This window comes from Lygodium microphyllum, chromosome 19 (genome assembly GCF_053477565.2).
Source record: "Lygodium microphyllum isolate KBCC chromosome 19, Lygodium_microphyllum_v1.1.10, whole genome shotgun sequence".
In the NCBI taxonomy this organism is placed as follows: domain Eukaryota; kingdom Viridiplantae; phylum Streptophyta; class Polypodiopsida; order Schizaeales; family Lygodiaceae; genus Lygodium; species Lygodium microphyllum.
In genome coordinates this window covers 91228438-91372616 of record NC_141153.1, presented here as the reverse complement: position 1 = coordinate 91372616, position 144179 = coordinate 91228438, and the positions used below count along the sequence as shown (strand labels likewise).

At 42.4% G+C, this 144179-nt stretch overlaps 1 protein-coding gene across 1 annotated transcript; it reads left to right on the top strand.

Moving 5' to 3' along the window:
- Window positions 1–28014: 28014 nt before the first annotated feature.
- EGY1 (Peptidase M50 family protein) lies at window positions 28015–133376 on the top strand. Its single transcript, XM_087700433.1, has 10 exons — window positions 28015–28634; window positions 72210–72668; window positions 72772–72912; window positions 73254–73355; window positions 114998–115209; window positions 125695–125745; window positions 125830–125899; window positions 132464–132532; window positions 132800–132850; window positions 132938–133376. The coding sequence occupies exons 1-10, from the start codon at window positions 28143–28145 to the stop codon at window positions 133097–133099; spliced, it is 1809 nt and encodes a 602-aa protein (XP_087556559.1). The 5' UTR covers window positions 28015–28142; the 3' UTR covers window positions 133100–133376.
- The last annotated feature ends 10803 nt before the right edge of the window (window positions 133377–144179 follow it).

The window sequence follows — 144179 nt, the reverse complement described above, 5'->3', positions numbered from 1 at the left end:
TGTCGTATCTATTATTGCATTGTTTGGGAAAAATACAATTAGTTTTGTTAGTTGATTGAACAACACCCTAAATGTTTTTCTTTCAATCAAGGGATTGTTGCATTGTGATTTGGATAAATATTCCAAGGCTTGTGTTGATGGCAAATGCATGGCAGGGGTCTGTAATGACAAGTTTCCATGGGAATAAAGGAATGTTTTTCTAGAATATGATATTAGGGCTGATTGCTTTGATTGTGCTTGAATTTTAATTGGATTAATTAAGAAAGGATATTTTGCACACATGGATCATCTCCAAGATCACATCGCAGATTATCTCGAGAGGCACTGCTCGATTCACAGGTCAATGGTCGAGTGGTGAAAAGGCCAACCACAGAAATGGCATCTCACTCCTAGACCGCTTGTGGGTCAGGTGAAGCTCTGGACACCCCTTGCCTGTCCAGAATGGAGTTGGAGATCCCAGTGAGCCCATTGTCTAGGACGTTGGAAGATCCTATTCTAGATAAAGGATGGAAATTTCGGTGCCATGAGACTTGGACCGGGTACTTCTGTTGAATAGAAGGGATACATGATTCTCCTGTATGGACAGGAGACAAAGATTAACTTAAAGATAAGTTAAGAAACTCGTTTGATAAAAGGACTGCTTGTTTTATTTTTGTGTATGTGTTGTAAATTACGTGAACGAACTCTGTGCCCTAAAAGGCTTAATTAATGAAGCTGATTTTAAATGTCGCACATAAATGTGGTAAGACCTAATTAGACAACTAAAGCTATCAAGGGAAGCGGGTGGACAGAATTCCCCGATGGGTCCGTCCTACGGCTAGGTGGTCCCAGAGAACTAGGAGGCTTCTCACAAGGATTTACTGTCGAATGACTTTAGGTGTCATTAAGTTAGAACCCAATTCATGCCGTTTTAGGGGACCGGAATGGGACTCGGGTGCATCTCTCTCGTTTCCCATTCTCTATGAACCAAGTGTAGCATAAATCTGCTTCGACTATGTTGTTCCTACTCAAAGTGGGTCATCTGGAGCTCGATGCTAGCTACTTCCTAGAGACTTGGCTGATAGGAAAGAAACCCTGACTTCAGGTCGGTCCTAAGTGGGAATGGCCAGATACTTCCGCTTCGGGGCAAACTCGGAAAGACCTAGATTGCAAACCCTGTGACATTCTTTGCGAGTGCCAGGTGGCGCTTTCTAGACTCCCCTCCCGATGGGCTGTTAAAACGTGTCCCACAAGTGGTCAAGCGGACACGTCACACACACGTTTATTTAATAAATATTTATTTGTAGGAACAAAGTAAAGTATCTTATATTCATCAAGAAAAATACATGTGATGGCTGTTAGTGATGGTAAATACAAAAAGCCGATAGCCAATAATAACTCTCAATTGTTCCTTGGCTTTTTCATCGGTGGAGAGGAGGAGCTAGCTTCCGATGAAAATATAAGTTCCTTCTTTGCTTCAAAAATGATGCGCTCCCCCTTCAGCTCTTTCTCTAAGAGAAGTGGATTTGACACTTTAACGAGGTCACCTAATGTAGCAAGCACACACATTTCTCCACCACATGTTTGGTCAAACAAGTAAAGAAGCTTTGGCCGCTTGATTAGCACCACCTTCTTCAAGCTAGATGTCACAGATATCGCTCAAAAAGGTCCAAACTTGGTCAAAGCTTGAATTTTCATGATTATTTCTTGCCCTCCTGGTGAGCACTTCTTATGGAAGACCACCAAATCTGCAACAAGGTTATCAATATACTCCTTCAGAGTTGAATCCTTCCGTCGATCCACATGTTGAGCTCCTCCTTGCCTTGATGCAAACTCATCTATATGCAATATGTCCTGAATGACAAAGTCAAATCAACGACTAACCTAGAGTTATTAGAAAGTGATGAAACTTGATGGTAGGGTGCATCGGTCCCCTGGAGTCCATCGGTGAAAACTTGGCCAAAAATGATGCCTGGAACTGCCCTGTCTGAAGTCTGGCATCTGGGGCCACTTTCAAAGAGGGCAGTTGCAGGCATCATTTTGGCCAAAAAGTGGCCCCAAACACCAGACTTCGAACAGGGCAGCTGCAAGCATCATTTTTTGCCAAGATTTCACCGTTGGAATCCGGGGGACCCGACGCACTCTACCATCAAGTTTCATTGCACAAAAATATATGGTAGTTAAAAATCTCACCTTCTCCAGATCATCTTGTATCTTCATTTCTTCATGTGTCAGGGAGGCACCTCTTTGGGCAAAGGGATCTACAAACTCCTTGATAGGAAGCTAGGACCTTGGTCCAAACAAATCATGTTGTAGTGCTACAAATTCAGCATCTGGCACAGGTAATCTTCTTCAACCGAGGTAATATGCTCATGTACTGCTATGATGGCACTCATAGTATCTAAGCTTGTGCTATCATATCTTCCAATCTCTGCCATTGTCGGATGCACATCCATGTAATTATAATTGATCAGGTCTTCCATTGAATCCCTGACTAGGATAGAAAACAACTCTTCTTCCTTCATTTCCAAGTATTGCAGTACATCTGATAGAAGCAAGTATTGTACACCATCTACTTCAATGGGTGTCAAGGAGGCAAGGTTGGGTTTGTCGACTTGTGGCTGTTATGAAAAAGATGGCACCATGAGAGCCAACCCTTGCTCTGCCACCACTCGATGTTCCTCTTCAACATTTATGAGCTCTTCAATCGGTTCTTCTCCCTGTATGTGAGAGAAACAACCTATGGAGTTGTATCTTCATCGCTCTCCTCCTTTAGGGGTGTATCCAATGCAAGGAGGTAAATTGCCAATGCACAATCACACTCCACAAGATCCAAAGGTGATGTGCCTAGTGCACTTCCCATGGAAGCAGTGCATACTCTGTGCGAAGGATCCACATGGGCCAGACACCTATTCACCACTTTTTGGTGATTCTTCCCTGCCTGAAATACCATGAGCTGTTCCAGAGGCACCCAAGTCATGTCGACAATTCCCTCGATGGAATATGTGCATGTAGCAATGGTGCTCACAAAGTCTTCCAAAACCTGAAGGGGGGGATCCAGTGATGAGAGCACGCTTTCAAGGTTGAAGTTCTTAGAGAAAACCTGGAATATCTCGTCACCCTAGTTGGCAAAGATAGTCTCATGGATCCACTCATCAAAGTGTGCGCGAGCATGCATCGTAGCAGGTAGGAGGAATGTGGTGGATATAAAGAGATGAAGAGAGAAAGTGTAAAATGAAATAATGAAACAATAACTAAACTAGTTCTACCTTAAAAACCTTAAGTTTTAAACCATTAAGGGTTGTTCGCATAGGATATTTAGTTATGGCTTTACTTACGTCTTTGTAAAGTTTACATGCATATGTAAATGTGTTGATGTGTAAAGTGTATAACGTGTATGATTTTGCATAAATACCATAATTTTGAAATATTGCAAGTTTGTAAGCAACAATATTCTATCGGCCAAAAAAATCCAAAAGTTTATAAGTGCTGGATATTACAACGTATGGTGTTGGGATTTTTAGGGAGACTCTAGAATTTCTAAAATATGTGGAGCCACACACTTTCCACTGATAACAGTATCCTCAGCTCGGCTTCGAATTTTCCTACCATCTAGTTTAAAATAGAAGCTAACAAGTGGATTCTACTTTAACATTGTAATTTCCTGGCACATTATAGTCAAGGGCCAATCATCCTCCATTTGCAACACTTGGGGCTCGCGGCCCTCACAAATGACAATAACATCCACAGCTGCACTTTCACACATGTCTTGATTAAGGCACAACCATTTACCCTTGAGCATCCTCCATCTACGATACTTGAACACTAGGCATAAAGTCTGTCATGCGACAAAGTACCTATAGTTGGAAATGAAAGTTAGCCGATTCATCCCAAAGTAAGATAATAGTCAACTAAGAGAGAAAAATTTTACCTGAAAGCCATGTCCCTTGTTATGACTCGACACTCCACTGTGTCAAGACTGTGAGTTATTTTTCCTTACATTCCTTGAATGTATGTGCAAAAATTGCAATTGGTATGAATCAGCTTAGATGTACATTCTTTGAGCCGGTGCTTGGCTTCATAGAATTCAATATGTCTGCTAAAATTTTTGTGTTACACATGTGCAAAATGTCGCTACTACACAATGGCCATTCTATGCTATTGAGATTCGATATGTGCATAGACTCAAGGGTTCCATATTCTCGACTCCCCTTGGGTAATATGTACTTGGAGTCATAGAAAAAAACAAAGTCCTCTGCGATCTGCTTAGCTGTATGCCCCTCAAAGAGAAATCTACCAATTTCAAGGTGGTAATACATAAAATAACCAGTGAAACTCTCAACATTTTGCCAGTCAGAGCAATCTGAAGGATATACTTCTATAAATACGAGACAAGTTGTTACATAGGTATCGTGAAATTTCTCATTCTCAATGAGTTGCAAATACTTACTGTTTGCAATGTTTCGTTGAAAGGGCACAGTGGGCGCAATATGTATTTGTTTTTGCATGAATACATGTTGTACAAACGCCTCTGTTACAAGGTGACAATCAACATTCTTTTGTTTAAGAGCTAAAATTTTACCCTTCCAGTACTTTGATACATCTGCAATTGTAGATGCTTTCATCCTGAAAGCTCCCTTCATACTTGGACGCATATGTACCCGAGATGAGCAATGATACATATCAGTGATCCAATTCCCTTCTTCATCTTTTCTGTTACGTACTTCTATCGAGAGAATGCTTGTTCTTCTCTCAGGCATTATAACCTACGCATTAGATGTAAAGAAGTATGTATTAACCCCTAAATAATAAGCATTTTAAGTCTGTTAATAATCACCAATATGCCATACAAATCAACATGGCATTAAGAGATGTTTACACTTTTGTAAATAGACATAAACATCAATATCGAAACGCATGTGGATATATACATCAACACAAAGTATAGATTTAATTTCAAGGCATCACTTTAATCATATCATTTACATGAAATATGATGAAAAGAATAGCACAAGAATACTCATAGAATTTTTTCAAGCTAAATTTTATTATAATGAAGAGGAGTCTGATTTGACTCAATACATTGTATGAAATGTGGGTATTATAGAGTAGTTGTTACAAGGATAGCAGCCACATGGTATGCAAATCTTAATAGGCACATTGGATTGACACCTGAGATATTCTAAGACTCAACACATTGTGTGTTATATGGATGATATGATACAAGAGTTTCATGAATCATTGCCAATTGGCATGGAGATCCAAATGGACACATAGGATCAATAAAACAAAGGATTTTTGAACCATCGACTTCCAGCAGATCCATATCATCCAACACAAAGGAATCACTCACCACATCTAAACAGTCGATCGAGAATTATATGCTTCACCTAAACCTTGTACAATATCTACATGTACAAACAAACACATGCATGAATCCCTTTTAACAAAAATACTTGTATGAATTCCTTTTAGCAAAAAATATCTAGATAACTGCATGAATAGAAGCAATACAAAACAGGGCCAATTTACCTATAAGTTGATCTGCTGAAGATAAGATTGAATCACTACTAATCAAAACCCATTGCAAATGATGGACATAAGAAAACATCAATCCCATCAAACATAAAAGTCATTAATTAAATGAATAAATTTTGGCACCACAAAATATGGTAAATTTACTTGTAAATTGAGCTACAGAATCTCTGCTCTACCTTGTGTTAAGTGCTGCAACAACAATTGATCCTTAAGTTAGAACTAGCATCAAACCCTATTGTAAAGATAGTAGAAAAGGGATAATGCATAAAGGAAGAAAGAGAGAGTGTGTGAGTATGCGGGAGAGAGAAAGAAATGAGCACCTATCCAATCTTGCCCAAATTGATCTCCGCAAAAGACAATTTTGCAAGAGTTAGTATTTACATGAAGGTATACTGAAAAAACAATAGAAAAGAGGAAACATAGAGAGAGAAAGAGAGAGGGAGAGAGAGATAAGCACTTATGCAATGTCACCCAAAATGATCTTTGCAGTAAAACAACAACAAGGGTTAGAACTAACATTATGTTGTATTGAAAAGATATCAGCAAAAAAAAAAACCAAACAGAGAGAGAGATTAACACCTTTGCCTCTTGCTCCAAATAAACTCTGCAAGAAAACAACAATTAGAATCAACATCAAATTCTATTGAAAACACAACATAAAAGAGAAACAACACATAGAGAGAGAGAGGAAAGAAAAGAGAGAGAGACGAGCACCTTTGTCTCCTGCCTCAAACAACCTCTGCAATAAAACAACAATAACAGTAAGAAATGACATCAAACCCTATTGAAAAAATAGCAAACAAGAGAAAATGCAAAGAGAGATGGGCACCTGTGTTTTGCCCAAAATCTGGAGCTGTGTGGAGAAGAAAGTGCAGAGGTAAGCAGAACGCTCAAAACCCTAATTACTCTCGGTAAGGAGCTTCAATGGAGACAAAAATTCACGAGTATAGAGAAGAGAGGGAAAGTGGTCTGTTGCTCAACTTTTGGGTCAAACTGATTTCGTGAGAGGGAAAAAAACTGAAATTGAAAATTCTCGAAAAAAAGGGGGGAAATACGATGTGAGAGAAACTCAAATTTTGTGTACTATTCATTCTCCCTTTTTTTAATCCCCCACCACCCCTTTTTTTAATAGAAAACCCAAGATTTGGAGAGAGAAGATTCACCCTCCATGGATGTCAACATCTAGCCTTCCTATTGGACAATCCAAAAGGCCCACATCTTAAACTATTTTATTTTTAAGGGCCCAATTGTGAGTTCATTTTTTTCCTAATGTCTCAAAGCTCATCTTAAGTTGAGTCTTCAAAGAATCCAACTCATCATGATCACTCCCAACAATCAACATGTGATCAACATATAACACCAAAATAATAAGGCTACCATTACCTCTCTAGGCACACTAGCTATTCCATGCCCTTTTCCTCAAAGCCCTTAGGTTGCTAGATATAGATCCCCTCATGCAAGTCCCCATGAAGAAAAGTTGTTTTCACATCCATCTAGTTTAAGTCCATATCCATTTGTGCAACCAAGTCCAGTACAAAGTGTAAGGTACTCATCTTGACCACAAGAGAGAGTATCTCATCAAAATAAACTCCCTTCTCCTGCATAAAATCCTTAGCAATTAATCTAGCCTTATATGTTGGCTTAGGGAAACCAAGGGTACTCTTCGACTTGTACACCCACTTGCATGGCAATGGATACTTTCCATTGGATAAAGGAATAAAATCCCATATACTGCTTTTTTGCACTCAAACTCCATGGCCCTCTCCCAAGAGTGACTGTCACCTCTACGCATAGTCTCCTCATAAGTGAGAGGCTCACTAGCATATGTCACCATGACATATGCATAGGGAGCTCAAAATGATCAAGAGGATATGATACTCTCATGGAGCATCTCAAGGCTAGTTGTGGTGCATGTAAGGCATGTCCTCTCTATTGAATATCATGATCCTACATAACATGTGAATCGTAGGCCACTATACCATTAGCAATTGTAATAGGCTATCTAACCTAAACGGGTTATATTGTAACACAAGGCTCGTCTTGAAAGATCATTCAACATATCCCAACTACCTGCTCTGGTCTCATATATATATATTTCTTATGAAATACAATATTATGACTATGAATAGCCTTCCAAGCTTATAGGTACCCAAAGGCGGTAGCCCATCTCACTTGCATCACCACATCCAAGACAAATGCATTTGATGGACTTTAAATCCAACTTATTACATCTATCTTTGGGAAATATGACAAAAAGCCTCATATCCAAAGACACCTAAGTATGCATACGAGGGAGGTTTACCATACTATACCTCCTCTGCAACTCTATCACCAAGAGTAGTGCATGGAGATCTATTCATCAAATTAATGGCAATAGTAACTACCTTAACCCAAAAATATTGTGGTAAGCGTGTTTGGCTAAGCATATCAAAGACTCTTTCTTGAATAGCTCTATTCATACACTCTACAATACCATTCTAGGATAGGGTGTATGAGGAGGTCAACTTATGCTTAATACATATTACAAAACTGCTTAAATGTCTCAGAGACATATTTGTTTCCATTATCAAATTTTAGGCATTTTAGCCTATACCTAGACTGGTTCCTAGCCATAACAAGAATTAATTGAAAAGTAGCTATCACCTCTAACTTTTGCTTAATAGGATAGACCCAAACTTTATGTGAATAATCATCAATAAATGTCATGAAGTACTTAGCACTACCTAACGACTCATAGGGCATGGGATCGTAAATATTTGAATACACAAGGGCAATGGCTCACCCATGCATGTAGAACTAGACTTTTTATGTGAGGTATTAGTATGCTTGCTATATAAACAATTATCACTAGAGTCAAAACATTAGTCAAGAGGTAGCAAATACTGCAAAGGAATGAGTACTCCCATCCCTTTAAGGGGCATATGTCCAAGATGACAATACCAAAGAGATATATGAGAGAAATATCACAGGTAGAACATGGTCAATAAATCTAGGTACAAGCAAAGGATATAGATTGCCAACCTTAGCACCTCTAGCAAAAATAAGACTACCAGGAGTAATCTTCCATATAGAATTAGCAAAGAGACATAGTACCTATCATCATCCAATTGTCTACCAAAGATAAATCTTTTAGTCAAATCAAGACATGAGGTACATCATGAAGCACAAAGGGAGAACCAATATCAAATTGTAATCTCACATCATCTATGCCAATAATATCCAATGCAATGTCATCTCCTAGTTTAATCGAACTTGTGACAATATGGTAGGTATAAAACCAATGAGGTTGCAAGGTAACATAAAACGAAGCCTCCAAATCAAGAAACCAACACTGAGAGTTGGAAGATGGAGCACCATTCAACTAAGTAGCATCAAGTATATAACCATCTAAGCTATGCTCTAAGATGTTTATCTCATCTATTTTAACATTGGACTCAAAAACAATGTTGCAATCATCAGAAGATTTGGCATTATCTTACGCTTTTCCTTTATATTTTTTGCAACCTATCATTGCGCATCCTATGACAATATAACCTTGTGCTTTTCCTTGTGCACCTTTTCCCTTATTTAGGACTTTTTTGTGATTCTTGTGTTTCTAGATTTTTATTGGCGCGCCTTCGCCTTCTATTTCACTTTGCCTTGGCCTTTGTCTTCTGCTTTAGCTTTTCCAGATTTTCCACCTTGTTCGTCTGATGGTTAACATTAGCCCCGTCCTAGACGAGTGCCAGTCCCATGGCACTCACCGTCGTAGGTAGCAGGCTTTGGCATGCACTGAAGACGTGGGTGGAAGGGACATCTATGGCTGCTGTGGAGGAGTGGTGATGGTGGTGTGGAGGAAGGTCGTTGGGGGCATGTTGGTGGCTTAGGTGGCTGGTGGTAGGGTTGTTGGAGTTGGTGGTAGGGTTGTTCTTTGTTAGGGATTGCACTGATAACCAACACAAGTGTTGGTTTGTTGGGGATTCTGCACGTGACGATTCTTGGCGGACTTATATGATGATAAAGGATAAGAATTCAGAGTTGAGTGTCGATGAAGAGCGAACGACACTTTCGTTGGAGTCTTCAATACTTGCAATTAAAAACCTCTCATAGGTGGTCACTCCCTAAGGGTAGTGCTAGTCTTCTTTATCGTGCACAAGATATAGTTCAATTAGTTTGGGAGACAATTGAACTCTAAGCAAGCTGAGAGTATTGTCCTATGCTTAAGGACCCAAACTGTGTATATATTCCAGTGCAGATAGTATGTGAGTGCTCGTGCATACTTAGATATTACGTAGTTAGAAGACCGCGGGCTGGTTTCTCGGAACAATGTGTGGATGAAGCAAAGTTGTCCATGTTGAGAAGAAGTACACGTGAAGGTGTATGAGACATCTTTTGCATTGTGACTACACAACATAGCTTAATTGAACACAGGGACACCGCACTTTCGGTAGCTGGAAGCTATTGGAATTGCTTGATGAGGACGGTGTACTTTTCATGGCCATTCGTGCGGTGCTTACCACGATTGATTGCAATGGTATTAAGGCAGAGTGCAAGAGGGAATCGAGCGAATGGGTTAGGGTGACAGGTCTAACCACAGGAGAGACAAGCTCCCAGGGTATGTCCTGCCCTTGACATGCACTGAATAATTGTGGGTGATGCTAGAGGGCTAGGGGACTAGGGATGGAGCCAGCCAACCAAGGTCACTGGACGTGCCTAATTTGAGGACCCCTAAGTGATGTATTGTGATCATGGGTGTTGCTTTAGCTTTTCATTTCTTGTCCTTTCTTTTCTTTTCTTTTTCTTTTTCCTTTTCTTTTTTTTTTGGGACTAGCCTGAGTACAACCATTGCAATATGTTGAGGCTATCAGCCTTTCAATGGGTTGGGAGATGTCGAGCTTCGAAGGCTCAGGAAATGGATATTACAGTGATGATTGTGCCCTAGCCTTGTTGTTAGAGAAGCAGGTGTTTGAGATGGGGAGATACACTTGAGATTTTGTAACCCTCCTTGGAACGTGCGATGTTGGTATAATTGAGGTAACAGCTGGTGTGAGTGCTTGGTGTAGTGTAACCCAGAAAGAGAAAGTGGTTAAGATCATGCTTTGGGCCATGCGACGTGGGCAATCAGCAAGGGTGATTTTCGATTTTGGCAGTGTGGCTTTGTCGCAGCTCTTTGTTAGGTTGGTGGTCTCACAGTGACTTGGGCATTGAACACGTTCACATGAAGACCTGCGCCGTCCTGCATCCACTTGTCACTTCATGAGAGTATATGCAAGTCGCATGCATCAAGTACAATGAACAGATGCAATCATGTCAAGATATTACTCTATCAAAATCCTATGATGCTGACTGTGATGCATATTTTGGTCCTTGTTAAAGACGTGGCATATAGCAGCAGTAGGTAAGGAAAGTGTATACAGGTGGGGAGCTTGCCCCTTTAACCATTTAAAGACAAAAAGTTATGGCAGGATGGCCTTTGTTAAGCAGCTTATATATCATAGGGGCTACTCTATTTGTACGAGGCGGGGCGAGTCCGCGTGGTCTGGCGACTGAGGCTGTGCCTGTGAGGGGCTCCTATGAGGTTGGGTGGGGAAGATGTCAACCGGGACTCGGATGGTATAGTCCTTGGCTGCAACTATTTCCAAAATGCTTTTAAACAATGCATCAAATTCTTGCTTGTCTCGAGCTGCCCTCTCCTCTTTCGAGCACCTGGTGCCCGAGCGTCTGGTGGAAGCCTACAGGGCTAGTGTTGCCACACCTCGTGTGCTCCCTTGAGCCCTCGTCCTCCTAGCTTGGGGGGTTTTCGGCTTGTGTCCTGGGCAGTGTCGTTTGGGGCCTCTTTTCGGCGTGTACCTCCTTAGAGTAGACACGTAGCATTCTGGTGGGACCGCTAGTGCCTTATGCTCTTTCCGACAACGGAGAGCTCCCTTGCATGCCAGCTACACTATGTGGTTCATGACTGCTATCGTAGGGGGACCTGCAAAATGTGAACCAAGGATTAGGCCCTGAGACAGGATAAAACTATTCGCATGGAAGGGATTATATAGTGGGTTATCAAGCACATATGACAAGGAGGGAGAGGTGAGGCATGTAGTGTTTGTTGTAGAGGGATGGCCCCCATGATGATGTTCGTTTTGCCTCCAGCCATTAGCTGATCTTGGCTTATGCTAAGTTGCGTGGACTGGTTGTTATGGAGTGGGGCAGGACTCATCCATGGAAGGATAGACCGGAAAGGGAAAAGGTGTATAGGAAGGGACAGTGCCCCATCTACACCATCAGAGATGTTGGTCAGGGCTTCCTATGGCGGTAATGAGGGTTGCATGCCCTCTACCTGGAGGTGGAAATGGTCACACGACTTCTAAATGTGTGGTGAGAGGAGGACTTGAGGAGCTCAGCATGTCAAACCCAACTCTTCTCCCTGCGCTTGACTATCATTGCCTGTGTGTGTTGATGTTATCTATACAGGGTCGCAAAATTCATTGTTTATTTATCTACATATTTACGAATCCATGTCACTTCACGAGGATAAAAACCAATTGTAGAACTCTCGATTGTACTGGAGTGTGGCACATGCATCTAGTACTCATGGTAGCATACTCAATAACAATAGATATTTTGCAACATCGAGTAGCATGGTACCTTGTCTGAGTCTACTGGCAACATGTAACTCTTCCGCAGTGAGAACTTTATCAGCCAAAGAGTTCTCTTGGCTAGTTCCAACTAAGTTCGTACCTCGAATGGTAGTCAACACTTGAAAGAAAGTTGGTGCCACATAGGTTAGGCCTCTTTGAGATCGCCATTTGGCCAATCGCTCCTCTGAAACTGTCATAATTTGGGCTCCTAGTTCGGCCATTGCAACACGGTTTTCAAACCAACGATTTTCAAATTGACTTTGACCCTTTGATTGTTGCTTTAGTTTCTCTATCTCTAAGAGATTTGGTTGGCAGAGCACATCATTGAATGTTACAGTTAAGCGTAGTTTGTCGGTTTCCTCGTCAGAGGTGACTCGCATGCATTCATGCAGGAGCCTGTCATAGTGCTCGTCAAGATATTCTTGCTCTTCCTAGGATAGGGGAAATGGCAAGTATTCTTCAAGCTGCTCCTTAGGGAATGCACCCACATCCGCAAGGATGTAGACACTTGCGAATACTTTGAGTTTAGCATCCAACTCAATTAAGCATTCAGCGACACTTCTATGTTCAACGAGGGCTTGCTCGGTTGCTATCTCATGCAAGGTTCTAGGAGTTTCCCTAGGCTTTAGCATAGCTGGGGGCTCAGGCCTAGATGAGCAAGATTGGTCAATGCTAGGATTGCTTATGCTCTTAGGGTTTGTGCATTTTTCTTGACATTTTGCTGCTATTGTGTCATGGTTCTCCTTGGATGTGACTGGTATAGATTTGTCACCCTGTTGTGACATTGTTGTATCCACTCTTGATTGGTCAATGTGAGTTCTATTGTCAGTGGATTGAGTATTGCAAGCAACTATTGATGGTAATGGTTACTTTGATTTTTCAAGACACACGAATGTGTCTAAGTTTTCGCCGCTATTAGGAGAGACATCAATGGGTTCCTTGGTGGATGGACTCAATGCTTAATTCCTCAACTGTCCAGCGCTCTTGGTCTCAATGTTCTTGGGGCCCACAACCACCTGTAACTGCTGTTGTTTTTGCTATTTTCTCCTCTTTTTCTTGGTCAGTGAAGGTGCATAACTTAACGACTCAGGACCCTGAACTAGGTCAGCCATTGATGTGCTTGGTTGGGCCTCATCTTTTCCCTTCTCTTATGTGTCCTCATGGGACGTAGCTGCAACCTGCTGGACAGCCTTGCTAGGTTGTGAGGGTACAACTGCCTCTATTTTTGGAGAGTCTAGCTCTTCAACCAATTCCCTTCTGTTTAACTCCTCCAACCTAGGCTTTAGGCGCTTTGGAAGTGCTGGAGTTGTCAAGGATGCTGGTTGTCACACCTCCTCCACAGGTAAACTACTAAGGACACATTCCGCAAGGGGTGTTGTCACGGCCAAGGGTTGTGACTGTTGTGATCCCTGATTGGAAGTAGCAGCAGCTATTTCAATGGACTCGCTCTACTACTAGTAGATTGCAGTATCAAGTCCCTAGGGCGATCAGAAGTGGTCGTGTCTTTTGCTGCCCTTTGAGCATTCACTTGTGCAGATCGAGCATGAGTTGATCTAGTCACATTAGGTTGCATAGGCATATCCTTGGGCCGAGAGCTACGGATGGTGTCATGTCCCACCTCTTGGACATTTGGAAGCTTAGATGGAGATAGAGATTGGGATTGAGAAGCTGCACTTGATGACTGTTGTTGTGCTTCCTGTGTCCATTTAGGGAAAGAGGGTGTAGGAGACTTGGGACTCCTAAGTGGCTCCGACACTGGCTGGAAGATTTGCTCATCGTTGTTAGATGATTTTACAATTTGCTTTGTTGAGCATTTAACATTGCCATGAGCAATGTTGTGCCTATGATGCCTGTTATCCTCTTAGGGAATCAAAGACTCCTTCGGCACTAGTGGCTTTTGCGTATCCTCAACGATTACATCTGATATTTTCTTGTCAAGCACGCTAGGCTGAGGATCTACCCTTCGATTAGTCTCATTTGGTTTCTTGATTTCGATCGTGAGGGGCTCGGTCACTCCAATGTTTTTGACTCGAGACTTGGTTTTTCGTTTAGATCTCCTCCTACGTTTCTTTGCTCTTGATATGATCTGGCCTTCAGGTGACAGAGGAGGTTTAGCAGGGGTTTTGGCACCCAAATCCATCGGTTACCTGCGTAATACCCTTGAGCACGTAGCAATGCTTTGGATATCCATCCCGGCGTTGTGCTGACCCTCCATCGATGCCTTCGTCTATAAGGCTTGGGCTTCTTTTGGGGTCTTCTATGATATTTGTAAGTTCAAAGCCCGTCCTTGGCATTGTCTCCTGACCTTCTTGTTTCAGGCATGGCCTCACTCACTGGTTCTCGTTGTTTATCATGTGCTTGTATCAACTCTTCCAACAAGTCCTTGCTCTCATTAGTAGGCTTAACTGTTATGTCAGCACCTTCCTTGGCTTTCCCTCGAGGTTCGATGAGGTCACCCTTGCTAAAGGTTGTGATTATCCTCACGCCCGGTGTAGTGTTAGGTGTATCCTCTGTGCTACATAGTCGGCCTCACACTTGGTCGCCCTTTTGAAGGGTCTTCCTAGGAGGGTTTCCTTCCCACAATTAGCACTATTTGGAGGAACATGAAATAGGATAGGCAAGCTTTCAGTTTCAATTGTCACAAGGATTTTGCACTTCCCTATGAGTGCTTGTGGGTGTCCCCCATAAGGGCTAAGAGTTGCATTAGTCAGTGTGAGCTCTGGTTGGCCTAGTAGGGTCCATGCTTCATAGGTCAAGATATTAAAATTTGCTCCTTCATCAATCAGAGCATCGATAGTGTGCTCTCTTTTCGCGGTGAGTTTGACCCTGAGATAAGTAGGTGGTACTATGTCTTCATCTTCGGGGTCTTGGCTCATAAATTTAAGCCTTCTAACAAATGCCCTTGGGTCCCCAATTGCACGACCAGAAGTTTGGCTACGAACTTTGAACTACTTGCTCTAAATTTCAGCCCAGTGATAGATCTATGATGTGGTTTTGACTCTCTATATGGTCTCTCGGTCATCTCAGGGTCTATAGGTTAAAATTTGAAAAAATCCAAATTCGGCCCAACAAGTCCGAATTGCAGGGGCTGAATGCCCAATTCGGCCCATTCGAGGGCCGAGGGCTGAATGAGAAAGGGCCTAATGTAACTGATCTGAATGTTAAATTCGGTCAGTCCAAGTGTGGTTGTCCGAGGGCCGAGTGGTTGAGTGGACCGAAGGCCAAGTGGGCCAAGGGCCAAATGGTGAATTCGGTTGGGCCAAATGTCAACTTGTCCGAGTGGAGTTGGGTTGAGTCGGCAGGGCCGAGGGCCAAATTTCAAAAATGGTATGAATGGTCAATTCAGACGGGCCCAATGGTGGGTATCCGAGTTGAGTGGATCGAGGACTGAATTTTGATGCATCCGAGTCGAGTGGTCCGAGTCAGGTGGTCCGAGCGGTAGTGGGCCAAGGGCTGATTCTAGAACTCAGCCCAGAATCGTCGTCACTCGGACTGGTCGAACGCGGTGCGACTTTGGACAGCACAATGATAAATCGCTCGAATCACACGATTCAGGTCATGGCCTATCACACACACCTCCAGATCAAAGCTATGGATGGAGGGGAAGAGTTGTATATACCTAGAATAGCCAATAAATTCCAAAATGCAAATTGGCAACCGAATCAAACCCTCATGCCCTATTATGACAGCAGAAACCCTGATGCTTGTTTTTCTTCTTTTTCTTTTTTTTTCCTACCCTAATGCACCCAAATCACAAAGCAAATAACTACACTACTCCAACATGCTTTTCCAAATCCAAAAAACCAAAAACCTACATGCTAAGGAGATCGAATACCTCTTCAAACTCCCTCGCTTCCTGCATATCTACCTCAAGCACCGATTAGGGGAAAACCCTTACTTTGATGCTCGATTCGAAGCACGCAAGCGCTCAAGGCTTGAATCCGTTGGTCCCAACGGAACAAAAATGTGGAAGCTTTCACTCAACTGCCAAGACCCACAAACAGCTTATTGTTTCAAGCATTCCAAGCCGAGCACTAATGGCTACCTCTTACATAGCCGACGCGCCATCCATATCTACGGGTGTAGTGAGCTTACCTCCATGCCGATCAAGTTACCTCCTCTCCCGTGCACTCCGATAGCTCCACGATCTAAGTGCAAGCTTCAAGCATGCTCCATCCTCAAGCTCCATGCTCCAAGCTCCATTGCCACGAGCAAGAGAAGAGAAGATGGAGAGCTTCTCCTCCCCAGTCCCTCACCCTCACACACTCACTCCCTCACACTCTCAGACTCCCTCTCTCAAGCACAAGCTCAAGCAAGCAAGAACAAGAAGAAGAATAAGAAGAAGAAGAAGAGGAGAGCCACTTTTGGCCACACTCAAGAATGAGCTTCTCATTCACTTTTCAACTTTATATACAAAACCTTAAATCCCTTTTGGGCGGTCATCCCCTTATCCCCTTTTTTACATGGCCGGTCGTGGCCTAGGCCCTTTTTCCCATTGTCCTTCTATCTTCCTAGCTTCCTTTCCACCGCCCGTCTACATTTACAAATTGCATGGGTGAGAGCCCGGCGCTCCTTAAATTAAATCATGATGCGCTTGCACTCTTTTACAAAAGTATTGACTTGCGCTTTTCCTTGTGTGCCTTTTCCCTTATTTAGGACTTTTTGGCGCTTCTTGTGTCTCTAGATTTTTCTTGGCGCGCCTTCGTCTTCCGTTTCACTTTGCCTTGGCCTTTGTCTTCTGCTTTAGCTTTTCTAGATTTTCCACCTTGTTCATTTGACGGTTAACAATTGGTCAAAATTGGTTTTCAACATGGCTATCCATAAAACTATAGTAAATCAGCATGTAACTATATGCAAATATGATGAATAGTAGGCTCACATTGCCAAAAATATCCAGATAGCAATCGAAATATACAATGCAACTAGCAGTGTAAAGACAAAGCATAAACCATCAAGTACTAAAGATTGTCAAAACATCCAATGTTTCAATTACATAGATGCATAACACAATCCACATCAATCATGTATCCACCACTGATAATAAGTAATACAAGGTGCCTAAATCAAAGGCAAATTAGTCCACAATCATAAATATATGTAGTTAGAGTGTATGCATAAACTAATAAGGCATGAGAGAGTCTCCCACTAACTCAAATGAACCAAGATCTACATAAAAAATACCCAAGTACTCCCACTAGAGCAAATCCTAAGTATCCAAAGTAGCAAAGGAAACTCATTGCATAGAGCTCATAGCATCCAATTGTCCAAAATACATCTTATATACATCTGAGAGTATAAACCTTCAATAAGTCTTCAAGTCTGCAAGTGAAAATCACTGAAGTAAATAACCATTGCCCAAATGTAACAAACCAAGCTTGAATCCAAGTTATAGAGCCTAACATAAGCATGTTTGAGCATAAACAACAATGTCAAGAATCAACATAACCATTTAGCATACCTGAATAGCATGTAGACATTCAATACATAGACATTAACTATGAATACTTGATATCCAAATCAAAATTATTCTAGTCTACATAAAACAAAGAATTAAAAAATTCATGGAGTCAAATTTATGAGTGCTCAAATTTGTAGTTCTTATTGTGGTCTTTGTTTTGAGCTATAGAACATCTCAATTCGATGTCATATGGAAAAGTTATAGCCAAAATACAAAAGTGATGCTAATCTACTATAGTTGGGCATGACTTCTATAGCATGATCTATATCCACTCAAAATGGATAAAATGTCTACTTCTCAGCTCAGTAAGTACTCAATAAGTTTTAGGTAAGCCCTAGGAAACTCCTCAACTATCCTGGAACAAGTATTAAAGGTAGAAAAGCCAATGCACACCTCAAATTGACTAAAATGGAACTGCCATGAAAGCTATAAGTCAAGCTCTATTCTCAGACTAAATGTAATATCGATGAAGCTTCTTGAATGCTTGTTCTAATACCAATTAAAAGGTGAAGCAAGAGTTCAAGAATAAGTGAAAGTAAGAAAGAAGCAAAAGCTATGGAGATTCAAGCAAGACGACAAACCAAGATAGTATGTGGGAACTTCAATGGTCACAATGTGTAACTTGCCTTCCCTTATTCTACTATCACGTAAAGAATAAGGCATAAAGTGATAGTGATGGATGAACACCACTTGTAGTATATAGGTATGGGGGTAGTAAGTACAAGTAAATGTGGACAGCTAGGCATAAGTAGCCTTTAACTCCCAATACTAAATAGTCCTATTCATGCGATCTGTAATATCATTCTGGGATGGGTTGTATGAGTCAGCAATCAGCTGGTGCTTCATACCCCTCTCCTCGCAAAACTACTCAAATTCCTTGGAAACATATTTACCTCCATTGTCAAATCGTAAGCATTTTACCCTATGCCTAGAAACTAGTTCTCAACCATAGCTAGAAAGAACCAAAAAGTAGCTACCACCTCTAACTTCTACTTAATAGGATAGGCCGAAACTTTATGCGAGTAGTAATCATTCATAAATGTCACAAAGTACTTAGCCCCACCTAGTGACTCATAGGGTATGGAACCATAAACATCTAAATATGCAAAAGGGCCAACGGCCCACACACATAGAACCAAATTTTTTATGCCGGTTACAAGTATGCCTACCATATAAAAATTTATTATAAAAGTAAAAATATTAGTCGAGGGGATAGATACTACAAATGAATGGGTACTTTTATTCCTTTAAGGGGCATATACCCAAGACGACTTTATTCCTTTAAGGGGCATATACCAAGAGATACATGAGGAAGATCAACCATACCAAGACTGCAAGAATAAGTGAAAGTAAGAAAGAAGCAAAAGCTATGGAGATTCAAGCAAGACAACAGACCAAGATAGTATGTGGGAACTTCAATGGTCACAATGTGTAACTTGCCTTCCCTTATTCTACTATCATGTAAAGAATAAGGCATAAAGTGATAGTGATGGATGGACACCACTTTTAGTATATAGGTATGGGGGTAGTAAGTACAAGTAAATGTAGACAACTAGGCATAAGTAGCCTTTAACTCCCAATACTAAATAGTCCTATTCATGCGATCTATAATATCATTCTAGGATGGGTTGTATGAGTCAGCGATCAACTGGTGCTTAATACCCCTCTCCTCACAAAACTACTCAAATTCCTTAAAACATATTTACCTCCATTGTCAAATCGTAAGCATTTCACCCTATGCCTAGAGCTAGTTCTCAACCATAGTAAGAAAGCACCGAAAAGTAGCTACCACCTCTAACTTCTACTTAATAGGATAGGCCCAAAATTTATGCGAGTAGTAATCATTCATAAATGTCACAAAGTACTTAGCACCACCTAGTGACTCATAGGGTATGGAACCATAAACATCTAAATATGCAAAAGGGCCAATGGCTCACCCACACACATAGAACCAAATTTTTTATGCCAGTTACAAGTATGCCTACCATATAAAAATTTATTATAAAAGTCAAAATATTAGTCAAGGGGACAGATACTACAAATGAATGGGTACTTTTATTCCTTTAAGGGGCATATACCCAAGACGACGATACCAAAGAGATACATGAGGAAGATCAACCATGGCAAAAATATGATCAATAGTTCCAAATACATATAAAGGGTATAGATTGCCAATCTAGGTACCTCTAGCAAAAACAAGATTGCCATGAGTAATCTTCCATGCAAAATCATCAAAAGAGACATGGTACCTATAATCATCTTGACTTAGAAACAATGCTCTGATCATTAGGATATTTAGCATTGTCCTACACTTTTCCTTTACCTTTTTCACCCTACCATTATGCATCTAATGGCACTACAGGCTTATGTGACCCTACTATCCCACACAATAGTGACAGGTAAAAGAGGACTTAGGACCATAAGACTCACTGTGTGTTTGCTATGAGACTTAGACTTGCCCCTGTAAGGCTGTGGGTCTCTACCACAAATATTATTCCCATTGCCACCTTGTCTGCCTCTCATTGTAAGTACAAGGTATCAACATTCTTCTTATTTACTTCCTTAGTATGTAAAGCACCCTATACAGCCCTTACACCACCACCTTAGTGCACTCACTTTGCACTTTGATTAGTGCATATAACCCTTAGGATACATTGTACATGCACTACACCAATGCACTATACATGAGCGCACATGTGCACTAGCACACCCCATCTTGAATCCCTTAGTGAACTCATCCATGCATACCCCACACAGACATCATTGCACATAGAGCACACCATTTCATCCTAATGCACACCATCTAGTCCTAATGCACATAAGTGCACTAATACACCCACAAGTGCACATGTGCACTAGTCCATATACACCATCACACACAACGCATGTACACCTTGCATATCCCCTACACATCATCACGCTTAAGTGCACTAGTACATACACTTAGTCCACTATGCACATCCTTGGGTGTATACCATTGCACTCCAATACATTCCCATGCACTCCATAATCCACGTGCAGATGACCACTCCACAACACTCATTTCATTGCACACTAATACATATGCATTAGTACACCCCTAATGCACTACTCTAACACACAAGCATGCTACACATATACAGTCACTAGCACTATGCACATGCACTATGTACTAGCTTAGTGCACATGCATAATATGCTAGTCCCTTACACAAGTACACACATCGTGCACACTAATGCACCACTTCCACATCCCAGCCTATGTACCCTTCTTGCATACATAATCGCACTTGTGCACCTAACCACCATATTAGCACACCCTAGTGCACATGCACTACACTAGTGGACTAGTGGACCCCATTGCACTACATAAGTGCACTACAATCCCTATGCACGCAACCCTTGCATACCACGTCTTCAAAAACATAAAGATTTACTTATCTCGCTTTATTGTTATCTTAGTTGTCTAGTGCACATGTGCACATGCTCGAGCCTGCTATGAAATCACAAATTGTTTGGAAATAGAAAAAGCCTATGTTTGCACTATACACTTAAACCCACTTAAACATAAATTGGAACTCAAAACATACAAAACTTTCTTAAGAAAGACAACTAAAAACCATTGGGGCAAAAACCTTAAAATTTGGATAGGGCCAAAATTTAGTGAAATAAAAAATAACAAACTAAGAAAATTCACCCGAACTAACTAAAGAAAACCTATGATTCGAAATCTCAACATAGGTGCATGCGGTTGAGAAATGAGCATTAGTTCCTAAACCCTGCAAAAAGTAAAGACCTTGGTCCTAGTAGGCCAACTGATATGGAGAAAACCTCTATTCATGACATTATAAACTAGGTTATTCAACTAGTTATTTTAGAGATCACAAGTAATGTACCTAGCACAATGGAAAGAACTGATAACTCAAGAGGAGCCTCAAATGACTTCCATGCCATTGTCAACACCTTTCCAACATGTTGTTGACTTTGATGTCCAAACATGAATCTTGAAACCATGGAATGAAAGCTCATAGAGCTCTAAGGCCTTGGGGATGAACACTCTTATCTAATTGTTGGACATCAATAATTATAAGACACTAGCTTGCAACCTTGCAAGTAGACATGCATAGTATCTAGATGATGCTATTGAACACTGGAGTTGCAAGGTCCTTACAAGATTTGTTATTGGATCTTGTGCAATGATGCCTGTTTGACCCCACAAATATGCTTCAAGTAGGAATTCACATCACTCAAACCCTCTTGATTGGAATAGGAAACATACCAGGAACTAAGGATCAAGCAAATATCACTCTTATGGCCAAGAAATTGGACAAGTATTGAGCAAGAGACAACCCTTAATGTTTCATTGAATAGTTTAAACAAATCTAAAATGTGTACAACCATACGAGTGATGCTAACTAGGCATAGGTATTCAAATTGTCCCTTGGAGGAAAGGGACAAACCTAATTCATTGGGCTTGATGCTATAAAGAAGGTCTCATTCACATTGCTTAAGGATCTCTTTACCAAACGCTTTGCAAAAGCTGGTATGGCCATAAGCTCATTGTATGGCTAATGAATACTGAGCAATAAGAAGAAGAGAGCATGTGAGACTATGTCTCAGAAGCAAGGATCCTTTTAACAGAATTCCAATTTTAAAAAGACCCACTATCAAGGTCGTGACTAAAGCATTTATTAAAGGTACCCGCGATAAAAAGATTTATGAGATCATAACAAGAAAATTGGGTCTTAATCAACCTAGCATCAATGATGTACATTGGTGATTTGCATAAGGGAAGAAATAGGGATGAGAAAGCCATAGGTGACACACGAGATTCTCAAGCTAAGCCATAGCAAGGCCAAGGTGAATAACACACAAGACCTTATGGATGATGTTAAGAAGTAGTAGCAAAAGCTCTTAAAGGTGCTTGAAACCTTGAAACTATCTTGACCTGATCACCAGAACATACAATGCATCCATTGCGGTGAAGACTATCTCTCTTAGGAGTGTTTAAGGCTAGTACACATTAGTACTAATTGTGGATTCTTTGGATATGAAGTCACTTACTATAGAGCTTCACAAGGACTCCTAGGCCCTAATCCAAATATTGGCTATGGCAATTTAATAGTGGCTTCAAATATTCAAGACGATAATAGTTAGCACCATCATTAGCCTTACCATTTCTCCAACAATATAGACAAATAGTGCAGAGAGCTAAAATCAACCCTTAAGAATCCCTAGACCACAATGCTTGATTGTTACTCGTCCTCCTAGTAATACTCATGTTCATCATGTTGAAGAATCAGTCGAAGGATGAGGAGTATGTGAATCCCTTTGTTTGCTACAACAAAGGCGATCATCTCATTATGATGGATTATCAACCAATACCAATCATGATGTTAGAATAAGGATGAGGGGATGGAATGATCTAGCCTTGAGAGACAATAACTTTCTAGAATTGTGGACAACCAAGACATGTATATTTGCATTGCCCTATGAGACAAGACTAGCCTAAGATAAACAAAGTAGACCAACCTCACCCTAAGTATAGAATCTCTCACATGTACCAAGCTTGCTCCAAATGCAAAGCTAGTACTAGCAAGGCAATTGTTCCCTCTATCCCATTAAGTCTCTTCATAGTTGAGATGAGTAAAGATGAAGATGTCATCCCAATTCTAATCAATGGCATCATCTAACTGCAAAGCATGTGCCTACCCCTTTAAAAGCCCCAAACTTTGGAGATTCCACCGCTAGACTACTTTACTTTGGCTAATACAAGCAAGAACAAGAGCATGCAATTCCTCATGATGTAGAATATCACCATTTTGAGTATCAAGAAATAGAACCTAATATCATCTCAACATCATTACATTGTCTTTTGGCTTGTTCAATAAATGGATGTTTTGGAACGTAATGTGTAGCAAATGTATTTCCCACTTACGTAAAGTACAAAAATGCAAAGGTATCATATGCAATAAAAATGATAAGATAGTTAGGTGCACAAGGGAAGTTTCAAGGTTCTTCCATAAAGTGCCTCTGTCAAAATAATTAGAACATTGAGATGTGTTTGTGTGCAAGGGGAGTTGGTGCATGACATTGAGGTTTTGGACACATGTTAGTTACTCAAATGAAAGCTTAGTGCCCTTTGAATTATCTTCCATGTTTGAACTTTTCTAATCTTGGCTTTTGTGAGCATTGTCTCTTTGGTAAACAAACTAAATCATTGCATAAGAGAGGTGATGGTACTAGAATATCAAAGTGCTTGGATTTGGTTCATGGTGATTTGTGTGGGCCTATGCCTTTGGTCTCATTGGTGGAGCTTTGTATTTTGTCATTTTCATAGATGTTGCCACTAGGAGGCTTTCCACTTATCCTTTTCATAATGAAGAATGATGTGCTAGATGAATTTCAAAACTTCTTGGCATATGTAATGAATCAACTAGGCATACAACTTTTGTTACAAGGTGACATTTGAAAATCATATATGAAAAAATTGCAAATGGTCTTCTATTGTTTTGCCAAGGGGCCAAAATTCGGTTCTTCATATTCTTTGCATATTTCTAGGATTACATACCATATTGTTGCTAACACTAAATAGCCATTAGTTCCTTTATGACATTGATGTTTGGGGCACATGTTAGTTATTGGAATGAAAGCTTTATGCCCTTTGAATTATCTTCCATATTTGAACTTTGTTAATCTTGGTTTTTATGAGCATTGTCTCTTTGGGAAATAAACTAAATTGTTGTCCAGGAGAGCGATAGTACTAGAAGATCAAAGTGCTTGGATTTGGTTCATGATGATTTGTGTGGGCTTATGCTCACGGTCTCATTATGGAGCTTTGTATTTTATCGTTTTCATAGATGATCCCATTAGGAAGGTTTTGACATATACTCTTCGTAAGAAGAGTGATGTGCTAGATGAATTTTGAAAGTTCTTGGCATTTGTAAAGAATCAGTTAGGCATACAACTTAAGCACATAAGAACTGACAATGGTGGTGAATAAAGTTCTCATGCCATAATAAACTTATGTGTGAGATGTGGTATCAAACGAGAGTTGATAGTTCTTGAAAAAATTGGTCAAAATGTTGCGGGTAAGAAGATGGATAAGACCATTTAAGAAAGGGCCTATACTATGCCCTCTAATGTTGGTCTCATTAATGTATTTTGGGCTAAAGCTGTAAAGACAATAGTGTATTTGATACATAGGTCTCTGGACTATGTCATGGTTACATATTGCAATGAGCCTTCTTGTTATGCTGATGCTATGAATAAGGATGACAATCATAAGTGGCAAAAGGCTATGCAGTCAAAGACAAATTCTTTGGTGAAAAATGCTAATTAAGAGTTAATTCCTTTACCTAAGGGCAAACATGCATTGCCATGAAAAGGAGTCTACAAGTCTAAGGTACCTTCATTTGATGTAGCACCTAAGTAGAAGCCTAAGTAGAAGGTATGATTGGTGGCAAAGGGATTCAAGAAATAGAAGGGGCTTTACTCTGATAAGATCTTCTAACTAGTAGTCAAGATGACCACCCTTCATACTATACTTGCATTGATTGCCAGGAGGAGATGAAGCTTGTTCAAATGGATGTAAAGATAGCTTTCTTCTATGGAGATTTGCATGACAATATTTATATGCACCAAGTTAAAGGGTTTATTGTGGAAGGCAAGGAATAGACAATGTGGAAGCTACATAAGAGTTTTTAAGGTTTGAAACAAGCTCCCAAGGAATGATATCATAAATTCGATGTCTTTATGTAGTCTTAGGGATACACAGGAAGTGATGTTGACAACTTTTATACATTAGAAAAGCTAAGGATGGTAGCCTTATGATTTTCATTCTCTATGTAGATGACATGCTGAGATTGGTCATAGATGTGGATGCAATAAATAAAAGTTTGCAAGAAACCTTTGACATCAAGGACTTGAGGAATTTTGAAAGGAATACATTGGGAAGGTGTTGGAGCGTTTCAAATGAGATGAGGGAAGGCTATTAGTGTTCCATTGCCTCCATATTTGAAACTTAGCCAAGAGGACAACCCCGAGTTAGACAAGCCAAATATTGAAATGACTAAGGTACCTTATGCATCTATACTTTGGCAACTTGATGTACCCCATGGTTGCTACATGTCCTAACATTGCCCATGTAGTGAAAGTGGCCAATAGGTATATGAAAAACCTAGCAAGAAATGTTAGGAGATAGCAAAGAGTATCATGAGATACTTGAACAACACTAGAGCTATATGGCTTACTCATCTAGTGGAAGATTTGCGCATTGTAGGAGAGATGCCTGCATTGCATTGTGATAGTTAGAGGTGGTCGAGGACAAGTGCATTGAGCTTGTTAACATCCTCCTGGCATAGAGTTTACCTTGGAGCACTACTAATGGGAATTGGCTAGTATCTTCACTTTCTTTATATACTCCCATAAAGGCACATTGGCCTTTAAGTGGGAGGTTGTTGGGGGTAAAGGCCAATGGCCAATAATTAGGCGAACACCCCTTGTATAAGTATAGATTGTACATTCATATATAAGTGAAGATAACAAAGAATAATTCATTGTACCCATAAAACTCTATGGGTGCTTTCTCTCTCTCAACCCTCTCACACTCCATACCTTCTACCCCATATCCTACCATTTATTCTCTCTCAACTAGAGAAATCCTTAAAAACCGCTTGATTTCTAGCATCCCATAAAGGCATCAAGACCAAGCCTCTAGTAATTTTCAAAATGGCACAAAAGCTAGTTTATTTTTTCCTCTTGCTCCTAAAAGCACCTACTCCAAGTGTCCCTATCATGAAATCCAATAGCCATTAGCTACCTTTAAATCTTCATCTAAATAATCCTCAAGCTTCTACACTCCTAAAATAGATGGAAAACCGTGTCATCTTTTAAGTGACAAATAGGAATCTTGTTGAAAAATTAACAAAATTCCTTCTTGTTTGGCAAAAAACCATGAGAGGTTGGAGAGAGAGAGAGAGAGAGAGAGAGAGAGAGAGAGAGAGAGAGAGAGAGAGAGAGAGAGAGAGAGAGAGAGAGAGAGAGAGAGAGAGAGAGAGAGAGAGAGAGAGAGAGAGAGAGAGAGAGAGAGAGAGAGAGAGAGAGAGAGAGAGGACTTTAACTTTTAAAGATGCCTCGAGGATGCATCCAAGAACTTGCACCCCAACATGCTCAAACCACTTGGGCTACAAGCCCATTTTAAAGATTGGAGTCCACTTGCTTAAACAATCCCTTGTAGGAAGTTTCTATGGCAATCTTCTAAATGAAAAATTTAATGTAGTAAAAGGGGTGGCAATTTGCACCTTGAAAACTCTCTCCATAGTTGCTAAGGACCGCTGAATATCCCATTTGTTCCAAAATTCCCAAGGTATGTTGAGCCAACATGAATTGCTGGTGCATGATTTCATCTTCACCTTCAATAAAGGAGTGCCATTCACATCATAATGCTTTGACATAGGGTTTGGGTGAGGTGTGCAAAATCTCATTGACTTCTTTGAAGACTTGACTAATCTAGTCAAGTTCCTTAGCACTCAATGTAAGCCTATCCATAATCTCTTTACTAGATAGCCAATTTAGCCTTTTAGAATTCCACAAATCCTCCCAAGTGGCCATTTCGTTTTCAAAATAGCAAGATATAACTTTGGGGCTAGGCTAGCAACAAGGAGTCCTCCATAATTGATATATGATAAACCAAATAGTCAACTGAAGATGAGCATCCTTAATAGGATCACCTATCCACTCCAACTTAGGTAGCAAACAGTTCCAAGCATTAACTATGCTAACTATTGTTGGAGACTATTTGATTTTCAAATTGAAAGATTTCCATATTATCCAATCCCACCAATTGAGCCAAGTCCCTCCTATACTAGCGTGATTTAAATTTCAAACTACGGTTCAATGCCCTTTTATGTAGTTGAGGGATACTTAGATGCCCGTTTTCCCTAATAGAAGTGACCTACTCCTAACTTATAAAACGCCATTGCTTCCTATCTTTCCTACACCACACAAAATCCTTCAGGATCTTCTCAATCTCCTTGCAAGAAATTTTGCAAAAGGAAAAGATTGATGCCAAAAACAATGTCATATAATGTAAAACATGCTTCACCACAAGTAGCTTGCTTAAAATCGAGAGCAAAAGACCTTCCCAATAAGCGAGTTTGCCCTTCTATTCTTTCTTTCCACCACAAAAATATTTCCTTTATTGTCAGACCAATTTCTGAGATGGACCCCTTAGGTATTTGACTAACTTACATAGGGTGATATCATAGAGATGTATCCTTGGAAGCACATCATTGTTCTCTTCAAAATGAAGTTTGAGCACCTCAGTTCTTTCTACAACATGCTAGCAGAGAGGCAATTAATTGAGAACAAACATAAAATCACCAAAATTCCCCTCCTTATATTGGGGATCACCAAAACACCCTCAAATTTCAAGACTAATCCATACGTAACTTTGGCATGAGCAAAATTATTTGGCTCTTGTAGATGAGAGAGCGCTGGAATGGTCAGAAAAAAGAGCCGTCTTTCTTGATTTTGGGAGCAGAGAAGAATCCATGAAGAAGTGGTAGTTGATGCCCATCGATGGCTACGACGAGCTTGTCCAGCTCCGCCCCACTAACAACCAATTCGTATTCGTCTTGTCGGGCAGGAGCAGCCTCCATCGCACAAGCTGCTCTCCTCTGCGCGTGCAAGCCCGTGGGGCCGGCAGAGGTAGACTTCCTCTGTTTCCACCCATTGTCTTCCGGCCTCTCAGTGTGCAGCAGTAGTCCCACCCACAGAAGCACCCCCCCCAGTGATGCCGCCCTAGCCCGGGCTTGCCCGTCTAGAAGAAGCCCGTCAGCAAGCAAGGGAGCTCCGCCCTTCAGAAGCTTCAGCAGAGCCGAGCCCAGCAGCAATGGCCCAGCTGGTAATCATGCCAAATGCAGACATCTTTACAGGCTCAGGTGCAATAGTAGCTCAGGAGGAGCAGGACCTGATGATGAGCAGGATAGTGGAAAGTCTACAGCCGTTGTCACCGAAGAGGTGGAGGATTCCAAGCCGAGTGATCCCTCACCTTCTCCGCCTTCTGATCAGGTATTATTCAGCACACTTGATTCTAATGAATTGTCATCAGTGTGATTATTGCTTGTAGCTCTGCTCCTTGCGTTCAATGGACGCTTTCTATTGGGTGTGCCAAGCTTGGTGACTTTGTAGCAAGTCCATTCAAACTTGTGATCAACCTTGGAGAGTTACTTCGATGAGATAAGTTACTGCGGGTATCCAGCTGTCATGCAGGCCGCCGGTTTCAAGGTTGTAGATCTGTCATCAAGGCTTAACTTCTTATTACAACATGGCAAATCAATAGGAAATCCTGGTAATCCCAAGTTAGAGGGAGCCTTTGTGTGCTAAACGCACCTGAGTGGCATGGAGTTCTATGCTAACATCTTCTAACCTTTCAGTGCTTGTGCAGAAAGGTAGGGTTGAACAAACACCGTTTCAATATAATGAGGATTGAGTGGTTGGAAATTAGAAGCACAACTAAATTCTTGGGTTTTCAATCTTTCACGTCGTGCCATGTTATTACAATTCAATTCAAGGGCATCATGTCTTGTTGCACAAACTGATCCTGAAGTCCTCGGAGTTCAATAATTCCAAAGGCAACATTGAGAAGAAGAATAAGAAGAGTGCATCATTACTTGCTGCAAAGAGGTGTAAATGTATGTTGATATTTTTTGCCCCTCCTTTGCATTGGCTTGTACTACTGTTGTGAGAGTTGGAGTTTGGGGATGTGCATTCACTGGGTAATTTACCTCAAATTAGGTTTCCTATGGCTTGTTAAGAAGTCATAGAGGTGCACGTGCAACATCCAATGACAACCACATGTTTTTGGAGTATGTGTGTCACTAGCTTGCTTAGCATTAACTTTTCTATTCTACATAAGAGTGTCCAATTTGCTATTCCCAATTGAACCATTGATGTTGACCAAGATCTATCCCAAATACCCCCGTGGTACCCATCCACCACAACTTTTGCCAATGTCCCCTGCTGCCCAAGCTAGGGTTGTCTATCACTATGACTTACATTCGACTTAATCTCACATGTGCACAACACAACATGTGGACAACGTAATTATCCCAGGAGCATTAGGCCAAACATTCAACTTCTAGTGGCAAGGGGAATTTGTGGTTATGATGCACATCTACAAGGCTATTCATGACATGCAATAAGAATCGACCATCTCCACTTTCTCTGATCAGGGATTGAGTATGATCGGTAGTGATATCAATGTCTTTTCAATGCACCTTAGTAGTGGCTTGTGGATTGAGCCTTGCCCTTCTTTCCCTTATTCTTTTGTAAGATGCTAGCTTCTCACAATCTTTTCAAAGATGCCCCTTCTTGCCATAGAAGCACTTCACCTTCTTTCTTCTTATCACCCCTCTTTGTAGCTACAAAAGCTGACACATGCGGGTTGTCAGCTTGAAACAACAACCTTCCTTGTAGCATGAGTGTGGCACTCATGGTCCATCAACATAGATGTCATATGCAAAAAGCTCACTAGATCCATAGAGGTCTAAGCCCTCAAGGCATTGGCCACATCATCAAACTCATAAGGAAGCTTATAAAGCACTAGGCCCACTTGATGTGCCTTTGGAGTGTAGCTTGTATGTCGTGAAGTTGGTCTTGGACAGTTGTTCACTCAGAGAAGAAATGATTGAAGGGAGTTGGTTGATGGCTTAAAGCTGACCAATAGAGAGTGACAACCCACCATTCTAGAGGGCAAGGCTCTCTGAAAACTCTTCCTTAGTTGGCATCCACTAAAAATAATTGTTGTTTAGATAGTCTTTGCTCCTTGAGCTCCTAAATTTGTATATTTTTATTTCATCATTCATTCCATTACTACATTCATAGGTTGAGAGAGCATGCTTAGATCATTGCATGGATTCCCAATACCCACCAGACAAATTAAATTGTTTTGCTAAAGGGAGCATTTTCTTTTCTACAATGTTACAAGTTGGTTGATGCAAGAAATCAAGAGGCTGCTAGTAAACATAGCATAGTAGAAGCCTTAAGTTTCTAAAAGCATTCATGCAAGTCAAAATGCAATACGTGTCCACTTGCTATCATAAGGATTTGTAGAAAAAGTGCCATAATGTTAGTGACCAATCATGAAAAATAAGCATGTCTCCTTCAATGTGAACATTTGATACCATGTTGAAAGAGCAATACATGCAACAAATAGCAAGGAAGCAAATAGATGGTGTTGATAGATTTGCTGTAAACTGAAAGACCATAAAAGAACAATAAGAGAGCATAATGAATTTCCCAAGAGTAGACTCGGGAAATGGTGTCAAAAGATGACGTACCAGCGAGACAGTAGGATTTGCGGGGAGGAACATGGAGTGAACTCGGCAAACATGGAGAAGAGAAGAGAAGAGAGAAGAAACTCTGATGAATGAAGTTCTGAATCATGGAGTGAATGTGATACAAGGGACTAAGGGTGTCGTAGCACAAGGAAGATGATGAAGATAGCCACGAACCACGAACCACGAACCGCAATGTCCTTCTGAAGGGGTGTGAGAGTAGTGGAGAGACTGGAGAGAAGAGGTGACGGACTGAATGAATCAGCTGTAAGGAATGAATGAGAGAGTGGCCTATGAATAGGCACTGTCAGTCTAGGATGGCATCCCTTTTTGGGGCTGCAAACCCTAAACGCAAAACGCAAACTGCAGGTGAAGGGTTTCTCAACACCCCCTCTCAGGCCCAAAAGGGGAACAAGAGAAGAGTGAGGTGGAGATGCAATGCTTATGTAGCAAGAGCCACTTAGACAGTGTCCCTCGTGGGGAAATTGTTCACTTGCCCAAGCACCCTAGTACAAAGATGATGAAAACATGCAATGTATAAGAGGAATGTCGGACTTTGTGTAGTGCCGAGAACCATAAGGATATGCCCGTACTCGATCTCGGGAGGTGGCTCCATACTGACCAAGGGACGAAGGCAAGAAGAAGAGGAGGAAGAAGATGTAGAGGATCCCGAAGATCCAAGATTTCCACTGGAAAGGGAACCTGCAATAAAGAGTAGACAGAGTGAATTGGAGAATCTGAAACACCACCTCGGGAGAGAAGCCACTAGCTCTGTGCATCCATGCTGGAAGGAATACGAAGGCCTTGTTACCAAGTCGTGGCTAAACCTCTGAGGTCTCGATCTAGGTGGTACCTGAAGATCCTGGGTATCAGTAGAAGAGATGACTGGTCGAAGACAACCACCCCAAGAAAGTAGAGGATGGGTGAAGAACTTCATGTGGAGTAGGTTCCCCCTCTGAGGTGGGAGGTGGAGGGGCCCCTGCTGAAGTCGAAGAAGTAGATGCCCCCTGTGAGGGCAAAGAAATAACATCCCCCTTTGAATCCCCCTCTGAAGTAGATAGGGAATCCAAAAACTCATAGATCACGGACTCCGAAATGTCTAATGACGAAGGAAATACGGCCGGTCGTGCCGAAGAAGGTATCAAGGGACGAAGGCAAGAAGAAGAGGAGAAAGAAGATGTAGAGGATCCCGAAGATCCAAGATTTCCACTGGAAAGGGAACCTGCAGTAAAGACCAGCAGACAGAGTGAACTGGAGAACCCGAAACACAACCTCGGGAGAGAAGCCACTAGCTCTGTGCATCCATGCTGGAAGGAATACGAAGGCCTCGTCACCAAGTCGCGGCTAAATCTGTGAGGTCCCGATCTAGGTGGTACCTGAAGATCCTGGGTATCAATAGAAGAGATGACTGGTCGAAGACAGCCACCCCAAGAAAGTAGAGGATGGGTGAAGAACTTCATGTGGAGTAGGTTCCCCTTCTGAGGTGGGAGGTGGAGGGGTCCCTGTTGAAGTCGAAGAAGTAGATGCCCCCTTTGAGGGCAAAGAAATAACATCCCCCTTTGAATCCCCCTCTGAAGTAGATACGGAATCCAAAAACTCATGGATCACGGACTCCGAAATGTTTGATGACGAAGGAAGTACGGCCGGTCGTGCCGAAGAAGGTATCTGGGGTGCCGAAGAGCTCCCAGAGGTAGCCTCTCGAACTTGAGTAGTCGAGGGTGGGAAAGGGTAGGTCTCAGAATGAGCAAGAGGTGGGCAACAGTCGCTGTCTCTCAGTGGAGCAGACTGGGTAGCCAAAGAAGAGGAAGGAGTCGAGCAGCCACTCTCGAAGGAGTAGACTGACGAGGAGATGATATCAAACAATCACTGTCTCGCGATGGAGCGGATTGCAATCACTGTCTTGCGATGTAGCACCGATTGATCCTCCATGTGCTCAAAAGGACTTAGTGCGTATCGGATGCGTCTTATTGCCTTGAGCATAGTACTCTCATAGCCGATGCAGAACGATCTCCATGGCCTAGAAAGGAGAGGTGGCACAAGGAGTGCCTGGTGGAAGACGCATATACTCCGGGGGGGTGGGGAGCAAAGGTCGAAGTCGGCAAGTATCGGTGGTGTGTCCGGTGATGCCATAGTAGGAGCACCCAATAGTCTGGTCATCCGTTGGTTAAGAAGCCACGGATACCAGTGTGCCTTACTGAAGAAGGAAGAGGTCAGTCACCATGAACCACGAACCGCAATGTCCATTTCAAGGGGTGTGAGGGCAGTGTGAAGCACGAACCGCAATGTCCGCCTCTAGGGGTGGGAGGGTAATGGAAGGGCTGGAAGTGAGCTGCCAGTGCGAGGAGGATGTAACCAGTAGTAAGAGGTTGCAACCAGTAGAAAAACGCAGGTGAGGAGAGAGAAAGACTAAAAACTCAGGCAGGACAGCTTGTAGGAGAGAGAAAGACTAAAAACGCAGGCAGGACAGCCTGCAGGAGAGAGAAAGACTAAAAACGCAAGAAAAAACAGCAGCAGCAGTCAATATGCTGAAATTAGCTTTGAACAGTGTGTGATAGGCTGGAAACAGGCGCCAAACTGTTGTAGACAGCAATGGCCAGCTTGGACCGCGATGTCCTCCGCATTTGAGGTGTGGGCAGCAAGCTGAAATGCCTGAAATCTGCAAAAACGAGATTGTTTTCTGAATGGAGAGTGATCAGCAACAGTCGTTCTGCTGTAAACAGCTGCAAACTGCGGGTGGAAGGCTGGAAACATGCGCCAGATTGTAGATAATAGCAAGGGACAGCTAAGACTGCGATGTCCTCCACGAAAGGGGTGTGGGCAGCAAGCTGAAAACACTTGAAGCTTGCAAAAACGAGATTTTGATGCAGCGGAAGAGAAGTGGATGCCGAACCTGCCACCGGTCTTTGCCTTCACTGGAGTGGAGGATCTTTGCCGCTGTTTGAGCAGATCTAGCTCTGATACCATGTCAAAAGATGACGTACCAGTGAGACAGTAGGGTTTGCAGGGAGGAACATGGAGTGAACTCGACAAACATGGAGAAGAGAAGAGAAGAGAGGAGAGAAGAAACTTTGATGAATGAAGTTCCGAATCATGGAGTGAATGTGATACAAGGGACCAAGGGTGCTGTAGCACAAGGAAGATGATGAAGACAGCCACTAACCACGAACCGTAATGTCCTCCTGAAGGGGTGTGAGAGTAGTGGAGAGACTTGAGAGAAGAGGTGATGGATTGAATGAATCAGCCGTAAGGAATGAATGAGAGAGTGGCCTATAAATAGGCACAGTCAATCTAGGATGGCGCCCCTTTTTGGGGCTGCAAACCCTAAACTCAAACCCTAAACGCAAAACGCAAAAACACAAACTGCGGGTAAAGGGTGAAGGGTTTCTCAACAAATGGAACCCATATATGAAGGCTCAAGAGTGCGTACAATGGCACGGGCTGTGGGCAACTAGCAAACTGCAGCAGTTACTCTCTCTTCCCTAGGTAGGTGTAAAGAAATTCTCGGCATAGAAAACACAACAAAATCATATGAAAAATGCACAAACTGATAAACAAACAAAGTTAGGGTTAGGATAACAGAGAGACAATGAACAAAATGAATGAATATTGAATATAATACAATGCTCAATGCAGCAAACACAATATGCAATGATGAATATTCAACCTTGAACTCGTCTCTCAAGGACTGGGGTAGTGATAATGAGCTGGAGAGAGTGCCATACTCAAACAGATCTTGAAACATAGCAGGGAGCCTCTAGATGTGTTTGGCAGCAGCAAACGCAGTTGTGTGAAGTTGGACCAATGTCAAACGATGGCTGAGCAGAAACTGCAATCATAGTAGTAGGATGATGATGTGGTAGTTGGTGATGATCCTAGGCCGCAATATGCAGTTCCAACAGATGGAAATCAGGTAAGGCGGCCATTGGATGATCAAAACACAATAGTAGGAGAGGTCACCAGCTGTAGGCAACAACAAACAGAGGGCAAATTATAGGCTTTTGGGCGAAGTGCAGTAGTAAATGAATGCAGCCTCTGGAGATATCTTCCACGAACGGGGTATGGATAGCAAAGCTTTAGCACGTGCAAACTACGAAAACCGGATTGGGATGGAGAATAGCATGCCTATTTATAGAAAGTTTGGGTCCTCCCAATAGGGTTTGTTTTTATGGGACACGAACACAATCTAGGAATACTTTTCTTTTGAATACAAATGTTTAACTCATTAATTAATCATGTTTTGGGGCTGTTTTAGAAAACTAATATATTTCTAGCTTAACACCCCCTCTCAGGTGCAAAACTGGAACCAGAAAGGGATTGTACTAGCCCAAGCCCAAATTTTCTTTTCTTTTACTCCTAAGGTGTCCCACCTGAAAGGAGCTAGGGCATTAGACAAAGGGTGCACATTGGTTGCCCAATGACCTACCAAGACCACAAAGGTGTTGGCAATCTTACCAAGGGAGCCGAAGTGATTACCCTAGAGAGGCCAAGGCATCAGACAAAGGGTTCTCATTGGCTGCCCAATGGTCTACTAAGACTTGCAAAGGTAGATGGAACCATAGTGGACTATGCCCTCTCTTTTTTTTTGGATGGCTATTTATTGTTTTTGAATTGATTTAGCTCTAAGTGAGGATTATCAATCAGTGTTCGTCCTACTGAGGAATATGTGCCCCTTATGGGACAATAAAGGGATGGTTAGACCCAAGACCTTCATAAAACAAACAAGCTATCCCAACCATCATTGGGTGTCGGTGACGAGGAAAAAGTGTGGGGAGAAGCTATGGGGAGTATGATTATAAGTGAAGTGAAGCAAGTAAGAAACTAAGGAAAGTGAGACTTCCCATAGGAGATTGCCATGTGAGTTGTCATGAATATGGTGGATCCACGGAGGACCACTCCAAAAGATCGAAAAGGGATAAATGCGCATAGATGTATGTTTACAAGAACAAAATGCCAATGCATGGGGCGATGCAAAAGGCGACGGAGATCATTATGCTCATGCAAAATGCTATGCAATGGTGTCAATTATATTATGCCCTCGCAAGGGAATTGCTCACTTCGTAAGCACTCTTTTACAATCATGGTCATCTAGACTCTAGAGGATGTGGATAATGATATAGTGTATAAGTAATAAATGTCTATGCAACAAAAATGAATCAAAGTCTTGTTGCCCTTAAGAGAAGAAGGTGTTGGGAATAAAGGCCTCGTGCCTTTAGATGTGCTCGGGTGTGAACACACCCTTAGCACTTGTACTTACACATATATATCTATTTAAAAACCTAAAGGTACTCTCGTCATTGTACCTACAAACGGGCTCACTCTCAACTCTGCTCTATCTCACTCTCTCTGGCTCTTGCTGCGCATAACTACTGACTGTCTCGATCTTCGTGCCTAACCCGTCACTACAAACTGTTATCGGAGCTGCAGTTAAGGTGTTCGCACTCCTCCGAGCTCGTGTAGGTCAACAAGTCACGTCTTTGTCAGGCGACATTTTCAGGACGCAGGCATAGGACAAAAAACGTCATATCTAAAGGCAGACGACAGGTCAAGAATGCTGGAGACCAGGCGATAGGCTGGAGACCAAGCGACAGGTCATGGATATTGGAGACCAGGCGACATGCTAGGGACCAGGCGACAGGGCAGTCGACTAGGCAACGTCAGGGCAGTAGCTGGCGCGTGGCGGGTAGCAACTAACGGGCACGTTGCACAGCGACCACGCGATGGGACTGGAGGCGCGTTGCACGGCGGGACAGGTCCGGTGCGTGGCGGGATCGTTGAACGGGGTCAATGGACCTTGTCACATCTTTCACAAAAAAAAAAAAGAGGAAAAATCTTTTCTTCTAAATCTCCTTTGAATTTGCCTCTTCTCCTTCGGGTGTTCGCGCACACAAGCACAATGTGCAAATCTGTGCAGGTTTAGGCCTAGAAATTTGGGGCTTTTCCAGATGGAGTGCTGTCTATGCAAAATTGAGGTATCTGCGTCAGAAATTGCAAACATTGTGCGCATTTGAATTGGGAATTTTGCCAAAATTATTGAAATTTTGCTCATCTGAGTGAAATTTCTCAACATTGGACCCATAAAATTTGGGGCTTTTCCCGGACTTGGGGATTGTGATGCAGGATAAGCAAATTTGTCTTAGAAATTGCAAGAATTTGTGACATTTTGCCTTCGACATTTGGGGCTTTTCATGTACATGCACAAATTGGGCTGAAATTTACCCAATTTCTCGACATTTATGCACATTGGACCTTGTGCAATTTGGGGCTTTTGCAGTTTGGGCAAAATTTGTGCAGCATTTGGTCAGTTTATGTACATGCAGGTTGAATTCCATGCAATTTGGACATCAAAACTTGGTAAAATTTGGGGGTTTTGCTGAAATTTCTCTATTTTGGCAAAATTGGCCTGTTCTATGCATGACCAAGAAAATGCAGACGTGTGTTTGATGCTTTGAGCACAAAATGTTAGGGCTGTTGACCGTTCGTGTCAACTTTTATGCCTGTGGGTACATGTACAACAGAAATTGCAGCTAAAATTTGGGATTTCTCATGTAATGTGATGCATATGCCCTTGGAACAGCTGTAATCAGTTGGATAATGCTGTAGCACATGGTTTGGTGCTTCTGAAAATTTATTTACAGATCTGAAATCTGTGCTTCTACGTGGTCATTTATTGCTGGTTGGTACTTGTTTGTACCTTGGTCACTGGTGACAGTTTTGGGCCTGCATTTGCTGTTTTTTGGTCACATTTGGGCTGGAAATCATGGCTGGCAGCAATGACACTAGTAATCTGATGCACATAAAGAACCTTGAAGGCGCACATAACTTTGCAATTTGGCAAAAGCAGTGCTACAATATCCTGTTGCAAAAGAAGCAGGCAAAGCCGATCAAAACCAAAGGGGCAAAGCCTGCGGACATGGAACAGGATGATTGGGATGAGTTAAATGAGCTTGCATGCTCAACCATAGAGCTATCGATCTCTGATGCCTTGCTGTTCAACATTGAAGGTTTGGATTCTGCATATGCTATATGGACTAGACTGGAAGAACTTTATGCACAAAAGAATGCTGCAAGCAAAGTGTATTGACTGAAAAAGCTTATGGATTTGTGTATGAAAGAGGGTATTGCAATGTCTACTCACTTGAGTGAGTTTAACTCCATTTTCAGCTAGTTAGTTGCCTTGAAATTCATGATTGATGTGGAATTTAAGGCTACTTTTTTGCTTTGCACTCTACTAGAGAGTTGGGATACATTCAGGACTGCTATGAGCGATTCTAATGTGATCCTTTTGTATGCTGATGTAGAGAGTGCTCTACTTATGGAAAAGATGAATCGGCAAAATAATGCATCCAGTAAGTCTTCCAGTGCTTTGCATACTAGGGGCAGATCACAGCAATAGGGCAAATATGATAGCAAGGGACGCAATAAATCACGTGGCAAAGATGTTGAATGTCATCATTGTGGCAAGAAGGATCACTTTAAATGTGATTGCTACAAATGGAAGAAAGAGAAACGAAAAGGCAAGAAGACAGATGATAGCAAGGAAGAGAAGAAGGACAGTCAGCCTAAGAAGAGCAGTGTAAAAATTGAAGAGGTGAATGTAGTCACTCATGATAGTGATAGTGGGAGTGATGTACTCTTTGTCTCTTCACACTTTGGTACACATGCTTTACTTGCAGATACGGATGATGACATGCATACCTGGATTCTCGATTCTGGTGCTTTCTTTCATGTCACTCCTCATCGTGAGTGGTTCTCCGCCTATATAGGGGGTCGACATGGTGTCGTCCATCTTGGGGACAACTATGCATGTGACATTTCAGGTATTGACAGTGTGCATGTCACAACTCTATAGAAACAGAATTTGTATCCTTTTTCATTAATTTGTCTATATAATGATTTATTAAATTTGTTTCCTTTGCACTAATTAGATATAAAAAAAAGTGCATTGGAGGTGGCCACTGATGAGTGGTCACAGGTTATGGTGGACCCACGCGGTGGGTTAGAGAAAAGATAATTCACACTTCCACCTATATGGCCCGATTGGGCGCCTGTGACCAGAACTCACACATATCAGGGTTAGACTCGCACACAGAAAGGATTGATGCCTTGAAGTGTGGGCTAGATCCGCTAGAACAGACAGTTACAATCAACAAGATGGCATGATCATGAAATGCTTGTACAATGTGCATGTGTGGGCTGAAAGCTTGAAATGCACATTTCTTTGCATAGGAAAGTCACATGAAGATTCTGATACCGTTTTTGCGATGTACACGGAAAAAGCTTTCATATGATATCCATATTGGGGGGGGGTTCCTAAATTTTAGGAGGTCCCTAAATTTTAGGAGCCTCGAATTAGCCTAAAAATGCTAGTCCTAAAAAAATAGGGATGTCATTCTAAAAATAGTAAATTCTGTACTCTGACTGTGCTTACTAAATTTGGTTGTTTTTATTCTTGACAGTATTCAGCCCAAAAAGGAAGGCCATAGAGAAGAGACAAGTGTCAAGTGTCAAGACACTTGTCACACAAGTTTCCAAGTGTCCCACCACTTGTCACATCTCATGACATGTGGCTGGACACTTGTCTTGTGCTACTCCACTTTCCCCTTTTGTACTAGCTCTTCCCTCTCCTATAAGTAAGAGCTCGTTTTTCTTCATTCAGCATCATTTTTCTTTGCTGTAAACTCATGTACAGCACCCATAGATAGCCAGAAACTGGCCCCATCCATCCCCATCATCATCCCCCACTTTTCCATTATCAAATTCCTCCATATTCCCTCATCTATCACTGCTGTTTTACAGGACAGCAAGCCTGTAAATTCATTATAGCACCTCCTTCTGGAGCTCTTTCTTCCATTTTAGCAACAAGAAGTAAGCCCTATCCATGTACTGCTGATCAACAATGGAGAAAGGCTGATTTTCCCTCATTCTTCTCTCATACTGTAAAGAAATCAGTTCTTATCATTGCATAATAGATAATGCATGTGTGTTTGTACATCTTTGCATGATCTTGTGAGAGTGAGAATTACTTCTCCTCACTCTCAGGTTGATTGTAACTGAGCTCTTCCCTAAGGGACTTGGGTTGAGCAGAAATACATTCCTTGGGGAGGGGGGGGTTTTGCCCATCTTCAACCCTCAATCTTGTCTCCATTACTTTTACATATTCATGGCTGTAATTTTGTGAGTAATTTTCATTTTCAGCTTTAAGTGTTCATTCTCTTTTATATTAAATCTCGAAAACAAGCGAATATCATAATTGTTAAGCATACCACATTGCTCGGGGTGTTTACAGTGGTATCAGAGCTTTGGCTCGGTCCTTACCCCAACACTGGTAGTGCTTACAATTATAAGTTTGTTTGTTTTCAGCCCTTGCATTGAGTGCTTGAGCATATTTTTCTTAGAGTCTCAATGGATCAGTCGAGTGCTATCCTTCAAGCCATTCAAAGTCTTAGAGAGGAGAATCAGCAAATTCGTGAGCAACTTCTCAAACTAGAAAAAGTTGAGAATCCCAAAGAATTCAAGGAAAGAAGCCTATCTGCTTCAAGGAGACAAAGCCATACCAATGAAAGGAGTCGATCAAGAAGTCCAACTACTTCTAAGAGGTAGTCCCATTCTACTTCAAGACAAAGAAAGAGATCGCGTCGAAGCTCATCCTCTTCTTCAAAGTCATCTGGCGCCTACCTTGATGGACCCTCTTCTAGTGACGAAGAGTCACACCCTTCTCGTGGAAGAACTCATCATCGTCAAAGGCGTCGACATTCTTCACTCTCGTCTCCATTTTCATTCCCATCAAGTACATCATCTTCAACCTCAAGATCCGGGCATGGACGAAGGCATAAGAAGAAGAAGAAGACTAAGTCACTATCTCAACTTGAAAAGAAGATCAAGTTCAGTATGTATGATGGTTTCCGAAATCCTGATCTTTTGAAGTTTATTCGTCAATTTCAAATTTTGTCTGGTCGTGACAAGTATAAAGAAAAAGAAAAGATTAAGTTTACAGCTTTACATTTGACTGACTTAGCCCATACTTGGTAGACGGGGTTGGAATATGATCATGCTGCCCCAAAATCATGGCGGTCCTTTGTTCGCATGATACAAAGCCGATTTCTTCCTGTTCATTTCAAAAGAGATGTAAAAATGGAATGGGATCGACTTTGGCAAAGGAAAAATGAGTCACTTGGTGACTATACCAAGAGATTTTGGGAGCTACTTTTGAAGGTCCAACATTTCAAGAAGATCAGTAGTTCGGAAAAGCTTAGGAAGTTTCAAGGAGGTTTGCATTTTAAACTTTGTACTGCTCTTAATCATTATCATTGTTCTAGTCTCAGGGAACTCATTGACCATGCTGAGACATGGGAAATGGAGCACAATGGCAACAAATCATTCCAAAAGAATGATAAGAAGAGAGTAGCTGATGATGAGGAGTATTCAGCCCCAAATAAAGGACAAAAACAGCGGCAAAAGCAGCCATCAAATCAAAAGAAGATGAAGCCCTATGCACCTCCTAATGCTCCTCAATTTCGCTCCAATCTATACCCACAAGCAAAGCAACTTTCCGAAGAAGAAAAGCAGCGCTTCATGAAAGAAGGGAAGTACTTTAAATGTGGACAAACAGGCCACATAGGGAAGCAATGTCCAAACAAAGGACAAAGCAAGGTTTCTGACAACAAGCCTAAGTTGCCAGTGAAAATTAATGCTATCAGTGATGTAGTTGCAAACACAACTCACACTCCAGAGATGCGCAAATTATTAAAAGCTTGGGGACAGTTGCAAGGTAAGCAAGCACTATTCTTGATAGATCTTGGGGCGTTTACAGTGGTATCAGAATGAAAATGTCATTTCCTTGCAATTAGCTAAAGAGCTTGGATTAAAGAATGAAGAGATGGACACTCCGACAGAAGTTCGCCAAGCTTTAAATGCCGATGAAGGTGACACAGTGAAGACTGTGACACCCTACATTGGCAAGCTCAAGTTTCAAATTCAAGGCTACAGTGACGAAGATACCTTCTGTATCGGAGACCTTGATGGTTGCGATGTGATTCTTGGCATGCCTTGGAATCATAGAGTAGATTCAACCATCTTCTCTCAGAAAAAGAAGGTAGAACTCACCAACAAAGGCAAGAAGTACGAGATCCAAGCTGGAGTTTCTGGAGACACCATACATATGGTAAGCCATATGCAAATCTCTAGAGCAATTAAGGATTGTGTTCAATGTTGTTTGTTTTATGTCACTGATGTAAAAGATAATATGAATGCTGAAAACCAAGAGTGACTTCAGCTCTTGGAAAAGTATAAAGATTGTTTTTCGGAAGATCTTTCTTATCAGCTTCTCCCAGAAAGGCCAGAAGACCATCATATTGATATTATTCCGGGCAGTTTTCCTCCTAATATAGCACCATATCGTGTGAGCCGTCCTCAACAAGAAGAAATCAGAAAGCAAGTCGAAGACCTACTCAACCGTGGGCTAATTAGGCCAAGTAGCTCACCATTTTGTTCACCGGTTCTTCTTGTTCAAAAGAAAGATGGCACATTCAGGATGTGCATTGATATCGAGCCCTCAACAAAATCACTGTGAAGAATCGGTTTCCTATTCCCAGAATTGACGACATTTTGGATCATCTAGGAGGCTCAAAGGTTTTTAGCCGCATTGATCTAAAGAGTGGTTATCATCAAATTAGGGTAATACCACAAGATGTACACAAAACTGCTTTCCGCACTTCATATGGTCTTTATGAATTCTTGGTGGTTCCTTTCGGATTAACCAATGCACCGGCCACCTTTAATCAAATGATGGAGCGCATCTTTAGAGAGCATCGACAATATGTCGGTACTTTCTTTGATGATATTCTTGTCTTTAGCAAGAATGAAGAGGAGCATCATCAGGACTTGGAGATTGTTCTACAATTACTTCAACAAAATCAACTCTTGGTAAATGGTAAAAATAGTGAAATTTTCATGCATAAAATAAATTACCTTGGGCATGTCATCTCTTCTGAAGGGATTCAGATGGATCCTGGAAAGATCAAGATAATCCAAGAATGGCCTCATCTTCATGATTTACATGAGGTGCGATCGTTTCTTGGCTTATGCTCTTATTACCGCCGCTTCATCAAGCATTTTGCACATATGGCTTCTCCACTTCATGACCTTACAAAGAAGAAGACCTCTTTCCAATGAAAGGAAAAAGAGAAGGCAGCCTTCACAAGGCTGAAAACAACTCTTACTTCTGGACTTGTTCTTATCATTCCAGATTTGGTAAAACCATTTGTGGTGGAAGCAGATGCTTGCGGTGATTGTATTGGTGCAGTGCTAAATCAAGAAGGCCATGCCGTAGCCTTTGAAAGCCGCCGTCTAAATGATGTGGAGAAAAGGTACGACATTTATGAAAAGGAGCTCTTAGCAGTGGTTCATGCTTTGAAGATATGGAAACATTATCTTTTAGGCAATGAATTCCTTATTAAAACTGATCATCAGAGCTTGAAGTATTTCAAGACTCAAAAGCATTTGCAGGAGAAACATGCAAGATGGGAAAATTTCTTGTCTATGTTTCATTTTCAAATTATGTACACTCCAGGGAAACAAAATGTAGCTGCTGATGCACTTTCTAGAGTGCCTCGCATTGCAACTATTACAGTGGCTCATCATGAAGATTTTCAAACGATGAATAATACTTATGATGAAGGTACTGATTTTGCAACAATTTGGTCAAATTTACAGCAAGGAGGTTCTCATCCAGATTATTCCATCAAAGACGGTTACCTTCTCATGAACAATTAGCTTTGTGTCACTCTTCTTGTTCGACAAAAGGTGCTTAAAGAAAGTCATGAACCCCCTTATGCAGGGCATAGAGGGAGGGCAGCTACTCTAAGTGCAATTGAGCGCTACTTTTATTGGCCAACATTACGAAGAGATACACATAACTTGATTGAGGCTTGTCTAGTATGCCAAAAATCCAAGTATGATAGGCAGAAGACTCCAGGATTGTTGCAACCTCTTCCAGTGTCCAAAGATCCATGGGAATCTATCACAATGGATTTCATCTCAGGTATTCCAAGAATACCTCAAGGTCATGATATGATTTGGGTCATAATTGATCGATTCAGGAAGCAATCACATTTTATTCCATGTCATAAAACATTGAAATTCGCACAAGCTGTAAGAATTTTCATTCAACATATCTTCAGATTACATGGTATGCCTTCTGAGATCATTTCAGATAGAGACTCCAAATTCACAAGTAACTTTTGGCGTGCTTTATTTGAGAATTTGGAAACCACTTTAAAGTTCTCCTTAGCTTTTCATCCTCAAACTGATGGCCAAACAGAGGTGATGAATCTCACTTTTTTGGATATGTTGAAAGCTTATGTTAGTGAACATAAGTCACAATGGGAGAAATATCTTCCATTATTAGAGTTTGCTTACAACAATACAGTGCACTCATCCACAGGGAAAGCTCCAAATGAAATAGTACAGGGTAAAGTGATTCCTCCTCCAATTATTCGCACTACAGATAAGATTTTTGCTGCTGATGAGTTTGCTTCAGATTAAAAAACAACAATGGATCAAGTTCTAGCCACTATCAAAGTTGCCTAAGAGCGACAAAAGAAGCAAGCAGATAAATGAAGAAGACCTTTGGCTTTTGAAAAAGGTCAATATGTCTTGCTAAAGTTTGATAAAAGCAGGCTTAAACAAGGTTCCGGTCAAAATTCATATTTTCCAAAGCTCTCCAGAAGATACTTTGGACCCTTCAAAGTGATTGAGAAAATAAATGAAGTTTCTTATCGACTTGGGCTTCCTGCTCATTGGAAAATACACAATGCTTTTCATGTAAGTTTGCTAAAACCTTACATAGGACCAGAACCAAAGGAACCCATTACTGAAGATCCCCCAGAAGTTGAAGAAACAGAGCAACTCTTGGAACCTGAACAGATTTTGTTTCACAAGGATCGAACCACGAGAAGTGGCCTTGTGACACGAAAATTCTTACTAAAATTCAAGAATCTACCCACAACAGATGCACAGTGGGTAGATGAAAAATTCATGAAGGATTACCCTGACATTCTTCAGCCATATCAAGAAGCTTTTCAGCTGTGGACAGCTGAATAAAAGCTAGAGGGCTGTCACAACTCTATAGAAACAGAATTTGTATCCTTTTTCATTAATTTGTCTATATAATGATTTATTAAATTTGTTTCCTTTGCACTAATTAGATATAAAGAAAAGTGCATTGGAGCTGGCCACTGATGAGTGGTCACAGGTTATGGTGGACCCACGCAGTGGATTAGAGAAAAGATAGTTCACACTTCCACCTATATGGCCTGATTGGGCGCCTGTGACCAGAACTCACGCATATCAGGGTTAGGCTCGCACACAGAAAGGATTGATGCCTTGAAGTGTGGGCTAGATCCGCCAGAACAGACAGTTACAATCAACAAGATGGCATGATCATGAAATGCTTGTACAATGTGCATGTGTGGGTTGAATGCTTGAAATGCACATTTCTTTGCATAGGAAAGTCACATGAAGATTCTGATACCGTTTTTGCAATGTACACGGAAAAAGCTTTCATATGATACCCATATTGGGGGGGGTTCCTAAATTTTAGGAGGTCCCTAAATTTTAGGAGCCTCGAATTAGCCTAAAAATGCTAGTCCTAAAAAAATAAAGATGTCATTCTAAAAATAGTAAATTCTGTACTCTGACTGTGCTTACTAAATTTGGTTGTTTTTATTCTTGACAGTATTCAGCCCAAAAAGGAAGGCCATAGAGAAGAGACAAGTGTCAAGTGTCAAGACACTTGTCACACAAGTTTCCAAGTGTCCCACCACTTGTCACATCTCATGACATGTGGCTGGACACTTGTCTTGTGCTACTCCACTTTCCCCTTTTGTACTAGCTCTTCCCTCTCCTATAAGTAAGAGCTCATTTTTCTTCATTCAGCATCATTTTTCTTTGCTGTAAACTCATGTACAGCACCCATAGATAGCCAGAAACTGGCCCCATCCATCCCCATCATCATCCCCCACTTCTCCATTATCAAATTCCTCCATATTCCCTCTTCTATCACTGCTGTTTTACAGGACAGCAAGCCTGTAAATTCATTATAGCACCTCCTTCTGGAGCTCTTTCTTCCATTTTAGCAATAAGAAGCAAGCCCTATCCATGTACTGCTGATCAACGATGGAGAAAGGCTGATTTTCCCTCATTCTTCTCTCATACTGTAAAGAAATCAGTTCTTATCATTGCATAATAGATAATGCATGTGTGTTTGTACATCTTTGCATGATCTTGTGAGAGTGAGAATTACTTCTCCTCACTCTCAGGTCGATTGTAACTGAGCTCTTCCCTAAGGGACTTGGGTTGAGCAGAAATACATTCCTTGGGGGAGGGGGGGGGGATTGCCCATCTTCAACCCTCAATCTTGTCTCCATTACTTTTACATATTCATGGCTGTAATTTTGTGAGTAATTTTCATTTTCAGCTTTAAGTGTTCATTCTCTTTTATATTAAATCTCGAAAACAAGCGAATATCATAATTGTTAAGTATACGACGTTACTCGGGGCATTTACAGTGCAGTTACAGTTTCAGCATGGCTCTGCCTTTACACTTCAGCATGTACGGCATGTACCTCAGCTCAAGAAGAGCTTGATTAGCACAGGGCAGCTAGATGATGATGGTTTTCATAACACCTTCGGTGATGGAAAATGAAAGATCTGTAAGGGATCTAGGGTTATTGCCAGAGGTTGCAAGAGTGATACTTTGTATCCACTTCGGTATCTAGTGTGCGTGACCATGTCATTGCTGTGATCGAGCAGCCAAGCGTTTCTTTGTGGCATGGCCGGTTGGGACACATGAGTCAAACAGGAATGAAAGTGCTTTCTCGTTTGGGTTACTTGCCTTGTTTTCGTTATGCTGATTTTTAGCACTGTGATCATTGTATTTATGGCAAACATGGACAAACGTCTCATAAAAAGTCTCTGTCTTTGAAATCTTCTCTGCTAGAGTTAGTGCATTCAGATGTATGTCAAATGCTAGGATTATCTTTAGGTGGAAAGAAATATTTTGTCACCTTTGTCGATGATGCTGCACGGAAAGTATAGGTTTACCCTATTCGTAGCAAGGATGAAGTTCTTGACAAGTTTAAAAAATTCTTGGCATTGGCTGAAAATCAGACAGATAAGACACTTAAGTGTCTTCGCTTTGATAATGGTGGGGAATTTGTGTCCAAGGCCTTTTAGGCATTTTGTGACAGCAAGGGGATAAAGAGGGAGCTCACTGTCCCCCTCATAATCCGCCCCAAAATGGAGTTGTAGAGCGTATGAATCGGACCATACAGGAAAAGGTCCGTACGATGCTGTGTCATGTTGCATTACCCCATGGTTTTTGGGCAGAGGCTGCTATGACAGCCGTTCACTTAATTAATCGGTCACCAAATAGGTATTTGGGGGGGAGGGGGGGGAGTTCCCCAAGAAGCGTGGTTGGGCAAGCCATCTTCATATGCTCACCTGCAGGTGTTTGGCTGTGAGGCTTTTGTGCACATTCGTAAACAAAAAGGCAGCAAACTTGAGCCAAAGTCCTATAAATGCATTTTCCTAGGATATGGTGACGAGGGTAAAATGGGGTATAAATTGTGGGATCCCGAGAAAAGGAAAGTAGTATGCAGCAATGATGTTATCTTCTGGGAAGATCGCATGCACAAACAGCCCGAAAACACTGAGGAGGTCCGTAGGGTTGTATTTCGGGAAGAAATACCTTTTGGACAGCAAAATGTGCCCGCTGTACAGCAGCAAATATGCTGTGAATGCATCTGTAAATGCAGGAAATGATGCTAGAAACGATTAGTCAGCTATTGCCCATGATAATGAGCCACTACATGTGCCGGAATAGCTAGGAAAGCAAGCTGTGTATGCTGATTTGTAGGCTGAAATGCCGGGGACAGCATGCTGAAAATGGAAATTTGCAGGAACAGCCAGCAAACAATGACCATTGGGTTAGGAGATCGTCTAGGGCTACTAGAAATTTGACAAATTTGTTCATCGTGTAAACAATGTGGCTGATTATGTCATGTTGATAGACTGTGGTGAACCGTCTTGCTTCAAGGAAGCAATGAACAGACATGACAGTAAGAAATGGTATAAAGCCATGTTGTTAGAAATGGAATCTCTTGAGAAAAATGGCACTTTGGACTTGGTGCAGTTGCCTAAGGGGCAGAAAACACTTCCATGCAAATGGGTTTACAAGATGAAGGTCACTTCTGGTTCCTTCCCAAAGTACAAAGCAAGATTGGTTGGAAAGGGGTACAAGCAGGAGCATGGAATTGACTTTGATGAGATTTTCTCTCCTGTAGTCAAGATGACTACATTGAGAACCATTTTGGGCTTGGTTGCAATTGAGGATATGGAGCTCATACAGATGGATGTAAAGACTGTGTTTTTACATGGTGATCTGCATGAAGACATATATATGTGAGCCTGAAGGGTTTGTTGAACAAGGGAAAGAAAAGATGGTATGTAAACTCAAAAGGAGTTTGTATGGGCTGAAACAAGCACCAAGAGAATGGTATCATAAGTCTAATACATTCATGCAGTCCCAAGGCTTTCATAGAAGTTAAGTGGATCACTGCTTGTACACCAAGAAGGCAGTAGATGGCAGCCTGATTACCTTGGTTTTGTATGTTGATGACATGTTGATTGCTGGCAGGGATACTCATGCCTTGGATTCATTGAAGCAAAGTCTTCATGGCAGCTTTGACATGAAGGATCTTGGTGATGCAAATCACATTCTTGGCATGCGAATACTAAGAGATAGATCGAAAGGCTTACTCTATCTATCTCAGTAGGAGTGTATCTCCAAAGTTTTGCAGCGTTTCAATATGGAGGGGGGGGAAAACAATTGGGATTTCATTGCCTCCATATGTGAAACTCAGTGCAAAGGACAGCTCTACATCTGATGATGAGAAGGCTGAAATGGCCAAGATACCATATGCTTCAGCTGTTGGCAGTTTGATGTATGCTATGGTTGCTACACATCCTGACATTGCCTTTGTAGTGGGAGTGGTTAGCAGATACATGGCAACCCCGGGCAAGAAGTATTGGGATGCAGTGAAAGGTATTATGAGATATCTCAAAGGCACAAACTGGTTGCGCATTTGCTTTGGAAAGCAGAAGGCATCTATTGTTGGCTTTACGGATGCAGACTATGGTGGTCATACGGACTGCAAGAAGTCCACTTTTGGGTATGTGTTTACTTTCATAGAAGGAGCAGTCTCTTAGTTCTCCAGGCTACAAAAGTGTGTTGCATTGTCTACTACAGAGGCAGAATATGTGGCTGCCATTGAGGCATGCAAGGAGGCTTTATGGCTTTCACGTATGGTGGGAGAGCTTGGCATCTCAGAGTTACCTGTTCTCCATTGTGATAGTCAGAGTGTTATCATGCTAGCACGGAATCCTGTCTTTCATGCAAAGACAAAGCACATATAGGTGAAGTATCACTTCATTAGAGATGTACTTGACAGCAAGAGCATTGAGCTTGTCAAAGTGCATATAGATTATAATCCTGCACACCTTCTCACAAAGGGTCTTCCAGTAGAGAGGTTTGCTCATTGCCGACAGATGATGGGAGTTAGATAGATATATGTATTTCAGCTTTGTACATACCTAGACTTAGTTGATTCTTTTCTCCTCTTCAAGCACATTGCCTTTGCCTTTAGGTGGGAGGTTGTTGGGAATAAAGGCCTTGTGCCTTTAAACGTGCCATCATATACTATTGTATTGTATCAGCTCACCCTTGATCTGAGAGAGGGTATTAGTAGATTAGTCAGCTCAGGGTGAGTCTGTGCTGCAGAGGATGTGGCATTTTTATAGTATTTTTTCTAGCATTTTTTGGTGCCCTTTTTTAGGGCTAGGGAGCATTAAATGCTGGCCGACCAGCATTAAATGCTGGCCGACTGCATTTAATGCTCCCCCCATTTTATGCCTATATATTGTTGGGGCTCCTCCTCCTCTTTCAGTACTTTAGACATCATTGGATTCTTTTGAGGAGAGAGGTGTTGGTGCCAGGGTGCCCACACAACCAGTGACTCACTGTTGTATGCTGCTGTCTCGTGTTCGATATGGATTCCATTTCCCGGGCATCCATCTGAGTTCTCATGTGTATTTGTGTTTATTCTTTCTCTTGTCTTGTGTTTCAACAGTTTATTTCAGCATGTTGTTTATGCTTCCATTGCTGCACCACTTTTGACATACCTCGGCTGTGGAAGCAGCCACAATCTCTTGCTTATGACTTGACCAAGAAATGGGAGATGTGTCCAAAGAAAAGATATTACCTCCATGAGAATTTCGAGTGTTGGGATCTCTAACCTAGTTGGAATCAGTGTACCCTTGCAAAAGCAAACCGTGTCCATATGTCATACTGTAAGAAAAAGTACACTGAACATATCTCTACACACTATGCAAGCAATCCAATGTGACGTTTTAGGTGCATTGAAATATTGACTTAAATAAAGAGACAAAATATTCGAGATATGGCCAAGCATCAATCAACCAAAGAAGTTTTCCAACAAGTTATAATAGATCTATTGGGATCAATAGGTGCGGCGTGCGGCCATAGGCCATATCAGATCAGTGCAATATTGCTCAACTAATTGAAGGGCATATTTCTGTTGTGAGACAAAAAAAACTACCCCTAGATTGAACTACCTCCACCCTGAAGAAATAGGAAAATTGACTAAGACTAGTCATCTTGAAAGTTAAACAAAGCTAGGCCTTTATATTTGCTATGGTATCAGAATCTGAGCGTGTGATAAGTGATGAGCTGCTAGTGCAACCAATAAATGGAATGATGTCAACCGTGCAGTGGATGCAAAGGTCTCCTCATAACGTGCCATGTTTTTGTCGAAAACCTTGCATTACAAGGAGAACCTTGTATTTATTCAAAGTTCTATCAACTTTCAATTTGGTTCTAAAGATTCACTTGGTCCTTTCTTGTGGATTGGACAATGCATCAAGATCCAAGTCTCATTTCAGTCAATGCTCGCAAGCTCCTTTTCCATGGCCTCTCGCCATTGGGGATGCTTTAGAGCCTCCTACCAACTCTTTAGCTTAGAATGTGCTATATAATTTGTTGTAAAGACAGACGCAACTAAAACACTAGGCGCAAGTCGAGTAGATCGTCTAGGGCCCGCCAGAGTGGAATCCAGTGGAAGGATCCCTGAATCTCTCATGGTCTACTGGTACGAGCAAGGTAACGGGTCTTGTTGAGGAGGCTTGGATGCTGAAAATGGGTTAGGAGTAGGTGTTGTAGCCTTGGCTCAGATGGCACTATCTCCAATGTGGAAGGAGGGATCGGCTCAAAGGTATGTACAATATCCCTCTCATAAAAAATGACATCTCTTGGGATGATTATCTTATTTGTATGAGGATCAAACAAACAATAGGCTTTCGTCTCAGAAGAGTAGTCAATAAAAATTAGGAGATGAGCTCGGGGAGTGAGCTTTCCTATTTTATCATCAGGAGTGTGCGTGTAAGCATGATATTCGAAGACTCTAAAGTGGGAAATGATAGGCTGAGTGCCAAAAAATGCCTTGAAGGGAGGTCTTTGAGGAACTATTGCAGTTGGGCATCAGTTGAGGATATATACCAAAGTGTTAATAGCCTTGATCCAAAGGTGCTTAGGAAGCTTTGCTGCGAATAGTATAGAGTGTGCCATGTTCATCAAAGTTTTTTTCCTATGTCAGAAGTGGTGCAACAATGGAAGCATAAACATGTGCCGAAATAAACTGTTGAACACAAGACAAAAGAAAAGAAAGAACACAATAGAGATGAGAACTCAGATGTATGCTTGGGAAATGGAATCCATATACCAAGACATGAGATAGTACAGATGCAATGTGAGTCACCGGCTGTGGAGGCACTGGCACCTGCTCCCTCTCCCCAGAAAGTGTCAAAGTGTTGAATGAATGTGGAGGAGGGAGGCCGACAATAAATAGGCCAAAATAAATGCCTAAAATATGACACGTCGGCCAGCATTAAATGCTGGCCGACTGGCTGCAAATAATGCCAATCCACAATAAACAATGGCAAATAAAATACCTAAATAATCTCTGATGCTAGCCTACTGACCCACAAGTCCAGACTCAACCATGAACTGACCAATTTGCTAACATCCTTTCTTAGATCATGGGTGATCTGATACAATACAATATACAATGATAATGTTGCATCATAGTACACACAACAATGTCCATCATAGTAGAACCATGGATACCCGAGCAGTGGGTGTGCAAGCCACCACCAAGGTGTCTCGGAGAGAACCGGATGTCGATGTTGATCGTACTAGCTCCCGAAGATAGAGAGGATCATAGCAGCTCTCAATGTCTGTCAACAATGCCTTTGAAGTAGCACATGTGACTATCATGTTACCAATGCCTTAGTGCATAAATGACCATGGATTCCATGTCTTTTGCCAAACTGCCAAAGTGTCCCCTCATGTGAGCTCCAGACGAAAGCCACCCGCTCTCTGTCAAGTAACCAGTCCATCATGAACCTGTATGTCAATCCTAGCTCCAGGATTTGTACCTGCCAGATTTCGATTGATGCGTTAGGAATATCCCTCTCTGGATCTTGTGCATCTGTATAGACATATAGATGAGGCACGACTGCCCCATCTCACCACCCTCTCACACTCCCTCTCTGGCACTGGAGAGTCGTGAGGGATGTCCGCATCACCACCACTAGAAAGCAGCTGAGGAAGGGGCCACTAAGCCCTTTCCACAAGCCGAAGAAGAGGATCCCTTCTGCGCCTTGGACTTCGCCTTGGCTGGAGGATCAGAATCAGAATCTGAGGCAGATGATGACTCGTCGGAGGAGTCCGCATCCCGCTTCGTCTTCTTCTCCTTTTTCTTCTTGGAAGTCGCTAACTCTTTACAGTCCTTCCTTAAATGACCCTTCTTGCCACAATGGTAACATTGGGCCTTCGACTTCTTCATCTGCGAACCCCTCTTTGAAGCTGCAAGGAGCCTCACCTGAACCTCCATAATGTGACGGAAGCCTCCCCTGTAGTCGCAAAGTAGCCTCATGCTCAAGTAGCATTGAGGACATATGAAAAAAACTGACAGGAGTGGTAGATGTTTGCGCCCATAAAGCATTCGCCACGCCATCAAACTCTTGAGGAATCTTGTAGAGTACCGTGCCGACAAGATGTGCCTCTGATAGGGTAGACTGCATAGTACGAAGCTGGTCCTGGAGTTGGGTAACTCGAAGTAGGAATGATTGGATCGTATCCTTGGGTTCAAACTTCAGTTGCTGGAGCTGGTTATAGAGGGTAACAGCCCTCATGGTGGAAGGAGCCTCGTACATCAACTGCAACTTCGACCATACGTCCGAAGCTATCATATAGGAGGTAACCGCCAGTAGGACTTCTTTGGAAATATATCGAAGTAATGCCGAATAAGCATGGGCATCATCCGAATCCCATATAAGTACTACCTTCTCATAGTTGTCTTCATCAAAATCAGATGGAATAGGAGAAGGTTGTTGAGGACGTGCCATAGCTCCACCAACCACGTACCATAATCTCTTCTGGATAAACCAAGCCTTTATCACCGCCCTCCACGTGTAATAATTAGGTCCATGGAGCTTGTCATCAGTGGATGTGCACGGAGGAGCCATCTGGAGAAGAGTTAAAAAAGAAGTAGAGAAAAGAAGGGATTGGGAGAGGAAACATAGCCAAACCTTGAGCACAGACTGCAAAAAGCAAGAGTTCACATACAATATAACCCGAAATCTGATCAAAATAAGACAAAAGCTGCTGTAAGAAGTCAAGAAAGCAGTTAAAAACTGGCAAAAACAGCAAAAATGGCCTGATAATGCAAGCGCCCAGCCAAGAAGAGATACTGAGGCACCAAAACGCAGGCTGAAACGGATGCGCAGGCTGTACAGATGCTGACGTCAGCAAAAAACGCAGGCAAAACAAGGTGCCTGGTTGGAGCAGCAGCCGCTTGATCAGCAAGGGTGAAAACAGGCCTGAAATCAGCAAGAAAACACAGCAGGAACACAAATCTTGAAATCTGATAGCATGTCTGAAGTGGTGCAGCAATGGAAGCATAAACATGTGCTGAAATAAACTGCTGAACACAAGACAAAAGAAAAGAAAGAACACAATACAGATGAGAACTCAGATGTATGCTCGGGAAATGGAATCCATATACCACGACACGAGACAGTACAGATGCAATGTGAATCACCAGCTGTGGAGGCACTGGCACCTGCTCCTTCTCCCTAGAAACTGTCAAGTGATGAATGAATGTGGAGGAGGGAGGTTGACAATAAATAGGCCAAAATAAATGCTTAAAATATGATAGGTAGGCCAACATTAAATGCTGGCCGACTGGCTGCAAATAATGCCAATCCACAATAAACAATGGCAAATAAAATGCCTAAATAATCTCTGATGCGAGCCTATTGACCCACAAGTCCAGACTCAACCATGAACTGACTGATTTGCTAACACTATGCTCACAACTTTATTTTGAGAGGGGGAGTTGGTAGAGGTGAGCTAGTGTGAGATTCTATACTCTTGTAGAAACTTGGTGAACTCGTGGGAGATAAACACACCACTAGAATCACTCCTCATACATTTCACTCAACAATTAGTTTGATTATGTACAAGCAACATCCATTAAGAGAAGCAGGTGAATGTGTTAGATTAGTGCTTTAGAAAATACACCCACATGTATCTAGAGAAATCATCCACTATCAAAAAGAAGTACAATGCGCCATTAAGGGTGGCAATGGATGTTGGCTCTCAAAGATCAACATGGATCAATTGAAGAGGTGCCTCAGCTCTTTGTGTGGTCTATTGAGGAAATGGAGTGCGATGCTGCTTCCCTAGCTGATAAGTTGGATAAACATACTTGGACAATTTTAGGTGTCGAAGGTCCTCATCCATCTGTCAGCATGATAGCTCATAGAGTAAGTCACACCCAAGGTGTCCTAAGCGATAATGCCAAAGGCGCTCATTGTTCGTAGGCTTCTGTGTGTTGGCTAAAGCTCAGAAGCGGTGGAACTTTGAGTCCTTGGCTATTGATTGGAAAAGAGATTGGGTCATCATGTAGAGGCCACTAGGTTGTGCCTGGCTGCGAGTAATCACTAACGAGTTTGAGAGCCTATGACCTTGACTATGGTCATTTTAAAGAAAACAACTAGCCCCAATTTGTAAAGTTGTTGAACGGACAATAACTTCACTCCAAGTTGGGGGATATATAGATATTGGCCAATGAAGTGAGATCCCAACCCTCATCAATATCAAACTTGATGCGACCTAGACCACGGATCTTGATAAGGAGTTGTTTCCACACCGAAGAGTCTCGGCTGTAGGGGATTGGGATATGAAAATGTCTTGGATGGGGAGTATGCGATGGGTGGCTCCACTATCCACGATCCAAATGAGAGAAGATATGCTTGATCGGGTAGAGTGGGCCTCTACGGTTGCCTCATCAAGAGGTAGCTCATGAATGTGGACTAAGCTCGAAGCCTCTGACGCCTCTAACGCATTCATGGAGATGATGTGAATCTCATGTCTAGCGGACCAGTTAGACATGCCCTTTGGAGTTGAGAACGATACTAGTTGTGATGGTTGACTAGTGGCAGTGTGGGTCTAACCTTGCCACTATCTTTGATTTTGGTTGCTACCACCTTGCATCCCTTGTTGGGGATTACCCGATTGAGGGGTAGGGGTGTGAGTCTTTTGTTTTGGTTGCGTGCCTCTCGCCTTTGATTGACACTAGTTGTCAAAATGGCCAGCCTTCTAACAATAATAAATTGTGCCACTTAGGTTTTAGGGATGTTTGAAAGTTTCCTTGTGTCTCACTTGTTTTGTTTTGAGTTTGGTTTTATCTTTGATTTTGATTTTGTGTTTCCCTTCTACAGAGGAAGCACTATAAAACTGATCGAATAGTCGAGCATAATGCAATAGTTGACACTCAAATTCATAAAACGTAGGCACAGTGGGTTGTGAGATCACCAATAATGTGTGTTCACACAGAGATAAATAAATCTAACAGACCCTCCTTCGGATCTTGGTGACGGAACCTGTGACATGAAACATGAAAAAGGAAAAGGGAAGGTCTTACCTTGAAGAAGTAGTGTCTAATCCCATACAATGATTCTAGAAAAGGGGATACATAAGTGAGAGAGATACAACACGAGGTAGGTCATGACATGGTCTACCGACAAACTCAGGGATTCGATGTAAGATATGGTTTAGAGGTGCGTGTGCATGGCTCAAAGGTTGATCAAAAGCCAGCGTAGCTCAGAGGAAGTGGGCACATGACCACATGCCAAATACACGGTATAGCTTTCAGGATCAACTCAGAGGTCATGTGCAGAGTGGCTAGAACCCCCCTTGAAACATAACTCCTTGGTGAATCAGATGGAATAGAAAGAAATACAACTCATTTTGGATTAAAATCCGGGGTTGAGGACCCCACACAATTATTTAATAAGTGATGGAAAAGTCTTAGCACATGCGTGAGCATGGCCAGTGTCTAATTCTGATCACACATTGTAATATATTTTAATTTTTAAAATTTATGTTTTTTAAATTTTTTTATCCGGATAAAAAATCCCCCCCGATGTCAATATCGAGGACATCGGGATCAATGTCAATCACTTGTGATGGCATCAACAAGCAGTGTACACTTGGCGGGTCATTTTTCAACCAATGTTGAAGGCGAGCATTTGGGCAGTCTTCAACGTGTCGTTGAAGGCCTTAATTTGTTTGTCAATGTGAAAAGCCGTGAAATTCGGAGAAGAAATTTGAGAAATTGGGCTCAGATTGAAAAATCCCCAAAATTTGGTCATGAAATTTGGAGAATTTTTGAAGAAAATCAAAAAGCCCCAAATGCATGTGTACTGCCCCCTTAAGAAATAATCGAACCTTTATGATTAAAGGTTGAGCCCAAAAAAAAAAAAAGTGGCTTATCCCAAGTGTATGGCCATCCATGAGACCGTGGAGCCTGACATGATGACTAGTGGACAGAATGTGGCATGTGTGACAAGGATGGAGGTTCCCTCAAATGATGCACCAATTAACAAGGTGGTTGCCTCATCAGCCAAGCATGAGGTGTTCAAATGGTGCCACTTGTGATGACAGACTGCGCTGTGTAGGTCAACGGCCAGTACGACTCATGGCAGGCTAGAAGATGACGGCTGTCAAGACGTTCTGTTCGGCACACCACGTGGGGAAGCGACTGGATGACTATAGGTGTGTTGACCACTAGGATTGCAACACTGTGGGGCAGCGTACAGGTCTAATGGGTTGTGGGATAGGGTGCAGGTCATGCAGGCAGACAGGTAATACAACACTTCACTTCCTTCTCCTCCTCTTCTTCTTCTTCGCTGCTGTTATCATACACAACAAACAGATCAGCACCTCCTTCTACTGCTGCTGTTCCTTTATTATGAACAGTGGGTCGTGGGCTGTGCACACAGGATGCTGCTCCACTGGGACAGATCAGATGGACTGCTCTGATACTACTGTTGGGTATGGAGCTCTTGTGTGTGACCAGCAAGCTATGGTGGATGGAACTCCATGGAGAGAGAGAGAGAGAGAGAGAGAGAGAGAGAGAGAGAGAGAGAGAGTTTTACGAAAAAAAAGAGAGAGAGAGAGTAAACACAAACTGAAAAATGGATAGATGAGATATGTGAGATGATAGTACAAGTGATAGGGCTTAAATATATAGGCTAAGGCATCCACTGACACCTTTGACCCTTATTTAATGCTAAGTGGTGTAAAAGGTGTTCACACCTAAACACCCACTTTTACACACAATAATGTGTGTTCGCACACAAGGATAAATCATGGTTGAGTTTGTACTTGTGGTACAATAGGCTGGGCACAGAGACATTTTAGGCATTTTATTTGCCATTGTTTATTATGGTTTAGGCATTATTTGCAGCCAGTCGGCCTTTAATGCTGGCCGACCAATCATATTTTGGGCATTTATTTGTCCTATATATTGTCTGGCTCCCTCCTCCACTTATTTCATTCATCACTTGATAGTTTCTTAGAGAAGGAGCAGGTGCTAGTGCCTCCACAGCCGATGACTCACATTACTTCTGTACTGTCTCATGTCTTGGTATATGGATTCCATTTCCCGAGCATACATCTGAGTTCTCATCTGTATTGTGTTCTTTCTTTCCCTTTCTCTTTTGTCTTGTGTTTCAACAGTTTATTACAGCTTATGTTTACACTTCCATTGCTGCACCACATCTGACATAGGGAGGTTGAGCCTCTCCCAAAGATGCATGAGCACCCTTGGAACTGAAGGTGGAGAGGTCCTAAAGGTTTTGTCTATGTTTGAAGAAACCCTTGGTATGGTGTATGCAATGACAGGTGATGCTTGATGTGGAACAATGAATGGTAAAAATGATGTAGCGAAGAAATGGGTGGGTTTTGAAATTGTGGTGAAGATGCATTTAAATTGATTTTGATTTAAAGATGGAAATTGAAATGAATGTATGAGGATACATTTCCTTGGTATAATAAACATTTTTTGATGTACGTGAATTGATGATACATTACATGGATTATTTTTGTGTTGGACTTTTGGCTTTTGGCTTGTAGGTTAACTAGTTTAGGGAAGAAATGGTAGAAACTTAGCTCAGAAATATCTAGTTTCAAATAGTCTAGTGTGAATGTAGATTTGAGACTTGCAATGTGAACGGCTTTGATGCAAAAAATGATTAATTGGGAAGCAAGTGCAAAAGGGCATTATTTAGGAGAGAGATGTTTTAACCTTAATACTAAAGGTTAAAAAAGAAAACCTTATCGTTTTGAACAGACGATTGTAGTAACCGTGTTGATTTTGTTCACACGTGGAGGTGTGGCAAAGACTATGTGTTTGCTCCTTACTTTCTAGCAAACGAGTCATTGAAATTTGCAAGTGACGATGAGATGCAAAATGCAATGAAGATGAAACATTTTGACTTTGAGAAGCAAAATTCAAAGAAGGAAAGAATGAAGAAGAGTTACCAATCTTTTTCTTATAATCACCCCTTCGTGTATTAACATAGAAAAATGGACCTTCAATGGGATTTTTTCCATGATCAACATACGGCACTCTAGTTTCATCTTGATCTTTACTATAGTGCTGCAAAGGTGGTGAAGTTACAGAGAAGAAGAAGAAGCAATAGTAGAAACTTGTGTACCTTGCACTAGAGTAGTAGGGATAGTTTGAAAGTAAGGGACATACTTTGGATCTCTTTCTCCAAGAGGGGGGTCCATATTTGATGGAGGTCTGAATGGCCTTGCAACATCATTAGATTTATGCACAACATCTAATGAGAAAGAATCAAGAATACCTTCTTCGAGTAGCTTTTGTCGAAAGGCCATTCTTTGTAGCTCTTCACTCTTCTTGGCTTTGTGAGCCATGATCAGTTGCAGCTCCTCATTTGTGATAGGATAATGACGTTTGTCTCCAATGTAGTAGAAGGATCCTTAGCCGTGTCGGAACCTTGCGGCTGAATATGATACAGTGCTCAATGCAACAAACACACTATGCAGTGATGAATACTGAACCTCCAATTCCCATGTCTCAAGTATGGGGGTGGAGATAATGAGCTGGCTGCTGGAGTGTGTGTCATATAATGAGCTAGCTGCTGGAGTGTGTCATACTAGCTGCTGGAGTGTGTGTCATACTTTGATGGATCTTGAAATGTAGTAGGCAGCCTCCGGATGTGTTTGGCAGCAGCAAATGTAGCTGTGTGAAGTGTCAAGCGGTTTAGCAGAAACTACAAATGCAGCAGTAGGATGATGACATGGCAGTTGGCGATGTCACTAGACAGCAAAATGCAGCTCCAGCAGATGGGAATAAGGTGGGGTGGGTGCTGGATGATCAAAATGTAGTAGGAGAGGTTGACAACTGTAGATGACAGTAGTAGAGGGCAAAACACAAGTTTTTGGGTGAAGTGCAACAGTAAATCCAGCCTTTGGAGCTGCTAGACAATAGATTGTAACTAGTAACAATCGAAACTAGTAGTAGAAGGCTAGGCAGTAGGCGCCTAATGGTAGATAGCAATGATGGAAAGCTTCGGCTGAGATATCCTCCACTAATGCGGTGTGGACAGCAAAGCTCTAGCACTTGCAAGCTGCAAAAGCAAGATTGGGATGGAGGTCAACATACCTATTTATATAAAGTTTGGGTCCTCCTAGTAGGGTTTGTCCTTACGGGACACAAACACTCTAGGAATGCATTTCTTTTTAATAAAAATATTTAATTCATTAATTTATCATGTTTTGGGGCTGTTTTATAGAAGCTAATATATCTTTAGCTTAGTAGTAGGCATGCTGAATGGATGAATATTATTGTGTAAACTGAATAGTGGAGAGATTGGCCATAGATAGGTAAAAAGAAGTACATCAATAATGACTAGCTGGCCAACATTTATAGAGGCCAAAAATAAAGGTTGGCCAGCTAAAATGTGCCTATTGTAGAATTCAAATGCACATTGACTGTAGGTCTTGTTACTTAGGATATGTAAGATAGGACCATGGATACCCAAGGAGTGGGTGATCAAGCCACCACAAAGGTGCCTTGGAAAGATACTGGTGTCCATGTCGATTGCACCAATCCATGACCACAAAGAGTAGCAGTAGTTGAGTCTTGATGCTTGTCATGAACCAGCCATTCGGAAAGCACAGCATGATAATGGATTCCCCGCCTTCAGCTAGACTTCCAAAGTGTCTCCTCATGCGAGATCAAACTAGGAGCAAGGACTATTCTGTGTCAAACATATCATCATGAATGTGAAAGGCAAATTGACTCTAGGATTTGAGTTTGCTTGACTTGGGCAATGTTCTGGAAAGTGCACTTAGGGTCCACCACATTTGCATATTGGATGAGGCTTGGATGCCCCGCCACCACCATCACCACCACCACCTACTCACACTCTGAAATCAGCCTTCCTTCTTGGGTAGGGTGGTGATAGACTTGATTCAACATAATTTACCAGCAAGCAATAAATTCACAAATCTGAAATTACATACTTTTTCGATTAATCTTGCATAGTTGACACCCAATTGTCTCCAATAATTGGTGCCCTTTGTGGTACCTCTTTAACTTGTATTTCTCTAGGATGAAGTACATTGAGATTTGGACTGATTTCCTTTGATGTTCATCACAAAGGGCTGCCATAAATTATGGGCAACAACAACAATCAATTTGCCTCTTGATTTGACTGAAGGTTTAGCACAGATTGATCCTTGGGCTCTTGTAGGCGGCCAAAATCAAATGGGAACGGGCTAACCCTTCAGGTTAGCTGTAGATTCCCAATTGACAGCTGCTACTCTGAATTGTGGGTCTTCAATTATTTGGCATGGATCCCGAGGTGGATGAGAAACCCTGATTGCTGCTGTATGTTAGGGTTTCACCAATAATTTCCACAGCCGCTCTTCATCAGAGGAGAGATTATGTTGAGAACTGCTGAGGGAATATAGGGAAAGGTGAGAAATGGTTGAGGTGAGAGAAAGTTCCGATTTCTGCCCAAAACAGCAGTAGTGTGCTGCTCAGAACCCTTGGAATGTTGGCATCTGCAGTTTTCAGCCTCTAAGCTGGTCCCTTGCTGCTCAAGGACCTGTGGATGTTGTGATTTGCATTCTTGGGCCCGCCTGGGGCTATCTACAGCCCTGGCAACAGCTTGGACAGTTTCTCTCCTCCTCAAGTAGCGTCAGAATGGCTGAACACAGCATCTCCCAGCCCCTACAGAGCTTCCCCTAGTTTTCATGAGCAAGTTTGCTAACTGATAGCCTTCCAAAAGCAATTTGCACAATTAATAAAGTAATCTTCAGAATTAGATTCTTGAAAATTAATTAATTATCCATTTGACCTTGCTCATTAATTGGTTGATCTCAGTATACTCCATCCATTTGCAATAAAAAATAAAGAAATGCCAAGAGGGGTGCTAGTTTTGGGGCCAACAAGCTATCCATTGTTCAAGATTAGGTGGTAAAATGTGCATTTCAATTTATATGCTTTAATTGCTTGCTAAAGTTATTGATTAAATAGGTTATTATTGTGATGAAATACCCTAACGTGGAAACATAAATGAAAGCATATGACAAAGCATACACGGGTGACTCCGCCTAGCCACCGGTGTATTACTACACTGATAGTATCCGCCACTACACACTGCAGGTGGCTGGCGCCCGTCGCCGTCACTTTATTCTTTATTCTTTCAGTGACAGTTTGAATAAAGGAAGGTCCGGTCACACATTGTAACTGTTGGAGTTTTCATTTGGTCTCACTCTCTCTTTCTTGCTCTTGCTCTCCCGCCATAGCTCTTCCAAGCAAGCTTCGATCCTTCTCATCTTTCAACTGGTATCAGAGCATGGTTGCTCGAGCATTCCGACTTGGTTCGTGACTCCTTCAGCTTCCTATTGAATCCCTACACTCATTGGGTTTCTTTCCCGGTAGCCATAGCCGACTCTCTCAAGCTCCTGCCACTCCCTGGCTTCCCGAGCACCTTCCCAGCCCCCTTCGGCATCCTCAAGGCATTCCAACAAAGGTATTCATTCACTTGCTTTAGGGTTTCATTGCTATTGATAGGTACAACAGGGTTTGCAAGATCAGAGGGCAGCCACAACTCCTACCATTGGAGCTTGTTCCCACCATATCGTGCCTGAAGCCTTTGTAGGCTACTTTGGGCTTGAACTAGGCCTTCATTGGCTCAAGGTTGAGCCCTCTTCCACCTGGTATAGCCTCAGCAGGAGCAATAGAAGCTATCAACAAATCAGCGTGAATTTGCGCCTGTTTCCTGCAGCCCCTGGACAACTCCTCTTCTACTTGCTAATGACCATGGCATACCTCTACTTAGTGTGGCACCCCTTGGCAATGATGCTTGACGTGTTTTGAAGCCTCTCGAGTCTTGAACACTGATCTGAGGTCCTGTAGCACTGTTTTGAACCAGTTTACAACAGCTTATAGACATTAAATGTCAATGCTACACTAGTAGTTGATGCCTATGGTTGTTTGAAGCTTCGTAGTTAAGCGGTTTGATGCCTATTGATGGCTGATTGTTGGGGGATGCAAGACATATGTATTGGTATGATCTTGGACTGATTTTTGGGCTGAAAAATCTCAGTTTTGAACAGTAAATCACTGCTGTACAACAATGGGCTGAAGCCTATTACTTCATGTTTGCCTATGCCTCTTGGGATCGGGACATGCTTTGGAGATGTACTTTGATGTATTGATCTTCGGGGATCGACTTTGAGCTTGATTTGCTCTTGGATCATTGGTTGAGCTTAAGCTCGCTTCACATAGCATTTGAATCTCCATCTTTGATGTGCTTATGGCATGTACTTATGTCTGCCCGGTCTTGACATGCTTGGCTTATGCCACTTATACATGCTAGTTACATTGTTTGGAGTCGGATGCTTCTGGAGCCTTGCTTTGGCTTGACATTTGATTGCTCGAAGCTTACTTTGGCTATTTCTTGGCTTGCCAGAGTTACAGTTTGGATGTACTTGATGTCTATGGATGGTATGTACGGATGCTACATGACCTTTATGCTCATGATGTCTTATTGATACTTGATACGGCTTTTTACTAGTGGGAGCGTCTTTGGATGCTTGACAGACATTGAGCAGAGGCGGTTTATGCTACTTAAGCATTCGGATACTTGAGATTGGGATCTTTACTTGGATGTTGCATGGTTGATATGCCGTGGTCCTCATAGATATACTTGGGTTGATTTGGGCTTTGCACTCCCTGAGCATACACCTATTTGTGTTAGGTCTTGCCAGTGTTGTGTATACTTTGCCCTATTACACAAGGGGTGTGTCGGCTTACTGATGGATTCGTTTGACATATTTGGGTGTTTGCTCGATGTCCGTATGATTGTCACATGTTGATTTATGCCCGCTTGATACTGGTTATGCTTTGACAGTCAGTGGTTGACTTGGTGCATTCATTTTGCCTACAGTTTGCTCTCATTGTATCTGGCTGTAATTTATTACAGCAAGCAGTTATGTATGGACTGACGTGGAATTTTCATGCTAAATCATCCTGATTTTATGTACTCTTGATGGTACTTGGTGGGCAGCATCATTAGCTATCAGTTCGTGGTCATTTTGCCTTGGTTTTGGTGGTATTTTGGCTGTTTACAACAGAAAACAGCAAGCAGTTTTTAAACTGTCTGCACCATTTTGGACTGCAGTATAGCATCTTTTTCCACTGACAGTGCTATCTTCAATATCACTAAACTTGATGGTATAAATTATGCTTATTGGAAGAGCCAAGTTTGATAGGTATTTGTGCAAAAATTGCAGATAAAACCACTAAGGTTGCATGGAGAGGAGCCTGAAACTATGATTGATGACGAATGGATGGAGCTTGATGAGTTATGCAAGTCCACCCTTATCTCGTCTGGTGCATTACAATGTGGTTGAGGAAGCACAGAGTGCTTGACAGCTTTGGGATAAGATCAATAACCTCTATGACAAGAAAAGTCCAGCAAGTCAGATGTATTGGCTGAAGCAACTTATGGACTTGGCGCATGAAGGAGAATATGACAATGTCTGCTCATTTGAGCCAGTTTCATGCTATTATCAAGAATTTGACTTCGTAGGGCATTACCTTCAATGATGAGGTTACTTCATTGTTTTTGCTTAGGACTCCGAGTGAGTCATGAGATGTATTCCGCACTGCCTTATGTACTCCTGCTACTATTTTGAACTTGCCTGATGTAGAGAGTGCTTTTCTACAGGAAGAGATTAACCGTAAGAACTTGGATGCCTCTCGTGTGTCGCATGCTTTGACTGCTAGAGGCAGAGATGGTACTGGAAAGAATGACCGTGGGTATGGACGTGGCAGAGACTGGCAGAAGTCTAGGTCTAAGTTGTGTGGTAAGTCACGCAGCAAGTCTCGTGGGAGAAATGCTAATGTGACATGTCATTATTGTGGCAAGAAGGGTCATATATGTCCACAATGTCATGAGTTGCGTAATGAGAAGCACTAAGAGAAGGGGAAAGATAAAGTACAGGAAAAGTTCTTTGATCAGAGCATTATGCTTGTGAAAAAATGTCATGCAGACTGATGACTCCGATGGGAAGTACATACTAGCAGCTAGTTCCTGTGATGCTACATTGTTGATCGAGGTTTACTCTATGTATGCGTAGTGCTGGCTTTTGGATTTTGGTGCTTTATTTCATGTTATACTATGCCGTGAGTGGTTCCATTTCTACCTCATTGTCTCTGGTTCAGTTCGCTTGGGTGATGACAGGTCACTTGCTATTGTTGGCATTAGGGATGTATAGCTGCAGTTCTCTATTGGCAGTACTTTTCTGTTACAGGATGTATGTCATGTACCTGCGCTTACACGCAGTCTTCTGTATGCAGGGCAACTTGATGATGCTGGGTTTCATGTCTCTTTTGGGGATTTTGCTTGGAAGATCATCCGTGGTAGACTCGTGCTTGCTAGAGGTGCCAAGGTTGGGAGTCTCTATCCTCTTGTAGTTGATGGGTCCTCTATTGACCATGTTTTGTCAGTGGGTTCCATCCCACATGTATCTCTTTGGCATGTCCGTTTGGGCCATATGTCTTTGAAGGGAATAAAAATGCTTTTTGGTTTGCAGTACTTACCGCCCCTTGACTATGCATGTTTTGATTCATGTGAGCATTGTCTTTATGGCAGACAGACTAGGAATATGCATAAGAAGTCTGGTAGGACATGCATAGGTGAGCCCTTGGCATTGGTACATTCGGATGTTTATGGGTCCATGCCTTGTCAGTCTATGGGTGGTGCTAAGTATTTTGTGACGTTTATTGAACGATTTTTCACGTAAAGTTTGGGCTTATCCTATTAAGCTTAAGTCAGATGTCTTGGTTGTGTTTCAGAGATGGCTTATATTGGTTGAAAACCAGATTGGGCATAGGCTGAAATGCCTTAGAACTGACAATGGGGGAGAATATGTGTCACATGCCTTTGAGCAGCTATGTGACGAAAGGGGTATTAAGCATCAGTTGACCGCTCCCTATACCCTACCTCAGAATGGTTTGGTTGAGCGGATAAATAGAACCATCCAGGAGCGTGTACGCAGTATGCTTAGCTATACAAGCCTACCATAGAGCTTTTGGGTTGAGGTAGTCAGTACAGTTGTGCATATGATAAATAGATCACCTTCCAATGGTTTGGATTCTAGGTTGCAGAGGAGGTATGGACTGGGAAACCTCTGTCTTATGCACATCTACGTGTCTTTGGATGTGAGGCATATTGCCATGCGCCCAAGGACAAGCGTAGTAAGCTGGATCCTAAGAGTGTCAATTACATTTTCCTTGGCTATGGAGATGCAGTTGAGATGGGTTACCGCCTCTGGGATCCGTAGGTGCGGAAAGTCATCCGCAGCCATGATGTAGTCTTGCATGAAGACAACATGCCTAGGCAATCTAAGAAGGTGGTAGAGATATGCAGGGTTATATTCCAAGAGGAGCCACGTGCTCCAGTACAGTCTGCATAGCCAGATGGTCAACCTGCATCAACAATTGGTACACATGGCCAGGGTGTTGGACAAACAACAGAGCATGCTATGAGACGGTCTACTAGAGATAGATGTCCACCTAATAGATTTGAGCCCTTGATGCATTATATCTTGGTTACCGATGCAGGAGAGCCTCTCACCTATAATAAGGCTATGTGTAGGGGTGACAGTCACTCCTGGGAGAGGGCTATGCAGTCTGAGATAGACTCCTTGTATAAGAATATGACTTGGGATTTGGTTTCCTTGCCTGCTAGCAAGAAGACTCTGCTACCACAAATGGGTGTACAAGCTGAAAAGTACCCTTGGACACGCCAAGCCAGCTTATAAGGCAAGACTTGTTGCTAAGGGTTTAAAATAGGAACATGGAGTTGACTTTGATGAAGTCTTTTCTCATGTGGTCAAGATGACCATTCTACGCTTGGTTTTGGCCTTAGTCGTGCAGCTTGACTTGGACATGTATTAGATGGATGTCACGACTGTATTCTTGCATGGAGATTTACATAATGAGATTTACATGGAGCAGCCTAAGGGTTTTGCAGAACCTGGTAGGGAGCACCTAGTGTGCAAGTTGAAGAAAAGTTTTTATTTCTTAAAGCAAGCACCTAGGGAGTGGTATCATAAGTTTGATGCCTTTATGTAGTCACAGGGCTACAGCAGGAGTACTATGGATCCATGTCTTTACACGAAGAAGGTCCATGATGGCTCATTGCTTATTTTGGTACTTTATGTGGATGATATGCTGATAGCAGGGAAAGCTCATGATGAGCTGGATGCTCTTAAATCTCGGCTGAAGAAGAGCTTTGAGATGAAGGATTTGGGACATGCCTCCCATATTCTTGGTATGGGCATTAAGCGCGATAGGCATCAGGGACTACTCTACCTCTTCTAGAGGGAGTACATTCATAAAGTCCTTGAGCGTTTCCGCATACAGGACGTGAAGTCTATTGGCTGTCCATTACCTTCTTATGTGAAGGTCTCACAGGTCGATGGTCTGCAGACAGATGAGTAGAGGGTTGAGATGGCCAAGATCTCTCATGCATCAGCCGTGGGCAGTTTAATATATGCCATGATAGCTACTCGTCCAGATATTACCTTTGCATTTGGTGTTGTGGCACGCTATATGGCTACACTTGGCAAGAAGCATTGGGATGCCGTGAAGGGTATCATAAGATACCTGAAGGGCACAACAAATATGTGTATTTGCTATGGCAACCAGGATACTGGAGTCATGGGGTACCTAGACTTCGATTATGCAGGACATGCAGATAGTAGGAAGTCCACTTTTGGTTATATATTCACCTATTTTGGAGGTGCTGACTCTTGGATGTCCAGGGTTGAGAAGTGTACAACTCTCTCTACCATTGAGATGGAGTATGTTGTAGCCAGTGAGGCTTGCAAGGAGGCCATATGGTTGGGCTATTTGGTTCATGACCTTGGGATTGATACTATACCTACGCTGCATTCGGATTCTATGAGTGCCATTCAGCTAGCCAAGAATCCTGTCTTCCATGCGAAGACGAAACACATTGAGGTGAGGTATCACTTTATACGTGGGGTCGTGGAGGACAGGTCTGTAGACCTTGTCAAGATCTCCACTGACAAAAATCCTGCAGATCTGCTCATGAAAAGCCTCACTATTGAGTGCTTTGCCTTCCTCAGGAGATTGATGGGCGTTGGATGAGATTACGTTTTTCCTCATCCTGTTGTATATGTGTACATTGTACTGTCTTTTCTTTTTCTTTTTCACTTTTCACTTTTCACTGGGGCAAATTCGCCTTTAAGTGGGAGGTTGTTGGTTGTTGGGGGTAAAGGCGCCACCGCCTAGCCACCTGTGTATTACTACACTGACAATACTTACCATTGCACACTTCAGGTGGCAGGCATCCATCACCGTCACTTTATTCTTTATTCTTTCAGTGACAGCTTGAATAAATGAAGGCTCGGTCACACATTGTGACTATTGGAGTTCCCATTTGGTCTCTCTCTTTTTCTTGCTTTTGCTCTCTTGCCATAGCTCTGCCAAGCAAGCTTCGATCCTTCTCACCTTTCACAAAACACAGTTAGGGTTAGGGTTAGGGTAACTTAGAGACAATGAACACTGTGGAAATCTGAATGAATGATTGAATATTGAATATTGAATATACAATGCTCATGCAGTAAACAAACTGTGCATGGAATGAAAATTGTACCCCGAACTCTTGTGTCGTGAGGAGCGAAGCAAAGATAATGAGTTGGAGAGTGTCATACTCCTGACGATTGCCAAAATGTAGCAAGGCAGCCTCCAAGATGTTGGACAATAGCAAATGCAGCAGATGATGTGTTGGATCAGGTCATATGCAGAGAGAAGATAGAAAAACAGCAAATGCAGATTCAACTGATCACATGGTAGTTTGCACAATAGCTTGCACTGTAAATGCACATCAGGGTGATGACATGGCAGCCTGCAGTAGCAAACAGAGACTTCTTGTAGTCGTCTAGGGTAGGGCGGCAGCCAGCAGGTGCAAACGCATCAGTGGAGTGCCATGTGGCAGTTGGTGATAGTAGATAGATGGACAGCAGCAACAGGTGGGGCTGGACTATAGCTGTCATTGGTGTTGACTGCATGATGAAGGCTAGAAACAGACCTCGGATGGATGTAGACAAGGTCGGGTAGCCTCAGATAAGATGTCCTCCACGAACAAGGTGTGGACAACAAAGCTAGAAGGCCTAAAACCTATAAACACGAGATTGGCCTAAATGGAGGGCAGCCTACCTATTTATAGAAAGTTTCAAGACCTCAAACCATGCACCGTTTTAAACTCTCTTGAACGGTGCACCATTTTAGGGTTTTCATTAATTAAGCATGTTTGGGATTGTTTAAGAGGTTAATTCAATATGTAATGCTTAGTTTAGCTCAACAATTACCACCCTCTTGGAGGACGGAGGCTAGTTTCAGATACTTTCATTGGAGGTGGTACCAGTGCATTTCATTTTTGGTACAATGACCATTTTGCTCAATTGGGCACACTAACTTGGGCATTTACATTTTGGACCTTGTTTATTAGTTGTGGCCTTAGGTGTCTATTTATAGGTAGCATGTCCTCTTCATTCTGTTCACTGAGTCATGACTCATCATTCAACCAACCCTCCTCAATCTTCTCTTGTAGAAATGCTTCTGTTTGGCACCCACATTGATGCTCAATGCTGTGTGTTCAGGCTGACCATTGCAGCCTTGTATCAATCAGTCTTCTTGTCAATTTGTTCCTTCTCTCACTCATGTTTCAGTAGTCTCCTCTATTTGCTCAGTGTTTGCTTTGCTTTCTATTGTGCACTCTCACATGGTATCATGTCTTGGTGGGAGCTGGAGTCCATGAAGAGGAGCTATTGTCCACATTTGCATCAGTTGGGCACCATCATCTATAGCTATTGACCTTGTGTTTTTGTGCTGAAACAAATATCTTCATCTTCATTCGAGAGCAAAGGAAGGGGCTACATCATTGGAGCCTCCCTTTACTTCTAGTCTACAGGTGCTATTACTTATGACTCAATGTTCCTTCACATCCATGAGATGGAGGCGCCTTCTTCAGCTATCGTCTTGTGAGAGGCCTTGGCTCATGGACAGTAGTGCTTCAGCCTTCAAGTCATATGACTCCTCGAGGGGATATGCTCCAGGATCTTTGTTCATTTTTGAGGTACGGTCAATGTTAGTGACATTTCATTGGTGCCTACTTGTGGTGTTGGCACCATGCCGCTATTGCTTGATTGTCCATTGTGCTTCATTTTAGAAGTCCTATATGTTTTGGACTTGGGCTTTTGTATTCTCACTTCATGGCCTTATGAGTCTTGGTACTAGGGTTATCTTCACCGACTTGGCTGTTGTTGTTGAGGGCTCTTCATTATTTAGGAGCAATTCTTGCGACAGGTTGTACCTTGTTTTCAGACTTTCTCCTGCGTTGACAACTATTCCTGCACAAAAACAACAAATTAATCTCCTTTTCCACACGTATCTGCTCACTCCAACCTTGTGTTGATGTGCAGCCCTCCCGCTCACACTTGAATGCTGAAAATACAGCCTTCTTGTTGTGCTGACATCTCCTCTTCAGGTATGCCCATGATCAATCAGCCCCTATACACTGCTCTAATACCATGTGAGAGTGTGGTGATGTAGAAGCGTATGATTGGACTGAAAGAAAAGAGTGAACATAGAGAGAGAGAGAGAGAGAGAGAGAGAGAGAGAGAGAGAGAGAGAGAGAGATTTTTACGAAAAGAGAGAGAGACATTGAAGACTGCAAAGAATGAACTCTGGATACAGACGGCAGTATGTACAATGGGCTGTGGAAGTATGTACAGCTGAAGACCTCTCTCATCCTCCACAAGATGAAGTGAAAATGACTGGGGGTGCAGGCTGCTATAAATAACAGAAAAGAAATAATGACATAATGCAGATCGGCTATTCAAAAACTGGCCAACTGTAGCAGAACTGGCTGATTGCTCAGAGGCTGCCCCATGGCACCTGCCTGACGTGCCCAACTGCTGCGACTGCTGCCCATGATCATTTGGTACCTACTCGACCTGCCCATAATGGCTGGGCTGCCCTAATCACTGCATAGAAGCCCTTCTGCCCTGTCTGACCTGCTCCTGAACAAGATGATGCTGTCCACTGTGCCCTGCCCAAGCCTGTGCTTGTTTGGGAGGTGACCAAATCTCTAATGCCCTGATGCTGAAACTGCTGCCCAGTTGAGGAAACTATCGCCTGTCTGGATCAGGAGAGCAGCAAATGCAAAAACCAGGAGCATCCTACACACGATCAGACCTGAAAAAGGAGTCAAACACAGCAACCAGCATGAGAACCAAGAGACTTGGGCTCTGATACCATGTCAAGATGTGGAGTAATGGAAATAAAGAGATAATGCTGGTAGATCTACTGTGAACACAAATAACATAAAATAATAGCAATAACACAATGAATTCAGAAAAAATAGACTAAATAATCGAATCCATACACCAAGGCTCAAGAGAGTGTATAGTGGAATGGGCTGTGGGTAGCCAGCAGAGTGTTGTAGTCTCCCTCTCTCTACTAGGAAGTAGGGATGCTGAATGGATGAGTATGATCGTGTATTATGTACATTGGACAGTGGAGGAGAGGCTGCCTATAAATAGGCAAAAAGAAATATATTCACCAATGACCAGTTGGCCATCATGTGTAGAGGCCAAAGATATAGGTCGGCCAACTAAAATGTGCCTGACACAGAAATGGCATGCACACCAATTGTAGTTCCTGTGACCCAGGATATGTAATTTGCTGGTAGAATCCAGTATGAGAATCAAAGAATACAATGGTAAGAGTGACAGCTCGCACACTCCACAGGCTTCCTTTGTCCATACCAAGAATCTACAAGTACATGCATCTCCTTTCTACTTTGTATGTGAGATATGGGCTGTTTTCGCGGCTTTCTATATGGCTTTATTTGCTGGCTGGATCGCTTGTACACCTAAATATTCTTCAACCCAAGACCCTTCATGGAACAAAAGGAGAATAGATATACATTTAGGGTTATCAGTGTCATTTTGCATTTAATGTGAGGTCCCTTGTATGCCTTTCCTATCTGAACTTGTAGAGACATTTAAATGTATCCTATCCAATTCAAAATTCCATATAGAAGCTACTGAGGCTGTGAAACTGCCTGGTAGAACCTTCTAAATTCTGATCTTCAAGTTATCATCTCAGCAGAAGTATTTGTGTGGTAATTGATAAGCATGCAAATTTGTATTATCCTATGTGTTTTTATCTGCTTGCAGTCAGAACGAAGCACTCAGTCAGGACCTGCTAATGTACAGCTGGATGCTTTCAAGCTTTTGGATCTGCTTGGCCCTGAAAAGGTAGACCCAGCAGACATAAAGCTTTTGAAAGAAAAAGTGTTTGGATACACTACTTTCTGGGTGACAGGACAGGAGCCTTTTGGGGATCTGGATGCGGGAGTTCTTTTTCTTGGCAACTTGAGAGGAAAAAGGGAGCAAGTTTTTGCAAAGCTTCAGCGCCAGTTGCGAGAAGTAACTGGAAATAAGTATAATCTGTTCATGGTTGAGGAACCAAACTCTGAGGATGCAGATCCACGAGGTGGACCTCGTGTCAGTTTTGTATTACTGCGGAAGGAGGCTTCAGAGCCAAGACCAACAGATCTGTGGCAGTTTGTGATTGCTTTCGTGTTGTTCGTTATCACAGCTGGCTCATGTCTAGAACTTGGTATTGCATCACAGGTACCATCTTCTAAGTGTGCTGAGTTTCTGTTGAGTTCCTTATGGTGCTTGCAGTTAACTGATTCTTATTTTGTTTTCTTAAGGAAACTTTTGGATTTTGCAGCTTTCAAAGCTACCGCCAGAAGTTGTACGGTACTTTACAAACCCTGAGGTTGTAGATCCCCCGGACTTGACAACACTTATTCCATATGTAGAGGCTGCATTACCTCTTGCCTATGGAGTTCTTGGAGTACAGTTTTTCCATGTCAGTATTACGTACAATATTTTGTCCTGACAGTAAGAATGGCATGAATGATGCTATCTGAGAGTTGAGAAACATGAACAAATTACAGTGTGTATTCGTTCTTGGTTTGTTGTGAAGGGGGGTTGATTCATCAACTGGATAGTGCTTGAAACATGTGCAGCTTAATATGCCTCAAAACAGCTCATGGGTGGTGATATGTGCATGATTGATAAAAGTGGGTTGAATGTCCGAACCAGCATTTATCACTGTTTTACTTAAGATTGTTTTCATAGAATATGCAATCTCAGTCCTTGCTCCAATAAATTAAAGTTGGTGCCTTAGTGTGTTGCAATTTGTTTCAGGAAGTTGGCCATTTCCTTGCGGCTTCTCAACGGAAAGTTAAGCTGGGTATCCCGTACTTGATTCCCAATATAACACTAGGCAGTTTTGGAGCCATTACACAGGTAATTTATGGATCCTTTAGCTTAAGTCAGGCTTCTTGCTTTATCCATGATCAGTGTAACGAGTCTATAAGCAAGTTGAAATAGTCATACTGGTATTGTCAGGAGTAAACTTGTGTGAATGGAAGACAAGATCGTTCAACTCGCGTGGAATGAACTGATGATTTGACCTTATTGGGATTCAAAATGATTTTATCATGAGTCAAGAGCTCTATCTCAAATCTCAATAAAATTCTCCTTTTTTTGTTGGCCATCTCATGAGCTACCTATTTATTCCATTTGTCCCTTGGTATGGGCTTCCTAGACCCACTAACTATCACTAAGAACAATTAAGATGGTTAGTACACCTGGCATAGCTAGGGCTACGGTTTTTAGGCCTCAGGACACTTACTACAGTTAGTCCTAGGGTTTTCTATTTTAAGATACTTTGTGCATTCTAGCACATTGTGGATCATTATGATCATTGTACTTTGATTCAATTCAGTTTGGGTATTTTGATTGATCATTGTGGTGTTCAAGTATTCTGATGCTTCAATGTCTGATGAGGGAAGTTTTGAGACGATGTGTATCCTCATACTACCATCTTTTTTTTTTTGAGGGTGGGGGGGTGTTTTGGCGATCAGCATTTAAATCTAGATTTTGTTTTGATTTATTGTTTATCTTCAGACACTTGTATCACTTTACAGGCAGTTGTAACTTATGGTCTCATAGGTCATTTTGGCCTCTTGCAGACATCAATAAATCATTTCATTTCATTTCTCTTGCACAATCACTCCATACTTGGGTTAATAGTGGTGTTCGAGCTGGCTACACGGTAGCCATTGCTCTCTTGCCTCTGCCCTTGCAGCCATTGCCATTGAAGCTTCAGAGTTGGCCGGCTGACATTTGAGCAATTGCCTCTGTGTTGGCTCTCCCTTCCTCTTGGTGGTCGTACCCTAAGCTCCAGCTGTCAGCATTGTATTTCTCTGCCCCAATCCACTTGAGTTGGTGCTCTTTCCCAGCTGATTTCAGCTGCCCACCAGCTGAGCTTCTCCTGCAGGCCTCTGCCAGCTCCCCCAGCGCTGCCCAGCAAAGCTCCATTGCCAGCATTGAGTGTCACCTGCTCTACCAGAAGTGATGCCACCCAGCCTGTCCTCCCACTGCTTCTGCAGCTCTACCTATTCAGCAGGAACACCACCACCCAGCATCACCAGGAGCATCACCAGTGCCTGTTCTTGAAGCTCCTGCACCAGCAAATTTCAGCCATGGTGCTGCTCCTCTAGCCTTACCTCTCTTGCTGCTCCACTGCTTAATCATCCAGGTGCCTCAGATTCTAGTTTGTTGCTTCCATCTGTAATGCTGCCTTGCAGTTTGGAAGAGCTTCCTTACCTGCTGTTGCACCGTCCTTTGTTCAGTAGCCCCACCTAGGCTGCCATCTCTTCCGCTCCACTTGCCGTCCCCATTTATATCACTGCTGCCCTTAGCTCCTGTGGCACTGCCCAGCCTTCAAGTGCACCATCCTGCTACAGCTTTAGTTCCGCTGCCTTGCAGCTCCTGCCACCACCTGCAGCCACATCATTGTCTGTGGAATACTTGACTGTCTTGCCACTCTCAGATCCAGCAGCTCTTTAGCACCCTGCAATCTGAGCTGCACGATCAAACAAATCATTGTCGACTCAGTGATTGCTGCCACCATATCAGCTTCGACATTGGTACAAAGATTTTCAGGCATTCATCCAGGATTTGGGGGTTTTCCTGATGTCTTTTCCCTTTGGTCTCAATTTCTTATCCAAATTTGGGGCTTTCATTGATGGGGATTCTCTTGAGATGGGGCGACGTGGACAGCATATTTAGTCTCAATTTCGGTGAAGTTTCACATCCTCCCACACCAAAAGTTGGGGATTTTGCCCCATTTCTCTTCCTTTGTTCCCAGATTATCTTGTCCAACATTGTCCTCACAATTCCTCACCCTTATCCCCCAAAAATTTGGGGCTTTTGCTCCTGATCAGTTGCATTGATTTCATGCATTGATGACATCATCTTTGGGTCCATTGAAGCTAAATTAAGTGTACATTGGAGTGAAATGGTGCTATTGGGGATCTTATTTTCAGCTATTGAAGTCAAGTATCTGTTGTTGCTTATCCATATAGGAGTTCTACAAAAAGGGCTTGTCCACTTTTTGGACCTGGCATCTTAAGCAAGCACCACATTATTGAATTCTTGGCTGGCCACCCCCATGATCTGGGGTTATTATTTTCTCTCGCTTCATCTATTGCCATCATTATTTATTGACTAGTCATCTTGACCAGCAATAATAATGATTTGTTTGGCATGCTTGGGGCAAATGACAAGCTCAATGGGCCACGACACTATCTATCCTATGTGGGCTTATATGATGAGGCATTTCCTCATCGCAAAGCACCTATGGAATATTGTTTTTGACACTGAGGAAAGGCATGTATCCCTAGCTCCTCTTGGATCCATCACGTTTGGCTCTACATCGAGATTTAGTGCCCATGATGCCGAATCATCATCCTCAACTTCAGCTCCTCCTACACAAGATCATGCTAGTTGGGGTGGTTGCAATGCCCAAGCTCACGCATCAAACACTTTGTCGGTAAAGAGAGGAGTCATTCCTTATATTAGGTCATGTAAGTCAGCTAAGCAAGTATGGGATTAGCTTGCTTGTTTTTATTAGGTATGGAATGAAGCATCTATTGCTTACATTCATAAACAACTTGAATACCTTTGCATGGAATTACTATTAGTAGTTATGTTTGTCATGCACTATCATCTCTTGCTTGTGAGCCTCAGTTTGAGTCAAATAGGGATATAAAGAGTTTTGACATGTTTGTCATGTGCTTTGATAAAGGAGGCAGTTCATTCTAGAGCATGCATTTTCTTTTTCAATTGGCTTAGATGTGTTCACACTGTGCATTTCTCAAGTTTGCTAGTTAGTTTCCAGCCCTTGCCAATGTGCGACTATCCCATGATGGCCATATTGACATTGTGCCTGCCATGTCAGCATTTTCGCTGCTGCCGACTATATTTATTGCAGTCGGACTGATGTAGTCGGCCATTTTTGGCCTCAGATTGGCAGGTCAGCCAGTTTAGCTGATTTTCAGCTATTTAGCTGAGGGTTGGGCTGTTGGGAATAAAGGGCCATTGTGCCTTTTATATGTGCACGGGTGTGAACGCACCCTTAGCACACTTGTACTTTCATATATATCTATCTAAAAACCTAAAGTGGTACACACTCCAATTGTACCCAAGAACATCTTGCATCTCTCGCTCTCACTCGCTGCTGTTGCTCACGTGTTTTGCTCTTTACCTGACATTTCATCGCCGGACATTGCATCTCCGCAGCGCATCACTCACTTCAAACTGGTATCAGAGCTTCGGCTAAGGTGTTCGCGCTTCTCGTAGTCCGTGCAGAGCTTCGGTTAAGGTGTTCGTGCTTCTCGCAGTCCACAGGTCACGTTTTTCAGCCAGGCGACATTTCCCAGGTTGCGCGCAGGTCAGTCAGTCATTTTCTGGTCAGCTCGTCACTGTTCTTGGACAGTGTGCAGTCAGGCGTGCAGTTCCAGGCAGCGTGCAGGTCAGGCGCAGGTCAGAAGTGACGTGTTTTGCACAGGCGCTGGTCATGCAGGTCACGCCAGGTCAGTTCGTGACTTTCCAGGCCACGTGCAGCTGGCGGCAGGTCAAAACGCTGGCGGCAGGTCAAAACGCAGCAGTCGTCACGTTACGGGACAGTTTTCGTCAAATTTCTCTTGCAAAATTTTTTAATTTTCAAAGGTTTACTGCAAGCTGCCCCCTTTGCCCACTGACGGGAGTTCGCGCGTGTAAGCACAGTTCTGTGTTTTGGGCAGATTTGAGCCACAAATTTGGGGATTTGTCCGGATTTGACACGAGCAAGACACACAGTGAGATTCTGTCTCAGAAATTGCAGGAATTTGTGACATTTTGCCTCCGAAATTTGGGGCTTTTCATGTACATGTTAAAATTGGGCTGAAATTGACCCAATTTCTTGACATTGATGCACATTGGACCCGTGCAATTTGGGGCTTTTGCTGTTTGAGCAAAATCTGTGCGCAAATTGGTCATTTTATGTACATGCGGGTTTAATTTCATGCAATTTGGACGCCCGACACTTGAAAAATTTGGGGGTTTTGCTGAAATTGCTTCATTTTGGCAAAATTGGTCTATTCTATGCATGTCAGAGACAGTGCAGATGTATGGTTGATGTTTTGAGCACAAAACTTTGGGGCTTTTGACCGTGCGGGTCAAATTTTATGCCCGTGGGTGCATGTACAGCAGAAATTGCAGCTAAAATTTGGGACTTCTCATGTAATGTGATGTATTTGTCCTTGGAACAGCTGTCACTCATCAGTTGTGGAGTGCTGTAGCACAACATTTGGTGCTTCTGAAAATTGATTTGCAGATCTGAAATTTCTGCTTTTAACTGGTACTTATTGCTGGTTGGTACTTGTTTGTACCTTGGTCACTTGTTTGACAGTTTGGGCCTGCATTTGCTGAATTTGTGGTCATATTTTGGACTGAAAATCATGGCTGGCAGCAGCGATAGCAGCCATCTTATGCACATCAAGAAACTTGAGGGTGCACATAATTTTGCAGTGTGGCAAAAGCAATGCTACAATATCCTGTTGCAGAAGAAGCAGGCTAAGCCGATCAAGGCCAAAGGGGTAAAGCCCGCAGATGTGGAACAAGATGACTGGGATGAGTTGAACGAGCTTGCACGCTCGACCATTGAGCTATCTGTCTCTGATGCTCTGCTGTTTAACATAGAGGGTTTGGACACTGCCTATGCCATTTGGACTAGACTGGAGGAATTGTATGCTCAGAAGAGTGCAGCTAGTAAGGTGTATTGGCTAAAAAAGCTTATGGATTTGCGGATGAAAGAAGGAACTGCTATGTCAAATCATCTGAGTGAATTCAACTCAATTTTCAGCCAGCTGGTTGCTTTGAAGTTTGTCATTGATGACGAGTTTAAAGCTACCTTTCTGCTTTGCACTCTACCAGAGAGTTGGGATACATTCAGGAGTGCCTTGAGTAACTCGAATGCTATGCTTATGTATTCTGACGTGGAAAGCTCTTTGCTTATGGAAGAGATGAATAGGCAAAATAATGCATCAAGTAAGTCGTCTAGTGCCTTGCATACCAGGGGCAGATCACAGCAGAAGGGAAAATCTGATGGCAAGGGTCGCAGCATGTCTCGCGGCAAGAATGTGGAATGCCACCACTGTGGCAAGAAAGGTCACTTCAAACGTGACTGTTACAAGTGGAAGAAAGAGAAAGGGAAAGGCAAGAAGACAGAGGACAGCAAGGAAGAGAAGAAAGAGAGCTAGCCCAAGAAGAGCAGCGTCAAGATCGAAGAGGTGAATGTAGTCACTCAGGACAGTGACAGTGGGAACGATGTACTCTTCGTGTCTTCATGTTTTGATGCCCATGCATTGGTTGCCGATTCGGCTGATGACATGCATACCTGGATTTTAGATTCGGGTGCCTTCTTTCATGTCACCCCTTACAGAGATTGGTTTTCCGATTATACAGGCGGTCGACATGGTGTTGTCCATCTCGGGGACAACTCAGCATGTGATATTGCAGGCATTGGCAGTGTGCAGCTTCAGTTTCAGCATGGTTCTGTCTTTACTCTTCAGAATGTTCGTCATGTACCTGAGCTCAAGAAGAGCTTAATCAGTACTGGGTAGCTAGATGATGATGGTTATCATACCACATTTGGCGATGGAAAATGGAAGATCAGTACAGGATCTAGAGTCATTGCCAGGGGTTCAAAGAGTGATACTCTGTATCCTCTTCATGTATCTAGTGTGCGTGACCATGTTGTCGCAGTAACCGAGCAGCCAAGTGTTTCTTTGTGGCATGGCCGGTTAGGACACATGAGTCAAACAGGAATGAAAGTTCTTTCTCGTTTGGGTTACTTGCCTTGTCTCCGTTATGCTGATTTTGAGCATTGTGATCATTGTGTCTATGGTAAGCATGCGCAGACATCTCATAAGAAATCTCTTTCTTTGAAATCTTCACCTCTAGAGTTAGTACATTCAGATGTATGTCAGATGCCAGGATTGTCTTTGGGGGGGAAGAAGTACTTTGTCACCTTTGTCGATGATGCTACACGGAAGGTATGGGTTTACCCCATTCGTAGCAAGGATGAAGTACTTGACAAGTTTAAAAACTTCTTGGCATTGGTTGAAAATCAGACTGATAAGACACTTAAGTGTCTTCGCTCTGACAATGGTGGGGAATATGTGTCCAAGGCCTTTCAGGCATTTTGTGACAGCAAAGGGATAAAAAGGGAGCTCACTGCCCCTCATAATCCACCCCAGAATGGAGTTGCAGAGCGTATGAACAGGACTATACAGGATAAAGTCCGTACTATGCTGTCTCATGCTGCATTACCCCATGGTTTTTGGGTAGAGGCTGTTATGACAGCCGTTCACTTGATCAATCGGTCACCAAACAGGTCTTTGGGGGGGGGGGGAGTCCCTCAGGAAGCGTGGTCGGGCAAGCCACCTTCTTATGCTCATTTACGAGTGTTTGGCTGCGAGGCTTTTGTGCACATTCGTAAGGAAGACCGCAACAAACTTGAGCCAAAGTCCTGTAAATGCATATTCCTAGGATATGGTGACGAGGGTGAAATGGGGTATAGATTGTGGGATCCCGTGAAAAGGAAAACAGTGCGCAGCAATGATGTTATCTTCCGGGAAGGTCGCATGCATAAACAGCCCGAAAAGACTGAGGAGGTTTGTAGGATTGTATTCCGGGAAGAAGTACCTTTTGGACAGCAAAATGTGCCCGCTGTACAGCAGCAAATACCTGCTGTAAATGAACCTGCGAATGCAGAAAATGATGCTGGAAATGATTAGCCAGCCATTGCCCATAATGATGAGCCACTAAATGTGCAGGAACAGCCAGGACAGCAAGCTGTTAATGTTGATTTGCAGGCTGAAATGCCAGGACAGCAAGCTGTAAATGATAATATGCAGGCTGAACAGCCAGCAAACAATGATCATTGGGTTAGGAGATCGTCTAGGGCTACTAGACAGCCCGACAGATTCGTTCCTGGTGCAAATAATGTGGCTGATTATGTCATGATCACTGACTGTGGTGAGCCGTCATGCTTCAAGGAAGCAATGGACAGACATGATAGCAAGAAATGGTATAAAGCCATGCTGTCAGAGATGGAATCTCTTGAGAAAAACGGCACTTGGGACTTGGTGCAGTTGCCTAAAGGGCAGAAAACGCTTCCATGCAAATGGGTTTATAAGATGAAGGTCACTTCTGGTTCCTCGCCAAAGTACAAAGCCAGATTGGTTGCTAAGGGGTACAAGCAGGAACATGGAGTTGATTTTGATGAGATCTTCTCTCCTGTAGTCAAAATGACTAGATCTGCATGAAGACATATATATGCAGCAGCCTGAAGGGTTTGTGGCTAAAGGCAAAGAGAAGATGGTATGTAAGCTCAAACGGAGTTTGTATGGGCTGAAGCAAGCACCAAGAGAATGGTATCATAAGTTTGATACATTTATGCAGTCTCAAGGTTTTCAAAGAAGTCAAGTGGACTGCTTGTACACCAAGAAGGCCGCAGATGGCAGCCTAATTATCTTGGTTCTGTATGTTGATGACATGCTGATTGCTGGCAGGGATACTCATGCCTTGGATTCGTTGAAGCAAAGTCTTCATGGCAGCTTTGACATGAAGGATCTTGGTGATGCAAATCACATTCTTGGCATGCGAATACTCAGAGATAGGTCCAAAGGATTACTCTTTCTATCTCAACAGGAGTATGTCTCTAAGGTTTTGCAACGTTTCAATATGGAGGGGGGAAACCAATTGGTGTTCCATTGCCTCCATATGTGAAACTCAGTGCAGAGGACAGCCCTACATCTGATGATGAGAAGGCTGAAATGGCCAAGATTCCATATGCTTCAGCTGTTGGCAGCTTGATGTATGCTATGGTTGCTACACGTCCTGACATTGCCTTTGCAGTGGGAGTGGTTAGCAGATATATGGCAAACCCTGGCAAAAAGCATTGGAAAGCAGTGAAAGGTATTATGAGATACCTTAAAGGCACAAGTGATTTGTGCATCTGCTTTGGAAAGCAGAAAGCATCTGTTGTTGGCTTTACAGATGCAGACTATGGGGTCATGCGGACTGTAGAAAGTCCACTTCTAGGTATGTGTTTACCTTCACAGGAGGAGCAGTCTCTTGGATCTCCAGGCTACAGAAGTGTGTTGCATTGTCTACTACAGAGGCAGAGTATGTGGCTGCTACTGAGGCATGCAAGGAGGCTTTATGGCTTTCACGTCTGGTGGGAGATCTTGGCATTATAGAGTTACCCGTTCTTCATTGTGATAGTCAGAGTGCTATCATGCTAGCACGGAATCCCGTCTTTCATGCAAAGACGAAGCACATACAGGTGAAGTATCACTTCATCAGAGATGTACTTGACAGCAAGAGCATTGAGCTTGTCAAAGTGCATACAGATGATAATCCTGCAGATCTTCTCACGAAGGGTCTTCCAACAGAGCGGTTTGCTCATTGCCGACAGATGATGGGAGTTGGATAGATATATGAATTTCAGCTTTGTACATACTTAGACTTAGCTGATTCTTTTCTCCTCTTAAGGCACATTGCCTTTAGGTGGGAGGTTGTTGGGAATAAAGGGCCATCGTGCCTTTTATATGTGCACGGGTGTGAACGCACCCTTAGCACACTTGTACTTTCATATATATCTATCTAAAAACCTAAAGTGGTACACACTCCAATTGTACCCAAGAACATCTTGCATCTCTCGCTCTCACTCGCTGCTGTTGCTCACGTGTTTTGCTCTTTACCTGACATTTCATCACCGGACATTGCATCTCCGCAGCGCATCACTCACTTCATGGGCTGGGCAGATTCATTCTTTCTTTCAATAGGTACATGCACATTCAGGTTGCTGAGTTCCACTTTGTCTCCAACGAGGACTGCTGGTTGCACACCCTGTCTTTGCCACTGTGGGCGTTGTTGTTATCATTTCAGATCCGGTGCCCTCATTCACGCCTTGGGCTGAGTGTAGGGACTAATCAGTCCACTTCTTTGTATTCAACATTCTTCTTCATTCAGTGCAGATTTACTTCTTTCATCTGTGTGTGTGTGTGTGGTTCTCTTCCATTGCACACTCTCACATGGTATGATCAATGAAGTGAGTGCATAGAGTTGCCTCTTCAAGAGGAGACCTCCCTGGGCTGAAAATGCAGATTTTCAGCCATCTACCCCCTGCTGAAAATGCAGATTTTCTATGTTCTACTGATCCATCTGACATAGACAAACCATCTACAATCCTATTGCGGAGGCATAGTTGATTTCCATTGTTTAGGACCATCTACAAGAGAACACAAATTTTTGTGGGTGTTTGCAGGTGTTGAAGATGTCTTATCACTAGCTTCAAGTCTTTGATGAGTCTATTCATACTTCCTCTAAGAAATGGTGTGATCATCACGAAGATCGGAGGTCCCAACCTCATTCTAAATGGGAACCCTCTCTAGAATGGTCATATAGATCGAAGCAACCATCTCCTCCCTCCTCTCTCCATGTCTTCCACAAGGCTTGTCCTTTTGCCCTAGGATGCCTATGATGGCACCGTCAGTATAGGTGCCTGTTCTTCCTTCTCTTCCCAAAGAAGACCGTTTGGACAGATCACATTCTTTTGGTCTTGTAAGGTGGGATGTATTCTTGACACCTTTAATCTTTGGGAGTTTATTACCCACTCTATTCTTGTTAGAGATTACTCATGCCTTGGATTAGCATTTCTTAGGTTACCATTGGTTCAGTTAGTTCTCTCGGAGGTACCTGCTTGTCACAGTGGGCGTTTTCAGCAGTCATAGTGTACAGGCAGTTTGTCAGGTAGGTGATGATGCCATGTGGCAGTTGGAGGACTGATCGTTGATTATTTTATTTGTTTTCTTTCAGTCTTGTCCATACACTTCCGCATTCGCTGCACGTTGACATGGTATCAAAGCAGTGTAGAAGGGCTGATTGATCATGGGCAGACCTGATTGGGAGGATTCTTTGGGACAAAAGTTGAGTTTTCAGCCTTTGCAGTCTGCAGTGAATAGGTTGTGCGCGGTGAAGGAGCAAAGTTGCTGTTTTTTGTAGGTCCTTACTGTTCGTGAAGGAGTAAAGGCTGTGTTTTCAGCCTTATTGCTGTAGATTTTGAGTTTTCATCGCTTCCGGCAGGTGAAACTCTTTGAGGACGAGTAGAGGAAGCCCTAGCAGGCACTAGCACCGTGCGTAGAGTCAGAGGGGGCTGCCCTTGTTTTTGTGTAGGTCATTCTATTTACAATGTCGACCGAAATTGATACAAAGTTTCAGGCTATTATGGACCGTAAGGTCCCCGTGTTACCCTCTCTTCCTTCAGATCAAAAGCTTGATGGGGAGAATTACCACATATGGCATGTAATGATGCTTGCCATCTTGGGGTCTTATGATTTGGCATAGCTCGTGATTGAGGCTATAGACCATCCTACAGCTCCTGATGTCTCCAAGCTTTCTTCGGATGAGAAAGCCAAGTTGATAAAGGTACAGCCACATTGGGATAAACTGAATGTCCGCATCCATTCTTTCCTCTTTCTCTTTTGCACTCTAGCAGTTTGCTCACATCGAGCACTTGATTTTGGCTTGAGACATATGGTTGGAGTTTGATCAAATGAACAAATGGATAGCCATGATGAAGCGGGTGTCTTTGGAGGTTCACATGAGGACTTGGAGCTCTAAGAAGTCTTCTTCTATGTAGGAGCATGTCAATAAGCTTTGACAATTGCAGAAGAATGTCCAAAATGCAAGGAAGGTGATTATCTCGGAGGACATGGTGATAACTCTTCTTTCTCAATTACCGCCCTGATTAAGTGCATTTTACTCCGCCTTCATTGCTGCAAGGCGATCTAAGAGTCTTCATTGAGAAGAGTTGGTCCTATGGTTTTGGACTAGGAGCGATTGAAAGGACATAATTCTTCCAAATTGGAGGCATTGACAGGTTAGTCCTCTCAAAAGAAGGAAAAGGACCAAAAGAAGAAGAAGGAGGACAAATTGAAGAAGGACAAAGAGAAGGATTCCACTTGTTACATCTGTGGCAATATAGGTCACTGGAAGAAGGATTGTCCCGACAGGGAGAGGAATGAGAAGTCTTCAAAGGATTTAGAAGTGGTGGTTGCTCCCTCATCAACTGCCTTCATCCACTTGGAGACAATTGAGGCATTGAACCCTAGGGCTTTTGCCTCGTCTCATGGAGGATCCTAGAAAGGGATTGACGATGGATCGTGTGACCATATGGGATCGGCTCAATTCTAGATCTTTCTTCTTTATGAGCTTACATGATTCTATCCTAGTGTACGTGCATAGGTTGTGGGAGGCAGCAGAAGTGTGGACAAAGCTTGTTTCTCTGTACCATTAGAAGACACTTGCTCACTAGATTACGCTTGAGAAGAAATTACAGATGCTCACTATTAATGACTCTCCTTCCACAAAGGATCACATCAATAAATTGGAGGACATAAGGGATGAGCTTTCTTTCCTTGGTAGGATCATCTCTTCGGAGGATATGGCCATGATTCTCTTGACTCAGTTGCCATCTTTGAAATACGATGTCTTCTATGCCAGTCTTCTTACATTAAGGACCTGAGAGACTCTTCTGTGGGAGGAGCTTGCCCCTCTTGTCTTGGAGCATGACGAGCATCAAGAGGTAGCAAGTGGATCCAACTTAACGAAAGCTTTTATTGCAGGTACGGGAGGGGGGAAGAAGAAGAAGGCGAAAACAAAGGTCCAATCCAAGAAGGAGATACATGAGAATTCTTTAGGCTCTGACATAGACTCAAAGAAGCCTTGATGCCCACATTGTGGGAACGGGACACATCTTGAAGAGAAGAAGTATCCTTTGTTGAGCTAAAATATGCATTACTTGTTGATTAGCCTCTTAAACAGCCCCAAAACACACTAAAAATGCTCTTTTAGAGTAAAACCCTAAAACGGGGAGCGGTTCAAGAGAGTTCAATGGAAACCCTAAAACGGGGAGCGGTTCGAGAAAGTTTAGTGGAAACCCTAATTTTTGGGGCGCCCTTCCACATCTATAAATAGACAGGCTGCCCCCATTCAGCCATCATCCTTTTTTTGCAGGTTACACCAGCCCATACACCCTCTTTTGCTGTTGGCGCCCAATTTTCTGTTGGAGAGCGCAGGTAGCGGAAGCGTGAAGATTTGCAGCAGGTGAAATGTGCAGGTGAGTGAGAGTGAGAGTGACGAGCTGATTTAGGTGTACCAACAATGTGTTGGTACACAAAGAATAAAATGTATTTATACTTAGGGCCCGTAAGAGTGCATTCACATGTACAGCATAACAATACACGTGTAAAATACACAGAGGTGAATAAAGGACCTTTACATCCCAACAACCTCCCACTTAAAGGTCCGGAGTGAACCTTTAACCAACTCCCACTAGTCGTATGCAATGCTCATGCTGAGCCTTGCCTAGACTTTTAGTGAGAACATCTGCAGGGTTGTCCTGTGTTTTGATCTTGGTCAATGTGATTAGACCATCCTCCAGAATCTGTCTGATAAAGTGGTATCGCACATCAATATGCTTTGTGCGTGAATGATGCATGGCATTTTTAGCCAGATACATAGCACTCTGGCTATCACATCCCAACACTGGAGTATTTATAGACATGCCGAGATCCTCTGCAAGTCTGCTCAACCATATAGCTTCCTTAGAAGCTTCAGTAGCTGATATGTATTCAGCTTCAGTAGTACTCAGTGCTACGATGTTCTACAACCTGGAGCACCAAGAGACGGCCCCTTCAACAATTGTAAAGACATACCCGCTAGTGGACTTGCGAGTGTCTAAGTCACCTGCCATGTCTGCATCACAATAACCCTGCAGATTAAGTGCACCCTGCCCATAGCAAATACATTTTCTTTGTGTACCCTTTAGATATCTAAGAATACACTTGACAGCCTCCCAATGTGGTTTGCCAGGATTTGACATAAACCTACTAACAACTCCCACTGCATGAGCAATGTCTGGACGAGTAGCCACCATAGCATACATAAGAGAGCCACAAGCTGATGCATAAGGGACTCCCTTCATAGCATTGGCTTCCATGTCATCTTTTGGGCTGTTGGCTTTACTAAGCTTAAGGTATGGAGGTAAGGGTACTCCGAGAGGCTTAGCTTCAGCCATGTTAAATCTGTCCAATACCTTTTCAATGTACTTTTCTTGAGATAAGAACAGCAATTTCTGCGTTCTATCCCTACGAATCCTCGTGCCCAATATATGCTTTGCATTCCCCAAATCTTTCATGGAAAAAGCTGATTTCAGCTGATCTTTGAGAGCATCTAAGCTAGTCTTTCTCTTCCCAGCTAGCAACATATCATCCACATACAAAACAAGTATGATAGGGCTGCCATCTGTATCCTTTTTCATATACAAACAATGATCTGCATGTCTGCGTGTAAACCCATGAGAGAGCATAAAAGTATCAAACTTTTTGTACCACTGCCGTGGTGCTTGTTTCAGCCCATATAAGCTGCGTTTTAGTTTACACACCAATTGCTCTTTTCCAGGAACTACAAAACCCTCGGGTTGTTTCATGTAGATCTCCTCATCAATGTCACCATGCAGAAAAGCTGTTTTCACATCCATTTGGTACAGCTCTAAATCCAATACAACAGTGAGAGCAAAAAGCATACGTAGTATGGTCATCTTCACGACAGGTGAGAAGACCTCCTGGAAGTCAATCCCTTCCTTCTGTGCATACCCTTTGGCAACCAATCTTGCCTTGTACTTGGGTTTCCCATCAACTGTCTTTACTTTGTAAACCCATTTGTTTGGAAGAGGCTTTCTTCCTTTGGGCAACGACACAAGATCCCAAGTATCATTAGCATACAGAGATTTAATCTCTTCCTGCATAGCTAGCTCCCACTTATTGCTGAATTTGCATGACTTGGCCTCTTTATATGTCAGAGGCTCACCCTCATTAGTAAGCATCACATAATGCAAAGAGGGGTCATACCTATGTGGCTGCCTTCTTAGGCGTGTAGACCTGCGTACCCAATGATCTACATTCTCAGGAATCGGATCTACATCTGGAGGCATGTTATTTTCACCATTTATTGGCTGCTGTAAGCCATTTTCAGCATGCTGTTCATGCTGTACAGCACCTTCATTTTCATTTCCAGCACCTGCATTTTCATAATCAGCAAGTCTATCTTGCTGTCCATGACCCCCTTGTGCTTCTATTTGCTGTCCATCATCATCTGGCTCAAAGATAACCGGCTGATCATCAGTTTCAGCCTGTGGTACAGCACCATGAGGCTCATCATATGAAGTAATAGGTGGCTGCAAATTGTGAAATTTGACCTTTTTCATGTCTTCATCAGAGGCTAAAGTACTTTTCAGCAACTTTGCCTCATTAAACACAACATTATGGCTGCGAACAATTTTCTTAGATTGAGGTAGCCACACTCTATAGCCAAATTCACCCTCATCACCATAGCCCATGAAAATGCCTTTGGTGGATTTCGGGTCAAGTTTATTCCTCAGCTCATTTCTAACATGCACAAAAACATCACAGCCAAATATTCGTAAATGGTCATATGAGGCCGGTTTGCCAGACCAAACCTCCTCAGGGATGCCATTATTTAAGGACCTGTTTGGAGAGCGGTTGCAAATGTGAACCGCGGTTTTTAAGTGCCTCTCCCCAAAAGTCATGAGGGAGATTAGCAGTGGACAGCATGCACCGCACTCTCTCACATAGGGTCCTATTGTATCTTTCAGCCACACCATTTGAAGAAGGACTGTAAGGGGCTGTAAGCTCCCTCTTGATTCCATGCAAGTCACAAAAGGACTTAAATTCATTAGATGTGAACTCACCCCCATTATCAGTTCTCAAGCATTTCAGCTTTCTATCTGTCTGAGTGGTCACAAATGCATGAAAAGTTTTAAAAACAGTAAATACTTCACTTTTCTTTTTCAACAAATAAACCCAAATCTTCCTAGAACAATCATCAATAAAAGAGGCAAAGTATGCAGCACCACCTAACGATTTCACAGGCATGCTACATACATCAGAATGCACTAAGTCCAAGACATTTGACTTACGGGAGACACCAGAGTAAAAGGAATTTTTCATTTGCTTTCCAAACTGACAGTCATTACAAAAATCAAGTTTAGAGCTTTTTCCATCAACCCTCTTCAAAGAGGTAAGGACATCAAGTCCTTTCTGGCTCATATGGCCTAATCTCTTATGCCATAACTCCAAATGACAGCCAATTTCAGCAACTGCAAGAAACTTGCCATTCAAAGCTTTACAATGCAGACAATACAAAGTACCCTTCTTGGTTCCTTTAGCAATCAGCATGGAACCCCTTTTTAATTTCCACAAACCACCACCAAACAGTGTGCTGTAACCATGCAAGTCAAGCTGTCCAACAGATAGTAAACTCTTCTTGATGCCAGGCACATATCTGACATTTTTCAACACAAGTTCTTGCCCATTATCCAAAGACAAGTGTATGGTGCCAATCCCATCAATGCTGCAAGCATGATTATTTCCAAGGTAAACCTTGCCATAACAGCCTGCATCAAAAGTAGCAAAGCACTCCAAGCATGGAGTCACATGGAAAGAGGCACCAGAGTCTACAATCCAAGTCTGAGTGACACCATCATCAACTGACAAAAGTGCATCAATCACATCAGCCTTGGTGATCTGCATATCCTGGATGTGACATACAAGGGCATCATAATCCACTGCACATAATACATCAGCCTCTGCATTCAAGAGCTCCTCTATGACAACACTGGAGGCCACATTGGCCTTTTCCTTGCCTTTGTCTACCTTAGATGCATCTGTCTTTTCCTCTTTCTTCTTTTTGTCTCCTGCATTCTTCTTTCTCTCTTGTTTCTTCTTGTAATACTTGCAATCAGGCTTCTTGTGGCCCTTCCGACCACACTGATAGCATGTAACATCACTCTCTTCTTTTCCTTTGCTCTTGCTCCTGCTTCTCTGTCTAGCATTTGCATTTTTCTTTTCAGCCTTGCCTCTAACATTATAAGCTGAGTTGCTGCCTTCTCCACTAGACTTACGTCTAATTTCTTCATTCAAGATTGAACCCCTCACACCATCATATGTGAGATTGGGGTTATTACTGAGAGAAACAACCAAAGTCTCCCAAGAGTCAGGCAACGTCATGATCAAAAAGATCGCCCTCAACTTATCATCAAAATCCAAATTAGCATCCTTGAGCCGATTTAAAATACCAGTAAAAGCACTCAAGTGCTCAGCTGCAGACTTGGACTCATCCAGCCGCATATTCACCAACTTGCGCATTAAATGCACCTGATTAACGGGTGTGGTGATCTCATAGGTAGTCTTCAACTTCTCCCATATTGCATGACCAGTGTCTAAACCCTTAATGTCTGTCAAAATGTCATCAGTGACACCCATCTTTATATAAGCCACAACCTTTTTATTGACTTTGGCCCAATCTGCCTCAGACATTTGTGCGGGTTTATCCTTCTGCAAAGCATCCTCACAATCCTTTAAGAACAATATGCCCTGCATACGATCTTTCCAAAGATCAAAACCCTGACCATCAAACCGTTTGATTTCCATCAAACTCTTAATGTCAGAACTGGAAGAAGTTGCAGCCATTTTTATCACAAACACAAGTGTAAGTGCACTATTCTGCAAGAGCACAAGCTGAACTAGCAAATACACTGCTGTTCTTGCCCAACCAGCAATAATCCTTTGCTGTTTTTACATAAACCAGCCGCCGCACAGACAAATAATACAGAAATTTATCAAATTCTGCATAAAATCCCAAATTTCCAGGTCCAAATGTGCGCAAATGTTAGCCAAACTAACTCAGCTGAGCAAAATTACATCAATACATGAAAAACCCCAATTTTTATTGGTCCAATGCCAAGAAATTTTACTCGGATGAGCAAAATTCCAACAAATTTGGCAAAATCCCCAAATGAAAACTATGCTTCCACGCGCGAACCCCCGTCAGTAAGGGGCTACTTGCAGGAAAGTAAAAAAAAATAAAGGAAAAATGCCTGAAAAAAAATGACGAATGTGCTGCCGTTGACCAGCCGCCTGCTGTCGTGACCTGGAAACTGCCGCCTGATGCGACGGAAGCTATCGCGAGCCTGTCGCCTGCTGCCGCCTGATCAAACACGACCTGTCCTGCTGCCGCCTGATGAAAAACGACCTGTCCTGCTGCCGCCTGATGAAAAACGACCTGTCCTGCTGCCGCCTGATCAAAAACGACCTGTCCTTGCCTGCCAAGTCAAAAACGACCTGTTGCCTGACTGAATCTGCTGTCGCCTGTCAAAAACGACCTGTCCTGCTGCCGCCAGGTCAAAAAACGACCTGTCCCTGCCTGCCAGGTCAAAAACGACCTGTCGCCTGACTGAATCTGCTGTCGCCTGTCAAAAACGACCTGTTGATTTCGCGCGAGCAAACACTGGAGATGTCTCACCCGGACTCCGAGGAGCGCGAGCACCTTAGCCGAAGTGCTGATACCAGTTGTTGGAGAGCGCGGGTAGCGGAAGCGTGAAGATTTGCAGCAGGTGAAATGTGCAGGTGAGTGAGAGTGAGAGTGACGAGCTGATTTAGGTGTACCAACAATGTGTTGGTACATAAAGAATAAAATGTATTTATACTTAGGGCCCGTAAGGGTGCATTCACATGTACAACATAACAATACACGTGTAAAATACACGGAGGTGAATAAAGGACCTTTACATCCCAACAACTTTCAGCCTGCAGCCCGCCTCCATCTGCTGTCCAGCCATCATCGACTGCAGCCACATCATCTTCAGCCTGTCCATTGCTGTAGGCGACAGCTCTCAGTTGCTGGCGACTGCTCCAAACTGTCCTAGACTGCTGTTTAGCCTGCCGTCCATCATCTCCAGGGTCAGCCAGCCCGCGTTTTCAGCATTGCAGCCCCTGACACTCTCAGACACTGTTTCAGCCTGCTGTTTACAGCAGATTGTGCACAGTTTCCAGCCCTCGATCGGTGGTACACTGCTGTGTTTACCAGTTTCCAGCCTCCAGACTGCTGCGTTTTGGTGACCAGCCTGCTGCCATTCACTATTCAGCACTTCTACATCCGACTGGTGGTCAGAGACTTGGGATCCGTCTTCGGTAGACGTCACACTCCGACATTGCTCTGCCCTTGAGTACACTGTATACTCTTACATTCATTTACAGCTTTCATTCACTTCAAAGTCTCCCTTCTTCTGTTTGTGTTTAAGTTTTTGTGTTTGAGTTTTGAGTTTTGCGTTTAGGGTTTGAGTTTTGCCCTCTGTGTCTGTGTCTGTGTCTGTGTCTTTGTGTTTTTGTCGTGGTCGTATACTCTGTGTGTCCTCAGTGCAAACACTAGCAGTCTTCTTAACACCCTCACCTTCATTTGGGAGTGGAGGATGGAGCTATGTCATCCCGGTGTTCCTCTACCTCACACCAACTGTTACCCATGAGTTCGTGTTCCTTTGTATCTGTGTGTTGGAGGTGTAAAAAATAATAGATATGCTTTGATACCATGTCAAAATAAGCGACAATGCAGAGAGTTAGTAGGGTTTTCGGGGAGTAACACAATGTGTGTACAACACACACTGAGAGAGAATAGAAACTCAGAAACACAGGAAGAACATGGTGATAATGCACTAAATCATACTATGAGAAGAAAAGCTAATACAACAAATCCGAAGCTTAGAAGATAACTACATTGTCCTGTCTAAATTAGGCGGTAGCACCTGTGGGAATTTGTACATTGAAGGGAGCGAAACACAGTCCTCTAGGCAGTGGGCTATCGAAGTAATCACTTGAAGGTGAAGGATAGCTCTGTTGAGGGAGCAGGCTGCAATCCTTGGACTGCAATCCTTTGATGCCATTGGAGATGTGGAAGATGATCATTGGCTATCGAGGGAGTGAACCGTAGTCCTTTGATGTCGGGGAGTAAGCCAGGATGCAAAACGCAAATGCCATGCTCCCTGACTGCCAAACGAAACTATGAATGCTAATGCCAGTTGGTAGGGTTTGACGCCAGTGTAGGAAATCTGACGCCAAGCAAGAGAATGATGACGCCAGAATGTGTGAAGCCCTCTAAATTGCCAAATGCAAATACTGGGGTGATGCCAAATGGGAAGAAGATGACATCTATTGGTGGATGTAAAACACAAGGTGGATGCTCTCGCTAGCTGTGTAGAACTGACGACGAGCAAAAGGAAGCTCCAAAATGCGAAACCTGGTAATGTGGAACATGGCGCCTGAAGCAGAAGAGAAAGGGTGAAGATAGCCACAAGCCACGAACCGCAATGTTCTCTTGAAGGGGCGTGAGGGTAGTGGAAGGGGTTGGTGAGAGAAGGAAGTGGTGGTGGTGACCGAAGAAGGTGGTGAAGAATGGCTGAAGAGAGAGGTCTGTGAAGAGTGAATGAAGTGATTGTCTATTTATAGGCATAAGCTGTCTAGGGTGGCGCACCATTGTGTGGGTGCCCATTGAAAAAGTGGCCAAAATGTGGACACCAGCCCTTTTTGGGATTGTTAGTGCGAAATCCTAAATGAAGTGTGTGAACTAAAGAAGTGGTTTCTCAACAGGAGGAGCCTTCTTTAGTGGTTGATTCGTCTTCAAAGAGCCCTTGGCTCATTGATAGTGGTGTTTCAAGTCATATGACTCCACGAGGTGATATGCTATTGGATCTTTGGCTTGATACTCGAGTTGTCTTTGCCGAGAAGGCCGTGTTTATTGAAGATTCTTCTTCAAGACTTGTTTTAGCGAAAGGTTGGCAAGAGAGCGGGCCAAGCTCCATTCCCCTTCTCTTATGCAGGGTCTTTTAAGACAATTGACTATTGCTACACCCGTTCTTGCTTGTGTACCATCTCTTCCATAGGTTCCTTCCCATCCCCCACCCCCCATCCCTTTCAAAGGGGGATGATCTCAGTGATGCGCTTGTGGATTCCTTGGCCCTAGTGTTTTAGAGGGGGATTCCTTGGATTGTGAGAAGCTTCTTCATTAGCAGTCTACATTGATGGACTTCATCAGCACTGGCACTCTTCGTGTCATCCTCAGATCATATCTTCTTTGGTCTTCAGCCACATCTAGGATCTGATAGGGGGTATTAGCAGTCGTGCTTGTCATGCATTGTCATCTTCTACCTATGAGTCTCAGTCTGAGTTAGATGAGGACATTAGGAGCTCTGACATGTCTGTCATGTGCTTTGACAGAGGAGGAAGCTTATTCTAGAGCATGCGTTTCTTTTTCAATTGGTTTAGATGTGTTCACACTACGCATTTCTCAGGTTCGCCAATCAGTTTCCAGCCCTTGCCAGTGTGTGACTATCCCATGATGGCCATGTCAGCATTTCTGCTGTTGCCGACTGCTCTTATTGCAGTCAGATTGATGCAATTGGCCATTTTTGGCCCCAAATTGGCAGATCGGTCAATTTAGCTGATTTTCAGCTATTTATAGTTGAGGGGTGGGCTGGGCAGATTCATTCATTCCTTTGGCAGGTACATGCACATTTAGATTGTTGTGTTCCACTTTGCCTTGGACGAGGGCTGTTGGCTGCACACTTTGTTTCCATCACTATCTGTCACCGTCTCCATCACTGTTAGTGCTACTGTCTCATCATTTCAGCCTGATCTGGTGCCCTCACTGACCCCTCGGGCTGTGTGCAGGGGCTGATCAGTCCACTCCTTTGTATTCAGCATGCTTCTTCAGTCAGTGCAGATTTCTTTTTGCCAGCAATGGAGAAGGGCTGAACAACGGTCACCAACAGTTTGGTAGTATTTGGAAGGTGGTGCCAACAACAAACAGCAGTAGGGAGAAACTCGAATTGAGATACCCTCCGTGTAGGGTGTGGACAATAGAGTTTAGGCACCAAAAATCTGTAAAAATGAGATTAAGGCTGAGTGGTGGGTAGCTTGTCTATTTATAGATGGTTGGGTCCTCCCAAATTAGGGTTTGGCTTATGGGACAGAGATACTCTATATGAACACATTTCTTTTTTATGAAAGTTTGGTAATTTAATTAGCTTGCTTTGAGTTTGTTTAATATGGCTAATCAGAATATAATGCATTTTTAGCTCAAAACCACTCATGAGACCATCAACTTCAGTAAGCATCAAGATCATACTTTCTTCATAATGCATACAATGTTAGTATGATCCAGCTGTTCACGATGGTGGTTTTATGTCTTTATGATGCAATGAGTTCTTGGTGTTTTGATGCTTTTGCTTCCAAGCACATCACTTCTAGCAGAAAGTTATTCAAGTTGCTCTCTCTCATATACCTAAGTGGGACACTATTATGTGTGCCAATAATGCTGTAACTGTTGTGAAAGGCATTGTGAGGTGCAAGTCGTCATGGTCTTTGGTATTCCTTTGCCTTGTAGGATGTGTTGTATGTGCTAGGCATTATTGCAACTTTAGGATTTCAGGTTGTCTTGTGGAGCATATGATATCATATTTCTTTCTACCATTGTGTTGGCTGGTTCTTGGGCTAATGATGACAACTTGCTGGAAATTATGTGGCTTATGCATTTTCAGCCAATGTTCCTATGGTAGACACACATTTATGGCATCAGAGGTTTGGGTACCTTAATTATAGTGCATTGCTGAATTTACATGCTCAAAATACGGTTCATGATCTTCCCAAAATGCACATGTTTGCTGATCATATATGAAGGATATCTTCTTGTAAGAGGCATTAGTTTTCTTTTCTAAAGCATAATTGAGCTAGTGCCTTTCCTTCATTGCATCTTATTCATAGTGATGTATGTGATCCTATGCGGCCATAATCTATCAAAGGCTTCTATTACTTTTTTACCTTCATTATAGTGATTATGCAAGGCACACTTGGGTTTTTTTCCTCAAATCCAAGTCTAAAGAATTCACATGGTTTAAGTTCTATGGTGGAGAACCAAAGTGGCTCTTGAATCTAGATCATCTGTATTTTTTTTTTTGGGCGAGGGGTTTGAGCGGCTGTCCAAATCATTTATACTGAATTGATGCTTTTCTATGGTTGATAGTCAGAGCAGTTGAGAAATATGAGTTATGGATGTATCCGATTAGTTTCTAGCAATAATTTTGAACAGATTTTTAATTTTATGTTATGTATATGCTGGTTGAAAAGTTTCAACAAGTTTGGGGCATGTAGCATGGTTGGACAACAATGTGCACTATTATGATTGTGATGCCTTATGGAAATTTCAATGTAGTATGCTTTTCCTTTGGCACAATGCAATGTAATCAAGGACGATTGCAGGGATTTCAAGGGGGAGGTCAGTCGTGGGGACGTGAAATTTTGAGATGCTTTAATCTTGTTGATAATAGGCTACGAACCTCGAGGATGCAGTGGGTGTCAAAGGCAAACGTTGTGATAAGTTATGCTATCTGGGCTTTGGGGGTCAGTTGGTGTTAGTTTTTACCCTGGGACAGTTATTTGGCCAGTGTTGACACTAGGGACTATCATTAATTAGTGCTAGTCTAAGGGTCAGCAAAGGTTGGGTACCACTCCAAGTTGCAAATGGCGTAGCTAATTTAATTATGGATGTGCACATTTAATTTTGGGCAGGGTAAGAAGGGTTGAAATTAATTTTCAGGATTATTTAATTCTGAAAATTAATTAAATGGATGGATAATGTTGAAACATAGGTTTAGAAGGTTGCCTCTTGGAAAAAATGCCCATGTAAATTGAGAAAACGTTTTTGGGGGTTGGGTCTCAACCATTCAGTTAGTATATAGCTTGGGAGAGGGAGAGAGAGAGAGTTACTGGTCCATTTTCTGATTAGAGAACAACAATTTGCTGACAGCCATTTGGGGGCCTCAGTAGACGGGACAGCAAGGAGTCACCTTCCAAGGACTAGCAACAACATTGCTGATCAGGTGGCCCATTTTCTCATAAGGGAATAACAATTTGCTGCAGAAGACAGCTTCGGAGCCCCAACAAGCAGGGGACAGCAAGGAGTCGCTTTCGAGGAGTTAGCAACAGCATTGTTGATTAGGTGAGAGCATTTTGGAGGTGCCTAGTAGTAGGTGACTGCATTAAATGCAGGGTGGAGTAGGCAATAGGCAGAATTTAGGGTTTTCTCGCGAAGAAAATTAGATTTGTCTCTCATCTTGGCTTTCTCTCACCTTCTCCAACCTATTCGCAGGAGGTCTTAGCATTTCTCAACCATTTTGAGGAGAGATCTTAGCCAAATTCGGTGGGATAGTAGACAGATCTTTGTTGTAAACCCTAAATTTCTGCAAAAATTAGAGTTCGATAGCCACCTCAGGACCCATGCCAATTGGTGAAGGCATTGTATACTAAATTCAGCACCTGAAATTTGAGTAATTGTTAGGGAATTCAAATGCTAGCCTATTCATTGTAATTTGGGGCAGCATTTGGCCAGTTGGAGGTGTCATTCGTGCAAGTCTTGGGTAAAAAATCAAGGGGCGGTTGACAGGAATGGATTGCTAATTGTTGCTTTAGCAAAAGGGGCTTTTGGAAAAGCAATGGAGATTGGGAATCTCAGCTTGTACTCATTCCATTAGCAATCAAGTTAAAGAAATACTAAAAGGGGTGTCGGTTTTGGGACCAACAGTGTCCAATGTCCAAGAGTTTCAAGGTAATTTGTGCATTTTAAGTTATGTTCATTTGTTGATTGTTGTAATAAGTGCTTAATCAAGTAATTACCACCCTTTTTCAAGAAGGAAGCCTGATTTTATTAAGGGACAACATCATTAAAAGGTTGTTGAGAACAAGGTCATTTATTGACATTTTCATTGGTAGCTATGGCATACAATGAAGAATCCGTTTGCACAAAAATCCTTTTTCAAGTGATCTATGGGTGGATGCTATGAAAGCTGATTGGATTTCATCCTTAGAATGACGCTTGGGAGGTGTATGACTTAGCGTTGGTAATAAGGCTATATGTACATCATGGATTTGTAAAATTACAAGGAAATCTGATGTTTCCATGGATAGATACAAAGCCCTTCTTGTGCTAAGGGCTATGCCCACCTCCCACATTGCTACTATCAGATGTGCTCTTGTTCTTGCTACTCACTTTCATTGACAGGTGCATTAGCTGGATATTAAGACTACCTTTCTCCATGTTATGTGCTCCAAGAAGTGTATGTCATCCAATCTCTAGGCTTTGAAGTCAAAGCTCAGGGACATGGCATGCTGTTGAAAGATTACACATATTTGAAGAAAGATTCATGTTAAATATTTTTCGTTGGTGTCTTCGATGGTTGAAACTAATAAACTAGCATATTTGAAGCTTAAATACAATATTTTGACATGTCCTATTTGTTTGCAAGACATATCATCCATGAACTTATATAGGTGTATATTACCTCCACCTCAAATTGACAAGCATGGCAACTATGGTACTTGGACAAGTCCATAAGATAGTGGAAAGTCAACCTCAACAAAATTTGGAAAAACAAATTGCTCTAGAAGCAAAGGCTATTCATTTGTAGTTGCATGTTTGGAGTGTTCCCAATGGGACAAACTTGGTGAAATGTTGCATGGCCTCACCTTGTTGTTCGAGATGCATGCATGCAAATGAGACAATACCACATTGCCACACCTTGTTGTCTATATCTCAAATGAAACACTATTACATCTACCAGCCTTTCTAAAAAATTGCATGCCTAATTTCTAGGTCAAAGATTTGGAAAATCTTTTGACTATTTGGAGGTTTTGGAAGAAAATCTCATCCCATTTTTACCCCAAGGCGTCCCATCCCAAAGCGACTAGGACATTGGACAAAGAGTGCACATTGGTTGCCCAGTGGCCTAGCAAGATTACGGAGGCGATGCTTATCTTACCCAGGGATTCCAAGTGAGTATCCGAGAGAGGCTAAGGCATTTGATAAAGGGTGTTCATTGGTTGCCTAATGGCCTACGAGGAGCCGCAAAGGCAGATGCAACGACATTGATTTTTTTTTTTTTTGGGAGGAGAGCTGGCTTGCGGCCTATCAAGTAACTGTGCCTTGGGGGGGGGGGGGGGGGGAGGAATCAAAGGGGATGGTTAGATTCAACGCATAACAATGCAAACCGTTGGGAATAAAGGGCCCTCGTGCCTTTTATATGTGCTCGAGTGTGAACACACCCTTAGCACACTTGTACTTTCATATATATATATATATCTATCTAAAAACCTAAAGAGGTATACTCGTGATTGTACCCACAAGTCGTGCTCACTCTCCTCACTACTCTCTACTCTACTCTCTCTCTCTCTCTGTGTGTATCTCTTTGCTACTAGCAAGCACTGTGTGCCTTGATCCTCGCGCCTCGGATCTCAACAAACTGGTATCAGAGCGACAAGGAGTGCATGCTTCTCGAGGCGAAGCAGGCGACAGGTGTTGTAGGAGTCCCAAGTGGGCTCGACGAGTAGCAGTTGACATGTACAGGAGAAGCGCAGGTAGGCATCAGTAGACGGCGGTCAACTGGACGAAACGGTGGTCAACTGGACGAAGGCTAGGTGGCGTGCGACAGTCGATTGGAGAATAGGCGACGCGACGGGCTGGTGGCTGGCTGCAGGGCATGCGACGGGTTGGTGACGTGGTGTTAGCAGTTGTGTAGAGGACTAGGGGCGCCAATGAGCAGTTGAGTGGAAGTCTAGCGGGCGACTAGGTAGTTGGCGCGTGGGGATTGACAGGCATGCGAGCTGACGACACACGCGGAGAGGCGCCAGACATGACAGATTTTTTTCTCTCTCGTCATTTTTAATCAAATTCTTAGAATTTTTCCTTCTCCACTTGCTGGTGCTCACGGGCGTAAGCACAGTTTCCAGATTTGTCTAATCTTGGCTCGAAAATTTGAGGCTTTTCCTGGATTTGGGGATTGTGATGCAAAGCAAGACCATTTGTTCCAGAAATTGCAGGAATTTGTAACATTTTGCCTTCGACATTTTGGGGCTTTTCATGTACTTTCAAGAATTGGGCTGAAATTTACCCAATTTCTCGACATTGATGCACATTGGACCTTGTGCAATTTGGGGCTTTTGCTGTTTAGGCAAAATTTGTGTGCCATTTGGCCATTTAATGGCCAAGATACCATATGCTTCAGCTCTTGGCAGTTTGATGTATGCTATGGTTGCTACATGTCCTGACATTGCCTTTGCAATGGAAGTGGTAAGCAGATACATGGCAACCCCTAGCAAGAAGCATTGGGATACAGTGAAAGGTATTATGAGATACCTCAAAGGCACAAACAAGTTGTGCATCTGCTTTGGAAAGCAGAAGGCATCTGTTGTTGGCTTTATGGATGCAGACTATGCTGGTCATGCGGACTACAGGAAGTCCACTTCTGGGTATGTGTTTACTTTCACAAGAGGAGTAGTCTCTTGGATCTCCAAGCTACAAAAGTGTGTTGCATTGTCTACTACAGAGGCAGAGTATGTGGTTGCCACTGAGGCATGCAAGGAGGCTTTATGGCTTTCACGTCTGGTGGGAGAACTTGGAATTAGAGAGTTACCCGATCTCCATTGTGATAGTTAGAGCACTATCATGCTAGCACAGAATCCCGTCTTCATGCAAAGACCAAGCGCATTTAGGTGAAGTACCACTTCATTAGAGATGTACTTGACAACAAGAGCATTGAGCTTGTCAAAGTGCATAGAGATGATAGTCTTGCAGACCTTCTCACGAAGGGTGTTCCAGCAGAGTGGTTTGCTCATTGCCGACAGATGATGGGAGTTGGATAGATATATGTATTTCAGCTTTGTTCATACCTAGACTTAGTTGATTCTTTTCACCTCTTAAGGCATATTGCCTTTAGGTGGGAGGTTGTTGGGAATAGAGGGCCCTCGTGCCTTTTATATGTGCTCGGGTATGAACACTCCCTTAGCACACTTGTACTTTCATATCTATATCTATCTAAAAGCCTAAAGAGGTACACTCGTGATTGTACCCACAAGTCGTGCTCACTCTCCTCACTACTCTCTACACTGCTCTCTCTCTCTCTCTCTCTCTCTGTCTCTCTCTGCTGCTAGCAAGCATTGCGTGTCTCGATTCTTGCACCTCGGAGCTCAACACAAACAAGCTAACCCAACCACTCGAGGGTGTCAAGGACGAGGAAAAGGGTGATGAAGTATAGTGAGGTGTTGGTAAGGCGGTGAAGAATTGCCAATGGAGATAGCTCAAGAGCTGCCCATGTGTGCTTTGCACAATGAGATGCATAGGGTAGTATGCTACATGATGAGAATGCGTATACAACAGGTGCTACTTGGACAATATTCTGCATGGGAAAATTGTTCACTTGCCCAAGCCCCCTTGTACTAAAATGATGATGATCATACAATGCAAAGAGGAGGTACAACTGGGAAGGTAGGCCAATGTTGAAGACAAGTGTGGAATATTGTAGAACACCAAGATAGGGTAGGAACCCCCTCTCAACCCTGGATGTTGATGCTGAAGGAGGAAGAGGAGCTTGATGTTGGTTTTCATGTGGTGCTAAGAACCATGGTGATAGATAAAGAGGAGGATGAAGCACCCCGATTGGAAGAGCAAGGTAGAAGTCATTGATAGCATCAAGAAAGAAAGAAAGAAAGAAATATCTATTAACGTCGCTAGAATGCCAAGATGGCTTATGAGATTGTAACCAATGTAATTGGCATTATCATCTCTCATTAGAGAAGAAAAACAAAATTATGTCTAGATCTACATGATAAACTGAAATGAGAAATGAAAAATAAGAAAAGAGTATAGGTTTGTGAAATCCATCAAAACTCTATCAACTATCTTCAACTAAGTCAGCGTGGTAATCTTCGTCTGTAGTGAGCAATCGTGGCACGAATGTGTTGCATATGAGCATGTCTATGTTGCCAAGTAGGTACCCTAGGGCGTCGTACTTTGCATAACGCTGTAGCTCTGTCTACCGTGATGCGACTTGATGATGTCCCTCAATGGCGCTTGTCAGTAGGAGATATAGTGTTTAAGGTGGTAGTGGTCGGGGGGATTAGCTGTACTGAAAAAGTCTGTAACTACTCTCTGAGAGTTAGACATGGAGAGGTGTTCCATGATATGCCTCGAGAGGGAAAGCCCCCATGCTGGTAGAAGATCAAATCTCCTAGGAAGATAAAATCATGAAAGGAACAATGCGTATCCCATTTCTCTAGCTCAGGAACGATCAATGCAAACCTACACGCTAGCCCCACACTGAAATATAAAACCTTACAAGAGAACTTGTGCAAAATAGAGGTTAATAATGAGATGATTCAAAGCAAAACAAAACAAAAAGTAAAATGGAAAAATATGTGCAATGAGTATGTATGCATGATTGGATGAGTGAATGCAGGGGAAGACTAAAGCAAAACCTAACGATGTGACCACCATTATGTTCTTCCATCAGTAGGTCTTTGTCAATTAAATGCATGATGAGATGGGGAAGTGTGCGTAGGGTGGGGTGTAGGAGGAGACCACGGAATGGATGCAAAGAGTACAATGTGTGAGGAACCGGCAGACCAATCAGTTAATTCTTCAAGGGTAGTGAAATATATGGATTGTTGAGGTTGTCCATGTGCCACATCTCTTGTGGCAATTGTGCCAGAAGGAGCAGTTGGGGTAGTAATAGGAGGCGTAGCCCCAGTCAATTGTCTCGCAGGAGTGAAGGTAGTCACAACGGTCTGCTGTGGTTTCTTAGGTGGGAGACCCTGGGCCTTGGCATGACACTCATTCACATGGTCCAATCTTTGGCAAGGTGTACAAACCTATTCTTCTTAGGGAGTGTAGTGACGGGTTGGGCACGGAGATCGGGACAGACAGTCATTACGTGCAGTGAGAGACGGAGAGTGAGATAGAGCAGAGCATAGAGTGAGCACGTTTTTAGGTACAATGACGACAGTGTACCTTTAGGTTTTTAGATACATAAATATGTGTAAGTAGAAGTTCTAAGGATGTGTTCACACTGGAGCACATTTAAAGGCACAAGGCCTTTATTCCCAACAACCTCCCACCTAAAGGCAATGTGCTTGAAGAGGAGAAAAGAATCAACTAAGTCTAGGTATGTACAAAGCTGAAATACATATATCTATCCAACTCCCATCATCTGTTGGCAATGAGCAAACCTCTTTGCTAGAAGACCCTTAGTGAGAAGGTTTGCAGGATTATCATCTGTATGCACTTTGACAAGCTCACTGCTCTTGCTATCAAGTACATCTCTAATGAAGTGGTATTTCACCTGTATGTGCTTTGTCTTTGCATGAAAGACATGATTCCGTGCTAGCATGATAGCAATCTGACTATCACAATGGAGAACATGTAACTTTGAGATGCCAAGCTCTCCCACCAGACGTGAAAGCCATAAAGCCTCCTTGCATGCCTCAGTGGTAGCCACATACTCTGCCTCTGTAGTAGACAATGCAACACACTTTTGTAGCTTTGAGATTCAAGAGACTGCTCCTCTTGTGAAAGTAAACACATACCCAGAAGTGGACTTCCTGCAGCCTGCATGACCAACATAGTTTGCATCCGTAAAGCCAACAATAGATGCCTTCTGCTTTCCAAAGCAGATGCACAACTCGTTTGTGTCTTTGAGGTATCTCATAATACCTTTCACTGCATCTCAATACTTCTTGTCCGGGGTTGCCATGTATCTGCTAACCACTCCCACTACAAAGGCAATGTCAGGATGTGTAGCAACCATAGCATACATCAAACTGCCAACAGCTGAAGCATATGGTATCTTGGCCATTTCAGCCTTCTCATCATTAGATGTAGGGCTGTCCTTTGCATTGAGTTTCACATATGGAGACAATGGAACCCCAATTGTTTTCCCCCCTGCATATTGAAACGCTGCAAAACTTTGGAGATATACTCCTGTTGAGATAGATAGAGTAAGCCTTTCGATCTATCTCTGAGTATTCACATGCCAAGAATGTGATTTGCATCACCAAGATCCTTCATGTCAAAGTTGCCATGAAGACTTTGCTTCAATGAATCAAAGGCATGAGTATCCCCGCTAACAATCAGCATGTCATCAACATACAAAACCAAGATAATCAGGCTGCCATCTATTGCCTTCTTGGTGTACAAGCAGTGATCCACTTGACTTCTATGAAAGCCTTGGGACTGCATGAATGTATCAAACTTATGATACCATTCTCTTGGTGCTTGTTTCAGCCCATACAAACTCCTTTTGAGTTTACATACCATCTTTTCTTTCCCTTGTTCAACAAACCCTTCAAGCTACTGCATATAGATGTCTTCATGCAGATCACCATGTAAAAACACAGTCTTCACATCCATCTTTATGAGCTCCATATCCTCAACTGCAATCAAGCCCAAAATGGTTCTCAATGTAGTCATCTTGACTACAGGAGAGAAAATCTCATCAAAGTCAATTCCATGCTCCTGCTTGTACCCCTTTGCAACCAATCTTGCTTTGTACTTTGGTGAGGAACCAGAAGTGACCTTCATATTGTAAACCCATTTGCACGGAAGTGTTTTCTTCCCCTTAGGTAACTGCACCAAGTCCCAAGTGCCATTTGTCTCAAGAGATTCCATTTCTGACAACATGGCTTTATACAATTTCTTGCTGTCCTATCTGTCCATTGCTTCCTTGAAGCAAGACGGTTCACCATAGTCTGTCAACATGACATAATCAGCCACATTGTTTGCACGAGGAACAAATCTGTCAAGTTGTCTAGTAGCCCTAGACGATCTCCTAACCCAATGGTCATTGTTTGGTAGCTGTTCCTGCAAATTTCCATTTTCAGCATGTTGTCTTGGCATTTCAGCCTATAAATCAGCATTAATAGCTTGCTGTGCTGGCTGTTCCTGCACATGTAGTGGCTCATTTTCATGGGCAATAGCTGGCTGATCATTTCCAGCATCATTTCTTGCATTTACAGGTTCATTTACAGCAGGTATTTGCTACTGTACAACGGGCACATTTTGCTGTTTAAAAGACATTTCTTTACGGAATACAACCCTACGGACCTCCTCAATGTTTTCAGGCTGTTTGTGCATGCGATCTTCCCGGAAGATAACGTCATTGTTGTGTACTACTTTCCTTTTCTCGGGATCCCACAATTTATACCCCTTTTCATCCTCGTCACCATATCCTAGGAAAATGCATTTTCAGGACTTTGGCTCAAGTTTGCTGTGTTTTTCTTTATAAATGTGCACAAAAGCCTCGCAGCCAAACACTTTCAGATGAGCATATGAAGGTGGCTTGCCCCACCACGCTTCTTGGGAAACTCGCCCCCTCCAAAGACTTGTTTGGTGACCGATTAATTAAGTGAACGGCTGTCATAACAGCCTCTGCCCAAAAACCATGGGGTAATGCAACATGAGAGAGCATCGTATGGACCTTATCATGTATGGTCCAATTCATACGCTCTGCAACTCCATTTTGGGGCAGATTATAAGGGGCAATGAGCTCCCTCTTTATCCCTTTGTTGTCACAAAATGCCTAAAAGGTCATGGACACAAATTCCCCACCATTATCAGAGCGAAGACACCTAAGTGTCTTAGCTATTTGATTTTCAGCCAAGGCCAATAATTTTTTAAACTTGTCAAGGACTTCATCCTTGCTACGAAAAGGGTAAACCCATACTTTTTGTGTAGCATAATCGACAAAGGTAACAAAATATTTCTTTCCCCCTAAAGATAATCCTGGCATTTGGCATACATCAAAATGTACTAACTCTAGAGAAGAAGATTTCAAAGAAAGAGACTTTTTGTGAAACGTCTGTGCATGTTTGCCATAAATACAATGATCACAATGCTCAAAATCAGCATAACGAAGACAAGGCAAGTAACCCAAACGAGAAAGCACTTTCATTCCTGTTTGACTCATGTGTCCCAATTGGGCATGCCACAAAGAAATGCTTGGCTAGATACATGGTCACGCACACTAGATACATGAAGTGGATACAAAGTATCACTCTTGCAACCTCTGGCAATAACCCTAGATCCCTTACAGATCTTCCATTTTCCATCACCAAACGTGGTATGAAAACCATCATCATCTAGCTGCCCTGTGCTAACCAAGCTCTTCTCAAGCTGAGGTATGTGTAGTGCATGCTGAAGTGTAAAGACAGAGCCATGCTGAAACTGTAACTGCACACTGTCAATACCTGAAATGTCACATGCATAGTTGTTCCCAAGATGGACAACACCATGTCGACCCCTTGTATAGGCAGAGAACCACTCACGATGAGGGGTGACATGAAAGGAAGCACCTGAATCGAGAATCCAGGTATGCAAGTCATCATCCGTATCTACATGTAAAGCATGTGCACCAAAGTGTGAAGAGACAAAGAGTACATCACTCCCACTATCACTGTCATGAGTGACTACATTCATCTCTTCAATTTTTACACTGCTCTTATTAGGCTGATTGTCCTTTTCTTCCTTGCTATCATCTGTCTTCTTGCCTTTTCCTTTCTCTTTCTTCCATTTGTAGCAATCACGTTTAAAGTGACCCTTCTTGCCACAATGATGACATTCAATATCTTTGCCACGTGATTTATTGCGTCCCTTGCTATCATATTTTCCCTTTTGTTGTGATCTGCCCCTAGTATGCAAAGCATTGGAAGACTTACTGGATGCATTGTTCTACCGATTCATCTCTTGTATAAGTAGAGCACTCCCTACATCAGCATACAAAAGAATCGCATTAGAATTGCTCATAGCAGTCCTGAATGTATCCCAACTCTCTGGTAGAGTGCAAAGCAAGAAAGTAGCCTTAAATTCCTCATCAATCATGAACTTCAAGGCAACCAACTGGCTGAAAATGGAGTTAAACTCACTCAAGTGAGTAGACATTGATGTACCCCTTCCAGTCTAGTCCATATAGCATATGTAGAATCCAAACCTTCAATGTTGAACAACAAGGCATCAGAGATCGATAGCTCTATGGTTGAGCGTGCAAGCTCATTTAACTCATCGCAATCGTCCTGTTCCATGTCTGCAGGCTTTGCCCCTTTGGTTTTGATCGGCTTTTCCTGCTTCTTTTGCAACAGGATATTATAGCACTGCTTTTGCCAAATTGCAAAGTTATGTGCACCTTCAAGCTTCTTTATGTGCATGAGATTACCACTATCATTGCTGCCAGCCATGATTTTCAGCACAAATGTGACCAAAAAACAGCAAATGCAGGCCCAAAATTGTCACTCAAGTGACCAAGGTACAAACAAGTTCCAATCAGCAATAAATGACCACGCAAAAGCACAGATTTCAGATCTGTAATTAAATTTTTAGAAGCACCAAACCATGTGCTACAACATTCCACAATTGATTACAGCTGTTCCAAGGGCGTATGCATCACATTACATGAGAAATCCCAGATTTTATCTCTAATTTCTGTTGTACATGTACCAATGGGTATGAAATTTGACAGGAATGGCCAAAAGCCCGAAAAATTTTGTGCTCAAAGCATCAAACACACATTTGCATTCTCTCTGTCATGCATAGGACATGCCAATAGAGCAATTTCAGTAAAACCCCCAAATTTTACCAAGCGTTGATGTCCAAATTGCGTGGAATTCAACCTGGATGTACATGAACTGACCAAATGCTGCAAAAATTTTGCCCAAACTGCAAAAGCCCCAAATTGCACGGGGTCCAATGTGCATCAATGTCGAGAAATTGGGTAAATTTCAGCCCAAATTTGCATGTACATTAAAAGGCCAAAATGTCGGGGACAAAATGTCACAAATTTTTGCAATTTCTGAGACAAATCACTGTTATATCTTGCTCGCACCAAATCTGGACAAATCCCCAAATTTTCCAAGTCCTGCGTGTACTAATTTCAGTGAAATTGAAAGAATTTCACTAAAATGTGAAAAACCCCAAAATTCCCGCGCAAATGTGCAGCGACTTTGCAATTTTTGAGTCAAATTGTCCAATTCTGTATTGAGATTCCCAAATTCGGGAAAAGCCCCAAATTTCTGGCTTAATTTTGCATAGATATGAGATTTTGTACTTGCGCGCGCAAACCTTGGTTAGAGAAAGAGGATTTTCTACAAATTTTGAAGAAGAGGAGGGAAAAAAAAGGATGACGGGTCCGTTGACCCGCCAGACATGCGTCGTAAGCCCCGCCAGTCGTGCGCCGTGAGCCCCGCTGGTCACCTACAATTGCGTGGTTGTCTCTTGGTTGCGTGCGCCTGGTCGCGACTGTTGCCGTCACGTTTGCTTCGTGGCCCGTCAACTGCTGTGTGGCTTGGCAACTGCTGCGTGGCCTACCGACTGCTGCTCTCGTCAACTGCTGTGTGTCATGACGTGTTCGCTGCCTGTCGTGGCATGTCCATCGACTGTCCTGACTGCTTGCGACTACCCACGATGCCTGCAGCTGTCTCTTGCCCGCTTTGATACCAGTTTGTAGTGATGGGTTGGGCACGGAGATCGAGGCAGACAATTGTTACGCACAGTGAGAGACAGAGAGAGTGAGATAGAGCAGAGTATAGAGTGAGCACGTTTTTAGGTACAATGACGACAATGTATCTTTAGGTTTTTAGATAGATATATGTGTAAGTACAAGTGCTAAGGGTGTGTTCACACCGGAGCACATTTAAAGTCATGAGGCCTTTATTCCCAATAGGGAGTTGTTGCGAGATGGATTTAGTTTCTTTGGTTCCATCGGAAGAAGGGGCGTTGCCTTGGGTTGAGTTGTCTTCTCGTGTCTTGTAAGTTCTTCCCCACCTTGAGTTTTCCCGTGCGAAGAAGAGGCAACGAGACCCCTCTCTGAATAAGAATGTGGAGAGGACTTCTTGTGGACTTGATCATGCAGTCTTGCATTATGCAAGAATCGACATTTGAGCTCAAAGAAGGTTGGCAATTGGAGCAACCGGATGATGCGTTGGTTGAAGTGGAAGTACTTTTTAGTTAGCTTGTTAAAAAAGAATGTAACCTAATCGCCATCCGACTTTGGTGAGCCATTAGTAGCAAACTCAACAAGTAACTATCTATTTTCAGCCAACTTAACTTTCAGATCATTTCTTTTCTTAATGAAAAAATCTTGAAGCTCAAAGTCAAGATGGATATGTCGAGTGTAATCTCGTGTAGCATAATGGCCAATGAGGTGACTTCAATGCTCAGATGTGAGGGGAAAATGCTGTAACTGATTGTGGAACTTAGGAAGCAACCCTTGCATTAGCTCTAAATTGGCTATGGCATTGTGGGCTCTCCATTGACGGATGTGATTAGGGGGAGCCACTAGTGTAGGCTCTAGACCAACGACAAGGTCCGAAAGACCTTGAGATTCCAGTACTTGTTGTATGAAGTTCGACCAAGTGGTGAACTTTGACTCATTAAAACAAGTCTTATTTGTGAAGGCATTCTTGGTTGTAGCACCGAGTGGTAGTGCTGTAGGATGGGAAAGGGGAGTACACGTGTGAAGTGTGCACAATGGATCCAAAAGTGGAAATGGACTGACTAGGCACAGGCATGGTGATTGCATGAGTAGCCCATGGAGTAGGGATAGGGGCATGTGGGGCAGAGGATGGAAATCACTTCATTATCCAGATCCTGCATACCAAAAGGAGAAACAGGGGAGGGATTTGATTCATACGACTTAAAGGGATTAATCATTATACGATCTTGACACTCTACCTGGTTGAGATGAAGAAGATGGTTTGTTAGTTGTCCCAAATGCCATATGTTCTCCTTGATTGCAGAGATGGCCAGTCTCACCAATTGGTCTGGATGTAGAAGAAAAAAAAAGGTAAATTGGACCATACTTGTTGCGCATGAATTCGTTAAACCCCTCATCTGTCATGAAGTTAGGAAAAGGAGAAGAAAGAAGGTGAAGTTGAAGTGTTGTCTCTTCCTCCTGGAGTTCATAATGCCTCCTCAGGGCCTCTAGTGATGGAGGAGTCTGATAAGACATAGTAGGATCCTAAGAAGGAGTCTGGGACATTATGAAATGGTTACATGCCGTCCATGTATCTGGTACTAAACTAAGTGTCAACAATACCCCAAGATACTCTTTAAAAGAGCATTGGCTTTGATTCCATGAAGATATGCTAGGGTTTACACAGAGAAAACATAAAATGTACGAACACAATTGAAACACAACAACTTAGTAGATAGTAGCACAATAAATGCAAACCCTAAATACAAAGCGCAAAATGCAAAACAAAAAACACAAAATGCAAAAACACAAACAAAAACACAAAAGAAAGATAACTTTGAAGTCAATGAATCAATGCTGTAAATGAAGGAAAGAATGTACAAGACGCTTGAGGGTAGAGCTGTCCAACAGCCGGTGGCTCTCGTGGGAGTAGGTTGAGGGAGGTATCAATGTGTGTTGTCCACCGGAGGGGAGTGCAGTAACCACCGGTTGGAGCAAAGATTGATGAAGAAAAACCAGAACGCAGTAGTCTCTGGGGCTGGAATTGGTATACACAGCAATGTAACTGCCTAAAGATGACAGCAGCTAACCATTGGTAGTAGTGGGAGGCTGAGCGATAGCTGTAGACCATGTAGTAGCAATTGATGGGGGTTGGATAGCTAGTGGAAGAGGACTGATGGCTGAAACATGCAAGACAAGGATAGGGCTGAATGGTTGGCAGCTTTTTTATTTATAGATGCAGACGGATCCTCCCAAATTAGGATTTTACATGTGGGACATAGAAACTCCCTTTAATGAAACTTTTGATAATCTACATGTTTTGGGGCTGTTTTAAGAGCTAATCAATATGGAATGAATTTTGAGCTCAATACTCTCTTTTTGGGGTTTACTTGACTAAGCGATGGGGTTTTGATTCTTGGATTTTGATTGGATGCCACTTGCTCTTGATTGTTGATACTTGTTTTCAAAATGGTGAGATAAAAGGGTCCAGCCGCCATGTCTTCCCCTGAAGACCAATCACCCAGATCCTTTTCCATGAAAGGATAGCTATCCCCTCATCCTACTGCCCTCTATCAAGAGCCAGACGCCCCCCCTCCTGTACGGTGAAGAAAGTCCCAGGTGGAGCGCCGCCCACTCTACCCCACCTCTAGGGGGATGCCTGCTGGTGAAAACCTAGCGGCCCATACCTCTCCGAGCTCTATCGGCTCTCGTATTAAGGGAGCAACCCACTCCTGAGGTACTGTTGCGTCTATCTCCCTTCTCCTCAACTCCGCTCCTCTCCAGCATCCCGATACTCGTTGCAGCACCTCCTCATCCACCATCCTGTACACCTCCCGCCATGTCCTGATGGTATGAGTTGGGCCAGCCTCCCGACCAGCCCACTGGATGTGGGGGCGCTCGCCAATCTGTGCCCCTTCCTGATCTCGAAAAATAGGTATTACCAACACTATCTGCACAGCATCACGGAGCCTTTCCGACGGACCTTCTGGCACCGCCTATGGGATAGTTGGAGGCCGAGGAGGGTATCGTACTTTTTATGGCTGGTGGCACATGGAGGCTTGGCGGTGGGAAGCTGGCTTGCCCAAATGCAGAAGGAGGGAGGTTGTATGCGCTGCACACAGCAGCCTTCGGAAACCCCAAAGCACTATCTTTGTTCGTGTGAGGCGGCGTAGCTCGTGTGGAGAGGAGCATGCCGCATCCTTTGCCGTATAGCACCCAGCCTTGGATGTATCTCATGGGGAGGTTTCTGCTGGCAGGTGGTGAGCCAGGGCCGTCACCTTCTGTATGAAGCCGGGATGTAGGACACGATATTCATGATTGAGGCAGGGTCGTGTGCAGTGGTCGGTTTGGAGGCTTTACCCATCCGCCAGGTATTGGAGCCCACAACAGACCGCTCTGAGGTATGGGAAATCATAGGGAGTCTTACCGGTTGGCATATTTGGAAGGCGTGGTGTTAGGAGGCCTTCGGCGGAGAGAGACTCTCAGTACAGGCGACCTTAGCAGAGCTTTGGACCTCCATCATCCACTCCCTCCGCGACTAATGGGATCAGGTGCAGGGCGAGTCCAGGGCTCGTCAGGAGCTCCAATGTCATTTCATGCACACTTGGGACGGCCAGGACCTGTTTTTCGTGATGCAGGCAGGCAGCCCCAGATGGGGATACACCCCCCATCCACGGCTTCTTATCCCCATCCCCCCCAGACCGCCTTGAGAGGCTTGTATACATGATGTATTTGTGACCTCATCAGCTCCAGCTTGTCTGTAGAGCATGAATACTCCATTGTAACCAGTTTTTTTTTTTTGGCGACATTTAACTTGCCAAAAAAAAAAACATCTGTGGTTCAGCCACCATCGCCTATTGTAGCCCATCATCGTTGAGCCCTAGGCAACCTATTTCTATCCATTGCGTTGCTGTTTGGAGGTTTCCATCTATTGCATCATCATAGTACCTGATCAGCTTGCGTTTTCAGCATCTGGTGCCAGGCGACAAGCTACTGCCATCTCTCCCACGAGGTGATCGTTGCAATACTTGTGTTTTTGCTGTCCAGCATGCCACCTACATAAGCAATTCTCTCTCCTATTATCACCTAACAATTCTCTGCCTTGGGTGATCAATTTTCAGCCTTTTTTGGTGGTACATTGCTGTGTTCAACAGATTTCAGTCTACGACTACTATGTTTTAGTGACTAGCATACTGCCCTTTGTTATTTGGCACCCTCTTATCTCGGATTGGTGGTTACAGCACTCAGGACCCATCTTCGGTGGACATCACTCTAGGATACTCAGTGTTCAGTTCTTAAGCATTTTGTCCTCTCTTATATTTATTTATTGTATTGATTGATTTATTTCAGAGTTCTCATTATCTCTTTGTTTATGTTTGTGTTTTTGCGTTTTGAATTTTAAGTTTTGTATTTTGCGTTTAGGGCTTGAATTTTGCACATCATTATTTGTGTTTTTGTCGCGGTCATACACTTTGTGTTTCCTTAGTGCAAACCCTAGTAGTTTTTTCACACTGGACAACAAAGTTTACGCACTAGCAATATGCAAAAATGAGAATAAGGCTGAATATTAGGTAGCTTGTCTATTTATAGATGGATGGGTCCTCCCAATTTAGGGTTTGGCTTACGGGACAAGTACATAGTCTAGGATCATATTTCTTTTAATAAAAGTTTGGTAATTTTGAGTTTTAGGGTTATAATTAAGAGCTAACTAAGTATAAAGTTATAATACATTTTCTAGCTTAACAATTGGGCCTCTAATTATGTATACTGTATCTCTAAGCAACACTGGCTTTTGATCAGTCTCTAAGCTACACATACACACCTTTGAATCATACTCTTAGTCATGTGCATAGCGCCTCTAAGCCATGCAAGCCTTTGATTAGCCTCCGAACCATGTTCTTTTTTGGGTCCATAAGCTTGTTAGTAGACCATGTGATGATCTAGCTCATATTGCATCTCTCTCACTCATGTATCTTGTCTCCAAAATTTGTCCTATGAAATTAGGCGCTATCTCTATTGAGGTAAGACCTTCCCATGATACTTTTTCTTATGTTTCATGTTACAGATTTAGTCGCCCATGATCCAAAGGGGGATTTGTTTGTTATTTTTCCCTATGTGTGAGCACACCTTATATATGTACATTTGTGCACAAAATGTGTAAATGTTTTTTATACCATTGAATATTAAATATACAATGAGGCCCTAGTTCTTGTACTTTTAATCATCAAACCGTGACATCAATCCACTTTACATTTGTGTATATGCAAGAGTTCTCTCATTCTTTTTCTGTAATGAGTTGTTATATTATATCATGTCACAATACAAAAGAAAATATACAAAGGTTAGGGCAAGGTAACAAAAGAGTCCAATGCCAAAAAACTAAATCATCTCTAGTCAAGATAATACCATGTTGGATAAGATCAAGCTGCCATTGAAGAAGGCCCCTAAGCTTTGTCACATGATGTTGCATGCCCGAAGCAGCATAAAAAATGAACACATTGCAAGTGACCCAATTATGCCAGCAACCCAAGAATTGAAGAAAGTGAAACAGAATCTTCATATGAGGTTGTGCTAGATGTCTCTCTTTCTTCTCTCCCTGCTCTCTTCTCTTCTCTCTACACCATATAGCTTCACTCACCTTAGGTCCTTGTCACATCAGCCTACATTGGAGTAGTGACAAACCGGCTAGGAGCTTAATTCCAATGATTTGGAAGCTAGTTGAATCTTGGCGGATAGACCTCATAGGCCAATGTTTGGTGGGAAGTGGATCTTGAAGGTGAAGGTTCACTCTGATGGTGACTTGGACAAGTACTAGGTTCACTTGGTGGCCAAGGGATATGTCCATCAAGAGGGCATCAACTACACAGAGGCATTTGCATTGACAGCCCACATGACCACTATTTCAATTGGTGATAGCTGTACCTTCCCATTATAGGTGGCCCATTCTTTAGATGGATGTGAGGAGTGCGTTCTGGAATGGGATAATTTAGGAGGAAGTTTATGTGGAGAGGCACAAGGGTTTTATTATTTCGGGGCAGCAGGATCGAGTTTTCTGCTTGTGAAAGTCTTCTGTGTTCTAAAGCAAGCTCTTTGAAAATGGTATCATAGGATTGATTCTTTCTTCCACTCACCGATTATTATCCACAACCAATGGATGCAAACCTCTTCTTTTTGTTTCAGCATATTATATGTGGATGATTTGATTATCACAGGGTCTCATATGGCCAAGGTGGTAGATATCATAGAGCAGCTTCACTGTACCTTTATAATGACTGATTTATGTCACGATGCACTATTTCTTGGATATGGAGATTCCATATGATGTACATGTATTCATCTATCACAGATCAGTTTAAGTATTGTTAGAAGATCCTCGCTACACTGCACAGGGCCGAATGTGCCCCTGCGACTACTTCCATGGATCCTAACTCCAAGCTTCACACTGTGGATGGTTCAGAGTTGATGGATGCTACTCGTTATGAGCAATTGGTTGGTCCCTCAGATTGTTGGCACATGACGGTGAATATTAAAAATATATTGCTGATTCTCCTTTTTGTTTCATCATATTGGATGTGGATGATTTGATTATTACAGGGTCTCATATGGCCAAGGTGGCTGATATAATGGAGCAGCTTCACTGTACCTTTGAAATGACTCACTTAGGTCAGGGTTGCATTATGTCTTGGATATGGAGATTCCATATGATGTGCATTTATTTATCTGTCACAGCTCAGCAGTATTGTTAGAAGATCCTTGCTACATTGCATGTGGTCAAAGTGTCCTTGCAACTACTCCCATGGATCCTAACTCCAAGCTTCACCTTGTGGATGGTTCAGAGTTGAGGGATGCTACTTGTTACCAGCAATTGGTTGGGTCAAGTCTGCATTTGGGAAGCACAATGCCTTTCGAAGGCCTTGACATGCTTACCTATAAAGTTATGTCACCATGGACCATGTGCTAGTGGGTGCATGTGACACTTCTACACTCACCTCATGGATGTATGGAAGATGTTCCTTTTCCTTCTGGTAGATTTAATATCATCATGGTTGAACAAGGAGAAATAGAGAACCAACCGGCACTTGAGAATTAACTAATGTAAGCATGCTGAAAACCATGGCGTGTAAAGTGACTTGACTAATTTAAGATCATACTTTTGACTTTGCCTGTATCATTTTCATTGTTTCTGTATTTGACGCTTCCTGTTTATTCTAGACATTGATTACAGTTCATATGCTTGTGCTTTCAATAGTTGAATTTATGTGATGACTTACAGCCCCTCCCCTTTTTTTTTTTGCAGTTTAAGTCCATTCTTCCTGACCGTACTGCAAAGTTTGATATTTCCATGGCAGGCCCCTTGGCCGGTGGGCTTTTATCGTTTGCCATGCTTGGTGTTGGACTTCTACTCTCTACTAGCCCTGAAGCAGCCAGTGATTTGGTGCAAGTCCCAAGTATGCTCTTCCAGGGGTCGCTACTTCTTGGGATTTCAAGCAGAGTTGCACTTGGCTACGAGTGCGTGTTTCTTTTTGCTGACCTGAATCTGTTAGAAATACATGCTGGCATCAAAAGCATATGCACAATAATATCTACCGTCCTTTAGAAACCATTTTGGTAGCTTTTAGGTTGGTTTCATATTCATTTCCATATTTCCTGATTTCTGCTTTCTGGTTTGAAACATGTTGGCTTTTTAGCTGTGGTTCGTTAAGTCTTGTATCCAGTTGATGAGTATATACTGCTGCTTGAACAATGGTACCTGTCTTACCAGAATCAGGGCAGGTGGATTCTATTGGGACTATTTTAAACCAATTTAGAGGGTGAGGTTCATAAGGAGGCCTGGTGGTATTTCCAAGTTTTAAAATCTGTAATTTGACAGGAGAATCTTTTTCTTGCTTCAGCATATCAACCGGTTCTTTATGTCTTATTGAGCTACAACAGCAAGCCAAGCATCCTCTGTTCAAGGTTCCTTGATATTGATAGCTACAAAAATGAAAAGGAAAGAAACTTAACGTCAAGACCAAAGTAGATTAAGCCTGTCCAATAGATTCTTTGCCTGCGTAGTCTGTATGTGCTTATCTATATCATAGAGCTTGTCACAGGGATGCACTAGAAGCAGATGCATTGTTCAACTGATGCATGATAGCAGTTATCTTGGTTGTGTAAGAGCCAGTAGTCGAATTGCCAACCTTGGGAAAGACCAAATCAATCGTGTTGTACCATGCTTGAGGTACTTCTGAGAAATACAAGGGCTAAGAGAGAATGCCCAGGAGTGGATGAACCACTCAACTAACAAGTGACTGCTTGGAATGAATGGAAATAAAATAATAATGTAATGGATGAATAAATGACATAATGCAACGGACTGCAATGTAGCTGGAGTTGAGGTGGAAGAAAAGCCCTCACAGGCCTTTGTCTCTCAAGAACTGTGCTGTAAGGGGGGGCTGGTGGAGTTGTCGATGACACCATGCACAACCAGAGCGTGTTGTACTCGAATGGATCCGGGATGGAGCAACCAGCCAGCTCTTGGGTGCTGGAATGACTGTCTCTATGTTTTTAGGGTTCTGGTCAGTGTGAACAGCAAGGAGCAGCAGGTTGGAGGTATAGGATCCATGGAAGCCTGCAATGATCTGCAATGTAGCCAGAGTTGAGGTGGTAGCAAAAAGCCTTACAGGCCTTTGACTCTCAAGAAGTATGGTGAAGGGGGGACTGGTGGAGTTGTCGATGACACCATGAACAACCAGAGCATGTTGTACTCGAATAGATTCAGGATGGAGCAACCAGCCAGCTCTCGGTGCTGGAATGCCTTTTTCTCTATGTTTTTTGGGTTCTGGCCAGTACACAACAGTAAGGAGCAGCAACATGCAGCAGTTTGGAGGTAGATGATGACATAGCAACTTGCAAACTTTGCATTTGACAGCAGCAGCAGCAGTAGGGTGGCCTTTGGAGGGGGAAAAATGAAGCTGTCTGGAGAAAAGAAGGTATTGTGGGAGGCTGCTGTTCTGTGTGGCAATGGCAGTAACATTTCAGTCGGGACAGCCTCCATGGTTGGCAGGGAAGATCTGGGCAGCAGTGTTGATGATCAGTGGGGCAGTAGACAATAGCCTATCGTTTTGATGTGATTGTGGAATGATGATGCAGTTGTGGGCAGCACCAGAGATGGGCTGGAGGCATGGGCTGGAGGCAGAGAAATGCTGATGAAGGCTAGAGAGGTTGATGGTGATGATGAGTGGTGAAGAATGAAGGTGCTTGGATGATGAGGATCAAGAATAGAATGGCCATGCCCCAAGTGCCCTATGTATAGGACTCTTTGAGCCATTTGTCCTACAAGAGTTCTAGAATCTCGTGTTTTTGAATCAATTATCTATTTGTGTTGTACGGTTGTATGAAAGTTGAATAAATTAGTGAACAATTATAGGACTGATTTGGGCTGAAACTTTGGTACCTTTACTTCCCTCTTAGGCTCAAAATGGGAACCCAAGAAGGGCTGACAAGCTTGGCTCTTGCCTTCTTTTTCTTTTTTGTTTTTGTTGTTACTCAAAAGGTTCCGCCCCAAAGAGACTTGGGCATTGAACAAAGGGTGCCAAAAACAAACTCCCCTAGTCTTGCTAATAATTAACTTTTTTCATTTTCCCTTTTTGAGATTAATAAGGAGAGAGAGAGAGAGAGAGAAAGAGTAATTCGGTATTTTATGACCGTGCTGTTATACTTTTCTTCACTGGCAGGATCCCAGTGCTTTCACATATTTGCCAGTGGATGCACCATTTATTGCAAGGGGAGTGTGTTGAGGAGATCTTCCTTGGACCCCGCGGCTTTTATGAGGTGCTGTTGAAATCAGAAACACATCGGGCTGAGCTCCTGTCCAAGTTGCCATTATTCTTTGATCGCCGCTTGGTCCATGCTGTACCATGGCACCCTATGGGAGACTTCCAGCGCCTGCTTCAACGAGAATGCCCGGTGTGGGTGGAAGTGGAAAATTGTCCGGCGGTCTATTGGCCATTGTTGAAGGATGCGATGGCAGTTGTGGGAACAGTGCTGGTTCCCCCAAGCCTCAGGGCTATGAATCGAAACCGTTTATGCATGTTACGGGACACGGCCAGGAAAAGGCCTGCGTGGCTTCGCCTCAATTGCTCTGGCATGCATCTTTTGCATTTTCGCTTGAAATGGGGTAACTTTGCAGGACACTGCTTTTCATGTGGTAAATTGGGGCATTTTATGGCCGAATGCCCAGAAAGACAACCGTCTTCCGAGGATGCGCATGCTATGCTGCCTAAGGATGACATGGTGCTTGATGCCCCGGCACAGGAGGCCCTTCAGCCACCTAATGTTGTGGATAAAGGCAAACAATAGGTCCTGGGTTTGGATTCCCGTAGCACTGATTGGATTGAGGCACGTCAAAAAAAAGGTAAAAAGTTGGATGCAGGCCTGGCGGATTCTGGGCCTAATGCTTCACAGGATTCCGTGCGCACGTATATGCGCAGGAAAGAAATGTTCACTTCACAGCATGCTGCGCGTACTATGGCCCCGTCTGCCCCCCGTAATCAGTCTACAAGGAAAGTCTATACAGACGGTCCCAAGGGCCCACCTGCTAAGCTGGCGTTTGATACTAAAGGTAATGTGATTACACCTTGGGATCGGCGTTATCCCCGCCCCACTCCCAAGGCAGTGGATTTTCCATCTATCTCTAAAGCAGGCGCATATGGTGCTAATAAAGTGATGGCCTTGGTTTGGAGGTCCCAGGTGTTTGAGATCTTTGGGGTTCCTTCAATGATTGAGGGGAATGAGTGACACTCGAATTATAGGAAGTGATCTCAACCACTTTGGGATCTTCTTGTAGATTTGTTAGCTTAGCTTGGGGGATTCTTTTCTTGTAATGATAGGGGCATGGTACCTTATATAAGGAAGGAAACTCATGAAGGACAAATCTCTAATGATATTAAGTGCAACTTTGGATTAGAAAGCTAAGGCCATCATATTTCATAAGTCCCACAAAACTAACTTGATAGAATGATTTTATTGCATAAGCAAACCTCGACATATGGAAATGACTCGAGTTAAAAGCCAAGTTGTACAAACATTCTTGATTAGTTTGCCTAGACGTCACCATAAACCCTAATTTGATGTATGTAGTAAATTTGAAGCAATGTGTATGTACTCGATTGAAATTAACATGGGCATCAATCTATGAACCAAAATGCATCCATCTTGCAAATAAAGTAGGAGCGAGAGCAAAATGAGAGAACAAGCATGATTCATTGTCAAGTAAAAGTAGGAAAGGGAAACTTTCCATCAATGAGATGTTTGTCCTCTAACGAGATGTATCTCTCCATGGTTGAGGCATCTCGGCATCTGTCTCCTATGGCACTCAATGATGGCTCTAGTTTGTCTGTGGTGTGGATGTCTAGGCCTTCGTCCAAGTGGACGTGGGCGCCTAGACTGGCTAAGTGCCACTACTCTATCCAAAGGGACACCTACAAAAGATGAGGTCCAATAATGATGTACTCATGTAGACTGTGTGGCAGTAGCAGTGGTATGTGCCATACTCGGTCGTGTAGCAATGAAAAAGTCAATGACCGCTCTTTGTCTATGTGAACCGAGTTGTGGGGGCCTCCTACTCCATAGAATAGTTGCTCTGTGCATCTAGAGCTCCAAGAGGAAGAAACCCAAGCATCTTTGATTCTCAAACTGCATGATTTGTCTTAAGGGTCCAAAACCCTCTCGAAACAAAAATCGATATCTGCCTCGTATATCATAATATATCGTGCATCAGCAAATGTAGTGTTACTCTGTCTTTGGCTTTCTGTCGCATAGTGGGTATATGCATTCCTTTGTATGTATGCCCTCCCATTTGCTTGTCTCAATCCTCAAGTGGTGGGATTAGGTGCGGATCTGACCAATAACTGCGCTCAATCCACAAGACAACCGTGTATCCATGTAACTAGGTCGGGCAATGAAACCATCCTCAAACACCTAAAGAAAGTGGATTCCCAATCCTTGTGCCATGGGGAAAGGGGGGTCGGATCCAAGTCATCTCCATATCTAACCTCAATATGTCTACTCTGATCACATGGTTCAGCTCTGATCGAGTGTAGGGCAACCCAAGCTATAGTCAAAGGGGGGTAGTTTGTCAATATGCAGCCCATGTAAACTCATCCATGTACTCATCTAAGCATACCAACAATGTCTGTCACCATCTGTTGATAGTTTCCTAGAAGAGGCCAGCACTAGTTGTGTGTATCTATTTTGGGGGAGCTCCCATAGTTTATGTATGAAAGTCACTGCCTGGACCAAGGCCTCAACCACCATGGGTGATGCTCCCAACTTAGCCGTGATAATCTCATGTGGGGTCAAGCTCTTCGCTCATATCATATGTGAGATCATCGTGACCAATGGTCTTTCCATATGCTCCTACCCATTATACTATTCCTTTTCTGGTCAATCTTGGTCTCCCAAAGGCTATCTCCTTGTGTGGAAGAGACTCAGACCCGAAATAGCTGCCCCATAGGAGTGTGGGTGTAACCAAGGTGTCAAAAAGCGACATTTCGGTGTGCGGTTCATGAAATTGTATGTGAGCACATTGCCTCTCCAATGCACCTAAGGCTACATATGCTTTTGCCAAACAAGCCTCTAATCTCTCTATCCAAGAGAACTGTGGTCTCTTCAATGTGACCCCCGGATAAACATACTGCCTAATCATCTCCACTAGCTCTCCATCGAAAGTAAACTGGTGCTCTCAGCTCTCGTCACCCAAGTAGCTGAAGTGTTAAATACCATAACTTTAGTTTTGCCAAGATTCACCTTAAGATCTCTATCTCTGCAAAAGCTGATAATGCATCCAAGTGTCTATTTAGTCCCTTAGGCGAGTCTAACATAAGTACAATATCATCTACATAAAGCAGTAATGATATCAGCACTCCAGCTAGGCTGGCTTTGGCCCCACCAGTTCTGTCCACATATTCTGAAATTTTATCTACGAGTGAATGTGGGCACCCTTGTTTCACCCCAATCGTGCTATTGACTGTATTTGAGATGCCCTCAAGTGTATTACTCTTCCTGTCTCTATCTCATACAAGGCATAGATATTCCATTGTATCTCTACGGGCATATCAATGTCTTGCATTCTTCTCATGAGTCTAGCACGTGGCATTGTGTCAAAGGCCTTGCAAAAGTCCACAAAATAGCAATAGACCTTTTTCTTGAATGCCTTGCTCTCTTCGATGATTGCCCTCAATGTAAACATATGGTCTAGAGTTGTATATCCCCTCCTAAAGCCAACATGGCCTTTTGATCTCAGGCCATGCATCTCAGCCCATTCACTCAATCCTTGTTCCACAATAGAGCCATATATTTTGGCCAGCATGTGTCCAATCATGAAAGTTCGATAGTTACTAGGTAGCACGGGGTCTCCCCTCTTAAAGAGCGGCACAATTGTATGGTCTAACCAACTGGTTTGAAATCCCTCATAGACTGCCCTATTAAAGATATGAGCCAGCGTTGGTGCCAAGATATCACAAGCATGTGCGAAGTGTTCTATTACTAAACCATCATGATCTCGGGCTTTCCCTTTTTTCAGTTTCCATATGGCATTTCTCACTTTTTTTCTGTGATAAATGTGCAATTTGCTGGCCTTGAGGTTGAGTAGAGTGGCATAGGCTCTTGGCTAGAGGACAAAGAAACTTTGAAAACACAGCAGCAGAAGAAGATGAATGATGAATCATTGAATCATGCTAAGTGAATCAAGCTGATACAGGCTGTAGAGAATCAAGCTGATACTCGGGCAGCCTATATCATCTGGCATCAACCCTCCTCACCTGGCGTCATCATGAGACTTGGTTGGAGTTTGGAGCAGATTTAGGCTGTTTACAGCAGGCTACACCCTCTTTATCAGCCCAAAGGCTACATATGGAAATGACTCAAGTTAAAAGCCAAGTTGTCAATCAGGCAGAGAACTTCCCTTTACTCTGGCAACAAATTGATCATTCTTTTTCTCTACAGCCTATCTTCAGTTAGCAGATTTGAGGTGGACAGCAGTGCGTTTCTGTCAAAATCCTAATTTCTGCATAATTCAGGGTTTGTGTGAATCAGCCTCCCACAGGTTTGTGTGGCAAGTTCTCTGCCTGATTGACTAGTGGCACACATTCTAATGTAGTCTCAGCCTCTAGACTCTAATTTTCAGTAACTCTTTATTGTGGAAATTGAAAATTCTCTCATCCCTGCCCATAAATTGGCCACTGCCCATCCACATTTAATGTGCTAAGCCCTTTAACTTGGAAATTCTTCTAACTTTCATTAACCTTAGTCTAGACATTAAATGTTTAATTTTTCTTAGCTCAAATGACCACATGTTATTTTAAAGGGTCTATTTAATGTCTAAGACCAAGATTGTCACCAAGCACCCGCTAGTATCTGTCAAGTATAACTTGTCACAACTTTTGCCAATGTTCCCAACTACCCAACTTGGGTTTTGGATTGTCACCATGCCAAAATTAACTTCCACTTCTCATGCGCACATAAGCAATAAAAATGCACGTTCTTGTGACATGCTAAGTGTGTCAAGGATGCTTGCTTAGCTTTTATACCATGATGGAAATTAAATGGATTTTAATTTGTAAAGAAAAATACATATTAATCAATAACCCAAAATGTTTCCATCTTGCAAGCAGAGTAGAGAGAGATAGAGAGAGAGAGAGAGAGAGAGCTCTAGAATTTCATTTCCCAAGTGTGGTCCTTAGTAACTGAGCACCGCATACCAGCTCGTTCGTGGATTATGGAAAATATGTCCTCTGTGCCTTCTTTGCATTCAGATTGTTCCTGCCTATTCCATTTCCTTAGATGGACAGCCCTGTGGCATATATGGCGTACTCGGAATGCCTTTATTTTTTATTCAGCATCGGGCATCCATGGGCATGTGGCCCATGTGCGTGGATTAGTGTTATGGAAAATCTCTTCTATGATGTCAGTTGACCTGGTTCTTCTGGATATTGTTGCTCCCTAGCTGGCGATTGTTCGCTCTACACCAGTTGTTCTTTCTGTGATTTATTAGTGCTACTCATGTAATAGGTTGTTCTGGTTGTTCTGATAGCTTGCAGGCCTCATGTAAATATTTCGAGCGAGAGAGAGTTTATGTCTGTTACTTCTATGCTGGCCTGATGGTCTGATGTAAATATTTACTACTTAATTCAATTATCTTCACAAAAAAGAAAGAGAGAACTTTTTTAGCTGGTCTTTTTTGCAGCAGCTAATGTCTACCATGGGATTTGGTCCTCGCATGATTTCTCTTGTTGATACCTTAGTCAGGGTGATGTGGCTTGTATTGCACTTAATGGAGGGATCACAGATGAAATTGCCTTGTCTCGGTCTCTTCGGCAAGGTTGCCCTCTCAGCCCTTTGCTATTTGCTTTAGTTACTTACCTGATGCTCTCATTGTTGGATAAGTTGGCCGATCAAGGTGAGATTGTTGGTTTGTCTCTTCCTAGTGGTGCCCAACTTTTGGGTCAATCTTTGGCTGATGATTCCTTTATGTTCCTTAAGACTGATCACACTAATTTTAATCGGACAATGGTTGCGTGGAATCTTTTTGCTTTGGTATTGGGACTTCATATTAATACTCAGAAATCTACACTGCTTTCTTGTACGGAGAATGATTTGCAGGCCTTGGGTTGGCATGGAGTTGTGATTTTTAAGGGAGATATAACCAGACACTTGGGTTATCCTATTGGTGTGGATGTAGCTCCCTGTGCCTTGCTTGATTGGATGTCATCCCGTATTCATGATCAATTCATGTATTGGAAATCTCAAGGCTGGCCTCTTCATGTGAGACTTAAAGTTGCTCAATGTATCATGATCAATATGATTTCGTTTTTTTTGCCATTGCTTCCTTGGACTAAGAAGTCTCTTTTGAAAATGGTTCAGCCTATCACATTCATGTTGTGAAAAAAGAAAGGAAATCATTTGGGCCAGGTGTGGATTTCGTGGCAGCATGTGACTACTCCTAAAAGGATGGGGGGAGGAGCTTTATTGATGTTAATTTGCATATGGCTACTTTGAGAGTAGCTCTTTTGTAGGCACTATGTGTAGAGAATCATCCTTGGTTAGTTATTGCAAAATTTTTCATAAAAAGGACTGACATCTCTCATGGTAGCATAGTTATTCATGCTTCTTGGTGGCATGTGCTTGATTCCACGCATATTAAGGTTTTTCAATCTTTTCTCCTTTCTCATTTGATTACATCTTGGCAGGAGATATTACGTTTTGCAGTTTGGTAGTGCCCCCCCATGTTTGATTTTTATAAGGAGGAGAATTCGCTGCAAGGAGAAGTACTAGCTACCTCCAAGTTGTTGGATTGGCCTAATAAAGATTTGCAGCGAGACAAGTTTAATTGAATGGCTGGTTTGGGGTTACAGACAATCCTTGATGGTGTCATTCCTAGGCAGCCTCATCTTTATTCTTTCCGGCATATCCGTCAACACTTTCGGGTGTATCGAGGATATCATGACATTTGGTTGTCCATATAGGACAGGCTTTTGAGCTTCTCTCCTTTGCCTACATTATAGCCATTGTCTCCCTGGTGAGATTGGATGTTTGTGCTTCCTGATGATTTCAAGAAAAGGTTAGCTAATCAGATATATCATCAGATGGTGGAGGCCAAGAGATGGGTCATTGGAAAGACTAATAAATTATAGCATATTTGGGATAGAAGAAGTGGCAGGAAAGATTCATCCAACTTTGGAAGTCTAAGGTTCCTTATCAAGGTAAAGTGTTCATGTGGAGGTTGCTTATTGGGGGTCTTCCAACTGGGAATGTGTTGGGTGCTTGCAAGATCTCCAGTGGTCGTCGTATGTTTTGCACATGTGATGAGACATTGCTTTATCTCTTTGTCTCTTGCCCTGTTGCTCGACAGATTTGGAGTTTTGTTTCCCGTGTGTGGTCCTCGGCGACTCAGCATCGAATATCAGCTCGTTTGTGGATTATGGGAAAGATGGCCTCTACGTCTACTTTGCATTCAGATTATTCCTGCCTCTATGTCTACTTTGCATTCAGATTATTCCTGCCTCTTCCATTTCCTTAGATGGACAGCCCTATGGGAAAGATGGCCTCTACGTCTACTTTGCATTCAGATTATTCCTGCCTCTTCCATTTCCTTAGATGGACAGCCCTATGGCATATTTTGCGTACTTTAAATGCCTTTATTTTTTATTCAACATCAGGCATCCATGGTCACGTGGCCTGTGTTCGTGGTTTAGTGTTATGGCAGATCTTCTCTATGGTGTCAGCTGATCTAGTTCTTCTTGACATTGCTGCCTTGGCTGGATAGTGTGCGCTCCATACCAGCTGTCCTTTCTGTGTAATATTTTTGTGTTAGAATCTTGGTAGACTTTCATTTGTGTTTGTTTTTTCTTTGCTGACCTGATGGTCTGATGTAAATATTTACTTCTTAATTCAATTATCTTCATGAAGAGAGAGAGGGAGCAAAAGTGAGAGAAGAAGCATGATGATTGGTTCATTGGTTGGAGCCTTTTACAAAGGCAAGTACAAAGTCTAAGGAGTTAAGCCAACTACTAGCAAAACCACCATGTCCAAAACCACTAATTGCCAACCTACATCCACCTAACTGGCCTCCCATTTTCCACTACATTAGAGGAGGTTCTCATGCCACTAACTAGCTACCACTAGTTGGGACTGGTACAATTCCCAAAGGATACCTCCAAGACTGCAAGATTGGCAATGGGCTGTTGTTTCTTCCTTTTTTTTAAAGTAATTGTTGGAACTTTGTCTCCTATACTAACAAATTACAATATACTTTGGTCTCCCTCACATTTGATTGCAAGGCTTGCACTTTCAGGGAAAAACATGGCATTAAACTATGTTTCTTGAACACGCACAACTCACAATGATTGTTTTCCACTGAGGCTTTTCTTAGTATGCCCTTAAGTTTTTAACTTCTGAGTCCATATACAGAAGAAACGTGGTGGATCACTAATTTTCATCACTCTTGATATGCAGGGCAATGCATGCAGCGACTGTGGCCATTCATCCTCTTGTCCTTGCAGGCTGGTAATTCCTGGTCATATGTGCTAAAGAGTTTGATATAAGTCTTTGAAAGTGTTTCTCATAAAGGTTTGTTCATCGAGTCTGCAGGTGTGGTTTAACAACAACTGCATTCAATCTTCTTCCTGTCGGTTGTTTAGATGGAGGCAGGGCAATGCAGGTAATTTTCTTCTATTTTCTGTTTGGGGTTGGAAAAGAATGTTGAGTGTTTGTTGTGAACCTTCACGGTACACCTTTGGATTCTTGATTTTTTTACCTCACAGAAGCTTTGAAGCTCTCTTGAAATATAAGTTATGACCTTGCAAATTTGAAACATCTTTGAGACAATACGGATGAAATGTAGCAAAATAAAAGGCAATGACATGGCTAATCTGCTTGCCCTTGGGAATTCCAATTCCATCTCCACTTAGGAGTTTCCCTTAGAGAGGCTTTGAAGATCCCGCACTACCTATGGGATCACACACACCCAAGAGGTGTAGAAAAGAGCCCTTAGGATTGTATTTCATGGTACAATTGAGAGTATGATAGTAACTTTGGGGGTAGTAGCTTGGACCACAGACAAAGGCACTTCAACTATGTGAGAATGATATGAAAGTACAATCTCTAAGGTATTAGGTACCACACCCACTGATGAGTGTTCACATGGGGAAAAGACCCTTCTCTAGCTAGAAGGTAAGAAGTGCCCTTAGATAGAGGAGCATTCACACCAGCACTTAGGAGAAATACTATAAGTGTAACAAATCCCCCTTGAGTGAATGATGTGAACATATACATAGAATAGATAGACCAATCCCCAAATGGTATCAAGCCTAGAGCCTTGCGAAATGCTTCAAACTTCTCTCTAGAGAGAGCTTTTGTAAACACATCTGCCAAGTTGTCTTGTGTAGGGACATTAACTAAGTCAATCTCCCCTACATGGAGCCTTTCTCTGACATAATGATAATGCACCTCAATGTGCTTAGTGCGAGCATGAAAAATTGGATTCCTCGCAAGTGCCATGGGACTTTGACTATTAATATAGATAGGAGTGGGTCACTATTATCCCACACTAAGATCGACCAAAAGGCGAATAAGCCATGCACATTCCAATGTAGTTGTGAATGCTGCCCTATATTCAATTTCACAAATAGATGTGGCCACTGTAGAGTGCTTCTTACTTAACCAAGAAATAAATGAATCACTAAGCATGAAACAATCACCACTAGTGAATACCCTCGTGTCAAAACAACCAACCCCAATCACTGTCTGTGAATGCATGCAAGCAAAGAGAAGTGCCTTTAGGATAGAAAAGGCCTAATCTCTAAGTGCCTTAAAGATAACAAAATACATGTTTAAATGCTTGCCAATGTGTAGTATCAAGGTTGTACATAATGCGTTCCAACTGAGAGACCCCAAACTGAATATCCAATCATGTATTACACAAATACAATAAATAGGCAGTAGTCTGCTAATAAAGAGAAGCATCAAATGGTTCTCTTGCATCCTCAAGTGTAAACCTATGGCTTGTCTCAATGGGAGTAGAGATAGACTTGTAGCCTTGCATCTGAAAAAAGAAGCTACCCAATGTACTTAAGACTGTTGCAAAATGATGCCCCCCTCAACTACAATAAATTTTTATGTCTATAATAGTGCAAGTGGCTCCTATTCCCTTTGCTGCAATTCAACTTTTAAGGCTGAAATATATGTTCTCATGAGGTGGAGTCAACAACATGTTATCCACACATAGAATGAGAATTAAGAAGCTATTCTGATTTTTGTGGACATAATGTGTGCTTTCAATGTGTGAATTACTAAAGCCAAGAGGAATCAAGTACGCATGTATCTTTTCATACCATGCCCTAGGTGCATGCTTTAAACCATAGAGGGCCTTATGCAAATGGTACACTTTGCTTTCTGAACCTTTTTGAACAAAGCCAGGAGATTGAGTGACATAAATTTCCTCATGAAGATCACCATTTAGAAAAGTGGTCTTCACGAATCACACCCAACTAACGCATATGCCAATCATAATGAGCAGCCAACATGATAACACTGCAAATGGTGGTCGTAGGTGAAGTGGATGCAAACATCTCATCATAGTCAATCCCATGCTATTGGGCATACCCTTTGGCAACAAGACATGTCATGTAGTGGTCCATGCTACCATCGTGTCTACATTTTAATTTGTAAACCCACTTTGTGCCTATAGCGCGCTTGCCAACAAGCAAGTCAAAGAACTCCCGTGTGTCATTTTTATAAATAGAGTTTATTTCTAATTGTATAGTTGCCATCGAATGTTTATTTTATAAGGCATCATGTAAAGAAATAGATTCCTTATTGCATATAGTAGCTACAAGTGCTTGTGCAACTAAGTTACCTTGTGCATGGCAAGTGGCTGCTCTAGTTTAACTGAGATGTGGAACAGACTGTTTGGTGTCCTGTAATGTATCTAACAGTCATCTAGGGGTCATTTTGGCTTCCCAAATAGCAGCTCTCTCATCAACTTTATAATCAACAATGCCTTGATCAATGGGCTGCTACTGTTCAGCATGTGTTTGTTGTTGTTTTTGCTGCTGTAAATCCACATTAGGTCATTGCAATTGACCAAAATCAAGTACACTTTGTTAAAATAATGGCAAGAAACTATCAAACATGTCCATATGCCCACATTGGGCTGATTTTTGAGTCTACTAACAAAAATCTTGTTGGTAGACAGTTGATACAAATGGTACCCTTTAGTTTCTGCACTATAACCAATAAAAATGCATTTGATAGCCTTATCTTGCAGTCTATGTCTTTGTGGTTGTGGCACCAAAGCATATGCCAAACAACCAAAAATAGGAATATGTGATATCACTTGTTTTCGGCCATTTCAAGCCTCATAAGGCGTACATTCAGCCAATGCTTTAGTGGGGCTGCAATTCAACACATACACTACACACATAATACCATCAAGCCAAAACTTTGGGGTAGCTTATTGTGTGATAGCATACAATGTGTCATCTCCATCAAAGTGTGATTTTTTCTTTCAGCCACACCATTTTGTTGACGTGTGTAAGGCGTATTATACTAATGTATAATGTCCCCTTTTAGCCAAAACAAAGTTGAACTCTTGTGACATATATTCCCCCCTCGACGGTACATAGCGTAATTAGCTTGCATCCACTGTCATTTTCAGCCAAGGCCAAGAATGTTTTAAAGCATACAAACACTTCTAATTTGTGTCTCAAAGTGTATGCCCAATAAAGACGAGTCGTGGCATCAATGAAGATACCAAATTCTCGTTTTTGCAGGTTTCGGGTGTTTTCAGCTTGGTGCCCACACCCCTTTCGCAGAGGACATCATAGTCTTAGCTGTTTCTTGCTGTCATCTACAGTCTAGTGCCTGTTTCCAGCTTTCCACCTGCAGTTTGCAGCTGTTTATAGCAGAGCAAGTGTTGCTGATCACTCTCTATTCAGAAAACGATCTCGTTTTTGCAAACTTCAGGTATTTCAGGTTGCTGCCCACACCCTGGACGCGGAGGACATCGCGGTCCAAGCTGGCCGTTGCTGTCTACAACAATCTGGCGCCTATTTCCAGCCTACCACACACTATTCGGAGCTGATTTCGGCGTATTGACTACTGCTGCTGTTTTTCCCTACGTTTTTAGTCTCTCTCTCTCTTGCAGCGTGCGTTTTTAGTCTTTCTCTCTCCTCACCTGCATTTTTCTACTGGTTGCAACCTCTTACTACTGGTCACATCCTCCTCCCACTAGCATCTCACTTTTAGCCCTTCCACTGCCCTCCTAGCCCTTGATACGGACATTGCAGTTCATGGTTCGTGGCTAACCTCTTCCTTCCTCAACAAGGCACACTGGTACCCATGGCTTCTTTACCAACAGATGACAAGACTACTAGGTGCTCCTACTGTGGCATCACTGGACACACCACTGATGCTTGCCGACTTCGACCTTTACTCCCCACCCCTCGAAGTATTATGTGTCTCCACCAGGTACTCCTTGTGCCGCCTCTCCTTTTCGAGCTATAGAGATCGTTCTGTATCGGCTATCAAAGTACTATGCTTAAGACAATAAGATGCATCTAATGTGCACTAAGTCCTTTCAAGCACATGCAAGATTGATTGGCGCTACGACCTCCTGGAGATCGTCGCAATACCAGTAGCAATCTTCTTCCACCTATTTTCGGGTACAGTGGCTACCATAGCCCGTGATTTTGCAATCTGCTCCATCAAGAGACAATGATTGTTTAATACCGTCTCCTCGTCAGTCCACTCTTTTGAAAGACAATGGCTGCTCAACTCCTTCCTCTTCTTTGGCTTCTCGGTCTACTCCATTGAGAAGCAGCGATTGTTGCCCACTCATTGCTTAGTTTGAGCTCCACCCTTCACCCTTGCCTACTCAAGTTCAAGAGGCCACCTGTGAAAATTCTTCACCACCCTCGATACCTTCTTCGGCACGACCGGCGGCACTTCCTCCATCCTCAAACATTTCAGAGTCCGTGATCCATGAGTTTTTGGATTCCCTATCTACCTTAGAGGGGGATTCAGAGGGGGATGATCTTTCTTTGCCCTCCGAGGAGGCATCTACATCTACGACTTCAAAGGGGACTCCTACTCCTCCAGTTTCAAAGGGGGTCTCCACCTCCCGCTTAATCCTTTGCACACCTTGGTGGAGGCCTTTCACCTTCTTCTTCTACCCTTGGATGGGGTGGCTTCCTTCCAGCGATCATCTCACCTATTGATACCTAGGATCTCGAGGATCTACCTAGATCGGAGCCTTGGAGATTCGGTTGCAACTTGGTGACGAGGCCTTCAATTTCCTTCTTGCATGGATGCACGGAGCTAGTGGCTTCTCTCCCGAAATTGAGTTTCGGGTTCTCCGATTCTCTCTATCTACTCTTCTTTATTGCAGATTACCTTTCAGGTGGAAATCTTGGATCTTAGGGATCCTCTACATCTTCTTCCTCCTCTTCTTCTTGCCTTGGTCACTTGGTCAGCATGGAGCCAACTCTCAAGATCGAGTACGGGCATATCCTTATGGTTCTTGGCACCACTCAAAGTCTGATATTCCTTCTCTGCATTGCGTGTTTTCATCATCTTTTACTAGGGCGCTAACTTCATCCTTCCATTCATCAGAGTTTCTTCTCTCTTCTCTTCTCTTCTCCATGTTTGCCGAGCTTACTTCGTGTTCCTCACCGCAAACCCTACTGTCTCGCCAGTACGTCATCTTTTGACACCATGCTCATGTGAAGAAGGATCATATTAACAACACACAACAAAAGCATAAGATTGACCAATATCCAAGCATGCTAAATGTGTGGTTGCATCCTTAAATTTGCTAAATTTTCAACAACACTCATGCGCAATTGTTTCTTCTTTTCACTTGCCATCCTCTTTTTGCATTCTTCAATAACATGCCCCTTTTCCTGCAATAATTGCATCTCTTTTTCTTAGCACCTGCATTCTTGGTGCTTGAAGAGTGTGTAGAAGAAGAAGCTGCTTTGCCTTTATTCTTTGAGTTTGAGGACTGCCATGAGTTCCCTTTGTTTCAATGGCTAGCTGCAATTCACCCTCGATTGCTCTTCTTGCAACAATAGTGATACCACCACATCAAATGTGTATGCATTAGGATCTCCTTTTGCAAGTAAAAAAAGTGTAGTGGCAAAACTCTGATAAGTATCAAGTAAACCAGTCAAGACTATAGATATAAGAGAGGCATCGAGAATTATTTGATCAATATTAGCAAGCTGCTCCGTGATGGCCTTGACACATGTCATGTATGCATTCACAAAATCGCCCTCTATCATGTGCTCCATCTCAAGCTGCTTATGCAAATAGGCTACATGAGCCTCATTGCGCACCTAATACAATGAAGCAAGCTAATCCCAAGCATCCTTGGCCATTGTGCATGACCAAATATGTAGGATAACCTATCTCTTACATGAGAGTGCAATCAAAGCATGAGGCTTGGGCATCATGCCCATGCCATCTCAATTGATTTTCAATGTAGCTAGGCTTGCAAGCCTAACTTTTGAACCATATACATAAACCCAAAGCACTCAAATGTGTAAATTTGGCCCTTCTATGATGAATTATTGACCAACCAAACTTAACCGTTTTTTTTAATGCCCCTCCATTAAGCACAATGCTTTGATGATAATGTGCATGGCACTAGTCATTCAAGATCCAAAACTCAAAATTGGCCATAAAATACCTTTAAAGGCCAGCTGACATAATTATAAGCCGTCTCTATGTCAAGTTGGGTTAGGACCACTTCTTGACAACATGCTTGAGCATGCTCAATTGCTAACTTCACATTAAGGATAAAATCCAAAATAGGCAAAATATTATGGATGTGCTGTCGCAAATAAATCAACAAGGAAAGGATTTTAGCCAAAACCTTGGGGAGGATTTTGTACAACAATTTTATTCTGAGCATTGGTCTCCCTTGTTTCAAATTCCACTGGTGCTAGTAGTTTTGACCACAAACGAAGAAAACGGCAACTTCCAAAGTGTACTGAGACTTTAATCTGGCAACATGTGCCATCAGATGTGAAAGTTTCCTTTCTAGAGTAACTAAAGAAACAGCGGTACTTTTTTTGTGTTACGCTTTCTTTTTCATGTGTCATGGAGTAATCACTGCAACTAGCCCATAGACTGCTAGTTTACTGATCCAATGGTTTGCCAAATGAACACTCTATTTTTATTACACAAATTAAGTTAACTTTTAGCAAACGTTGAACTGCAGGCAGCATTTGGGAAGGGTGCATTGACGGGTTTCGCACTGGTTACTTATTTGCTACTTGGACTTGGAGTGGTAAGTATGTAAGAATTAAGTACTTTGAAGGATGATATGTTCGGGTTCTAGTAATGATTTGGAAGTTATGAGAGTGGGTTTTGACATTGATTTGGAAGTTAAAGGAGAACATGAGTACTGCTCATTAACAGAGCCATCTTTTTTGTGCTTGTTTTTGTTTTTATGTTTGGGTGGGGTTTTGGATTTCCTTTTTCTTTTCCTCCTTTTTTGTTTTTTGTTTTTTTGTGTGTGTGGTGGGGGGTGGTGTGGTGTGGTTCATACAATCAGCTAGGAGGGCCACTGTCCTTGCCTTGGGGGCTATACATTTTGATCTGCCAGGTAGATTCGTCTCCCTCCATGTTGAGTTTTTCTGGAAATGAAGTCAACGTAGCATACAAGCTAATTCTATCCACAAATAATCTGCAGAGGGATCCTGAAAAACCATGTCTCAACGATGTTACTGAGGTGGGAACGTGGAGACAGGGAGCTTTTGCAGTTTCCCTTATGCTGATCATTTTAACACTCCTGCCAATTTGGGATGGACTTGCAGAAGAGCTTGGTATAGGACTGGGAGCACCTCTAGTTTAGAGAGGCACTCATGTACAAAGTTCAACAGTTGATATGATAGACCTGCTCACAGCATATTTGATGGAAGCTAAATTGTTGATCTGCCTTTCATCACATTGCGGCTATGTAAAGAGATGTTTATATGAGAGATTTAGGTGTTCTACAGCTCTCATTAAAATGTCTGAAAGGCGGATACTCTGTGGACTTTTCAATGCCTTGAAAGTCAGGCAGTTTACTTGAATATCATATATTGCCTTATCAAATGTTTTAGCTGAATTCATAGGTGTGTGTTCTATCATGTCTGAAAATTCTTCTGTTTCTCTTTTTTATGCTTTTGATGCACCTACCCTTTATCAGGCTCCTTTCTGAAAAGTAAAAACAGTGAACCATTCTCAGAGTGACTCTCCCACAATTCACTGCTGAAGGTATGAACACTAAAGTAATGGGAGAACAACTCTTTATACAAGTAAACGGTTTTCTGTGAGTTAACATAAGAACAGAAATAATCTTCAGACAAAATGGAGTTTCAAGAAAAGGATAACATCCTTCGCAACTGGTTCCATTCATGGGAGCAGTTCTCTGAGTTGAATCCACAACATCGAGATGGGCGGGATTCAGAAATGATTGTGCCACACATATGGTGGATATGGTAATGTTTGAGGGGTTTGCCTCCCATTAGAGTGCAACCATTATGTTGCCTATCCTGAAAGCAGGTGATGCCATGGTCCTAGTAATTACTGCACTATCACGTTTGGCCATACATTGGTTGCACACCTCCATTATTGAGCATGAGCTTCATAGGTGCATAGAGAAGCATGGTCTGAGAGCTCCAGGGCAGGCATGCTTATGCTCGTAGAGGATACTTGGCCCATGATCACACCGAGCTAGAATGGCACAGGATCCAAAATTTATTGTTGTTTTGAAGACTCTCACAAGCCTCTTGACAGTGTCACAAGGTGGAATTCTAAGGATTCTTTTGGGGTTGTCTTTGAAATAATAGCTCTTTATAAGTGGGTGGATGGACTCCAAGGGAGATCAGAGTTGGAGCAACTCTTCCATTGTGGTTGAGAACTGCCCACTTTGATTGGATTCTACATAGAGGAAGCCTCAGATTTCATTGATAGAGGTGGAAGAGGGTTAGTAAGTACATTGTTCCAACTGCCCATTATTGCACTTATAGTGCACTCTCCTAAGGGAATGCAAAGACATTTGGATGTACTTATGGTGGGTGTTGGGAAGACCAAGTGCATGATCTTTAATCTGTATACCTGGTCAGTGAGCCACTTAGCACCACATTTTACCTATGGGGATGCAGTCCTGGAGTAAGCTACCTTTTGTGCATGCTTGGAGACACGGTCAGTGATTCTGCTTTCTCCATGAGGTTAGCTTTACCAATGTGAGATTGATCCTAGGGTATGCAGCCCTAGAAGGTATGGAAAGGATGTGCTCACAGGAGCCTAGAACCAAGCTGTAGAGCCACACCAACTTTTTGATACAGAGTACAAGTATGGTTTAATGTTGTCTAAAAAGTTATTTGTGTTTAGAAACTCTAATGCGAGTTTATTCTTATTTGAGCTATTTTAGAGCAATAATGCATTGCAATGTGAATATTTCTCTAATTATTACCTTTCACATTCGCTTTTGACTTCGGCTTAGATAAGTGATTCACCTTCATAGAGCCCTTTCTACCATCTACTCGTATCTTGATAGGCCCTTGTGATTACATAACCTTGTCTAAAATTATTGTGTTTGGCATTCACTTTAGACTTCGAGTTAGAGAAGTCCTTCACTTTCACTTAGCCTTTGAATTTAGCCTCTACTCCTATCTTGATATGCCCTTGTGAACGTATGTGGTTGTTTAAAATGTTCAAAGGGCTATTCACACATTGTCTATTATCAATTAGTGTGGATCGGATTTGTGCACCTATTTGTATATCTAGAAGCATATTGCTAGGTTTGTAAAGATGTAGATATTATTGGTTATCATGATAAGTTGGTAAGAACATTGTGTCATAAGAGGGCAAGATCAAGTTTTAACTTGCAAATCCAATTGCGAGATGTTTCCTACATGGTTTGTCAAAGTGGTCTTCTTCTTGGTGCACAAATGGGTTGGATCTTTAGTGAGGATCCACCACGAAGTCAAACACAATCCCTGAGATACTATATTACCACACCTAGACAAGTGTTCACATGGGAAAAAAAAAAATTCACCAATTAGGAGGCAAAAAGTGCCCATGGATAAGGAAGTGTTCATGTTAGAACAATAGAGAAACACAGCAAGTGTATCAAACCCCTTGGAGTGAATGATTTCATTATATATAGGGATTGGCATATCAATCCCCCATGGTAGTAAGCATAATGCCTTGTGAAAGGTCTCAACTTTTCTTCAAAAGATTTTTTGTAAATACATGGGTCAATTTGTCTAATGTAGGGATGTAAACCAAGTCAATCCCCCTTGCATGGGGTCTCTCTCTAAGATAATGATAATGCACTTGAATTTGCTTAGTACGAGCATACATGTGGGATTGCATTTAGAACCAAGTCTCATTCGCTACTTTTGGGGTTGCATTTAGAAACAAGTCTTATTTCTTACATAGACGTGAAAGGCATAAGAAAGTAAGTTTCCAACAAAGTGTGTAGTCCAAAGGTAAATAATTAAGAAATGCAACTACAAATAGAGTTTATTTGATTGAAATTCAAATTTGAAAGCTCCATTACAAATCATCTATACAAATTGAGTAGTATATTGTAATGGTTAGAAGCATAAATGCATGAATCGCACAAGTAGACACCATATTAATGTGCATCATGAGTTTGCCAAAACAATATGGCTTCCCCTACTTTGGAGCTCTATATATCATCTCTTACTCAACAAGTGAGAATTAAAAGGACATGAAGTTCCCACATGAAATAAGGATGTAGCATTCTATTGAAGCAACATAAGATAACTATACCAAAAGACAAATACAAAGGTTCAGCAGATCACTTCGAAGAATCAAACATGAAGAAAAACCTCACTACATAAAGTGTTTCCTACGCAAGAATCGATCATCATGGAAAAGAATGTTGGAGCATTGAAGCCAATATTATGGAAAATGAAATGCGAGGAAGCACCAAGGATTTAATTAGATTGTCTCTTCTATATCCTTTGGGAGACAATGTTCAAGGACTTTAATACAAATAATCTGGCCATGGGCCCATGGGCCTAAAGCACTAGAATAGGCTATGATTTTATGCTAATTTGACTTAATTTTCTGAAGTACATGTCATTCATGCTTGCAAGTGTGAGGAGTACTAATGTAGAGTAGCCAATTGGAAATTGCATAGCCAAGAGCATTGTGGGCAAAGCATAGATGAATTGTATTAAATTGGGAAATACGATGAGATTCAATGTTTTAATGTTGTACTTTGTCTACAAATGTTGATTTTTATGTGTTTTTGAAAGAAGATTGATCGCAAGAGTAGGTACCGAAGCAAATTAGCTAGTCTATAAGTGATTGGCTAGTCGAATTGCCTATCTAATTGAGAGTGGTAAGTGAAATTCTAAAATTTGGGGTGTTACATCATTAAAATTGGCCAACTCTTCTTAGATATTTGAAGTTGGTTTATCATTGGTTCTTTATGAGCTTCAATTGGCAATAACCATCTCCCGATAGAGCTTGACCAACTCCTATTGTGAACACACTACGAACATAGTCTAGGGAGTTTTGGATTGAGCAAGTTAAGAAGAGATGTGTATACTTGGTATTCACTTTTTCTTTGTAATTTCGTTGATTGTGAGGCTTGGTTTGATTTTTTGGCTTTTTACCTAGCCATATACATTCTCAAGGGTTCTACGAGACATTACTGAGCTAGTGAGGATCAATAGTACATAATTTGACAATATTTGAGTTCCCCACTACCCACAAATCATCTTAGATTAAAAATTGCAATATTTAGGGTTGAATGTATAGGTTTTAGACCAATTATGACCTCACTTAAAAACCTGAATATATATGTTTATTGATTTGGCAATAACCAAATACACTTAGTCCACATCTCTAATTCAAACTTTTGACACTTTATGTATTTAAGGCACTTGCAGATTATTGATCTAGTTTTTATTGAGAATTATTGAGTTTGTTAGTTGAAACAACTTGGGCACAAAGGGGGATAGCCTTGCCACCACTATAGAGTCGGCTAATAGCCATATGGGAAGAGGCTACTAGACCTTCTTGATTGAGCGGCTATTTGACTTTCAAGTGGACATCTCGACCTTCTTGAGAGACTTAGATGGACCACTTGGATTGAGCCTTATGGACCTATTGCACTTAGCGCTATGAAGGTCTTTGCTTGAGTTGAGCACCTTTGCTTGCTCTCACAAACATTGGAGATGCTACGAGCCTTCATGGCATATGCCTTGAGTGCACATTGTGCTTATACACTTGAGCACTCTATTCAATTGGAGACTGGGAAAAGGCCCTTGATTTGAGAGGGAGATGCTTCTGTTGACCTTGAGCCTAGTTCTTAGCATTCTTCAATGGGCACTTGTGAAGGATTGAAAGAGCAATGTCCACTGGGAAGAGGAGAACTCTCTTTTTGAGCATTAACACCACCTTCTTGACCACCTCTTTTAGCAACATCAACACCTACATCATGTGGGTTATTTTCATCATCTTTATCACCCCAATCTACTTGACCTTGAGGTAAAGAGTAGTATATTGGGTTGTCTCAACTCAAGGTGACTCACCACCTTGTATCAATCATACCATCAATTCCACATACCTCCTCAAAAGCACACACTCTTCACCATTTTCATCTACTTACTCTCCATCATTATATGTGTTATCAACATCTTCGTCATTGTCATCAACTCGAGTAACCAAGCACCTTGAGTTGCCTCAACTTGACGTGACTTATCCTCCCTTTAAACATGCCATCATTGGGGCTTGCCTCATGCTCATCATCATCATCATAATTGACATGATCTTCTTCTAATTCAACATGGCATAGCCCATCATTCTCAACACCATCTCCTCCATCACACTATCATTCTCCCCATCATATCTAGCCCCTTAAACATCATAAAACCCTTCCATAACCACCTTCACTTTCATCATTGTGCTCATCTCCTCCTTGGATTTCAATCTGCCACCACTAAGGAACCATCAACATTATTTTAGTTGCCTCAATTTCATTGACATTAGTAGCATCTTTCTATCGAAAAACTCGATGTAAAATATTAGCCTTGAGTTGATCAGGCAAGTCCTACTTGAGGTAAAAAAACATTGTGCTCCAACCTTGCTATGCAATCTCTAAGCAATCCCTAGAAACATCTCAATCTAATGGTAACCCATAGTACATTTGTAGCATATCATGACTTGCATCTTCCCTTGGATCATAAGGTAGCTTCAAGTAATCCCACATCATGTTTGCAACAACATACTCAAATAGTATCTACTCACAAAGCATACCCACATTTGCCCCATCATCATCATTCACATAAAAGCAATGCTTGCTCACTGTCTAACATCCAGTTTTGCTTACCTTGTATAATAACTGGAAGTACTGGTGAAGTATCTTCACCTTCTCTAGCTTTGCAACCCACATCTTTAATATGCATTCTTGCTATATATTCTACAAGCTTTTCATCATCCATTTCATCTTGTTGTGAGTAGTTCAGTACTTCTACAATGGTTGAAATGAGCATAGGCGGTGATTCCATCTCATTGTCTTCTATGCCTTCCACCCATACTTCAAATTGGGAGTTATTTGCAACCATTACATCTACTTCCTCAACCAAATCATATGTTTCATCTACACTCTCAAACAATACATTATCTGCATGCACCATCATTATATCATTTGTATTCAAAAGTAATGTAATATCTATATCCACAATTGATGAATCAACAAATCCTTACTACATTCTCATAATCCTTATAAACCACCCCCTCAGATATTATTTGCTCTTTTCTTCAAGTCATGTAATCTTCAACTACAACTTATGCATTTAATGTAATAGTTATGCTAACACTGATTCTTGAGACCTCGTGAACTACAAGAGAGTCCTTCCACAACATCTAGTTATTGAGGAGATAGATATGGTGGCTTGTCACACGGGTATATATGCGGGTCTCACAAGGAGAGATTTAGCTCCCAACACATTGGAGGCCTATAAAGCGGACCACTTTTGGTCCTTTATTATGTCCAAATGGGGAGAGGATATTCCTAAAAGATTGATGACTTGCTCTAGACCATTGTTATAAGCCACATTTGCATCCATTTTGAATTCCATATCCAAATCCCCCTACTTTGTTGAACTTTTACTTTGATGCTTTCTGTTAGAAGATAGGCATAGGAACCCACTATAAGCAAGGGAGTATGAGGGCAGATGGGTGTGAATAGCCTTAGGGGTAGGGGAAAACCCTAACCCTAGCTTGGCAGAGGCTAGATAAACAACCTATGGGTCACTATCAAGTGTGAGATAGAGTGTACCCAAGTTGTACTTTGAGCAACTTATTAAACAAGAATTTGTTCTTGTACTTTGAGCCTCTTTCTCCCTCTTGTGCACACATTCCAATGCTGCAACTCTGTTTTCTAACATGGTATCAGAGCCTCCATTGATCCCCTCAACTTCCTACACCCTCAGCCTCACTAAGTGCATAAGATAGTCCATCATCTTCATCATTTACCTCTTGCCTCCATACCCAAGCCAGACCCACCTCTGATGGAGGACTTGGGGAGGACAAAGGAGGCCATTTCAGCTCATGGTTCCTTTTGAGGAACTCTTCAGCAACTCAGGGTGATTCAGCCTAGCACAACAAAGGCAGACATTAGTCAACCTGGTGGATGACATTGCAGAAATCGCAGATCTGGCGCAGTTTTCGTAGCGACCTGATTCGAGCTGAAGTTCGTCTGGTACATGGCACAATAATGCCGGCTACCTTAGGGCTATTGTAGCCCCTATAGAGGACTATACTCGCCTAAGAGGGTTTGTACTGATTCATCTCCTATAGCCTGCAATGATCAAAACCCTAACTGTGGGTCTCTGGCAGCCATAGCCAAGAGCTTCAAGCTTCATCCATTTTCAAATTTTTTTCAATGTTTGGTCATTAACAGTGATTTTAATCACTGAGTCAACTCTTACAGAGTGTGTTATTAATCTGGGAATCTCATTTCAGAAGTTCCTCTACTCAAAGAGTCAACATCAAGCTCATTAAGATTGACATTTACCATCTCTAGCAACATGAACTACATATGAGTGCTTGTAAGCACTAAGGCACTTTGTTTAAATCATCATTGCTGCTAATACCTACACAATCTTAATGCTTTTATTAGGAAATGAAAACAACTAAGTGCTCTGCTTAAAATTGTAAGGCTATGTGTACAATTATAAACACATAGACCATCATACACTAGAAGTGTATTGCATATCTTGAGTGACTTTGTTTCAAGTACACTGGTCAATGAAATCAAAAGGATGAGTGTCATTGTACTCTCCTCGGAATCATCAGCAACAAGCATTGAGATCATAGACCAACCTTGTCCAACATAAGCTTCATCCACTAAGCCATACCACAAGGAGGAGCCTGAAGTCCAGTCTAGGTTTACTTCATTAAAACCTAAAAAGACTATTAAACCTCGGAAGAAGATTGCACATAAGAAAGGACCACCACAGTCATACCTTGAAATATTACATCTGTATGATTTCCAGCCTTTCTCCTCATTGCAACTTTGATTTCAATTATTTGATTTGCTTCCGCATTCAGTGGAAAATTTGTAAGGGACTAGACACTGCCCTTGTCCTAACAAGTGTGGTAAGACCTTCCCAATGGCCACAACATATGCTAATGTCCGTCCTCAAATTCGAAAGTTTGATGGCAAAGATTTCCACCCATGGCAGGTACTTATAAAGTACAAAATGATGGAAAGAGGGTATCGGCCTCTCATTCAAAGCACTAGAGTTGTAAACTCTACAAATCTGATTGATATAGAGGATGACCAACGTGCCCAAGCAATCATAATGCTACACTTAGATGAGTCCATGATTCATCATGTTGATCAACTAAACACTGCTAAAGAAAAATGGGATGAGCTTGAAAAGCTCTATGGAGTCACTGGTAAAAATACTAAAATCTTCCTTAAAATTGAATTCTTTAGCTTGGAATATAGATCAGGAGAAGATTTGGGAAAATTCATCTCTCACATGAAGGGACTTATGGCACAGCTTGCCTCTATACAAGCTCCAATACATGAAGAAGATGCTATTGCTATTCTCCTAAAAGTTGTAAAATAGGTGTTTCCTACTCTTGTAACCACTCTCGCCAACATTCCAGATCCTACATTGGCAAGTACCATTCAATCCTGTTTGGATGAAGAAAAGAGGAACCACAAAGAAAGCAGCAACAGTCAGGCATCTTCAACTTCCTGTGATCAAGTATTGGTATATACAGCTCTCACTAGATATTCTTTCTAAAAGAAAAAAGGACATCTTGTAAACAATTGTTGGAAGAAGTATCCCGAGAAAATGAAATGTAACAAATGCAAGAAGACAGGGCATATCACTAGTAAATGCCCCAACACTCCTGATGTACCCAAAGAATTGGTGGCCAACTATGCCTCCAATCCATCTAAAGATCGACTGTTTGGACGCTTTAAATCATCTACCTAAAACACTCTTGTAAGCCTGATTTATAAAGGCATCCCAAGAAGGGGTAGGGACATCTTACATGCCTTGTAATCCAATGCCACCCTGGCATTGAGGGGGGGAGGGGGTGTGGGGGTGTTAGAAGATAGGTATAGGAACCCACTATAAGCAAGGGAGTATGAGGGCAGATGGGTGTGAATAGCCTTAGGGGTAGGGCGAAACCCTAACCCTAGCTTGGTAGAGGCTATATAAACAGCCTATGGGTCACTATCAAGTGTGAGATAGAGTGTACTCAAGTTGTACCTTGAGCAACTTATTAAACAAGAATTTGTTCTTGTACTTTGAGCCTCTTTCTCCCTCTTGTGCACACATTCCAATGCTGCAGCTCTGTTTTCTAACCCTTTCACATCCGATTCACCAAAGATGTTGTAGGACAAAGAGCATATAGCAAGAAGACACAAGGTCTCAAAATGTCTAGTTGTAGGGGAAATACCCTTCATGCCATGCATCATTAACATCATGAATAACATCGGCATCTTTACCTCGATCATCATCATTATGGCCTCTGCCTACTCGGGGTGAATCACAACTACCTCATCTCAAGGTGACTACCAGCTTACTAGCTCAAGGTAAGGGCACCCTCTTGCTACTCAAGGTACCCCTCTCCATCTCAAGGTAAGCCTCCACTTGCTCAAGGCTTACTCCTACCTACTAACTCACAGTAATAACCCATTTGTTGCTCGACGTGATCTACATTTTCTTACTACTCAAGGCAATATTGCACTAGTTGCTTGAGGTTGCTAGTTATCATCATCATCATCACTACTTGCTTCACCATGCCAGTAATTGCACTAATCATCCTACCTCGAGTGTCAATCTGAGTACCTCAAGGTAGATATTCAAATTCCACCTTGAGTTTATTGACAAAAAGCACCTCAAGTTGTATAGAAAACATAAAAAATAGGCAAAAATCTAAAGATAACAAAAGTGAATGCAAAAGCAATGCCTTCTCGGAGCAAAAGCAAACCACTCAACATTAGGCATCATTATTCTTAAACCATCATGAGCATTGCTTCATTCCTACTCAACAACATTAGCAATGTGGAAAGCATCATAACCTCTAGTGTGATCATCATCACCATATCCGCCCCTAGCTTGATGTCAAGAATCACCAATCTAGCTCGAGATAATGTCTAGCTCAAGGTAATAACATGATCTACTGCTCAAGATAGAGCTACCCTTTCAGTTACTCGAGGTGAAGTGAAGATCATCCTCCATGCATAATCATGGTAATGTCATGATCCCAGCTCGATGCAATATTACACATTCTTCTCAAGTCACTATCATTATCATTGCTAATCATCTCCATACCCTAGATGCAAAGTGAGGTTGTCCAAAAAGATTACCTCAAGGTGTGGAGAAAATACCAAAAGCATGATAGATATCTAAGACCTACTCTCTTAACCTTCAATACAACATCAATTTGGGCTTCTTGGACTTCAAGGAAGTGACTTTTGAGGCCAATGAGGAGCAACTAGAAGTATACACTGTTGCAATGGAAAGGAACTTCAACCTGAGTAGACCTAGTGCTTCAAGAGAGGCCTATCTAGTGTGGCAACCAAGCAAGCCACCACAACAAGATCACAAATCTTGAGAAATCAAGATTAAAAGATACACATCATAACCATCTTGTTTGATTTTGTTGTTGTCTTGCTGCTTGATTTGTTAAGTATAACCAAGGCACATAAGTAAACACTCATCATAGAGGACTCGGCTTTAAAACACTCATCTCGTTGCACGCTTAATGAGCCTTACCTCCACATTGTTGGCCATCAATTGGCCCTCTCTCACTTTGAATCAACAAGCATTGCCTCTAGTGACACACTGTTGTCTAATGGATTAAATTGCCTTGAGAGGAGAGCTCTAATTGGCCTATTTTGATTGTGCATCTTACCTTGAGTAACACAACTACACTCCTTGCCAAGAGTGAGTGAGTGTCAAATTCAACTTGCCCTATACCTTCTTGCAAACCACTCAAGAGTGGAACCCTCTCACTCAAACTAACACATCTGATTGGATATACTTCCCTTGCATTGTCTTGAGATAAAGCCACATTGAGTGCACCACAAACTTCCTTACCTATAGTTGTTGAAGTTAGACACATTTAAGGGGTTGAAACAAAAACAAGGTAAATAGCAACACAAGCCGCTAAGATCTCATTGCCCAAGGAATTCTAACAAAGACCACCCTTTGTCCATCTCTTGATTGAGTTGTCTAGTGGACATTCACTCATCATTAACCTAATTTCTTGAATTCCTAAATCCTTGAAAAGAATTTTTTGCTTTCTTGAATTCTTGAATTCTTGAAAGGAGATTCCCGATTCACTCTATGACTGAGAAAGAGACACCACAACTAGAGATCAAAAGTTAAGACACTTGTGCAAAGAGACAAAAATAAGGTAAATAGCAACAC

Coding starts and splice junctions, on each gene's coding strand:
- EGY1 (XM_087700433.1), top strand. CDS start 28,143: ATGGCTACGACGAGCTTGTCCAGCTCCGCCCCACTAACAACCAATTCG. Junction 28,635..72,209: donor CTTCTCCGCCTTCTGATCAG/GTATTATTCAGC, acceptor ATCTGCTTGCAG/TCAGAACGAAGCACTCAGTC. Junction 72,913..73,253: donor TTGGAGTACAGTTTTTCCAT/GTCAGTATTACG, acceptor AATTTGTTTCAG/GAAGTTGGCCATTTCCTTGC.